Source organism: Mobula birostris, chromosome 23 (assembly GCF_030028105.1).
Source record: "Mobula birostris isolate sMobBir1 chromosome 23, sMobBir1.hap1, whole genome shotgun sequence".
In the NCBI taxonomy this organism is placed as follows: Eukaryota; Metazoa; Chordata; class Chondrichthyes; order Myliobatiformes; family Myliobatidae; genus Mobula; species Mobula birostris.
Window position 1 is genome coordinate 49,051,389 of NC_092392.1, and position 144,179 is coordinate 49,195,567.

Below are 144,179 nucleotides of genomic sequence, written 5' to 3' on the forward strand. Positions count from 1 at the left end.
CTTTTGTGATCTACATCCAGATACTCTGTTCTCTTTGCTTCATCCTACGACTGATTAATATTGTGCTTTCTTAACAGTAGTTTACCGGACAGTCAACTGGGCTACCACTTTTCAGGTCTGTTCTGTAATTAAGCTGATGGTCAAGGGCATGGGTTGATAAACTGGTGGTGCGATTGGACAGACTGGCCAGGGCTGCTGTGATAACAGCAACCTCGCGGGGTGCTTCTTGTAGTCTGGCTGGGGCAAAAACAAATAAACTGCTGGAAGAACAGTGGAGTGAAGCAGAATCTGTGGCGGTGTCTGGTCGAGATCTCTTCATCCCAAATCCATTTGGGGCTGCTGTGATTGGTTGTGCTGGGGGAGCGTGTGCGTTACGAGCTGAGCAGGGGATGAATGGGCCGGGCCACATGGTGTTCTGGGGGTTGGAGCACTTTGCTCTGATTGGGTGTTCCAGAGGAGCCTATGGACGATTAGTGAAGCACCTGATCTAATGTGATTGGGCTTGTTGAGGGAAGTCTGCTCTGATTGGCTGTACGTGAAGCAGCTAAGGAGTGCTGTGATTGGGTGTGTTGGAGGCAGCTTTGCTGTGGCTGGCTGTACGCGAGGCAGTTAGGGATGCCGTGATTGGCGAGCCACCACCTCTCTCGGTCGGTGGTAACGATTGGAGTTCATTGCACATTTCTCACTGGGGTCCGGCGTCATGGCAGCGGGGAACTGCGGTACTCGGTTGGGTGAGGAACACGGAGGGCGAGGGTGGGCGTCTTGCGGGGCGCGGAGTGGGGAGTGGGGACGGGCGGGGCGCTGCGGGAAGACGCGGGGCTCAGGCCAGGTAACAGTTTGCTGAGTTCGAGCCGCACTGACTTTGACAGGAGGCGGTGAGTGCGGTGGCTCTTCTCCTGCCGCACAAGGATTGGGTGGAGGGGCATGGGAATGGGTTTAATGTTAACACATGGTGGAAGCACAGAAGAAGTTTGTTCACACAGATCAATTTATTTAAACAGTGATTCGAGGTAGTAACAGGTAAATCAATAACAAAATGGAGAGTAAAGTGCATCAGATACGGAAAAGTGCAGTGCAGGTAAACAGGTGCAGGATCGAAACGAGTGCGACGTTAATATGTTTTCTTTAGTTTACACTAATCATTTTGATCACTAACGTGAACGTTTCTGCACTGTTTCTTCCTTTGTGTATATTAGTTTTCATTATGAATAAAATCTATTTCTGGAATTAAAAAACATCTGAGTACAATGGTGCTAGTGGCTGGGGCGAGTAACTGCATTTGGTTCGCGGTTCACACTGGCCAGTGAATGGTGTGCGGATGGAGTTGGGGAATGGATGGGGAACCAAGCAAGTAAGCTTACGTAATAGCTGTTAAAGTTGTTTTCATCCAGGAAAGTAGGAAATATTCTGTCACAGGGTCACAAATTACCTGCCGTAGCCACACGTTTACATGCCAGGTTCAATTGAGTTAGGAATCAAGTGATCCAGGTTATGCATTGGTGAGGAAGTTCTGCTTGTGAGTGAAAGAAGAGTGTCTGGGCAGTTATTAGCCTGTTTGGATTTGCCCTGCTTTTCGTGAACATGACCCTCTTAAACATTTTTCCACAATATCAAGTGGATGCCAGTGTTGTAAGTGAGCTGGAACAGCTTGGCTGAAGAACAGGTCTTGGCGGAGCTGGGGTTTATCTGGTCCTCTTACTTTGCAGTATCTAGTTCTCAAAGGTGAATCAGATTAGCTGGAGACTGGTGTGTCTGATGCTGGGAATCTCAGGAGGAAGCCTTGTTAGATCTGTTACTTAACATTTTTCAATGAACGTGGTTCTGAGGGCTTCACTTCACTACACTTTCTGAGGAGACTGGTGTGCAAGGCTTCTCTTCTCCACTCTTAACAACTTTCTGGAGGAGCACCATTGAGAGTGTTTTGTCTGGCTTCTCCGTTGTGTGGTACAGAAGCTGCAAGACCCTACAGAGGATAGTAAAAACTGCCCAGAGGATCACTGGGGTCTCCCTCCCCCTTGTTTGTGACATTTACTGGGAGTGTTATATAGAAGGACCCAAAGCATTGTTGATGATCCCTACCACCCATCCTACAATCTCTTTGACTTAATATTGTCAGGGAGGAGCATCAGGATTAGGACTGGCAGACTGGGTAACTTCTCTTCTCCCAGGCTTTGAGAATAATGAATTCCCTGCCACCACGGAGGTCTCGTTACTCAGACAGAGAGCTGTTTATTGTTTTGCTGCACACTGCACATGCATTTATTTTTGGTACTATTTTATGTGTTGTGTGTGAGATATGTATTGTAGATGTACTGTGGTCCAGTGGAATGTTATATTATGTACAGTTAGATGACAGACAATAAACTTAAACTTCAGCACAATCTAGGTTCTGTCATTGAGGAGGATGGGTATGCTCTTGGCATCAGCAGAACTTCAACCGAATCTGTTGGCTGTGAGAACATAAGAAATAGGAGCAGGAGAGGCCATCTGCTTGGTTGTACCTGCTCTGCCATTCAACAAAATAATGGCTAGTCTGGCCATGGGCTCAGCTCTACCTACCTGCCTTTTCCCCATAACATTAATTACTCTGCCATTTTTTCTGTGTTTTAAAAATATTTAGTGAATTAGCTTCTACTGCTTTCCTGAGTAGAGAATTTCACAGGTTCACTGCTCTCCGGGAAAAGCAATTTCTCCTCATCTCCATCCTAAATATGTTCCCTGGAATTCTGAGGCTATGTCCCCTTGTTCTAGTCTCACTTCTGGATCAACTTACAACGTAAAAGGGGATTTAATATCACGCACAAACTTCATCTACCAGCTGTCAGGCAGAAAAAAGCTCCATTAACAGTGCAAGTGTAATATCAGAAAGAAAATCTACTTGTCACATTCAGAATGTTCCAAACTACTTCATAACTGCTGAGGAATTTTAAAAATATAGTCACTGTTTGGGAATATTTGCTAATCAAACTACAAAATACTGTGCAGGGTACTGCAAAGTCCAGTTTATGTTTGCGACACTTGCTAGGTGATAAATATTGAGCTGGTTACTGAGGACTACCCTCTGCTTTAAGCAGTTACAAAATTTTTTATATCTACTTTGACATTGAAACATGCCCTTTGTTTTAATGTGGAATTTATCTGAAATAATGCCAATAATGCACACTCAGCGATGATTACAATATCTGTCAACTCTAGAATTTTGTTCTAAGTCTCTGGAGGAACAATTGACATGATCATCAAAATGGAGCACTTTCAGGAATGCTAATCAAAATCTGGACTCAGAAAGCAACCTAACAAGGGGATGATTTGGAGCAATCACTTCAAACCAACACTACCTCTTTGGGCCCTTAATGTAATTTGAGAACACACCTGATTAGCAAGAATGTAAAACAAGAAGTGCCACGTTACTTACACCATATTTGCTCAGTAAAAGAAAGAAGACTTGCATTTGTGATGTACTTTCTCAAACCCAAGGCATCCCAAAGCACTGTCACTACAGTAAAGAAGGAAACAGAATAACTTGTAAATTCATTTGCATTAATGTTGATCAGCTAACAAGTTCAGGTTTTATTACCAATCAGAAGAATATCAGTGTGAATCAGTAGATACTTTCTGGCAAACTTTTATACATGTTTAATTTCCTTGCATCATCTAAACCAGCTCAGAGAACTATCCTGTATCATACCTCATCAAAAATAAAGTGTATTTTGGGAAGCAGAAAAAATAGTTAGGAATCTTCTCATTTGCTGCACTGCATCACAAATGAATTTTTCTCCTCTCAAACTTATTCTGGTCTGCTTACAGATTTTAATGAAACTTCACTTTGTGCAATATTTCCATGCTATTGAGAAACAAATGGATCTTTCAGCATCATAATAAAATATACCATAATTTAGGGCACATGATGAGTTGACATCAAACTTCAGTCTGTGTCTGATGCCAACTTATGTAAGTAAGTAGGATTTTGAACTTCACATAAGTATGGAAGGAAAAGAGAAAAAAATTTCTAGTTTCTTCTGTAAGCCTGTTATATACATTTTCTAAGGACATTATTTTTAACAAGGAGCTGATACAGAACTACCACAGTTCTACTTTTCAACAACTTTGCAATCTCCCTCTTGTGTACAACGGTGGTACTGCAACATTTGTGCTTCAGTCAAAGAAAAGTAAAGGGAGATTTAAAGAAATTAGCTTTATTTGTGTCAGGTATATCGAAAAATACACTCAGTGGCCACTTATTATCAATCATGAAAAACTGGCAATCTAAGTTTAGGTTCTTCGTTATGGCTGAACACAAAATTGTACACAAGAAAGTTGTTCTAAATACAGAGAAGATGTAAATAAAATTACAAAATTTGAAAAATAAATTAATGAACTAAAATTAATTCTAGTTACTTCTTTGAATGTAAACTCAGTTTCCTCCTCATCAAGTCCTGCACAACCAGTGGGGTGGTTCATCATTCTTAAATTTATTTAAAATTTCTGGTATCTCCATTATTTTGATATTGTATCAGTATATTTTTCTCTTGGTAGGCATGGCTAAGGCAAGTGCAGTGAGGTCAAGATCAGTTTCTGTCTAACTGAATGGTGGAGCAGGTTTTTATGGTTGAGGATCCTAATCCTGTTGCATTTGTCCTTTTATCAATTACTGGTTGTACACTGAGTGGCCACTTTATTAGGTACCCACAGTACTTACTGAAGTGGCCATTGAGTGTACGTTCATGGTTCTTCTGATGCAGTACCTGATCCACTTCAAAGTTTGATGTGTTGTGCGTTCAGAGGTGCTCTTCTGCACACCAGAGTTATTTGAGTTACTGTCACCTTCCTGTCAGCTTGAACCAGTCTGGCCGTTCTCCTCTTACCTCTCTCATTAACAACGCATTTTTGCTCACACTACTGCTACTGTCTAGATGTTTTTTGTTTTTCTCACCATTCTCTGTAAACTCTAGAGACTGTTGTATGTGAAAATCCCAGGAGATCAGCAGTTTCTGAGACACTCTATCTACCCTGTCTGGCACGAACAATCATTCTATAGTCAAAGTCACTTAGATTCCATTTCTTCCCCATTCTGATGTTTGGTGTGAACAACAACTGAACCTCTAGATTAGGTCTGCGTGCTTTTATGCATTGAGCTTCTCCCACATGATTGGCTGATTAGATATTTGTGTTAACAAGCAGGTGTACCAAAGAAAGTGGCCATTGTGTATACAGTGAAATGTGTCATTTCCTTTTAAAAATGCAGGGTAGCCTGCAAATGTCACCAAGTTTCTGAAGCCACAACTTACTACTCTTCGGCTTTGGAATGTGAGAGGAAACTGGAGCGCTAGGAGGAAGCTCTCGTGGTCACAGAGAGAACATGTGAACGCCTTACGGACAGCGGCACAGATTGAACCCTGATCTTACAGCTGGCACTGTTATAGTGTTATGCTAATGGCTTTGTTTAAAACAATATAGCAGGTCGTATAACGTGTTTAAAAAAAACATTGCCCAATTCTGTTTTGGTGTTGCTTTATGTTGGAAATGCAACATGCTACAAAATGATTTTAATGTTGGTCTGAGAGATCTGCAACCATTTCTCTACTTTCTATCAGCATATTGAATTTTTTTTAACACTTAAGTTTTAACTTGACATGGATTGTTGTGATATTGTGATGAATATAATAGGAAAGTTAGGTGCTTAAAAATCCTGTGTTGGAATGACTTTGCCGCCTTCGTTAGGTGGAGAGGTGTGAAATGAAAATCACATCATTCATGCATGGCCTACTACTTGTAGAAATTGTAGCAAACTCTTTCCAAACTGACTGAGTGAGGGTCTGTGAATGACAAAGAGCTTGTGTAAGGAATATCCAGCTGTACAAAGCCACACTGCCATTTGTAAATCAAGGGTTGAGGAATGAACCTGCAACTTTAGTATTTATATCATTGGATTGCAGGCAGTCAGGTAGTAGATTGTACGTCTGGCTAATGCATTTGAAGTGAAGTAATGTGGGAAACAAGTCCCGAGGACAAGTCAGCACAGAGCGAATCTTGTGAATTTTCTTATACATTTGGTTGTTTCATGAGTTACAAGCATTCAGCCTTTAAGGCTATTGATAGAATTTCAGTGCATTGCTTTGCCAAGCTTCCGGAATCGTAAATACAGACTCCTAAAACAAACACATTTTCATGTGACAGGGGTGTTAGGTGGGCTAGAGTAAGGATAATCACCTATAAACGTGTCACTGTTCGGTGAGGTTTTCAATGGTTACAGTTGTCTCTGTACTTTTCTGGAAACAACTTGGTTTCAGTGGGGAGTGTTGGAATTTCGATTGAAGTTAACTGTATAAGAAGACCACGCCACCTTTGTTCATCAACCCTTGACAAATTGTATTGTTAAAAGCTCTTTTTTTGCATTGTTAGCCGGGGGGGGGGGGGGGGGAGGGGGGTGATGTTGGGAATGACATGGCTTTCATGACCTGACTGTCTGACTGTCTTTTCAGACTTGGGCTGGATCTCCAGTGTTCGTGTGAATCAACCTGCTGTACTGAGACGTGCTGAACAAATTCAGACACGGAGGTGTTTGTCCAAGGAGTGGCAAGTATGTACATAAGGACAATTTTCCTTGAAGGTTTTATTCCATAATTCCATCCAGGCTCAACAGGAAGCTCAGAGACCTCGGCCTTGGCCCTTCCTTGTACAGCTGGATCCTGAACTTCCTGTCAGATCGCCGACAGGTGGTAAGAGTGGGCTCCCTCACCTCTGCCCCTCTGACTCTCAACACAGGAGCCCCTCAGGACTGTGTACTAAGTCTCTTCCTTTACTCCCCATATACTCATGACCGTGTCGCCAGCCGCAACTCTAATCTGCTAATTAAATTTGCCAATGACAGTGCATTGATTGGCCTACTCTCAAACAATAACGAGGTGGCCTACAGGGAAGAAGTCATCTCTCTGACACAGTGCTGTCAAGAAAACAACCTTTCCCTCAATGTCGCAAAAACAAATGAGCTGGTTGTGGATCACAGGAGGAATGGAGATGGGCTAACCCCTATTGACATCAATGGATCTGGGGTTCAGAGGGTAAACAACTTCAAGTTCCTCGGCATCCACATCACCGAGGACCTCACGTGGTCTGTACACTCCAGCTCTGTGGTGAAAAAGGCCCAACAGCGCCTCTTTCACCTCAGATGGTTGAGGAATTTTGCTCTGGGCTCCCAAATCCTAACAACTTTCTACAGGGGCACAACTGAGAGCATCCTGACTGGCTGCATCACTGCCTGGTATGGGAACTGTACCTCCCTTAATCGCAGGATTCTGCAGAGAGTGGTGCGGACAGCCCAGCGTGTCTGTTGTTGTGAACTTCCCATGATTCAGGACATTTACAAAGACAGGTGTGTAAAAAGGGCCCAGAGGATCATTGGGAACCCAGTTGACCCCATCCACAATTTATTCCAGCTGCTACCATCTGGGAAGCGGTACTGCAGCATAAAAGCCAGGACCAACAGGCTCCAGGACAGCTTCTTCCACCAGGCCATCAGTCTGATGAACTCACGCTGACTTGTGTATTTCTATGTTACATTGACTGTTCTATTTATTATAAATTACTATGATTGCACATTGCACATTTAGACGGTGACATAACGTAAAGATTTTTACTCCTCATGTATGCGAAGGACATAAGAAATAAGGTCAACTCAGTTCATGAAATTGAAGCCTGTAGGTGGTAAAGAGACATTGGTTCTGTGGATGTGAAGTTAACTAAGAAATAGGAGATTAATTTATTGGGAAATAATTGTTTTTACTATTGGAAACAACTGATATAATCCAGCAACCCTATTATTTAACACTAGCCTAATCACAGGAGCACCTACAGTGGCCAATTAATCTACTGACTGGTACCTCTTTGGATTGTGGGTGGAAACTGGAGTTCTCAGAGGAAACTCACAGCAATTCATTGCAGCATTTCTTTCAGAACTTTTTGTTCTGACAACCTGTATGACCTAGAAACCAACGAGATCAGGTGCATTGCAAGTTCATCTTTTGAGTCAGAGATCAACTTGGAAATGTATCTTTCTCCCTTCGTTATTATTACGACGGAAACCTGGAACTATTCTTGCTCTGCTGCAACACCTCCTTAACTAATAGCAGTAGCGGAGTAACATATCTCAGAGACAGAACTTCTACCTCATACCTCCAGTGACCTGAATTTGATCCCGACTTCCAGAACTGCCTGTATGGACTTTGCATGTTCTCCCACCAGCTGCATTTGCTTTTTCATGCACCTCAACAATATATGGGCTCATAGGTTCCTTCAAAGGCTTGCCCCAGACAATTGAACCAAATGGCTTCTTGTGCTCCTGTGATTGTGCTTCTAAAATAACATCTTGCTCCTCAAAAATAGTGACGAGTCCTGTGATTTTCATTACACCATCTTTTCTGTGTGGCAGGAGTGTGAACTGAACTTATTACAGGTGGAGCAACACACATAAAAATTGCTGGTGAACGCAGCAGGCCAGGCAGCATCTATAGGAAGAGGTACAGTCGAAGTTTCGGGCCGAGACCCTTCGTCAGGACTAACTGAAAGAAGAGCTAGTAAGATTTGAAAGTGGGAGGGGGAGGGGGAGATCCGAAATGATAGGAGAAGACAAGAGGGGGAGGGATGGAGCCAAGAGCTGGAAAGTTGATTGGCAAAAGTTTGAGCTTAGTTTCTTGAAGTAAAAGTGGTTTTACCATATAATTAAGTAAACTTTCATTTGCATACATGCACACACTTCTGTAAATAGGCCATTATATTAACTTGCACAAACTGACCTGTGCAAATAGGCTTCTTCAGTGGTGCAAGCAAAAAGATCAATTGGATTGAATGGCTTCTAAGAACTAGGGTATTTAAGGATACTGAATTCACTTGTGAGGATTCTTGGACAATATTACAAAAATGTTCCTCTCGCCCAGAATATAATAAATAGCCTGCCTTTCTCTGGGCAACAACAAAGGGAGAGAGAGTATTTTTGAGGGGAGATTAAATTCTCAAAATAACTCTGCAGCTTCTGGCTGGTCTTTCCAGTGTAGTGTGCATCCATTCTTAATTTTAAAGAAAAGAACCCTCAAATATATTTTGATCTCAAAATGTGAATCTTCAAAATTTGAAAACATGACAGATGAACAATCCATGTACTAATTATGGAAGGGGTTTAAAGAATCAAAGCACAGACCTTTGTACACATTTAAGTCGTTAGGTTACTATTAGACAACCAGGCATCAGGTTTCATTGTGAGTGTACACTGAAGAACTTATGCAGATGACTACTGGCAGCACACATCAAAGTTGCTGGTGAACGCAGCAGGCCAGGCAGCATCTCTAGGAAGAGGTACAGTCGACGTTTCAGGCCGCGACCCACGCAGCAGGCCAGGCAGCATCTCTAGGAAGAGGTGCAGTCGACGGCCCTTTGTCAGGACGAAGGGTCGCGGCCTGAAACATCGACTGTACCTCTTCCTAGAGATGCTGCGTTCACCAGCAACTTTGATGTGTTTTGCTTGAATTTCCAGCATCTGCAGAATTCCTGTTGTTTGCAGATGACTACTGTTTGTTTTGTGATGTTACCATAAATTACAGGAATCACTTTAGTGCAGCCTTTCTGAGTCTATGTGGAACATTTTCACTAAGTCATCGTATTGAGTTTGTTCCCATCTTTAGGAAAGAGAAGCAGAAAGGAAGTTGTGTAATGGCAGAAACGAGATTGTAAAGTTAAGATAAAATGAGATTTGCTATATTTATCACATGTACATTGAAGCATGCAATGAAATGTGTCATTTGTGCCGTACACATCAGCTAGGTCTATGCTGTGAGCAGCCCTGCAAGGGTCACCATGCTTCTGGCACCAGCCTAGCTTACCCTAACCTAACCTAACCTAGCCTAATCAGCCTAGCCTAACCCTAACTGTACGTCTTGGAAAGTAAAGCAGATGTAGAATGATAACCAGCTTAGTGAATGCTGCTGAAAAATAATGACACTTTTCATCACAAAGTAAATGCACACAAGTACTGCTACGATTTACTGTGATATGTTTGTATCAAATCAGATTGAGAGTTGACCATGAGGATGGTCTGTGAGTTCTTACTGAACATCTGCAGTCAACAGCATGACGGTGAAGATGTTTTACACAAGCAGTTCCGCACATGGTGGAAATGTGGATCAACGTGCACAGAATAGCATAGAAACTCAGCAGGTCAGGCAGCATGTATGGAGAGTAATGAACAGTGGATGTTTCAGGCTGAGACCAGAAAAGACCTCTCATCTGGACTCATCTATCACCTGGCAGCTTGTGCTGCTCCCCACGCCTACCTTTTTATTCTGGCTTCTGCTTCTTCCTTTCTAGTGAGGATGTTTATAAAATTTATACAGAAATTTTAATTAAAATGCCTTCTTTTTTCTTGCAGTTTGACCAAATCGGTCAACCAACTTTTTAAAACTTAAACGGGGGAGGGGGAATATTTGTGCACCCTTGCTTAAACGTACTCTTGTAATAGTTTCTGTAAACAGTTGTGTGTTTGAAATTTATTTATTTCTAATTTACAGTATGGAGCCTTTGCTACTGTTTTATACATTGGGTAGCTTCAGTCATTTTCTTCAGTGTGTTCAACAGATGGATCAGATTGGATTGGATGCCTTCTGAAAGCCAGACTAGTCAAAAGACCAGGGTTCAAAGCTTTGGATGCTTTTGGGAATACTTAATTACCACATACATTGTAGTGAGAAAATTGAAATTCTCAGTGTGTTACAAGGCGGTGGGGCTGCCTGCAGCCTATATAATAGGATGTTTTTGTTTTCTTTCAACATCTCATGGTTTGTGAATTGGGGAATTGGATTGAAACCATCAAAATGTTCTCTTATCGATATTCAAACCAAATGGCTACTTCTACGATCTGATGATCTTTGTCAGAGAGGAGAGGGAACAACACCCATCCACATCTCATGCTGGATCGGGAGCAGAATGAGCAGGGCTGTGTGATGAGGGTTGACCTTGAGGATGGTCTGTGGATTCTTACTGAATATCTATAGCAGTGTTTCCCAACCCTTTTTATGCCATGGACCCCTACCATGAACTGAGGGGTCCACGTACCCCAGTTAGGAACCCCTGATCTACAGTCAACAACATGAGAGTGAAGAGATTACACAAGAGATTGTGCAGATGCTGGCAATCTGGAACAAAGCACACAAAATGGTAACTTTAACTAGCAGGAGCTGGAGTGCAGTGAGCAGGGACTGTGTGGTGCTTCTGTCAGTCCAAGTGTTCGGTGCTGGTTATAGATGTGCCATCTCTATCTGGTGGCAGAAAATGGTATTGCAGTACTTTTCTCTCACACACGTCTTGTAATTATCAACTCACTTCCTCTCTGCTATTTTGCAGGCTGCATGGCTCTTGAAGGCTGTAACCTGTATTGACCTTACCACCCTGTCTGGTGATGACACGCCTTCAAATGTCCAGAGGCTGTGCCATAAAGCTAAGCGTCCCATCAAGGAGGACCTGCTGAAGTGTTTGAACATGCATGATAAAGGTATGTAGAGGCATCCATCATTAAGGACCCCCATCACCGAGGACATGCCCTCTTCTCATTGCTACCATCCAGGAGGAAGTACAGGAGCCTGAAGACACACGCTTAATGTTATAGGAACAGCTTCTTCCCCTCCACCAAATGATTTCTGAATGAACAATGGACTTTATTTTTTGCACTACTTATTTAATTTATTTTAATATACATTTCTTATTATAATTTATATTTTTTTATTATTAGGTATTGCAATATACTGCCGCTGCAAAACAACAAGTTTCACAACCATGATTCTGATTCTGGACTGTAACAATGCGAAATGCTTTTGCTGATGCTAATAATTTTAAAGTAATTTTAGAAGCCTTTGACCTTTTTGATTAAGACATTGAGTGGCGATTACTAATCTGGTATGGTATTGTCCTAGGCTTCTTTAAAAGGGACAAGTTTGTGTCTAGTGATATATCATAAGTGACATTTCTATGGAGGTCACAAGAGGGGGTGGTGAACCTTTCTGAGAGTGTGTCCCTCGTCCCTCGTCCCTCTTCCCTCCGGGAGAAGGCTCGGGAGCTTGAAGACTCGTACGGCCAAATTTGGGAACAGCTTCTTTCCAACTGTGATACAACTGCTGAACGGATCCTGACCTGGATCTGGGCTGCACCCTCCAAATATCCAGACCTGCCTCTTGGTTTTTTTGCACTACCTTACTTCCCATTTTTCTATTTTCTATTTTATAGTTATGATTTATAATTTAAATTTTTAATATTTACTAATGTTAACTATTTTTAATATTTTTAATTTTTAATATTTGTAATCCAGGGAGTGTGAAGCGCAGAATCAGATATCGCTGTGATGATTGTACGTTCTAGTACCAATTGTTTGGCGACAATAAGTATAAAGTATAAATTCTCCCAGGTGCCATGATAATACTGCTTTTCTCATCACTTGGACATTTTTGTTTCTTTGTTGGTGTTTCTGACATTCTGAACAATCTATGTACTAATTATGGAAGGGGTTTAAAGAATCGAGGGATGGCACTTCATGCTATGTGCTAACAAATTACTTGTACATGCACTCCTGGGCACACATACCCTAGGTTGGCCACCCCTGTGACCTAGATTTCCTGAAACTGCAAATTTTTTAGCCTTTTGCAGAAGTTGTGTTTAATAAATTACTAGACGTGATAGGGAATGCAATTTGTTTCTCCCATCCAACTTTCCCTGCAGCCCTTAGATAAATTGATAGACACGCATCATTTGTAGAGTTAACAGTCAAATTTATGGTACTTCAAAGTAAAATTTATTATCAGAGTACATACACGTCACCACATACGACCCTGGGATTCTTTTTCTATGGGCATATGTAGCAAATCTATAGAACAGTAACTGTAAACTGTAAACAAACTCTGCAAATGCAGATATAAATAAATAGCGACAAATAACAAGCATGAAATGACAATATAACAAACGCCTTAAATGAGTATGGTTATCCCTTTTGGTTCAGAAGCCTGATGGTTGAGGGTAGTACCTGTTCTTGAACTTGGTGGTTGTGAGTCATGAGGCACCTCTACCTTCTACCTGATGGCAGCAGTGAGAAAAGAGCGTGGCCTGGGTGGTGAGGATCTTTGTTTTTGAATGCTGCTTTTCTGCAGCAACATTTCATGTAGCTGTGCTCAATAGTTGGGATGGTTCTACCCATGATGTACTGGGCTGAATCCGTTGCTTTTGTAGGATTTTCCGCTCAAAGTCATTGGTGTTCCCATGCAATGCAGCCAGTCAGCGCACTTTCCACACATCTATAGAAGTTTGCCACGGTTTTCGATGACATGCCGAACCTTCACAGACTCCTGAGAAAGTAGAGGAGCTGTTGTGCTTTCTTTGCAGTAATATTTATATGGTGGGTCTAGGACAGGTCCTCTGAGATGATGATACCCAGGAATATAAAATTACTCTCTCCATCTCTGATCCTCCAACAATTACTGGCTCATGGACCTCTGGTTTCCTTCTCCTGAAGTCCACAATCATTTCCTTGGTCTTATTGACATTGAGTGAGAGATTGTTGTTATTACACCACTCAGCCAAGTTTTCAGTCTCCCTCATGTGTGATGATTCATCACCCCCTTTGATACAACGCACAACAGTGGTGTCATTAGCAAACCTGTATATGGTATTAGAGCTCTACTTAGCCACACAGTCAAGCCAGTAGAACAGGGGACAAAGTACACATCCCTGCAATGCTCCTGTGCTGATGACATTGTGGAAGAGATGTTTTTGCCATTCTGAACTGACTGGGGTCTACAAGTGAAGAAATCCAAAATCCAATTGCACAAGGGGCTATTGAGGCCCAGGTCCTGGAGTTTACTGATTAGTTTTGAAGGATGATGGTGTTAAATGCCATGCTGTAATCAATAAAGAGCATCCTGATTTATGCATCTTTGCTGCTAGATGTTCCATAGTTATGTGAAGAGCCAACGAGATAGGATCTGCTGTAGACCTATTGCTTTGGAAGCCGAATGGGAGCGGATCCAAGTCGCCATTCAGACAGGAGCTGATGTGCTTCAACACCGGCATCTCAAAACACTACATCACTGTGCCACTGGACTATGGTCATTTAGACAAGTCACCAGGCTTTTCTTGGGCACCAGTACAATTGAAGCAGGCTGCTACCAAACACTGCCAAAGCGAGAGGTTGAAGATATCCGTGAATACATCAGCCAATTAGTCCAGACCAGATGCTTTCCTTGGATTCATTCTTTTGAAGGCAGCCCACACGTCGAAAGGGTTCATCTTTGCATTGACCCGTTCCTTTTTAAACCTGCTATCCATTCGCAACTTTATGTCAAATAGTCACATGACCATTTAATTTAAAAGTTTGAAGAGTATAAAAGGCAAAGTTGCTGTATCATTATAGTCTCATAATCAATTGCAAAATTCTTTTAATATGTTTATATCATGCACAACTTGGACTAATGAAGCTCCCATAAATCTCCCCAGCCCCCTTTTTTAACAGTTCTGCCAATTCCAACTTAAACTCTACACCTTGAAGGAAGACTTGTGTTTGCAGTTCCTGAGCCTATAGGTAGCCAAATCAAAAGACAGGCTGAGATATTCTTGTTTGTTCTATATTCCACTACTGTCCTTAATCAGTTGCACCTACTAAAAGTGGAGCAGTTCTGAAGTAGAACTGTGTGAACCTGGTGCTCAAAGCTCTTTGTCTTCAAGGACTGTGTACAGTATTGGAAATAGATAATCTTGCTAACCCTGCAGATTTGGATAGTTGCAGTCCGCGGAATTTAAACAGGATGAAAAGTTGAGGGAGAAATACTTGTGAATCGTTTGGATGAGGTGGGCTGGTATTTTGGGGTTTATGACCCACAGGGCAAGGTATTTGAGGTAAAGTGATAAATTCACAGAGGTCTTTTCATTTAACAGTAGTGGTCACTGTAGTATAGGTACAGTGAAGCACAGGTACACTGAGGGTAGAGTTTATTTTCAAGGAATAATTATTTGCACATCTTTAACCAAGCAATTTTTTGTTTGTAGGTATTACTACTGGTGCGGTTTGTGTTTATCCATCTAGGGTGGCTGATGCAGTACAAACTCTGAAGACCATACAGTGCAATATTCCTGTTGCCTCAGGTATGACATCAACAATCTGGTTTGGATATCATACCTTTATGTTCTGAAGTTAGCATCAAATCTCTTTATCCGGTTCCGCATCCTGCTTCCAAAACTTGTCTCATCTTCCAGTCAGAAGCTTCACACTTTTCTCTGTCTTATTCCTAAACCAATAATGTAGCCATCATTAACCCAGGACTTGATTTATTTAGGATTGTGCTGTCAGGTTCTCCCTACAATAATATTCCTCAAGTAGCACTATACCGTTCATCCATTCATCATGTGCTGTGTCATATGACATGGTCTTTCCATGACCATGATTGTTCATGATATATGTTTCAACAAAAATGGTTTGCCATTGCCTTCTGGGCAGTGTTTTTATAAGACAGGTGATCCCAGTCATTATCAGTACTCTTCAGAGATTGCCTGGTGTCAGTGGTGACATAACCAGGACTTGTGATGTGCACCTGCTCCCATGGCTTTACACGAACCTGATAGGAGGGCTAAGCAGGTGCTACACCTTGTCCAAGAGTGACCTGCAGGCTAGTGGAGGGAAGGAGTGCCTTACACCTTGCTTGCTAGAGCCACATCTCCACCCTACCACCCAATACTGTAAGCTGTTTATAATACTGTTACACTATACTGTAAGCTATTTATATTATATCTTCCCCTCCAGTAAGTTCCCTCTTCCTCCTTTATCGCACAAAGCTACCTCAGCTTCATCTATCCTGCAGAGTTAACTTCCAAACTTGCAGTATATTTCAAATCAGATCAAGGAAAGGCTCGGTTCCACCCCTGCCATAGCAATGTTCTGTTACCAGACATTTCCTGCATGTATCCTTGCTGCTCCTCTGCCACTGGACCACTGCCTCCTCTACCATTAGGATTCTCTCAGCTGTGCTCCCACTCTCCGATGTTCTCTGCTCAATTTCTAATTAACCCTGGATCTCTTAATATGTTATAATTGTCTTGTGAACTGAAGTATGCTCTTCACCAAGGAGATGATGATGTAAACTTGTTCGTTTGTAATAACTGAAGCCAGGTTTTTCTGTACAACAGTGGCAACTGGGTTCCCTGCTGGCCAGACACCACTGTCTATACGCTTGCAGGAGATAACGATGGCTATTCAAGACGGTGCTACAGAAATTGACATCGTAATCAACAGAACTTTAGTGCTGAAGGGCCAATGGGAAGGTAAGGGCTGATCATTGGCAAACAAGTAACGTGATTTGAAAATGTTTTGTTTAAGAGGTTAGAATTTGTATTCCTGTGATTGTAGTCCAGATACTCTTCTGAGCTTGTTAAAAGGAAAATAGTTTATTTGGTCTATTGTATCAAACATTGTCACTTTTGGGAAGTAGTTAATGACCCTGTGGCATTTGTTTTGTTTCAAAATATCTTACTAAAAAAATGCCTTCTGAAATTCCACTCAAAACAATCTAAATTGGGCTGTTGATCAGAACAGAGGAAGGCTATTTTCCCAGAAGCAAGAAAGAGAAGATATAAGTGTGAATCATCCTAGGTTAATTTGAAAATTGTTTTCTGCCAGCCTCTTTAAAGAAATGTAACCAGAATGATTTGGTGAGTCTGGAGTGTTTATTTCCTCAACTTTGATGACCTTGAATTTGTAACCATGGTGCATGTGGGCTGATTGGGAAAAATTACCACAATTAGCAAAGTAAGACATAGAAAGCTAGTAACTATTTTACATTCTCATCATATTTTGTAAACCATAGTTTGGGTCAATAAAGTTTTGTTAGCAATAGCAACTTAAAACAAAATCAGTTTAGTAATTTTAAATCAACAAAATGATACTCCATGTTTTAAAATTTGTTTGATTTGGAGAAGTTGTTTGGTATTTGACTGATTATGTCAAATAAGAAAAAAAGTTACACACTTAGTTTACCGAGCCTTAGCGTTCTCAGATATTTTTGTAACAGAAAGTATAGTGTTAAGAAGTTGGAATTTGATTAACACTCCACTGCCTTCTAAAGTGTCTTCTTTGTTTGAAACCAATGCAACAGTTGGAGTTGTGATAAGCAGCATCACTGCATGCTCATGAACAACTCTATTTCAGAGAGGGACAGTCAGCACCTTAATTGGAGAATACAGGAATTATGCCAAAGTCTGAAGATAGGGGAAGTAATGATGCATTTATCATAACATATCACAGAATACAGACAGCATATTGGTGATAGAAAATGTGTAGGAGTATTATTGAATACTGTTTGTTAATACTTGTACATTGCAATTTGCTATTTAATGTTTCTATAATGTTTTAGAATTGTACAAGGAAATTCAAGAATGCCGCAATGCTTGTGAAAATGCACACATGAAAACCATACTAGGAACAGGAGAACTGGGATCATTGGCAAATGTATACAAAGCGAGTCTTGTGGCCATGATGGCAGGTAACATGGAATTCATTCTGTGAATTTATGTGCACAATATGTTTATGTAGAAAATTACTTCACAGAAAATAAAAGAAACTATTCCTGCTGGGAGGAAAATCAGTAATGGGAGAATCATCTGGTAGAACTCTTGCCTATGAGTATGTAGATTGTGACTTCAGATACACTGTCTGTGCAAGGGCATTTGATGTTGTCAGTACAAAAGAGACCCATTTAGAGGGAGTACTTATGTTCTCAAAAATTTGGATGGGTGTTCAAATTAGGACCAGTCTGGTTAATTCTGCCATTATAGATCCTGTGAATTTTATTGGAAATAAAAAAAAGTATTTTCTCACTTTCTTGATCTACATTTTTTATCCAGCTGAAAGCAGCAAAAACAGTTTGTGTTTTCTTGCTGTCTCCAAATCGCCTCCTAGAGATCATTGTTCATGTAGCTTTCAAAAAAATGTCAAACTAAAATAATACATTTAATTTGTTTTTTAATGCAGTTTTGCTACTTGGCAAAAGTTCTTTAAGCAGTCAGCATTTTTTTTAAAAGACTACTTTTAATATGCTGATGTGCTGTCACATCTTAACAAAACAGGATGGCAACCATAGTTGTTATTTGCATCAAGTTCCATGTCTGAACCTTTCAGTGAAAGAAAGTGCTTTTCTCTAGCAAGTGAGAGGAAATCGTTTGGCTTGTCCCGCAACTTCGAGCAGCTTGCTTATTCTGCATTGCCAGAGGCGCGGGAGGATTTCTCAAGTCCTTGACATTTTGCACAGAAAGGTGTGATTTAAATTAAAAAGGAGTGATAGGAAAGTACAGAAATTTACATGAGCTTCTGGGTATAATGTTGTCATTAGAATGCTGGCTGAACCAGACAGTGAAGACGAGCTCTAATATGTCTCGCCATACTGGCATAGAATCTGAGCAGAGAAGTTAACTACTCAGACCATTGTGCCTCTTTGAAGTGGTATTCAATTCAACCCACTCCACTGCTGTTTCCTTTTAACCCTGCAATTTTTTCCCCTTTCCAACAATATATGTAATTACCTTGTGAAGGTTATCGTTAAATTTCCTTCCTTTACTGTTATAGGGAGTGCTTTATAAATAGATTCTCCTCATCTGTCATCTTCTTTCACCATTTATCTTTATGTGGTGCCCTCTGATTACCGATTCTCTTCCCAGTGGGAACAGTTTCTTTTATTTTCTCTAAAGTAATTTTGAACACCTATTAAATCTTAGTGATATGCAGTGAGTTATCTGGATCTCCGGTTTCTAAGAGAATGTTCAAAACACCGTATAAGGGAATGTCCAAAAGAGTGTGCCAGAGATGGTAGAAAAGGGGAGATAAGCCTGAGGGAGATTCAGCCAGTGCTCTATCGATGTATCCTGGCATAATTTAGAAAGGTGTAGCAACTCGCAGAGCACATAGAATAGAAAAGCAAGGCTTCATCAAAGGAGAGAAAATAAGAAGTGATTTGATGTAGAAATGGAATTTTTGAACACAGTAGCAGCACACTTGGCCCATGCAACTGTGCCAGTTCGCTGAAGGAACTGGCAACTTTATATCTAGTTTCCCCTCTTCTTCCATATCAGTTTCTTTAGCTCTGTCCCTTTTGAATAACTATTGAACGATATGCTTCCACTGTTGTTCCCACCAATAGTGGAGAAATAGTGACCCCTGTTGAGCAATACAAAGAGTTGTTCCAAACTGCCTATAATATTGACATCCTCTTTGTGCCTTTGGTGAATTGAATATTTTGTGTCCTTTCCATCAAAGTGCCATGTGAATATTACCCACCTTACTCTATTTATCTGTTTACCTGCTGCTGAAGCCATATGAACACGTCTCCAGCAACAACTGATGTAATAAACTCTTACACCAGTCCAGATCTCTGAGCTACTCCCAGACTGATTAGGCTCTCCAGTGCTGATTATGCTAATTTCCCAGCATATTACTATGAAAGCATATTACTGCAAAAAATTTGTAAATCCGTCACCATCATGGCTAGAGGAAGAACTAGTGCCTTGGAGGTGTTTAAGCAGGGGCAGAGTCTGGAAAGGAGTTGCCTGGGTATGTCAGGGATCTGCAATCTGAGATCCACAGTGGAATTGGGAACAAAATTAATTTTTAAATCTGCTTGCTTGCTTAAACGTTTTTTCTCCACAAACTATCTTTGATGATAGATCCTTCAGCTGTCTCTCTCTTGGTGTCTCTGATCATGTAACAGTGAAGCATGCTGGTTCATCAGGGTGGCATGTTAAGACATACAGTGGCATGCAAAAGTTTGGGCACCCCTGGTCAAAATTTCTGTTACTGTGAATAGCTAAGCGAGTAAAAGATGACCTGATTTCCAAAAGGCATAAAGTTAAAGATGACACATTTCTTTAATATTTTAAGCAAGATTACTTTTTTTATTTCCATCTTTTACAGTTTCAAAATAACAAAAAAGGAAAAGGGTCTGAAGCAAAAGTTTGGGCACCTTGCATGTTCAGTACCTAGTAACACCTCCTTTGGCAAGTATCACAGCTTGTAAACACTTTCTGTAGCCAGCTAAGAGTCCTTCAATTCTTGTTTGGGGGATTTTCGCCCATTCTTCCTTGCAAAAGGCTTCTAGTTCTGTGAGATTCTTGGGTCGTCTTGCATGCACTGCTCTTTTGAGGTCTATCCACAGATTTTCAATGATGTTTAGGTCAGGGGACTGTGAGGGCCATGGCAAAACCTTCAGCTTGCACCTCTTGAGGTAGTCCATTCTGGAATTTGAGGTGTGTTTAGGATCATTATCCTGTTGTGGAAGCCATCCTCTTTTCACCTTCAGCTTTTTTAACAGACAGTTGATGTTTGCTTCCAGAATTTGCTGATATTTAATTGAATTCATTCTTCCCTCTCCCATTAAAATGTTCCCTGTGCTACTGGCTGCAACACAAGCCCAAAGCATGATCGATCCACCCCCGTGCTTAACAGTTGGAGAGGTGTTCTTTTCATGAAATTCTGCACCCTTTTTTCTCCAAACATACCTTTGCTCATTGCGGCCAAAAAGTTCTATTTTAACTTCAGTCCACAGGACTTGTTTCCAAAATGCACCAGGCTTGTTTAGATGTTCCTTTGCAAACTTCTAACGCTGAATTTTGTGGTGAGGACGCAGGAAAGGTTTTCTTCTGATGGCTCTTCCATGAAGGTCGTATTTGTACAGGTGTCGCTGCACAGTAGAACAGTGTACCAGCACTCCAGAGTCTGCTAAATCTTCCTGAAGGTCTTTTGCAGTCAAACAGGGGTTTTGATTTGCCTTTCTAGCAATCCTACGAGCAGTTCTCTCGGAAAGCTTTCCTGGACTTCCAGAGTTCAGTTTGACTTCCACCATTCCTGTTAACTGCCATTTCTTAATTACATTATGAACTGAGGAAACGGCTACCTGAAAATGCTTTGCTATCTTCTTATAGTCTTCTGCTTTGTGGGCATCATTTATTTTAATTTTCAGAGTGCTAGGCAGCTGCTTAGAGGAGCCCATGGCTGCTGATTGTTGGGACAAGGTTTGAGGAGTCAGGGTATTTATAAAGCTTTGAAATTTGCATCACCTGGCCTTTCCTAACAATGACTGTGAACAAACCATAGCCCTAACAAGCTAATTAAGGTCTGAGGCCTTGGTAAAGGTTATCTAAGAGCTCAAATCTCTTGAGGTGCCCAAACTTTTGCATGGTGCTCCCATGCAAACATTTTTTTCACTCTGAAATTGTACAAAACAAAAATAATACACTAATCTTGCTTAAAATGTTGAAAAGAATGTTTCATCTTTAACTTTATGACTTTTGGAGATCAGTTCATCTTCTACTCACTTAACTATTCACAGGAACAGAAATTTTGACCAGGGGTGCCCAAACTTTTGCCACTGTATAGTACTATATATAGTGTATGTGTGTGTGTGTGTGTGTGTGTGTGTGTGTGTGTGTGTGTGTATATATATAAAAAAATATATATAGTGCCTAAGACTTGCACAATACTGTAGTGATTTTATGTATTGCACTGTACTGCTGATGCAAGAAAAATAAATTTTGACTTATGCGAGTGATGAATCTGAGATGGGTATTTGAAATAGTTTGGAATCAAAGACCTTGCCTGGTGTCTCAGGGCTGGGAGTGTCTGCACCCGCTGCCACCCCCTACCCCTGGCAGTCCTCTGCCACCGGTCCCACACCTCTCCTGCAGCATTCCACCCTCACCATTCCCGACATCCTTTGCTCCCACCAGATTTAGAAATGTGCTGTCTGCTCCACATTGAAAAATACAGTACTGTGCTCCCTTGCATTTTGTGCTTGGAAGTGGACAGTAAAATAAGGGTTTGTATTTTGCATTTGGACAGAGCAAGTATTTTACTATGGGGCTGCCCAAGAATTAGAACATGCAATTCGAGGTAATGTACTTTACCAGATTGAGAATTGTTTAATGGACATAAACTTACCGGAATAAGCTGATCACTTGTGGATTGTGAGGCTATGGCTGGTGGGGTGCCACAGAGATTAGTACTGGGGTCCCAGTTGTTCACAATCTATAGCAATGAGACCAGATGTAATGTGTCCAAGTTTGCTAATAGTTCACATTGCCACCCTGAGGAGGATACCAAGGGTCTTCATAGGGATATAGACAAACTAAGTGAATGGGCAAGAACGTGGTGGGAAAATGTGTAGTCAACTGTTTTATGGAAGGGAAAAAAACAGTACATTTTTAAATGGCAATATGCTGGAAAGTGTTGGCATTCACAGAGACCTGGGTGTACTTGTACATGAATGATTGAAGTTACCATGAACGTACATTAAGCAGTTAGGAAGAGGAATGGTATTTTAGCCTACATTGCAGGAAGATTTGATTACAAGATTTGAAGAAGTCTTCCTTTGATTGTGTAGGGCCTTTGTGATCTGACATTTGGAATGTTGTGCGCTATGTATTATAGATAATAGACAATAGGTGCAGGAGTAGGCCATTCAGCCCTTCGAGCTAGCACTGCTATTCACTGTAATCATGGCTGATCATCCACAATCAGTACCCTTTTCCTGCCTTCTTCCCATATCCCTTCACTCCGCTATTTTTAAGAGCTCTATCTAACTCTTTCTTGAAAGAATCCAGAGAATTGGCCTCCACTGCCTTCTGAGGCAGAGCATTCCACAGAATCACAACCCTCTGTGTGAAAAAGTTTTTCCTCAACCCCGTTCTAAATTGCCTACCCCTTATTCTTAAACTGTGGTCTTTGGTTCTGGACTCTCCCAACATCGGGAACGTGTTTCCTGCCTCTAGTGTGTCCAATCCCTTAATAACGTTATATGTTTCAATCAGATCCCCTCTCACCCTTCTGAATTCCAGTATATACAACCCCACTCGCTCCAATCTTTAAACATATGACAGTCCCTCCATCCCGGGAATTAACCTCGTGAACCTACGCTGCACTCCCTCAATAGCAAGAATGTCCTTCCTCAAATTTGGAGACCAGAACTGTACACAATACTCCAGGTGTGGTCTCACTAGGGGCCCTGTACAACTGCAGAAGGACCTCTTTGCTCCTATATTCTCCCTACCCAAGGGAGGCTGTAGGTGATGGAGAAGTGTAAAGCAAGTTCACCTGATTGAAATCTGGGAAAGGGTAATTATCATAATAAAATGTGAAACAGGCTGGACCAATGCATTTTATGATGGGTAATCAAGGGATGAGATTATCCTGGACAACAAAAGCAACCTTGAATGTCTTGAACTAGATGTCAGCTATCAAAAGAATGATTCATCTATTCAGGATTAAGATGGAAGGATAATGAATATTTGGAATTGTCAACTCAAGATGGCTGAGGAGCCTCAGCTGGTGAGTATATTCAAGAGAAATTGTGAAATTTTAGGAACAATACGCACTGGAAGAACTCAGCAAGTTGAGCAGCATTTGTGGAGGCAAAGGGTGTAAATCACACTCAGTTCTGACAGCATCCAGACCATGAATGGTACTCTCTCTGGCTCTAATGACCCCGGGTGGCTCCAGACCACAGATCCCACCGCCACCAACCCTGGTTCCAATAACCCTGAAAGCCCTCAGACTGTGAAATACATGGCCTCTAACTCCAGCACAGACCTCAGCCTTCACCACCTTCAGACCTCGGCCTCACTCACTGCTGCTGGTCCCCTGAGATCCCCTTCCTCCTCCACCAGTCTCCATCCCTGGCTCTCTCAGAATCCCCCCCATCATCTCTTGGGTCCTCAGAGTCTTCATTGTCCTCTCACCCTGAACACCCTGACTCTCCTCTTCTCTTTGGCGCCACCAACTCTCCTCACCCCTCTGACCCCAGCACTAATTTCTGTTGTGTTTTCATCATTCCATCTGACCTTCCCCTCTCTTAGGTGGAACGTTCTGTCCTCAGTAAGGGCCTTACCTTTGTTTCCCTTCGCCCACCCCTCGGTAAATTCCATGACCGCCACAACGCCGAGTTCTTCTTCTATCGCCTCCGTCTCCGAGCCCACTTCTTTGGCAAGAAGTCTCCACCCTGCACTGATGACCCCTTCACCAGTATCCAACCCTCCTCATCTTCTTGGACACCCACTCTGATTCTCTGCCTGCTCTGGATCTTTACATCTCTAAGTGCTGTCAAGACATCAACCAGCTTGACTTCAGCACTCCTGTTTCCTCCTCAAATGTTATTCCCTTTGAATGTACTACCCTCCACTTTCAACACACCAATCCCAACCGTCGCATCAAACCTCCAGACAAAGGGAGCGCTGTTGTGCTGTGGCGGACTGACCTTTACCTTGCTGAGGTCAGGCAGCAACTCTAAGACACTTCTCTTATTTGCCTCTTGAAAAGAACCCCACTCTGGACCATCGGAAGATTGTCTCTATCACCATCACTAACCTAATCATCTCTACAGAACTTTCATCCACTGACACCAAACTCAAAGGATACACCAAAGTTTCCTTATTTTGCACTGCTCGTTTCTTCCTCCTACCCAAGATCCACAGGCCTGACCGTCTAGGTAGGCCCATTGTCTCTGCCTGCTCCTGCCCTATTGAACTTGTGTCTGTATGCCTCAACCCCATTCTATCCCACTTGGTTCAACTCCTTCCCACCTACATCCGCGATTCTTAACATGCTGTCAGTCTCCTCACCAGCTTTCATTCCCCTGTCCTTGACTGCCTCATTTTCATCATGGATGTTCTGTCCCTGTACACGTCTATCCCCCATCAAAAAGGCCTTAAAGCTGTCTGCTTCTTTCTCAACAAAAGACGAACCAGCTCCCCTACAACACTACCCTCCTCAGTCTGGCAGATCTGGTCTTCACACTCAACAGTTTCTCCTTCTGATCCTGCCACTTTCTCCAAACTCCTGGGGTGGCCATGGGCACCTACGTGGGCCCCAGCTATGCTTGGTTTTTTGTCGGCTCCATAAAACAGTCCATGTTTCAAGACTTCCCTGGTAATGTTCCTCAACTCTTCTAATGCTATATTGACGACTTATTGGTGCTGCTTCATTCACCCATGTTAAGCTCGTCAATTTCATCAGCTTTGCCTCCAACTTCCACCATGCCTTTAAATTGACTTGGTCTTTTTCTGACACCTCCCTCTCCTTTCTTGATCTCTGCGTCTCCATCTCTGGAGACAAACTGTCTACCGACACTCTCCATTACTTCCGCTATTTTCAATGGGATCGTACCACCAAATACACTTTCCCCTCACTCACCACTTTCCACAGAGTTCGCCCCCTCCATGATTCAGTTGCCCATTCATCCCTTCCCACTAATCTCCTGGCACATATCCCTGGAAGGAACAGAAACGCTACACGTGCCCATTCACCTTCTCCCTTACCTCCATTTAGGGTGAGTCAGCACCTCATCTGTGAGTCTGTTGGGGTCGTCTACTGTGTTCTGTGTTCCTGCTGCGACCTCCTCTACATTGGTGAGACCCGACGTAAATTGGGGGACCACTGTCGAGCACCTCCGCACCGTTCGCTAAAAGCAGAATTTCCCGGTGGCCAGCCATTTTAATTCCGATTCCCATTCCTGTTCCAACATGTCGGTCCATGGCCTACTCTTTTGCCATGATGAGGCCAATCTCAGGGTCAAGGAGCAAGATCTCATATTCTGTCTAGGCAGCCTCCAACCTGATGGCATGAACATCAATTTCTCCTTCCAATAATCACCATAGCAATCGAGAAGGCCAAAGACAAAACAGGTTGGTATGGAATCCCTGAACAAATATTAGGGGACCTCTGCTTTTGGAAAGAAATTCTGTCTTTTTCCCCTTCCTTTTGTTCTGATGAAGGGTCTCGGCCCGAAATGTCACCTCTTTATTCCTTTCCATAGGTGTTGAGTTCCTCCAGCATTTTGTATGTCAAATAATTTTTGTTATTTTAATGACTGATTTTCACTGGGAGGTTATTTTTGTGGCTTCTCTATGTAATTTTTTAAACTTGTGTTTCATTGATTATTTGTGGAAGTTGTACGCTCGCAAGCAGTTAATGGCCCCGATCACATTGATGGTTTGGTGCTGTCAGGGACAGTGCCACACTGGTCATCACTGTGACAGGCAGTGCCTTGCTGGCTGTCCACAATGGGATGGTTGCAAACTGACATAGGTAACCTGGTCCAGGGCTTTCCTTTTCTTAAGGCACTCCTTTAGAAGACAAAGCTCTTGGTTGTCTACTATGTATCAATTCTGTTCAGTGTGTTCTTGTGAAACACCTGTACTGTTTTGTGATTCTATCGAATATCGTTGTGTTAATGTCTTGCTATTAGAAAATATTAATAGCAAAAAGTACCTTTTTTCTTTAAGGTACTTAAAATCTACCAGGTACCTTTTTATGTGAATTGTTTGTTACCTTGGCAGTTATTCCATATTACAGTAGGTGGCAGTGTTTCTTATAATGGCAGTAACTTGATCATATGAAAGTGCTGCATAATGAGCTGAAACCTTCAAAAAGAATACCGACTGAGGGATTTCATAGATTCTGCACAACACCTATTTATTATTTAACCAATTGACAGTGTTACCACTGCTGCCTTTGTACCTTTATCCATACAGAGGCATGTTTTTGCTCCCAGCTCCCTTTAAGCTCTTGCATTGTACAAGACCTTTGTCACTGCAACTGTTTCCAAAAGCACTGATGTTTTGAGATGGTCTAAGTTAAAGCTGCATCTAGCTGCCAGCAGTAACATTTTTTGTGGATCTGCTTGGTATTGGAATTGGTTTATTAGTGTCATCTGTTCCAACATACAGTGATAAGCTTGTCTTGCACACTGTTCATGCAGATCAACTCATTACACAGTGAGGTAGGACAAGGTAAAACAGTAACAGAAAGCAGAATAAAGTAACAGCTAGAGAGAGTGCAATGCAGGTAAGCAAAGTGCAAGATCAATACGAGGCAGATTGTTAGGTCAAGAGTCCATCTTATTGTGCAGGAGATCCTTTCCAGAGTCTGATAGAAGCTATCTTTAAGCCTGGTGATGCTTGCTTTCATGATTTTGTACCTTATGCCCGAGGGTAGAGAGGAGAAGAGAGGATGTCGGACTGAGCAGGGTCTTTGATTATGCTGGCTGCTTTACTGAGGCAGCAAGTAGGTAGACAGAGTCCATAGAAGGGTGGTGAGTCTCCGGATATGCTGAGCTGTGCCCACAACTCTTGGCAGTTTCTTGTGTCACACACAGAGTATTTGCCATTCCAAACCATGCTATATCTGGATAGCGCAAACACGAGGAAATCTGCAGATGCTGGAATTTCAAGCAACACACTTAAAAGTTGCTGGTGAACGCAGCAGGCCAGGCAGCATCTCTAGGAAGAGGTACAGTCGACGTTTCAGGCCGAGACCCTTCGTCAGGACAGGATAGGATCTGGATAGGATGCTTTCTAAACTGCATTGCGAAGAAATGGTAGGGTTGACAGGGACATGCCAGATTTCTTTAACATCCTGGGAAAGTAGTGGCGTTAATTAGCTTTCTTGCCCCTGAAGTTAACGTGGTTGGATCAGGACAGACTACTGATGATGTTCATTCCTGGGAACTTGAAGCTCTCAACCCTCTCAACCTCAACATCATTGATATAGACAGGAGCATGTGCACCACCCCTCTTCCTGAAGTCAATGAGCAGCTCTTTTGTTGATATTGAGGGAAACATTATTGTCATGACACTGTCACTAAGCTTTCTATCTCCTTCCCATACTCTGAGTCATTGTTATTTGAGATATGGCCCACTGCATGGTACCTCTGCAGACATAGATGGAGTTAGAGCACAATCTAGCCAACCCTCATGAGTGTACAGAGAGTAGAGCTAATGTTGTCAAGTTGTACAAAGCACATAGTTCAGAAACGCAGTGGAATTGGTATTAGTTCTGTATGTGTGAATTGACATGGACTCAGGTTGATCTTTCAGAAAGAAAATTCCTTGCATTTGAGTGCAGAAATCAAGATTGCGCAGCACTCTTTAAGAAAATTTAGGGAGATCTGGTTTTCTCAGTTCAGTATTTATCCTTTAATGTATATTTTTTGGGATGTTGCTGTGTTCACGTATCTGACTTTATAGCCAGTGACTGTACATCAGCAGCAGTTTATGATCTGTGAAATGCTTGGGGATATCCTGAGGGCATGTAAATGCAAGATCCTCATTTTCAACAAAAGAAGTCACCTAATGACTTCTAAGCAAGGAAAATCAAGCACCATTTTCTTCCACTCTTGCTCTTGAAGGGCTCACTGTCATCCATAAATTGTCTGGCATCTATTTAGTCCTGTAGTATAGGCAGAATCTGAGTTTCCTCTTGTCTGGTAATTTAACTTTACTTCATCTCTTTCACTTAAGTTTGTCTGGAGCCCACTTACACTGTTTTCATGCCATCTGAGGCATTTTAGTTTGTGTGTGAATTAAATTAATTCAAATAGAAATGATAAATTTGTTAAGAAGAAAAATAAAATTGCATTCTAATCAGCCTAGAAATAAAATCGTTCCTAAATGGAGCACTTATCTCAGAGTGATAAGTATAGATGAAGGAAGAATGGAGGGCTATGTTGAAGGGAGCAGCTAGATTGATCTTTGAGTAGGTTGGAGGGTTGGCATGACATCATGGGCTGAAGGGCCTGTAGCGTGCTGTATTTTTCTGTAGGTCTATTGTATATGTGCGATTCGAATCAAGCTAAAAGTTGATCTAAATGTTGTGTTGTTCTCCAAGTTAGTTTTGGGCCTTCCTTGTATATTAAACAAATGACAATGGTGCCAGGCAAAATGCACATCTTCATATTATGCAGCAGATTCATTAATGGAATTTCTGATCTGTTATAAACAACAAGAGGTCTCTTTCTGCACTACCTGGACTTCCTTAGTTAGTCCATTAATTCCAGGACCTTGTTGTATTAAGTTCAAGTGTGTGGTCATCTGACTGTACGTATATACTACCAAACAAAACAACATTCTTCTGGACCACGGAGCATGCGTATAACATGTATCACACACAGCATATCAAACAAAATATTAGCACAATTAAGTTAAAATACTATTCAAAGCATATGTAATGTACAGCACAGGCAAACAGTAAACAGCTCACTGTCTTAGTGACAAGACCTCAGTGATGGCTCACAGCCTGAGGGAAAAAGCTGTTAACCAGTTTGGTAGACCTCGTCCTAAATTCCCAAATTCTTAAGATATTAGTTTGTCTCTCACAATTCCACCTCTACCAATTGTGGGTGACATTTTGATCTCTTCTACTAGGTCCCAAAGTGATTCTGTTTCTAATACCTCTCCTTCACTCCCCCCATGTTCTCAATCACCCCCTCCCTTTCTAGCTGCACTCCCATTGCAGCATCACCCATAACCTATTTGTGTATTACCCTCCTTTGATTTGCAGTGACTGAGATAGTGTGGAAAAGAACTCAGTATTTATATTCATTAGCACAAAGCCTTTCTGTAACACTTGAGTGATTTGGAGCATTGATACTGACAGATGGAGATTGTGTGGTGGGCAGGTACAGGAATCAGAGTCAGAATCAGTTTTAATATCACTGGCATATGTTGTGAAATTAATTGTTTTGCTGCAGCAGTACTTGGAATGCATCATAAAAACTATAAATTATATATATATATATATATATATATATATATACACACACACACACACACACACACACATACATATATTAATTAAATAAGTAATGCAAAAAGAGAGGTAGAAAATACTGAGGTATTGCTCATGAGTTCATTGTCCATTCAGAAATCTGATGGCAGAGGGAAAGAAGCTGTTCCTGAAATGTTGAGTGTGTGTCTTCAGGCTCCTATGCCATCTCGTTGATGAGAAGAGGGCATGTCCTGGATGATGGATGCTGCGTTTTTGAGGTATCGGCTTTTGAAGGTGTCCTCGATGTTGGGGATACTAGTGCCCATGATGGAACTGGCTGAGTTTACAACTTTCTGCAGCCTTTTCTGATCCTGTGCAGTGGCCCCTCCATACCAGACAGTGATGCAGTCAGTTAGAATGCTCTCCATGGTACATCTTTAGAAATTTGCCCTTGTCTTTGGTGACATGCCAAGTCTTTTCAAACACCTAATGAAATATAGCTTCAGTCATGCCTCCTTTGTGATTGTATTAATATGTTGGGCCCAGGGTAGATCTTCAAAGATGTTGATACCCCGAACTTGAAACTGCTCACCCTTTCCACCGCTGATCCCTCGATGGGGAGTGGTGTGCGTGTTCCCTCGACTTCCCCTTCCTGAAGGCCACAATCAATTTTTTGGACTTACTGAGTCATAGTTGTTGTTCAGACGCACTCGACCAGCTGATCTATCTCAGTCCTGTATGCCTTCTCGTTACCATCTGAAGTTCTGCCGACAATACTTGTGTCATCAGCAAAGCATTTGAGCTGCCTAGTCATGAGTGTAGAGAGAGTAGAGCAGTTTCTGAGCGTGCATCCTTGATGTGCGCCACTGTTGATTGTCAGCAAGGAGATGTTATTTTCAATCTGTGTGGAACTGTCATCTCTCAGTGAAGAAATGAAGGATTCAGTTGCAGAGGGAGGTACAGCGGCCCAGGTTTTGGAGTCTGTTGATTAGAACTGAGAGTCTGATTGTGTTGAACGCTAAGCTGTAAGTAATCAACAGCAGCCCAATTTAGCAATTTCTATCGTCCAGGAGATCCAAGGCTGAGTGGAGAGACAGTGAGTTTGCATCTACTGTAGACCAATTGTAGCGATAGGCAAACTGCAGCAGGTCCAGGTCCTTGCTTAGGCAAGAGTTGATTCTTGCCATGACCAGCTTCTCAAAGCACTTCATCAGGCAGACAAAATGCTGGAGGAACTCAGCAGGCCAGGCAGCATCTATGGAAAAAAGCATCGTCGACGTTTTGGGCCAGAGCCCTTCGGCAGGACTGGAGGAAAAAAGCTGAGTAGATTTGAAAGGTGGGGAAGGGGGAGAGAGAAACACTAGGCGATAGGTGAAACTTGGAGGGGGAGGGATGAAGCAAAGAGCTAGGAAGTTGATGGATGAAAGAGACAGAAGGCCATGGAAGAAAGAAAAAGGTGGGGGAGGGAGCACCAGAAGGAGGCGATGGGCGGGCAAGGAGATAACATGAGAAAGGGAAAAGGGGATGGCAAATGGTGAACAGGGTGCAAGAGGCATTACTGGAAGTTTGAGAAATCGATGTTCATGCCATCAGGTTGGAGGTGAATCGAAGGTTAGTTCCTCCAGCCTAAGTGCGGCTTTATCATGACAGTGGAGGAGGCCATGGATGGACTATTGGAATGGGGAATTAAAATAGGTGGCCACTGGGAGATACCGATTGTTTTGGTGGACAGAGTGTAGATGCTCGGCGAAGTGGTCCCCCAATCTATGTTGGGTCTCACCAATATACAGGAGGCCACAGCAGGAACAACGAACACAGTATATGACCCCAACAGACTTACAGGTGAAGTGTCATCTCACCTAGAAGGACTGTTTGGGGCCCTGAATGGTAGTGACGGAGGAGGTGTAGGGGCAAATTTTGTTCTGCAATCCTGCCAAAGGGTTTCGGCCTGAAGCGTTGACTGTGCTTTATTCTATAGATGCGGCCTGGCCTGCTGAGTTCCTTCAGCATTTTGTGTGTGTATTACTCGGATTTCCAGCATTTGCAGATTTTCTCTTGTTTGTCGTCACAGCAGATGTGAGTGCCACTGGGCGATAGCGTTTGAGGCTGCTCATCCTGCTGTTCTTGGGCAATGGTATGATTGTCACCATTTTGAAGCATATGCCAGCAGAATTTACCTAACCTGACTTTTGAGGTACAGGAGAACTTCTAGAACAGATCTTTAATCTAAATTTTTAAGTTATAAGTCCATAAGACATTGGAGCATAACTAGGGCATTCTGCCCATTGAGTCTGCTCTGCCATTCCATCATAGCTGATTTAATTTCCCTCTCAACCCCATTCTCCTGCCTTCTCCCCATAACCTTTGACGTCCTGTCAAGTCAAGATCCTATCAACCTGCACTTTAAATATACCCAATGACGTGGCCTCCACAGCCATTTGTGGTAATGAATTCCATAGATTCCTCACCCTCTAGCAAAAGAAATTCCTTTTCATCTTCGTTCTAAATGGGCGTACTCTATTCTGAGGCTGTGTTCTCTGGTCCTAGACTCCCTAACTTTATGAAGCATCCTTTCCGCATCAACTCTTTCTAGGCCTTTCAATATTGAATAGGCTTAAATGAATTCTCCCCTCATTCTTCTAAACTCCGTTGAGTACAGGCCCAGAGCTATCAAACAATCCTCATCCATTACCCCTTTGATTCCCAGGATCATTCACATGAACCTCCTGTGGACCCTTTCCAATGCCAGCATGTCCTTTTTTCAATAAGAAGCCCAAAACTGCCCACAGTACTCCATGTGCGGTCTGACCAATGCCTTACCAAGTCTCAACATTGCATCTTTGCTTTTATACTCTAGTCCACTCAAAATGAATCTAAAAATTCCCAGATTTATGTTCTATCTCTGACAAAAAAAATGCCTCAAACTTGAAACTTGTATTTTGCAAGCAATAAGTAGCTTGTGTTAATAGGATGATAACAGATTAGATTGTAAGCAAACCTAGTTTAATGTACTGCGGGTGATGTGTGATTCTCTTACCCTTTAATCTTATTTACCCCTACCTCCTACCAAATAGTTAATATTTCCATCTGAATGGGAAGGGATTTCACAGGCTTTTGCCCATTGCAGGTGGTTTTCCTTACACCAGCCCCATGATATCCCAGTGGGTTTTCCCATAATACATATTTTGCAGTACATCCCTTTGTGATGGCAGTTTCCATAGATATTGCATTAGCCTTTATTCATTGGTTAGGACATTTAAGACATTTGGATCTAAATTTTGGGTTCAAACTGATATTTAGATCTTCGCGGTCAAAAGTTAGTGAACTTTGTTTGAATGGCAGCTTATATCTCTCACCTGCCTCAGTGTCCAGATTGTACAGCTTTAACAGTAAACAGGTTATTCAATATATATATTGAAAAAGCAAGATGCTATCTTGGTAAGGCCCTTCTCCTGGATTAAAGTCTGAAAGGAATTAAGAAAAAGAGAAACTGATGCAGGAGTAACACATCAAAAGTTGACCTGTTTTCTCATTGATCCACTGATTACTTAAAAGCTTTCTGAAAAATATCAGCTACCACTATTTGCAGTCTTTCCACTTCTTAGAGGCCAAAACTCTGTCATGTTTTTCCCAGACCATTTTTTTTTCTGCAAATTCCCATTGTAGTGCTTCTGAGGAATTAATCAAACTTGCCTTTGTAGAACTGTAAAAACTCTTGTGTCATGGATTCTCCAGACAACCATTTATGTTCACAATTGAAAGTTCACCAACCATGCATGCGTAGCTTTTAGGGAGCTCAGTCCTGAGTTTCAGTATAGATGAGGCCAGTGTAGCTGTACAAGGGATGGCTCAGATTACGTTCCTTGCTTCCTCACATACATCTAATGGAGACATGAGCATAATTTCCACTTGTTTAATAAACTAAAGCTTACCTCTTTTGTACCAGGGTGCAATAATCTCTCATTTTGGCTCTGTAATACTGTTAAATCACTAAGCCAGTTGACTTTAATTGTCTGCTGACTTATCTTGTAATCAATTTTTACCTTTGGGGATTAATACCTATGATATTGAACTTGGTTCTGGCATCTTTGAATAATCTCCCCCTCCTAGTACCTCTTTCCCACCCACGCCTCGGGATTTTTGAATAGGATATTTCTCTACTCTCCAGCTGCATGAGAACAGAATCACATTTTTTAAAAATCAGTTATGTAAAGGAAAGCTAGTCCTCAAAGGACTACGATATAATTTCTGTCATTTTATCATAATTGCAGATAAAGCTGATTATAACTAATTGCATACTGATCTACTTTGGAAATTAATTTAACACTTTCTTCCAAATAATGATTTTTTTTTCATCTGTTCTTTTCTCTTTAAATATTCGTGACTTAGAATTTTAAAATTAGAGTAATAATTTGATACATTAATCTTCGGAGTCAGTAATTTTATATCACTTCACAGTCTTTGGGTTGCAAATGAATTGTATTTTAATTCTCAAAAATGTATTTAAAAAGCATTAGCCATTACGTGATAATTAAGAAAGATGAGTACAAAGGAAATAACACATAGAACATTTCTTTAATGAACTGAAAAATGTTAATCTTGTCCTGTTTAGTGATGAGGTGCAGAATTGCAGCTAAAACCCTTGGAGAATTGAAGCAAATGAATTTGGTAGTGGATGTAATTAAGACACATTGTGAAGCATTGAGAATAAGAATGTTATCTATCTATTTCATCAAAAGCTGATTATTAAATGTCAAAAGAAAAATTCTGGTTATGGGCTGTATTAAACAATCTTAAAATGAATTTGCCTGTGCTGAAATGAAGTAAAATGCCTAACTCGGGCCACACGAGACGTCATCTCATAATTTTCAGTTGCAGACCTCTACAAAAATATCAATACTAATAAGAACTTGCACTTACAAATTGAAAAGTTGTTTGGATTACATATAGGAAGGTGCAATATACACGCTTGTAATATTATAAACATAAGAGATTCTGCAGATGCTAGAAATAGATTCAGAAAAGTACAGCACAGAAACAGGCCCTTTGGCCCATTTAAACTGTGCTGAACCATTTCAACCGCCTGGTCCCATCGACCTGCACCTGGACCATGTACCTATCCAAGCTTCTCTTAAATGTTGAAATTGAGCTCGCATGCACCACTTGCTCTACCAGTTTATTCCACACTCTCACAACCCTCTGAATGAAGAAGTTTCCCCTCATGTTCCCCTTACACTTTTCACCTTTTACCCTTAACCCATGAAGTCTAGTTGTAGTCCCACCCACCCTCAGTGGAAAAAGCCTGTTTGCATTTACCCAGTCTTTCCCCCTCATAATTTTGTATACCTCTATCAAATCTCCCCTCTATCTTCTATGTTCCAAGGAATAAAATCCTAAAATCTTGAGCAATACACATGGAATGCTGGACAAACTCAGCAGGCCAGGCAGCATCTATGGAGAGGGAAAAGTTTCAGGTCGAGATGCTTCATCAGGACCATAAAGAAAAGGGGAAGAGGCCAGAATAAGAAGATGGGGGAGTAGATGGAGAACAAGCTGGCTGGTGATAGATGAAAATAAGTTAGGGTGAAGGTGAGTGGGTGAGAAGGTGAGAAACTGGGAGGTGATAGGTGGAAGAGAAAAAGGGCTGAAGAAGAAGGAATCTGATAAGAGAGGACAATCAACCGTAGAAGAAAGGGAAGGAAGAAGGGCACCAAAGGAATATGATGGGCAGGTGAAGGAAAAGGAAGGGATGAGAGGAGAACTAGAATGAGGAATGGGAAAAGAAAGAAGGTGGAGGGGGAATAAATTACTGGAAGCTGGAAAAGTCAATTTTCGTGCTAAAAGGTTAGAAGCTATCTTGTCAAAATATGAGGTGTTGCTCCTCCAACCTGCAAGTGGACTCATTGTGACAGTAGAGGAGGCCGTGGAACAACATATGGGAATGGGAAGTTGAATTAAAATGGGTGCCTTCCAGGAAATTCCATCTTATGTGGTGGATGGAGTGAAGGTGCTTAACGAAGCAGTCGCCCAATCTACATTGGGTCTCACCAAGGCCGCTCAGGGAACACTAGATGACTGCTGTAATATCATGAGATTAGTTTGAGTACGGTACTCACTAATTCTTAAAAGGAGTTTTGCTCTATTTTGCTGAACACAAGATAATCAAATGGTGGCAGGAAGATGCACCTGTAGTGCGATTCAGTATGATCTATAATCTCAGCGCCACTGCTCTGCTGTTATCCTATATCTTTGACTTCCCCAATATATAAATATCTATCAATTTCTGTCTTGAATATGGCTAGCAATTGAACCTCCACAACTGCCTTGAATAGAGACTTGCAAAGGCTTGCTAATCCATTGGTGAAGAGATTTCATCCATCTCAGGTAGCCTGCCATTAATTTTGAGTGGTGAAATGTGGTTCTGGACACCCAAACCACCAAAAGTATTAAGTCCGCATCTACCTTGTAAAGCCCTTTAGAATTTTTGTACATTTCAGTAACACTCCTGATACATGCACATACACACAGATGCACTCCACTCCTGACCCCATGAATGGGATAAGCTGAAAATGATCCCAAAGTATTTTCACATCAATCATCCTTGGAATGGAGGAAGTGGTATGAAGGCAAACCATGTGATACTCTTCTCAAGCGAGGATTGGTTACATGCGTGGAATACATCGAAGGGACAACCTACTGTAGGCCTAGTAGGCTTGTTGAGGTTTTCAGAATATCAAATGTCGTGGCATTAAGTGTAAAAGGTGGATAATCAAATCCAGAGTGATCACTCGAACTTGATTACCTCTTCACTTTCTCCTGTTATCCATTTGTGCATTTCTTCTTTCAAATACTAAACTCTTTGAGTTATGTTCAAAGGCTTATTCTTTCAAATTCTTCTGAAGTCTGTCTATGGTCAAATCAAAGTCATTACTCTCACAATTTTATGCTCTGGAGATCACACCCAAAACTTAACAGCCTTACTTGGCAGCCATTGTGACCTAGCAGACTCCTATGGAGGGACAGTCTGTTGGATGGCATCCAGTTGTATGAGACTTATGAAGGCTATTTGGGAAATGCAAAGCCCCAGCACCAACAAATCTTACCTTTCAGGGGGCAGACATATGCTTTCCTTTGAACAGATGGCTTCTTGTGACCTTGGTCTTGCACACTAAAAACTGTCACTTTGCACTCCTTGCTGCCTGCTGAGTAAATGAGTTTCACTCTCTAGCAGGGGTCCAATAACATATTGCATTTTGAACTTGGAAATGGCTGTTTTAGGATCTCATCCAAAATACTTTACAGAAATACTGTATGATGTCTGTAAAGATGGTGCATGGATTTTCCTTGCCCTATATTTTGATCCAGTTGAAAAAAACTTCATGTTGCTAATGCTTTTGTTGTATTCTCTGGATCGACACATAGCGCCAAATCCGAGGCACATGCTTACTTTGAAAATACAATTTTTCTCATTTATTTGCTCTACATATGAAGTTCAGTACAGGCAGTAGGATACCTGCATTGCTGCTTTATTCCAAAGTGGATCCTGTTAGTTCACTGTAAGTTATCTACAGTCTATAGTGTATTTTTACTCTGAATTATCAAGTATATGATTTATTAGAGGGTGGGCAAATTACACATTGCCATGCAATTCATTGTACTTCCGTAAATCCTCAGGTCATCCCAGAGTGCTTCACATTCCATTAGTTAATCTAATGGTGTTGGGGAGGGGGGAGAATGCAAAGTCACAGGTGAACTGTATGTGGCAGCAGATTTAAACACAGCAAATCCATAAACTGGACATTTGACCTGTCTGTACCAGTGTTCAAAGCTTCCAGCTCCTAGCAGTGAATGCCACTAATAGACTATCCTGCTCCAACCACATAGATGCCATTGCTAAGAAAGTGCACTAGGTTTCTACTTCCTCAGGAGGTGAATGAAATTCAGTGTGTCCTTTGACAATCACCAATTTTTATTGATGCACCATAGAAAGCATCCTATCCAGATGCATCTCGGCTTGGTACGACAACTGTTCTACCAAGGACTCTGTTTATACTTCTTGTTCACTTTGTAAAGCAGCCAACACAATCAACGACCCCACCCACCTTGGACATCAACATTTCTTTCCCCTCCTATCAGGTACCTAAAAACATGTACCACCAGACTTATGGACAATCTTTGTCCTGATAGTGTAAGACTATTCAATGTTTCCCACGTAAAATCAAATGGAATCTTGCTCACAATCTACCTTATGTCCTTGCACCATATCGTTTACCTCCACTGTACTTTCTCTGTACTGTTAATATTTTATTCTGCATTCTGTTGTTTTCCATTGTACTACCTGAATGCACTGATGTAACTGAAATGATTTATACAAGTTGCATGCAAAGTAAAGCTTTTCTTAGTTCTCCATACAAAGGACCATAAAACATGGGAGCAAAATTAGGTCGTTTGACCTTTTGAGTCTGCTCTGCCATTTGATCATGGCTGATTTATTTTTACCCCCAGCCCTATTCTCCTGCCTTCTCCCTGTAACCTCTGACACCCTTACTAATCAAGAGCCTATCAACCTCTGCTTTAGTGACTTGGTCTCTGCAGTCATCTGTGGCAACGAATTCCACAGATTCATCACCCCTTGGCTAAAGGAGTTCCTTCTCACCTCTGTTCTAAATGGACATCGTTTTATTCTGATGTTGTGCTCTCTAGTCCCAGAATCTCTCACTACTGGAAACATTGTTTCCATGGCCTTTCAATATTTGGTAGGTTTCAATTAGATTCCCCCTTCATCCTTCTAAACTCCAGTGAATACAGATTGAGAGCCATCAAACTCTCCTCATGTATTAACCATACAGTCCCCATGACATTCTCGTAAACCTCCTCTGGACCTTCTCCAGGGCCAGAACATCATTCCTTAGTTATGGGACCCAAACTGCTTACAATTATGACAATAATAAACAAATTTTAATATTTCTAAATGAAAGATCTTTAAAAGGGCAGATTTTCTACACATAAGTAACAGGAAAGATAATTTGCTGAAGTCAGAGAGATAAACCTTCCTCTCAAGAGTTGCTGCTAACTGAATCACATGAATTTTCCTTGATTAGTGGAGTGAGTTGGAGATAATTCTTTGTTGGCTTTATGCGCCAGGTTTAAAAAGCGACTGGGAACTTTCGGGTCTTGTCTGCCAAGCGGGAGATTGCTGGGGTTATTACTAAATCGGCAAGGGACAGTAAAAGAAGCGAGTTGTGAGTGAAGGGCTATTGTTGGAGTGGTCCAGTGTTCGTGGTTAAGCTTGGTCTCAAAAGGCCTGGATGAGAACAGGTGGAGGCTAGGGGGGGCTGAGTCATTTAGTTGATTGTAGAACTTAAGCGTTAGAAGTTCAAGTCCAAGGTATAGCAATTATAGGCAGGAATGAGGTGGAATGCTCCTCCTGGAAAATGTGGGATTGCAGAGTACTTAAAGGTCTCCCTGATGACTACATGTGTAGGAGGTCAAGAAGCTGGAGCTGGATGTGCTCAGGATCGTCCAGGAGGCTGAAAACCTCATCGATGAGACTTTGACTGAGGTAGTCGTACCCAGAGTCCAGGCTTCAGACAGTTGGTGAATGGCCAACAGGAGAAATAAGAATAAGCAGTTAGAGCAGGGTTTTCCCCGTGGCCATTCCCCACAGCAGCATGTTTACCCCTTTGGATAGTATTGGAGGGGTGGGGGATGCCCTATCCGGGCACAGCAGCTGCAGCAAGGCCAGTGACACTGTGGCCAGCGCAAGGATCAGCAGGGAAGGGTAAAGTCAGGTAGAGCAATAGTGATAGGAGACTCAAAGACTTAGTGGGATAGACAAGAGATTCTGTGGCCATGAATGAGACAGTAGGATGGTGTGTTGCCTCCCAGTTGCTTGGTCCCAGGATGTCTCAGAGTGGCTGAAGAATTCTCAAGAGGAAGAGTGAGCAGCCAGAGGTCATGGTGAACAATTGGCATCAATGACATTGGTAGAAAGGGGGAGGAGGTCCTGTGCAGTGAGTATAGGGAACTAGAGAAGAGGCTGAAGAGCAGGACCTCCAAGGTAATAATCTCTGGATTACTCCCAGTGCCACATGCTAGTCAGGGCAAGAATAGGATGATAGTACAGATGAATGAATGGCTGAGGAACTGATGCAGGGGACCAGGGTTTCAGATTTCTGAATCATTGGGATCTTTTCTGGGGAAGTTATGACTTGTACGAAGAGTAAAGTTTACACTTGAACCTGAGGTGAAACAATCTCCCTACAGGCAGGTTTGTTACAGCTGTTGGGAAGGGTTTAAAATCATTTGGCAGGGGTATGGGAACTGTAGCAATAGGGCTCAGGATACTTGGCATACAAGTAGATACAGTGTGTGGTGAGACTGAGAAAGGACCAGCAGATGATAGGGCACAATTGCAGTCAATGGGATAAGCTGAAATGTAACACGGGAGCAACATTGAAAAGGGGATGAATACGGGACTGAAGGTGTTATATTTCAATGCATGTAGTATACGGAATATGGTAGATGATCTTGTAGCGCAGTTAGAGTTTGGCAGGTACGACGTTATAGGTATTAGTGAGTTGTGCCTGAACGAAGATCATAGTTGAGACCTTAACATTCAAGGATACATATTGATTGAAAGGACAGGTAGAGGGTGTAGGATACTCTATTGGTTAAAAAAAACAAATCAAATCTGTAGAAAAAGGTGACATAGGATCAGAAGTTGTAGAATCCTTGTGGGTAGAGTTAAGGAACTGCAAGGTTAAAAGGAACCTGATGAGAGTTATATACAAGCCTCTGAACAGTCGCTAGGATGTGAGCTACAAATTACAATGGGAGATAGAAAAGGCATGTAAAAAGGGCAATTTTACAATAGTCATGGGGGAATTTCAATATGCAAGTAGATTGGGAAAATCAGATTGGTGCTGGATCCCAGAGAGGGAATTTGTAGAATGCCTACAAGATGACTTTTTAGAGCAGCTTGTGGTTCAGCCCACCAAGAGGAAAGGCAATTCTGGATTGAGTGTTGTGCAATGAACCAGATTTGATTAGGGAGCTTAAGGTAAAGGAACCCTGAGGAGGTAGTGATAATAATATAATAGAATTCACCCTGCAGTTTGAGACGGAGAAGATAATGTTAGATGTATCAGTATTACAGTGGAGTAAGCAGAATTACAGGGGCATGAGAGAGGAGCTGGCGAAATTTAATTGAAAGGGAACACTAGCAGGGTATCAGGAATAACAGCAGAACAGAATAGCTGCCGTTTCTGGGGACAGTTTGGAAGGCACAGGATAGCTACATCCAAGAGATGAAGAAATCTTTTGAAAGGACGATGAGGCAACTGTGGATGACAAGGGAAGTCAAAGACAGCATTAAAGGAAAAGAAAGGGCATATAATATAGCAAGAATTAGTGGGAAGTTAGAGAATCTGGAAGCTTTTAAAAACCAACAGAAGACAATTTAAAAAGCCATCAGGAGAGAAAAGATTAAATACCAAGGTGTAAGCTAGCCAACGATATAAAAGAGGGTACCAAAAGTTTTTTCAGAAAAAAATGGGTAAAAGTGAGGCAAGAGTCAATATCGGACCACTGGAAAACGATGCTGGAGAGGTAGTAATGGGGGACAAAGAAATGGCAGGTGAACTTCATCACCGTCAAAGACACTAGCAGTATGGAAGTTCAAGAGTATTGGGGGAAGAAGTGAGTCTAGTTGCTATTACTAAGGAGAAGGTGTTTGGGAAGCTGAAAGGTCTGAAGATGGACCAGTTGGACTGCACCCCAGGGTTTGAAAGAAGTAGCTGAAAAGATTATAGAGGAATTAGTAATAATCTTTCAAGAATCACTAGATTCTGGAATGGTTCTGGAAGACTGGAAAGTTGTAATGTCACTCTTTAAGAAGTGAGGGAGGCAGAAGAATGGAAATTATCAACCACTTAGTCTGGCTTCGGTGGTTGGAAGATGTTGGAGCCCATTATTAACAATGAGATTTTGGGGTACTTGGAAGCACATGATAAAATAGGCCAAAGTCAGCATAGTTTCTTTAAGAAGAAATCTTGACTGACAAAACTGTTGGAATTCATTGAGGAAATAACAGGCTGGATAGACAAAGGAGAGTCAGTGGATGTTGTTTACTTGGATTTTCAGAAGACCTTTGACAAGGTGCTGCACATGAGGCTGCTTAACAAGGTAAGAGCCCATGGTGTTACAGAAAGATACTAGCATGGATAGAAGATTGGATGACTGGCAGGAGGCAAAGAGTTGGAGTAAATGGTCCTTTTCTGATTGGCTGCCAGTGACTAGTCACGTTCCGCAGGTGTTGGTGTCAGGACCGCTTGTTTTCATGTTTTATGACAATGATTTGGATGATGAAATTTATGGCTTTGTGGCTAAGTTGGCAGATGATATTAAGGTAGATGGAGGGGCAAGTAGTGTTGAGAAAGCAGGCAGTCTGCAGAAAGACTTGGACAGTTTGGGAGAATGGGCAAAGAAGTGGCAGATGGAATATAGTGTAGGAAAATATGGTCATTCTCCTTGGTAGAAGGAATAAAGATGTAGACTATTTTCTGAACCAGGAGAATGTTGAAAATAAACCCGAAATACAAAAGGATTTAAGAATCCTTGTGCAGTATTCCCTAAAGGTTAACTTGAAGGATGAGTCAGTGATAAGGAAGGCAAAATACAATGTTAACATTCATTTTGAGAGGACTAGAATATAAGAGCAAAGGTGTAATGCTGAAGCTTTATAAGGTATTGGTCACACCACACGTGGAGTATTGTGAGCAATATTGGGTCACTTATCTAAGAAAAGATGTGCTGGCATTAGAGAGGGTCCAGAGGAGGTTCGTGAGAATTATTCCGGGAATGAAAGGGTTGAGGTACGAGGATTGCTTGATGGCTCTAGGTCTGTACGCACTAGAGTTTAGAAGAATGAGGTGGGATCTTATTGAAACCTATCGAATATTGAAGTCCTAGATAGAGTGGATGTGGACAGGTTATTTCCTATAGTAGGAGAGTCTAGGACCAGAGGACACAGCATTAGAATAAAGGGGCGTCCATTTAGAACAGAGATGAGGAGGAACTACTTCTGCCATAGGGTAGTGAATCTGTGGAATTCATTGTCACAGACAGCTGTGTAGGCCAAGTCATTGAGTATATTTAAAGCAGAGGCTGATAAGTTCTCAATTAGTCAGGGGGTCAAAGGTTACAGGGAGAAGGCCGGAGAATGGGGTTGAGAGGGATAGAAAATCAAGCACGATGGAATGGCAGAGCAGACTCGATGAGCCGAATGACCTAATTTTGTTCTTTTGTCTTGTGGTCTTATTTCTTCCTCCCCATCTTCTAACTTCTTTTGATCTTTTCCTTATTGAATCTATAACTGTACTTACAGTTCACATTAATTACATTTCTGTTCAGTATTATTCTATTATTGTCACTGTAATGGAATTCTTGTAGAAAGTCAGCATTTTACCAATGCCATCTATTATTATTCAGAAGTAACACTGTGTTGGGAAACATATTCTACAGCTATGCACAATTGGACCCACAATACTTTTATTCAAAAATATACAGTATAATGAAAACTTGTTTCTTTAGTAACTTCAAAGGCCATTTTAGTTGATCATATTTCTCTTTTTATTTTAAGGTTCTGATTTTATAAAGACTTCTACAGGAAAAGAAGGGGTAAATGCCACATTCCCTGTTGCCCTGGTGATGGTGAGGGCCATCAAAGACTATTACAGGAAGACGGGCTATAAGGTACAGCAGCAAAAGGGGAAATACTTGCAACCGCAAATTCATGTATAACTTGTTCGGCATAATTCTATGTATATTTTTGGGGAAAATTACTTATTCACTTAAAATGAAAGCTGATTTTAATGAACAGTAGCCAAGAAGTTCCTAAATTCCATGAGAAAGAAATGAGTAAGATATCATTCTGCAACCTAATTGGTTGAAGACTGGGGATCTTTGTGGGCTATATGAGTTGGGGATTGACTGCCAGAAATTTTCCTACTTGTGGATTAGAGTGGTGGAGTTGAGGGCCCCAGTTGAGGTAATAGTGTGATGGTTGTGATAGAGATTGAGGTTTGGCAAACTTCCGAAGAAGAAACCGATATTCATGCAATCAGATTGGAGGGTACCCAGACAATGTAAGATGTTGCTCCTTCACCCAAAGGGTGGCTTTATCTTGGCACGAAAGGAATCCAAGGACCAACACATTATAATCTGTCTGGGTACCCTCCAACCTGATGACATGAATATCAATTTCTCCTTCCGGTAAACAAATTTTCTCTCTCTCCCCCTTCCCATTCCCCACTCTGACCTTTTACTTCTTCACACTGCCTATTACTTCCCCCTGGGTCTCCTCCTCCTCCCCTTTCTCCTATGGTCCACTTTCCTCTCCTATCAAATTCCTGCTTCATGATCTCTCCCACCCACCTGACTTCACCTATCACCTTCCAGCTAGCTCCTTTCCCCTCGCCCACCTTTCTATTCTGGCATCTTCCCCCTTCCTTCTCAGTCCTGAAGAACAGGCTCAGCCCAAAATGTCAACTATCTATTTATTTCCATAGATGCTGCCTGACCTGCTGAGTTCCTCCAGCAATTTGTGTGCATTGCATTGGATTTCCAGCATCTGCAGACTACCTCAATTTTAAAATTAATGTTTTTCTTATGAATACTACTTGTGTCTCATGTGCCAGTGACACTGCTGCAAGTAAGTTTTCCACTGCACCTGTGCTTACATGTACTTGTGCATATGACAATAAACTTGACTTTGACAAAGCCTCCCTTTTCTATAAATACAACCGTTTTATAATAAAAGCCAGCACGTTGTTTGCCTTTGTAACCACTTGTTGGACCTGCCCGTTAATTTTTGTGATCCATGCACTGGAACACTGAGATACCTCAGAAACTCACTCATTTACAAACTTTTTTTTTGTGTTTGCAATTCCAGATGTTGTAGCCTTTGAACAATTTAAGTTTTCCTTTTGTGTTTAGCTCATCAGTAACCTGAGCCTGATTACAGTTTCTCGTGTTGGATTGTAACTACTGGAAGTGATTCAACATGACAATTTTATAAATACAACTTGGATTCATTTGTAAAACTTAAGGCTTTTCATGCTGACAGCTACTCCACAACTTGTAAGCAGAGAGTTAGATGACGAACCAGGGGTTATGTTGTGAAATATGCTACGAGCTTCCAGTTAAAATGGTGCCACCAAACGCATGTGGCAGCTCACTGCCAGTTAAGAAGTTAAGAAATCTCACTAAAAAACACCTTTTCTGAGGTAAATTGTGTTAAAATTATCGCCGCAAACAGTGAGGGGGCGAGCAATGGTGAAGCGAGTTCAGGGGATGAGTTGGGATGGTGTGTTGTAGAATCATTGCAGATGGAGTTCTGATGCCCGCACAACTGGCCCTGGTGTGAGGTTGGATATCTGGGCGCCGAGCTGATTTGAAGAGCTTGAGAGCTGCTTTGGGCTGGCTGGTGAAATATGGGCCTGGAGTGATTCGCTGGGTGGCGTGGTCCAAGCCCCAAGCCTTTCACAGTGGCTGGGTCCTCGTATGAGGTACAATCCGCTGTTTAGACAGTTTAAACGCCAGCCCAGCTTGAAGGCAAGAGACAATTTTGCTTGCTCACTGCGATGTTCACTCCTCTGTCCAGGATTCCGGAGCCTTTTGTTGTTCCGTTGTTTGGTCAATTTAAATGCTGGCCCAGACAGACTGAAAATACAGGATGTTGGATCAGAGGCGAGAGCCGATTTCGCTCATTCTCCGCGGTAGTCACTCTTCTCTCCATGGTGCCGAGGGTATGAGGACTGCTCTGCCTGCTGTGCTCCGTGCCCGCTAACATGAAGAACTGACAAGCAAGGCTTTGGGCCTACTCCGGTCTACTCATGGTTCGGATCTGAGGGCTCAGTTTGGTTCATAATGTTGTTATTTGTTTCAGTTGTTTGCATGAGTTCTGTATCTTTTTCTTTCTCCTGCGCATCGGGTGTTGGTCTTTTTTTTCTTGGTTTCTTGCTTTATGGCTACCTGCAAGCAAACAAATCTCAAGGTTATATAATTTATACATTCTTTGATAATAAATTCTTTGAATCTTAAAAATAGGGAAGGTAGAGGGTTAAATGGTTCAGGATTATATTGGAGCAAAAATTTTTCCAGTGTGATCTCACTGAATGGCAGGACAGGCTCAATGGACAACACCATTTTGAAATCAGTGTTTTAAAGGGAATCCTTATGTAGAAGCTGACTCTTTGGATGTAGTTTCCTAAGAATTGTATTTTGCTTTGCAGGTTGGATTTAAGCCAGCAGGGGGTATTCGCACAGCGAAGGATGCACTGTCTTGGCTGATACTGATCAAAGAAGAGCTGGGAGACTGCTGGCTAAATCCGAATCTCTTCCGATTGGGTGCCAGTTCTTTACTGACTGACATTGAAAGACAGGTTAGGATTTCAGCAGCAACTTATCTTTCGGTTTCATAATGCTGGTTATGTTTGGCAATTTCTTGTACCTGCTGAGAATGTGTATTAAATGCTTAATCATTTACATCTTTTGCTCGTAGATATGCTGAAATGTGTTTAATTTTTTTTTCTTCAGATCTATCATCATGTAACAGGAAGGTATGCAGCAGCTCATGAATTGCCAATGGCTTAAAAGAACGTGTATTACTGCCTGTCAGAAAATAGCCCAGGATTCTCATTCCTAAATCACTCTTCATTTCTGATTTTTTTTTCTTTTTCCAGAGTTTTGAAAACACTTTTGTTGCAATTTTAAAAAGCATAAATTTTGCTGTTTTTCATGCCAATTTTTCACATGACGTGTTCTGAACAAATCTGCCTGCTGTGCTAACTTGTATATATTTTAACGTACTTTGGTCAAGTGGGATTTAAGAACGCAAACACGAGGAAATCTGCAGATGCTGGAAATTCATTTTGATAATTTATACCGAGAGTTTTCTGAACAATTTAATTTCTTATTGAGATAGTGAAGGGTTTGTCCTTTAAGGGCTGTATGTGGCAAATCATTCTGTGAAATAATTTTATTTTATCGCCACTACATAATTCACACTATAGTGATGCTTGCATTTGAGGTCCTTCCTCTCAGAAGACTGGGTTAGTGAAGTGCACTGTGAATTCTGATCCCATTTCTGTCAATGGAGGTCCACTGCTGGAATTACAGGATCACAGAACCTGCCTGTGTGTCAGTCCTTTACTCAATTTGGAGGTAAACTTACCAAATAAGTACAGCTTCATTTAAGCATCTCTGTTAGGAGACATCCTGAGCCTTCCAACAGTCTTCTACACTGTAGATCATGTTAACCTAAGTAACTAATATCAGCAAATGTTAATAATTTTTTCATGTTTAATAAAAATGAGTATGTTTAAATATATATGTATTCTTTGTTTTCTTTGTTAATTTCTCATTTTAATCACAGATATTAAACCTGTTAATTTCAGTGGTATCAAAATGAATTTTACTTGAGCCAAATTTGTCAAGACATCAGGGAGGCAGTTACTAAGGATTCTTGGCAAAATTGAAACTGGCATGAATTGGAGAAAAAACTCTTCACTTGCTGGAGTCATGCCATAATGAAGGGAAGAAATGGCGAGGCTCTTACGGCTGAACTCAGTTCAGCCCAGAACATCATTGCAGGGCTTCCTCAATGCATTTTCTGAGATCCAACAATCTTCCAGGGACTCAGTGACATTCATCGTAGTCCAATGTGAGAATGTCAGCTGATGAAGGATCATCCTCTGTAACTATTAGTGGGATTCCACCATCAATCACATGCCCCCCCACCACCACCCAGAAGGGATTTTCTTTGTGACTCCCTGGTTCCCTTCTCAGGGCAGCTTCCCACGTAACCACAGAAACAGCACCTATCCTTTTACCTCATCCCTTCCTGTCGCCCCGGGATGAAGAGTCCTACCGGGTGAGCAGTATAGTGCACTGCATGTGGTGCTCACTTATTTGGTCTCCTCTACATTGGGGAAACCAAAAGCAGTTGAGGTGACTGTTTTTCATTGTGCTTCCATTTTCTCTGTAAAGCTCTAACCCTGACCTCTCAATTATTCATCACTTTCATTCTACGCCCCGTCCCTCAGTGTAACCTCAAGGAATTGCACCTCATCTCATGCCTGAATGTGAAGAAGGAGAGTCCCACCCAACCCAATGTTACATGACATCTTTATCTGCTAAAGATCAAAGGCAATAGGAGGACAATTCTATAGTTGCAATATATCCACAATGCTTCCTTTGAATCATATATAATTTTTAAACACCTCCAACACTCCAGACATGCAAAATGAATGTTAATCCCCATCGTTTCTCTAGCTGCAGTCATGTGCATATGCAGACATCTCAGGTGATCCACCCCACCTGTAATGGAAGACCATTGTTCAGAGCTGCATTTTAAATTCAATCTGCAATCCACATTCCAAACTGAAGACTGATTGCTATTGAAATTAATATTTAATATATACGCCCTAACAGTCTGCAACTTTCTAATGCCATGAGAGCAAAAGAAACGGGAACAGGAGTAGGCCATCTGATCCGTCGAGCCTGCTCTGCCAATCAATAAGATCATGACTGATCTGACCATGGACTCATCTCCACCTACCTGCCTTTTCCCCATAACCCTTAATTGCCCTACTATGCAAACATCTATCCAACTTTGTCTTTTTTTTGGCGAGTGCGTGCCTGTGCGTTTGCATGCGTGCATCCGTGCGTGTGTGATGTTGGCGGGATGATGTCTTTTTCATGCCTTTACAAGGTGTGGAGCGAGAGAGAGAGAGACTGTGTGGTGCACCAATCCTCACACAAACATTTCATAGTATTTTTCCCTTTATTTTATAAGGTCGAGTTGCGATCTCGACAGTCAACCCAGCATGGATGGAGAGCCTACTCAGGAGCGGACCCGACTGGGTTTGAACCCAGCAACCTCCGTTCCAGAGTCCAGCGCTGATGTCATTGCACCACCAGCTGGCCAAATCCAACTTTGTCTTAAGTATATTTACTGAGGTAGCCTCCACTGCTTCATTGGGGAGAGAATACCACAGATTCATCACCCCCTAGGAAAAGCAGTTCCTCCTCAACTCCGACCCAGATCTACTCCCCTGAATCTTGAGGCTATGCCCCCTAGCTCTAGTCTCACCTATCAGTGGAAACAACCTTCCTGCCTTGATCTTATCTATCCCTTTCAAAATTTTATATGTTTCTATTAGATCTCCTCTCGTTCTTCTGAATTACAGTGAGTACAATCCCAGGTGACTCAATCTCTCTTCATAGTCTAACCCCCCTCGTCTCTGGAGTCAACCTGGTGAACCTCCTCTGCCCTGCCTCCAAAGCCAGTGTATCCTTACTCAAGTACGGAGACCAGAACTGCATGCAGTAATCCCAGATGTGGCCTCACCAGTACCCTGTACAATTACAGCATAACATCCCTGCTCTTAAATTCAATACCTCTAGCAATGAAGGCCAACATCCAATTTGCCTTTTTGATAGCCTGCTGCACCTGCAAACCAACCTTTTGTGATTCAGACACAAGCACTCCCAAGCCCCTCTGCAATTTTTTTTACCATTTAAATAATAATCTACTCTTCCATTTTTCCTTTAAAGTGGATGACCTCATACCTACCAACATTGTATTCCATCTGCCAGACCCTTGCCCACTCACTTAACCTATTTATATCTCTCTGCAGACTCTCTGTATCTTCTGCACAATTTGCTTTTCCACTCAATTTAGCATCATCAGCAAACTTAGATATACTACACTCGGTCCCCTCTTCCAGATCGTTAATGTATATCATTGCGGGCCCAGCACCGACCCCGTGGCACACCACTCACTACTGATTGCCAACCAGAGTAACACCAATGTATCCCAACTCTCAGCTCTATTAGTTAACCAATTCTCTATCCATGCTAATACATCACCCCCAGCTCTATGCATCCCTAGCTTATTGACAAGTCTTTTATGCAGCACCTTATCAAACGCCTTCTGGAAATCCAAGTAAATAACGACAATCTGTTCCCCTTTATCTACTGTGCTCCTTATATCCTCAAAGAACACCAGTAAGTTTGTCAAACAGGACCTGCCTTTGCTGAGTCTATGCTGCGTCTGCCTGATGGATCCATTTCTTTCCAGATGCCTCGCCATTTCATCTTTAATAATAGCTTCAAGTATTTTCCTAACCACAGATGTTAAACTAACTGACCTATAGTTACCTCCCTTTTGCCATTCCATCAGGACCAGGGGACATCTTTCTTCAGGCCCAAAAGTTTGTTCAGCACTACTTCTTTAGTCTTAGCTAATGTGTCAAGGTAATCACCTCCCATCGCATCCATAACATCTCTCTTTGGCATATTAGACATGTTCTCCACCATGAAGACTGATACAAAATAATCATTCAAAGCCTCTGTCATTTCTTCGTTACCCAACATCAATTCTCACTTCTCATCCTCCAAGGGATCTATGTTCACTTTAGCCACCCTTTTCCACTTTATATAATTTAAAAAGCTTTATTATCCGTTTTTATATGTTGTGCTAGTTTATTTTCCTAGTCTGTTTTCACTTTATGTTTGCTTTGTTGCTTTTTAAGGTTTTCCCAATCTTCCAGTTTCCCACAACTCTTGACACCATGGTTTTTCAAGAAATCATCTAGATGCTTTAATGTTGTGAGAGCACTTACCATCACTACCCACTCAGGCAGAGACTTCTGGATTCCAGCCATTTTCTAAGAAAGATTAAGATCTTTCTCAGATCTTCTCTGAACCCCTTAGCCCTTACCCTAAACCCTCTCTGGTTTTAGATATCAATGCTACAGGAAGAATTCTACTTACCATATTCATACCTCTAAAGACAAACCTGACTAATCCAATCTCTCCTTGTAACTGAAACACTTCATCCCAGGAAATATCCTGGTGAATCTCCTCTGCTCCTTCGTTAGCATCCTTTTTTCACATTTATAGGTATATAAACACTGCTAAGACAGGTTAAGAAAAGATTAAGAGACCTGTAAGCAAGGGGAATCTGACAGAACAAATGGTCACCATAGGTATGTTCTGAACATCTCTGACTGGAAGTTGAACCATTGTTGTTGGCTTTTTACCCCATGAGGGGAAAAAATCATTTTATTTGCACTGGAGCAATCTGCAGTAACAACAATATCTGGATCATCTCTCCACATTCTGGACACAAAGTACAAATACAGAGTATATTTGTTATCAAAGTATACAACTTCGAGATTTGTCTTCTTGCAGACAGCCACAAAACAGAGAAACGCTACAGAATCTGTTTAAAGAAAGTCCCCTCACAACAAGACCATCAGACGTGCAGGAAAAAAAAACAAATCGAGCAACCGGCAAAAAGCAAACAAACAACAACACACAAAACACCCAACTGTAGAGTTCTCAAAAGTGAGTCCACAGCCACAAGGCATGGGTGAAATCCATGTGATTTCATTCCCCATGCAGTGTTCTTCTTGGAATGTTACAGGAAAAGCAAGCCTGTGGGGCTCCAGAAATCATCATCAATTACACAGTGAAGATAATCCTACACCAACAGGGGAGAATGTCCAGAATCTAGACAGACAGCACCTTAGGTCAGGAGTGAACCTGCATCCCTGGGACTGTGTGTCAGTGGCTGTCCTAGCTGCTAATTCCAAGTAACTATACTTACACCTGTTCAGCGTCAGGGACATTGCCAATTAGAGCTACTTTCTTTTGGCTGTGGGTTATAGTTGTTACAAATGAAATGAAAATTGATTAATTGGGAATCCATAACCACTTTGCCAAAGATCCTTTTTGGTCATAAGCATGACTCATTCAGTAAATAAGCTGCCTGATGCTTGTTGAATGGTAGCTGTTTGGGCACACAAAATATGAAATGATGGTTTCAGTTCTGCTCTGATGTTCTCGGGATTTTTCATTGTTTTGCAACATAGCTTTTGTTGCAGTGAAAGTTTGGCAAGATGTAAGTCAGCTGCTGTCTGTTTCAGCCAAGTTGTGGTATCGGCCAACCCAGCTCCCAGACTCAGAGAATAAATACTCCTGCAGATGTGGCAACCAAGTTCATTGAAGCATGTCAAGCCTATTGTAGTCAGAAATCCCATGTACTTCTGCAAAAGTTATCCAAATGACTCAGGGAGATTGAGGAAAGATAAATTCACATTGCATTGTGCAATGCTTTCTAGCTTATCCCAAATTTCACCAATTAAATAAGGAAGTACTTAAGGAGCAGGTCTATGTCAGGCTTACAGTCTGAGCTTCCTATAGACTGTTCCTCATGTAAAAAGTTACAAAATTAAGCTGTACCCATGGTATTGAGAAAGCATCAATGGTTTGGCAAGAAATAAATTCAAATGGTGGAAAATTATTGAAAGTTTGAGGAATTGGGGTCTGTAGGAATCCTATAGAGGAATAGCTGAGGCCATGATTGTATTTTAGGACCCGGTGGCCTAATTCATTTTTCTGTATTCTTATAGGATTATGCACCAGTTGCCCATTAAATGCCAGCAAGAACACTGAACATGGATTATGTGGCAACTCAGTTACATTCATTTGAGCACAATAAGGCACCTTCTACAATTGTGATTTTGTTCTTAAAATGTTAACTCCAAAAGAGGGCACGGAAAATAGTACTGTAGCTGTAATATAAATATTACAAATTGTATGCCTCTTACTGGAACTACTCCTCTCCTCACTGGTGTTTCCACCCCAGAACTAATTGCTTATGGAAACCTCTCCAGCTTCATTTTTTGGGGCTTAAACTCCAGTGCTTTGAAACTAAAACAACTCGCTTGGAGTAAGGCAACCAGAAGCGCCTACAGGCTGGACATCTCAATCAATAGTGGTATTCTTTCATTTCCTCAGCCAAACTGCCTGCTAGTTTTAACTTCTGCTCATCGGGAAACACATGGGAAGAATAGATTTCATTACTTAACTTCAAGTCATGTGAAGTGTCATGTACCGTTCAGCTAGGTCTTTGAATATACAATAACAAACTACAACAAATTTAGAGTGGGTCAAATTATATGCGCTTTTATTACTTGCAAGGGAAGGTCTACCTCCATACGTTAAATTGGTAGGCAGCTTCAATTTTACAGCTCAAAACAAAATATTTCTATTCTGTTACAGATATCAGTATTTCATTAATTTCTTGTCTTTGAGATTGTTCCATCCATAATGGCTTCCTTCCTTATCTGCATCTGTGTCATCTGTCTCTAATCAGTCGATTTATCTTTTGAAGCTTATACCCCTCATTTCAGCTGTACCTTGTTTACTTCTGTTAGCAAAACACTACCTGCCATAAACACCTCCCTGCTATAAAACACACACAGACTTCTTGAAAACCTCCCATCCAAACAAACCAGCAAAGCACTCTGGGATCCATTTTGTCAAATTACCATTTACACAAGTTGTAAGTTCATAAAGACTTCAAGGTTGCAGATATATTTCCACATTAATATCTCTGAGAACATATTAATTTCTAATATGCCTGTGGTCTATTTTAGAGCCATTAACCCTGGCTTGTAGAATGACATACGATTTATAAATGGAACAGGGACTCTTATAACGGATGAAACAGGCTCACAGGTGACTATGGATGAAACCAGTTGATATCAGCGGGTCCTGTAGTCAGTACTGAAGACTGAAGCCCAAAGGTTGATTGGAGGTCCAGACTTTGAGGCCTGATGGCTGAAGCCCTGCATCTGCATTTCTGCAAGTCCGCAAGTCCACTGGGGAAGTGTGAGGCCTGAGGTATGCAAGTCTGTGAGTTTGCTGGAGGCTGAAGGCCCAGAGGTAGTCTGTTCAGGGTTAGAGGATTGTCTGTGTGTGTGAGGGAGAAAAGGGCCTTGCTTTGCCATTGTTATGTTCTGTTGTTGCTTGCGTTGTTGTGCTGAACATTGTGGAAATAAATGCTATGTAGGCACTGGAATGTGTTGTGCCACTTGCCGACTTCCTCCAGCACATCCTTGAGGTTGTGTTGATTGTTAATGCAAACAATGCATTAAATCTGAATCTGAATATGATCTGAATTAACGTAGATGCCTTTACGTAAACTGGCTTCTGATGATTGATAATCTATTGTGATCTGCATAAGAAATTATGTAGTGGGGAGGAGCAGATTAATTCCTCATGATTTAACTGAAAACTTTCCAATACAAAAAGCTAGAGTTTTATCTTTCATAAATCAATTGCGTGACAGACTCATTAGAAATAATTTTTTGGGTCAGGTAGTGTCTGTGTGAAAAGAAATAGTTAACATTTCACATTGGAGGCATCAGAATTGGGAGACAGAAAGATTTTTTTAAATGAGTTTCACTTATTAGAATGACGTGTGTGGCTTTATTGGAAGTTTTTGATGAATCTCTTTTGTTGCCTACTCAAAGTCGAGTTAATCCAAATCACCAGCCTTGGAAAGTGAAAGTGAATTCCATTTAAGGTGGCACACTCGAATGTGTCTGACAGCTTTCCGGTAGTCAAAAAGCAAATAAATCTGACTGAAAGCATCACTAAAAATACAGTTTCTGAGGTAAATTGTGTTAAATTATTGCTGTAAACAGTGAGGGGGCGAGCGATGGTGAGGTGATTTTGAGGGATGAGCCAAGATGGTATGTTGCATAATCATTGTAGATGGAGTTCCGATGCCCATACAGCTGGTCCAGGTGTGAGATTGCATCGCTCTGGACTGTGAGATGAGAAGTTGGGACTTGGACAGAGAAGATTTGGTGCCCATGCGACTGGCCCGAGAGCGAGATTGGATCGTACTAGGCATTGATCTGATTTGAAGAGCTTGAGAGTGGCTTTGGGACGGGCGACGAAATCTGGGTCCAGAGCAAGTTGCTGGGCAGCATGGTCTAGGCCCAGAGCATTTTGTAGCAGTGGAGCCCGGGTCCCAGTGTGAGGTATGATATGCTGTTTAGACAATTTAAACGCTGGCCCAGATCAGCGGCGAGAGTCCATTTTACTCACTCTCTGCGATCTTTACTCTTCTCTCCAGGGTGCTGTTCCATTGTTTGGTCAACTTAAACGCCAGCCCAGATAGACTGAAAAGGCAGGGTGTTGGCCGGGACGAGAGCTAATGTCGATTGTTTTCCGCGTTGGTCAACTCCATTACACTGAGGCTATGAAGGCTGCCCTGGCTGCTGTGCTCCATGCCCGCTAATATGATGAACTGATAAGTGAGGCTTTGGGCCTACTCTGGGCTGCTTGGGGGTTCGGATCTACGGACTCAGTTTTGGTTCAGAATGCTGTTGTTGGATTCAATATTCTGCACGGTTTGTATTTTGTTCTTTTGCTTGGGCATCGAGTGCTGGTCTTTTATTTTTATTCGTTTTTCCCTTTAATTGTGTTCTTTTAGGTTTCTGGCTCTCTGGCTACCTGTGATCAAGCAAATCTCAAGGTTGTATAGTTCATACATTCTTCAATAAGAAATGTACTTGGATCTTGAAACTTGAATTTACAACAGTCAGGATCTTCCACAACTAAAATCTGTTACAGATGCTGTTTGACTCTGAGGAAAGTGTACATATGTACCTTGGATAGAAGTGGCAAATTTGTGGGATTATTCATAACAGCAGATGGTGCTGAACTGGTGAACTATCCCATTCTCCATTCTCACATAAAAGTGTGCATGGGCCGGGTTACCCGACCTTGTGTCGGCAGTAAACAGAACAATGTTCAGCCCTTGGCTGCAGTGTGACTTGGATTCCTGGAGAAGCCAAGTATTGCGCGTTCATTTTATTTTTCCTGGATGTGCTTCCGACCCTGTCAAGTAAGCATCTGGAGTCATGGCAAGGGACAGCGGTGGTGATGCATCATCAAGGTCCGTCATTGAGATGTTTTCTGGCTCTTCCCCATCCTGGGTTAGCAGAACAGGGGCCGGGGGGGGCGGGGACGCAGAGTAATGTAGGCACTTCATTGAACTATTCAGCTGAAATGACCTGACAGGAGGTGCAGCAGACCAGATCGTGTAGACAGCCGCCCAGTTGAGAACCCTGAAGCGAGCTCCTGCCAAGCTGTACTGCGGGTGTGAATGAAGCCATCTGCTTTTGAATTTGCATAACCCATGCTGGTGACAGGTCGACCCATCCTCCATACTAGTTCAGAGCCTAACTCTTGTGAGCACAGTAACCTTGGAGGGTTCTATTTAAAATGTGAGAAAATAGGAGTGAAATTGAGCTGGATGCTTCTTAGAAGTCATTAGATGATTTCCTGAAAGGATAGAAGAACTGATTTGTATGATGGTCTGTTTACTTCAATCTGCTGATAAAATTACAAACAGCATAGAGCAAAAGTAGTAAATAGCTTAAATAAATCCTCTAGTGGAGCACTAACATAAAACAACTACACTTTCAGCCTCAGTTAAAATTCAGGAGTTATCATGGGAGTTCCTTCTCTTACTAGCCCAGCGGTGTCACTTCTGCCACTGGCTTCTCAGTGTCAGGTTGTTTATTGTGGGATTTAAACTTCTATTGCCATGTTCATTTAAAGTGCCAGAATAATCTTCAGCGAAGTATTCGTAATGAGTTTAATTTTGTGGGGTCAAAGATGCAGGCTACGTGTGTTGTCCATTTCACTTGTCAAAGGAATTGAACACTGAAGGAGACTATTCTGCCCTCTGAGTGCATGTTAGACTTATTTTTTCAAATTAGAACTGTGTACTGATTAATCCTGAATTAATATCCTCTTAATATCAACCACTGGAAACAATCACAAGTCTTTCTTAGTTTTGAAATGCTTACATGGATTAGCCCTCTAATCTTTATCCCAGTGAAAGTTGCTCCATTTTTCAAGGTTTTCTCCATAATTGCAACATTTAATTTCTGATATTGTTCCCATGAATCTTTATTCTTCCAAGAGCTTATAGTTGGGACCCAGAACTGTGGACTATAATCCAAGAGAGCTCTAGTTTATTGTATAAATTATTAACACTTCTTTCCTACATATTCAATGTTATTACATTGTCTCAACTTCCATATAATAAAAAGCCTCTTTTCCTCTGGCTGTTTCAATTATAATAACAAATGTTGTCTTAATCTCAGTCTTCCTTGCTCCAGTCTGTTAATTCTATATCTATTAACTTCTAATATATTGACTAAGAGTTTTAAAAATATAGAGTGATCTCATATTGTTAGATATTTATAGCTTTCATAGCTAGCTATCTCAGAAGAAAGGGTAACTATAGAGCACCAGAGTCACAGGAAAAGGCTCTTTAGTCCATCTAGTCCATGCAGAACCATTTAAACTGCCTAGACCCATTGACCTGCCCCTGGATCATAGCCCTCCAGACCCCTTGTGCTTGTCCAAATTTCTCTTAAATGTTGGAATTGAACCTGCATCCACCACTTCTGCTGGCAACTCATTCCACACTCTCACCACCCTCGGAATGAAGAAAGTCCCCGTCATGTTCCCCCATAAATATTTCACCCTTCACCCTTGACCCATGACCTCTAGTTAGACCATAAGCTGTAGGAGCAGAATTAGGTCATTTGCCCCATTGGGTCTGCTCTGTCATTTCATTACGACTGATCCATTATTCCTCTCAGCCCCAGTCTCCTGCCTTCTCTCCATATCCCTTCATACCCTGACCAATCAGGAATCTTATCAACCTCTGCCTTAAATATACATAAAGACTTAGCCTCCACATCTGCCTGTGGCAATGAATTCTACAGATTCACGACTCTCTGGCTAAAGAAGTTCCTCATCTCCATTCTAAAAGGATGCCCCTCTATTCTGAGGCTGTGTCTTCTGGTCTTAGACTCTCCCACCACAGGAAACATCCTCTCCACTCTATCAAGGCCTTTCACCATTCGATAGTTTTCAATTAGGTCACCTATATTTCTTCTGGAATCCAGCAAATACATTCCCTTAGCCATCAAGCAGTCTTCATACAGACATCCCACCCTGAAAAAACTCATTTCAGGGAGGTAGCACCCCCACCCCAACCACCCCACCCACCCCCGTCAACCTCCAAGGGTGTATGTAATACTTTGTTTAGTGATTTTCTCTAATCTGTAAACCAAGTTGGGTATATGCAGAAAATGTGACATTAAAATACGTACTTATATTATATTATATTATTTTATCATGTTTATTCTATTACAACTTTAAGCAAGTCTACAGGGAGTTTGGCCTCATCATGTAGGACATCACTAGAGTAGCTCCTTAGCAGCCAGCCAGCTAGTTTAAATAACGTTAGCTATGCTAATGAATGAATGACACCTGTTAAACTCACCTCAACATGTCTTTTACATTTTAACCCACCATGGGCAATAGAAAAGTCACTGTTGCAAACAGTGCAGCGAGCAACACTGTCATTATTTTTGAGGTCGACTGTAAAGCCTGCCCACAGAGAAAACTGATAAGTCTACTTAGCATGAAGAGAGACCAATCAGGATGCTTGCTCTCGCTCTCAAAAAAAATCGATTTCCGGGATATTGCATATAATTTCCGGGCGTCAGGGAGCCACTATTGATATGCGGGAGACTCCTGGAACATCCGGGAGAGGTGGGATGCCTGTTCATATGACAAGCCATTTAATATTGAAATCATTTTTGTGAACCTCCTTTGAACCCTCTCCAGTTTCAGCACACCCTTCTAAGGTATGGGGTCCAAAACTGCTCACAATATTCCAAATGAGACCTCACCAGTGCTTTATAAAGTCTCAACATTACATCCTTGCTTTTATATACTAGTCCTCTTGAAATAAATACTAACATTACATTTGCCTTCCTCACCACAGACTCAACCTGCAAATTAACCTTTAGGAAATCCTGCACAAGGGGTCCCAAATCCCTTTGCGCCTCAGATTTTTGTATTTTCTCTCCATTTATAAAATAGTCAACTCTTTCATTTATTTGACCAAAGTGCATGACCATACACTTCCTGACACTGTATTCCATCTGCCACTTCTTTTCCCATTCTCCTACTCTGTCTAAGTCCTTCTGTAGCCTATTTCCTCAAAACTACCTGCCCCTCCACCTACCTCTGGATCATCTGCAACTTTGCAACAAGGAAATCAATTCTATCATCCAAATCTTTGACATATAACGTAAAAAGATCAGTCCCAACACAGACCCTCATGGAATGCCAGTAGTCACTGGCAGCCAACCAGAAAGAGCTCCCTTTATTCCCACTCTTTGCCGTCTGCCAGACAGCCACACTCTCCCACAACGTTGTGACTGGTGAAGTACCTGGGCAACAGTTGTTGTACGTGCAGTCTCTCCCATCTCAGCCACTGAAGCTTGTAGCTCCTCTAGAAATATCAGGTCTCTTGGTGGCCTCTCTCACTAGTCTGAGCATGGTCACTCAGTTTTTGAGGACAGCCTGCTCTAGGCAGATTAACCACTGTGCCATATTCTTTCCACTTCTTGATGATTGATTTAACTATACTCCGAGGGATATTCAGTGACTTGGAAATTTTCTTGTATCCCTCCCCTGACTTGTGCTTTTCAACATTCTTTTTGTGGAGTTGCTTGGATTCTTCATGGTGCAGTTTTTGCCAGGATACTGACTCATCAGCAGTTGGACCTTCTAGATACTGGTGTATTTTTACTACAATCAATTGAAACATCTTGACTGCATATAGGTCTCCAAAAACAGATCTCCATTAAATAATTATGTGACTTCTAAAACCAAATGGCTGCACCAGTGAGCATAAGACATAGAAGCAGAATTAGGCCATTTGGCCCATCAAGTTTGCTGTGCCATTGCATCATGGCTGATCCTTTTCTCTCCTCCTCAGCCCCACTCACCGGCCTTTTCCCCCTAACCTTTGATGCCTTGCCTAATCAAGAACCTATCAAGCTCTGCCTTAGATACACCCAGCGACTTGGCCTCCACAGCTGCCTGTGGTAATAAATTCCACAAATTCACCAGCCTCTCGTAAAAGAAATTTCTCGCGTATCTGTTTTAAATAGATGCCCCATTTGCATGCCCGTGATGATTTGGTGTGTCGTATTAAGGTGGGGGGGGGGAGAGTGAATACTTATGCAATCAAATATTTTGTGGTTTATATTTGTAATTAATTTGCATCACTTTGTAGAGATCTGTCTTCACTTTGACACGAAAGAGTCTTTTTCTGTTGATCAGTGTCAAAAAAAGCCAAATTAAATCCACTGTGATTCAATGTTGTAAAACAATAAAGCATGAAAACTTATGGGGGAGGTGGATACTTTTTATAGGCACTGTATGTTGTCTTTGACTTCCCTTGTTAGCCATTGTTCTATCATCTTGGCTTTAGAATCTTCTTCCTCTTTGGAACGTGTATATCCTGTGCCTTCCGAATTGTTTCCAGAAATTCCAGCCATTGCTGCTCTGCCATCATCCATGCCAGTGTTCCTTTCCAATCAATTCTGGCCAGGTCCTCTCTCATGCCTCTGTAATTCTAACATCTGACTTTAGCTTCTCCTCAGATTTCAGGGTGAAGTTGAGCGTATTAGGATCACTTTCTCCTAAGGTTTCTTTTACTTTGTGTTCTCTGATCAATTACACAACAGTCAATCCAGAATAGCTAATCCCCTAGTGGCCTCAAACAAGATCCATCCAGTAGGCATTCTAGAAACTCCCCATCTTGGAATCCCACACCAAGCTGATTTTCCCAATCTACTTGCATATTGAAAATCCTCATGACTATTGTGACATTGCCCTTTTGGCAAGCATTTTCTATCCCCCATTGTAATTTGTAGACCACATCCTTTCTACAGCTTGGGGGTCTGTATATAACTCCCATCAGTGTCTTTTGACCTTTGCAGTTCCTTGGCTCTATTCATAATGATTCAACAACTTCTGACCCTATGTCACTCCTTTCTAATGATTTAATTTAATTTTTTACCTTCAGAGCCATGCCACCTCCTCTGCCTTTCCTGCCTGTGCTTTTGATTCAATGTGTCCTTGGACATTAAGCTCCAAGCAATAATCTTCTTTCAGCCATGATTCAGTAATGCCTACGGTATCGTACATGCCAACCTGCAACTGTGCTACAAGTTCATCCATCTTATTCCGTATACTGTGCCCATTCAAAAATAACACCTTTATTCCTGCATTCACCCTTTTTGATTTTGTCTGACTTTTACGTTGCAACTCATCCTGCTGACTGCAATTATGCCTCTCCTTGCTAGGAGTCTCACTACACATTGCCTCTGTTTGAAACCCAACTACCTCATCGTCAGGACAATCACTCCGGTTCCCAGCCCACAATCAGGTTAGTTTAAACCTACCCAAACAACTCTCGCCAACCTACCCGCAAGGGTATTGAGCCCACTCAGGTTCAGGTGTAGCTCATCCTTTTTGTATAGGTTCTACCTTCCCCAGAAGAGATCCCGTTGATACATAAATCTAAACCCCTGCCCCCTGCACCGGTTTGACCTGCCAGATCATCCTATCCTTATCCTCACTGGCATGTGGTACTGGCAGCAATCCAGAGATTACTACCCTGGAGGTCCTGTTTCTCAACTTTCTACCGAACTCCCTAAAACCTCTCTTCAGGACCTCCTCACCTTGTCTACCTATATCATTGATGCCAATATGGCATAGTCATCGCCTCACTCTGCTTAATGGAAAAAGCCTACCCTATCTATGACCCTCATGGTTTGTGAAATGTGAGGTAACCCAGACCATTTGACCTCTTTGAATGAACAAAAAGCAAAATAAGAAAAGCTTTTACCCTTTTTCTCATTACTTCCCCCATATAATTAGCTACGGAACTCTTCTAAATGAGACTCTGTAACTTAACATTAAGATTGTGCAAGATGCACCAGCAATAATCTTTTCTGTAGATTATTCGAAATGACCTTTAGTGTTCAACAAAACAACTTAAAGTTAGCTTAATTAATTCAAGGAAACTTCCAAATCATACTTGACAGTAAGTATATATTTTCTGCTTGCATAATTGCCTACGTCAACTGAAAAGCTACACTTCCAAATACTAAATAAACTGAATAAAATTATTCAGTTGCTGAGTAAAATTAATCTATCATAGAAAACTGACACTCTAAATTCAGGTTCTTGGCTATGGCTGAACACAAAACTGCACACGATAAAGCTGTTCTAAATACAGAGAAGATGCAAAACAAAACTATGTAATTTGGAATATAAAATAATGAGATAAAATTAATTAATTCTAATTACTTCATGAAATGTTAACCCCAGTTTCCCTCTCATTTAATACTGCACGATCTGTGGAGTGGTTCCAATATTCATAAATTTTATTTTAAATTTCTGGTATCTGCATTATTTATACTTATACTTTATTGTCACCAAACAATTGATACCAGAATGTACAATCATCACAGCGATATTTGATTCTGCGCTTCCTGCTCCCTGGATTACAAATATTAAATATTAAAATTTTTAAAAATAATAAAAATTAGTAAACATTAAAAAATTAAATTATGAATTTAGGTGTTGTATTAGTATATTTTTTTCTCTAGGTAATGGCAAGTAAATTCAGTGAGCTAGAGCTAACTGAATGGTGGAGCAGGTTTTTATGGCTGAGGATATTACTCTTGTTCAATTTGTTCTTTCATCAATAATTCGTCATAGACACGAAACCATGATTTTTTAATAGGTTGTAATTTTAAAACTATTAACCAGTAATGAATTTTACAGAATATTCTTGCACTGAACAAATAAAATAGTGGAAGCTATATATATACTCAATGGCCACTTTATTAGATACACCTGTACACCTGTTCATTAATGCAAATATCTAATCAGCCAATCATGTGGCAGCAATTCAATGTATTAAAGCATGCAGACATGGTTAAGAGGTTCACTTGTTCAGTCCAAACAACAGAATAGGGAAGAAATGTGGTCTAAGTGACTTTGACCGTGGAATGATTGTTGGTGCTAGATGGAGTGGTTTGAGTATCTCAGAAACTGCTGACCTCCTGGGATTTGCATGCACAACATCCTCTATAGTTTACAGAGAATGTTGTGGAAATCAAACAAACAAAAAATATCCAGTGAGCCGATGTTCTGTGGGCAAAAAAACCTTGTTGAGAGGTCAGAGAATGGCCAGACTGTTTCAAGCTGACAGTAACTCAAATACCTACACATTACAACAGCGGTGTGCAGAAGTGCATCTCTGAATGCATGACATGCCAGACCTTGAAGCGGATGGGCTGCTGCAGCAGAAGACCACGAACATACACTCAGTGACCACTCACTAGGTACTTCCTGCACATAGTAAAATGGCTACTGAGTGCATATAAAAAAGAAACTACTGAAAATATGCTGGAGTAACAGCTCTTTCTTCCACAGATGCTGATAAACCTGCTGACCATTTCAGCATTTTCTTTTTTCCTTCCTGGTTAAGTTACTAATTGTTAGGATTAGGCATTGTGAATATTGGCAACACATGTAAAGTCTCATTTTTTTTAGGAAATCAGCATAAAATGTCAAATAACTTGTGGTGGCACGGTAGCGTAATGGCTAACATAATGTTTTACAAAGTTCAAAGTATATTTATTACCAAAGTACATATATGTCACCATATAGAATCCTGAGATTCACTTTCTTGTGGGCATGCGCAGTAAATCCAAGAAACAATAGAAACAATGGAAGCTGCTCCCAACAGGACAGACAAGCAACCATCGCGTGAAAAACAATAAACTGTACAAATGCAAAGGAACAAACAGAAATAATAAATAAATAAGCAATAAATATAAAGAACATGAGGTGAAGAGTCCTTGATAATGACTCCATAGGTTGTGGGAACAGTTCAGTGATGGGGCAAGAGCTTGATGGTTGAGGGGTAATAACTGTTCCTGAACCTGGCGGTGTGGGTCCCGAGGCTCCTGTACCTTCTTCCTGATGGCAGCAGTGAGAAGAGAACCTGGTGGTGGGGTCCTTGATGACAGATGCTACTTTCCTGCAGCAGCGCTCTGTGTCGATGTGCTCAAAGGCGGGAAAGGCTTCATCCGATGACGGGCTGGGCTGCATCCACCACTTTTTGTAGGATTTTCCGTTCCAGGACTTTGGTGTTTCCAATGATGCAACCAGTGCCAGTGACCCAGGTTGAATTCCCTGCATTGCCTATAAGGAGTTTGTAGATTCTCCCCGTCACCATGTAGGTTTCTTCCGGGTGCTCTGGCTTTCTCCCAGATTCCAAAGACATACGGGTTAGTAGGTCAATTGGTCATACAGGTGTAATCAGTGCCAGGGGCCCACTGGGCTGGCTAGGCCTGTTGCCGTGCTGAATCTCTAAATAAACAAATAATTTCATTACCACTCAGTGTTAAACGCTACTCTTAGCTAATTTCATATTTTGTATAACTTGGTATCTTTCCTTTGAGACAAATTAAATTTCAATTCAAAAATTAGATTTGAAACAGCCTGAACAAAAATTTGATTCGGGGATCTTCCAATATCATTTTTTGTTATTAATCGACACAATACTTGAGGTTCATAATATGTTGAAATGAAAATATTGCCAGTAAGCGGGATATAATGCAATAACAGCATTCACTGACTTGGCATTACCACAATAAGAAACAAGTAATGTCAAGGGGAGCCAGCACAACTTTGGTACGTACAATGCAGGGATCTTAGCTTGATGTTGATAACCTGCCCGAAATTCCTTAGAGACAGGGGAAATGCACACAAGGTGGCAATCTCCCTTATAAATTAAGTCAAGTCAAGTTTATTGTCATTTAATTACATTCATACATATAAAGTATATAATGTACTGTATATAGAAACATGACGTTTCTTTGAAGTAGCGTGTAATGCACAATAGTACACGTGACACACAGTAACTTATGAAGGTAAGGATAAAATCTACAGATGAATCACACATTAAAAAAACAAACTATAGTGCATTAATATTAAATATTGTAAGGTACAGAACAGATTAAGCAGTGACACTTAGAATGTGATGCAGCCCAATGGACTGGGGTAAGAAACTGTTTCTTATCTGACCTTTCTTGGTTTTGTGCATCTTAGTCTCCTGCCTGATAGTAGAAAGTCAAAAGGGATGCTGGATGGATAGGTGGGATCCTTAATAGTACTGAAGGACCTGTGTACGTAGCGCTCCTGATAAATGTCTCCAATGGATGGCAGGGAGACCCCTATGATCCTCTCAGCTGTTCTCACAGTCCTTTGTAGGGACTTCAGGTCTGATGCTCAACTGCGCCCATACCAGATGGAGATGCAACTTTTCAGGACACTGTCAATGGCGCTCCTGTAAAATGCAGTTAAGATGGGGGAGTGGGAGCCTTGCCTGCCTCAAACTTCTTAGGAAGTGGAGGCCAGCTTAAATAAGAAATGGGGAGCTTTTGAACAAGAATGAGTTCTGAGGACATTTTACATTATTACAAGGTCGTGAAAGTGTTTGACTCTACATTGGCATTTTTAAAGTGGATTAATAGTTTCACTCCAGCATTCACCCCAACCTACACAATTACAACATTTCAAAGAATTCTTTCAAGAAATTCAAACAGTTCAAACAGCATTATACGTATGTATATTCTTGAATGTTTGAAATCATGCAGTGTAACCTGAGATGAGATTGTATGTTCTTATAAAAAATTCAATGGCAAATCCATATTCATTGGTAGCATACTTTTATGGGCATTGTTTTATAGAGGTTGTTCCATCCCCAGTTTGGAACAACTAACTAATGGACAGCCCTACATACTAACAAGCACACTTAATTTCAAAAGTCTGACAGACATATATACATTTGTTCTACAGACAGCAAAATTAAACCAAGTGGCCATTTTATTAGATACACCTGTAAACCTACACATAAATGTAAATATCTAATCTGCCTATCATGTGATAGTAATTCATTGTATAAAAGCACGCAGAAATGTTCAGACCAAACATCAGAATGGGGAAGAAATGTGATCCAAGTGACCTTGACCATGGAATGATTGTTAGTGCCAGATGGGGTGGTTTGAGTATTTCATAAACTGCTGATTAAGATTTTCACGCACAACAGTCTCTAGAGTTCACAGAGAATAGTGTGAAAAACAAAAAAGTAATCGAGTAAATGACAGTTCTGTGGGCAAAAACGTCTTGTTAATGAGAGAAGTCAGGGGAGAATGGCCAGACTGCTTCAAGCTGACAGGAAGACGACAGTAACTGAAGTAACTATGCATCACAACAGTGGTGTGTGGAAGAGCATTTCTGAATGCACAACACGTTGAACACTGAAGTAGATGGGCTACAGCAGCAGAAGATCACACTGGGTTCCACTCTTGTGTAGTTTTCTGTCGTACGCTGAGTGTAGTTTTCTTCGGGCAATGGAGGAATGAAAATGCTTGATGATGGCACAACTCAAGCCTTGTGATTCTTTATTGAACTCTGTAATGCATAATTTTTTAACAGCATTTTGCTGTTACCTGCTTCCTAAAAGTAAAAGAAAGATATGTGATGGCAACGCATCTAAGTGAAAGAAAACCATCTAAAATTAAGTTAAAATGGACCTAAGGGTGGCATGGTAACTTAGTGTTTAGCACAACGCTTTACAGTACCAGCGACCCAAGTTCAATTCCCACCGCTGCCTATAAGGAGTTTGTATGTTCTCTCCATAACCCCATGGGTTTACTCTGGGTGCTCCAGTTTCCTCCCACAATCCAAAGACGTACAGGTTGGTAGGTTAATTGGTCATTGCAAATTGTCCCGTGATTAGCCTAGGATTAAATTGGGGCTCAAAGGGCCAGAATGGCCTTCACTGCACTGTATGTCAATGAATAATAAATGCATAAATATAGTTCAGTGACCTGAAAACAGGGGAATACCATCGAAAATTGTCAAAGCATTGGGTTTCACTTGGTATCATTATAAAAGGACAAAGAGCACATTTTTCTGCAGTTAAATGATTGGCTCTGATGTTGGCTGCTGTTATTACAAAGCAGCGAAGTGGTTTGATAATTGAGATGGAAGAACTATTGATGATTTAGCCTGAACATCAAAATCAATGCTGAATACTCATTAGCTTGATGATTATTCAAGAAAAAGCAAAGAGCCTGTTCAGCGTTTGAAGACAAAAACATGTTAATGAAAATGAAGACATTCTTGCAAATAGAGACTGGTATAATAGATTTCAAACAAGGGCTAATTGGATAACACTGAATTATAAAGAGAACCAGAAAATGCTGCCCATGCTGCAATAATAGTGTCTCCTGATGCTTTAGCTCCGATAATTGAAGGGAGGGATTGTCGGATCAGGCTGTATAATTATTTTCCTTGTAGATTAACTTTCTTATGCTTGTTTGTATTTTTATATAATTACTTACTGTATCATCATGGAATTGTTCAGTGTGGTTTATAGTGGTTGCAGTTGTGGGTATCACATTGTTTGAATACGGGCTGCCTGATCTTTATTAACTCTTATTTACAAATTTGGAAAGTATTTTATTGCTGTAAACAAATTGGGATAGGAAGGTTAACCCACGTGGCGTCAGTCTGTTCTCTTTCCCACCTTTGCCTTCTGGTGCTACTAGACTCTGCTTTCACTACTTTCCTTCCCCAAACCCCTTGATCTCTTGCCACTTAATAAGTAATGGTAAGCAACAAGTTTTATGCCTCATTTTTGATCTTTTACTTGGTTACCAGTCTGAAAATCCTAAGGCCCTTAAAGGAAATAGGAAAGCATCTCTTCTGGGCATCTGGAAAAAAGCTTGGTTAACACCGGATTTTTTTTTTAAATACGGGCTTACGAACCATTTTGTTGTTGAGGTGGAGATGTACTGTGCTTCCAAGAATTTGCCATTTGAGATTTTATTGGTTCTCAATAATATCTCCAGGCATTCTGCAATTTTAGATGATTTTCATCCAAAGGTCAAGGTAATGTATTTGCTACTGAGCACAACTGTTGTTCTCCAGCCAATGGATCAATGTATATTTGCACCTTTTGAAGCATATTAGCTCTGTAAGACAACCTCTCAAGCTATTAAAGTATCCAATCCAGCAGAAAGCAAGACCTTAAAGGAATTTTGCAATTTATACAATATTTACGATGCAGTAAAGAATAATGCAGATACTTGACTGGAGGTTAAGTAAAGAAGAATGATGATGCATGGAAGAAAATTTGCCCTAACTTTGTTCATAATTTCCAGGGTTTATCTGAGATGATAGAAGCTGTGAAGGAGAAGGTGGTGCTTGAGATTAATGAGGACAATATCACTGACTTGATTGGATTTTATGCTGAAGACTAGAGCATTGAAGACCTTATGGAATTGGAATAAAAGCTATTAGATGAGAAAAAGGAATGAGAAGTTGAGACCCTAGAATATTCGCTACAAAAGGATTGGCAGCAACTTTGAAGAAATCTGAAGGTGGTTTTGGCACTATTAGAAGAGTGAGATCTTAACTGGGCAAGATATTCATGGCTTGTAGGGGTATTCAATGCTAGAAAGACATTTTAGAAGAAAAAAAGCAGCTATTCATTTTTTTCAATATGGTTTTTTAAAGTTTGAAAGGATATCGGAACCAGTCACCTCCATCTCATCAGCATTTCTAAATTCAGTTGCATCTCGCTCAGTACTGTGGAGATATGATTATCATAACAAATGATTTTGCAACTGTATAGATATATTATGAACAATATCTATTGACATCTGTAAAACTGGAATCTTATTCATAAGCCAGGGATAGGTTTAAAATTTAATAAAATACAGGTGACCAGGATTGCTGTGCAAAATATTACCTGCATATCAGTCATTGAGCTTTGTTGATTAGAATCTACCTTGTGTTTTTTGCAACATCCTTCACATGAATATTTCTTTTTGTATCTTCCAGATGCATGAGGTACATGTTCTATGCTTTATGGAGTTTGAAAAGAATATTTGAAGTGTGGATACAAAAAAATCTGGAGTTGTCAAAAAAATATGAGACATAGAAACATTAATCTCTCTGATCTGTTAAAAGGATAAAACTCAAAATCACAAGCAAATGTCATGAAATTTGTTGTTTTATGGCAGCAGTACATAATAATAAAAACTATAAATTACAAAAAGAAGTGTATATAAAAAATTAAATACATAGTGCAAATAGAGAGGTAAAAAATACTGAGGTAGTATTTGTGGGTTCATTGGTCATTCAGAAATCTGATGGCAAAAGGGAAATCTGTTCCTGAAACATTAGGTGTTTCTCTTCAGGCTCCTGTATCTCCTCAATAGGAGCAATGAGAAACTACCCAGCACATGGAATGAGGGTGAAAATACAAACGTCCGATTAGACTTTTCTTTGCTGGCATTATTTGTACTTGAAAGGCTAATGAGGAGGGAGGAGAAGATGGCGGCGCGAGCAGCCGTTCCAAATTGATATCGTATCTGTGAAGTAGGAGGCCGTGCACAATCCTGATTTGATAGAGACAGACATGAAGAAGCACGGAGGAACATCTGGAGAAACTTCTGAAATGCTCGCTTCGCTGCCGCTGCTACTGTGCGATCGAGAATCTCTGGAGGGGAAGGCTCCAAATCCTCAGCCTTGCCTATTGCCTGTTGCCAGGGCCGGGGTCAAAGCGCTCGGCGGAGGTGGTGCTCGGTGCGTTGGTGTTGGGGAGCTGGTTGGAGGCTCACACCTGACACCTCCTCTGCACCTACTTCCAGTTTTACTGCCCTTGTGTTAGCCATTTCAGCCCTGGGAAAAAGCCTCTGACTATCCACATGGTCAATACCTCTCATCATCTTACACACCTCTATCAGGTCACCTCTCATCCTCCGATGTTCCAAGGAGAAAAGGCCGAGTTCACTCAACCTATTCTCATAAGGCATGCTCCCCTATCCAGGCAACGTCCTTGTCAATCTCCTCTGCACCCTTTCTATAGTTTCCACATCCTTCCTATAGTAAGGTGACCAGAACTGAGCACAGTACTCCAGGTGGGGTCTGACCAGGGTCCTGTATAGCTGTAGCATTACCTCTTGGCTCTTAAACTCAATCCCACAGCTGATGAAGGCCAATGCACCGTATGCCTTCTTAGCCACACAGTCAACCTGCGCAGCAGCTTTGAGTGTCCCCAAGATCTCTCTGATCCTCCACACTGTTAAGAGCCTTACCATTAATACTATATTCTGCCATCATATTTGACCTTCCAAAATGAACCACCTCACACTTATCAGAGTTGAACTCCATCTGCCAATTCTCAGCCCAATTTTGCATCCTATCAATGTCCTGCTGTAACCTCTGACAGCCCTCCAGACTATCCAGAACACCTCCAACCTTTGTGTCATCAGCAAATCTACTAACCCATCCCTCAACTTCCTAATTCAGGTCATTTATAAAAATCACAAAGAGAAAGGGGCCCAGAACAGATCCCTGAGGCACACCACTGGTCACCGACTTCCACGCAGAATATGAACCGTTTACAACCACTGAGTGGCAGCTCTGAGGGTGAAAACACTTTGTTGATGAGAGAAGTCAGAGGAGAATGGCCAGACTGGTTCAAGCTGACAGGAAGGTGACAGTTAATCAAATTACAACAGTGGTGTGCAGAAGAACATCTCTGAATGCACAAAACGTTGAATCTTGAAGTGGATGGACTACACCAGCAGAAGATCAGAGCATACACTCAATGGTCACTTTATTCGATACAGGAGATACCTAATAAAGTGGCCACTGAGTTTACTTGCTGTGGGATAGCTAAGAAAATAACTACACCAAGGAAACACCAAGTCATAACCTATAAATAAAAGCTTATAAATATCTATTTCAGCTTCCTCAAGACTTTTACTTCAACAAATTGTGACTCTACAACAGCAAAATGATTCTATCCTCAAGAACCGATTAGCATTTGAAGCTCTTCAACTCTACCGTGTTGCTGCATTTCACAGCTCATAGTTACCAGTCAAAGTATCCATTCACAAATACAACCAATATCTCACTTAGAACCGTAACTTACTAACAGGCATAAAAGGCAAATACAATGTTGGCATTCATTTCATCAGCAGATTCAGATTCAGCTTTATTTATCACATGTACATCAAAACATCTGCTGAAATGCGTTGTTTAACAATCAACACACGCAAGGGTGTGCTGGCTGCAGCTCGCAAGTCTGTATAAAGCACTAAAATATAAAGGAAGGATGTAATGCTGAGGCTCTCTAAGGCATTGGTCAGACTGTAATTGGAATACTGCAAGCAATTTTGGGCCCTGTATCTTAGGAAGGATGTGCTGGCCCTGGAAAGGATCCACAGGAGCATAAAAAAAATCCCAGGAACAAGAGGCTTAACATATAAGAACATTTGATATCTCTGGGTCTATACCAGAAGGAGTTCAAAAGGATGAGAGGAGCTCTCATTGAAACCTAACAGGTACTGAAAGGCTTGGCGAGAGTAGATGTGGAGAGGATTTTTACATTAGTAAGAGAGTCTACGATCCAAGGGAACTGCTTCAGACTAGAATCAGAAGCAAAATCAGGTTTATTATCACTGGCATGTGTTGTGAAATTTGTTAACTTAGCAGCAGCAGTTCAATGCGATACATAATATAGAAGAGATTAAAAATAATAATAAGCAAATAAATTACAGTATATGTATATTGAATAGATTAAAAATCATGCAAAAACAGAAATAATTTATATTTAAAAAGTGAGGTAGTGTCCAAGGGTTCAATGTCAATTTAGGAATTGGATGGCAGAGGGGAAGAAGCTGTTCCTGAATCGCTGAGTGTGTGCCTTCAGGCTTCTGTATCTTCTACCTGATGGTAACAGTGAGAAAAGGGCATGCCCTCAGTGCTGGGGGTCCTTAATAATGGACGCTGCCTTTCTGAGTCACCACTCCTTGAAGACGTCCTGGGTACTTTGTAGGCTAGTACCCAAGATGGAGCCGACAAAATTTACGCCCCTCCGCAGCTTCTTTCGGTCCTGTGCATTGGCCACCAACCTCCATACCAGACAGTGATGCAGCCTGTCAGAATGCTCTCCATGGTACATCTATAGAAGTCTTTGAGTGTTTTTGTTGACATACCAAATCTCTTCAAACTTCTAATGAAGTATAGTCATTGTCTTGCCTTCTTTAAAGCTGCATTGATATGTTGGGACCAGGTTTGGACCTCAGTGATCTTGACACCCAGGAACTTGAAACTGCTCACTCTCTCCTCTTCTGATCCCTCTATGAGGATTGGTATGTGTTCCTTCGTCTTACCCTTCCTGAAGTTCACAATCAGCTCTTTCATCTTATTGCTGTTGTGTGCAAGGTTGTTGCTGCAACACCACCCCACTAGTTGGTATATCTCGCTCCTGTGCGCCCTCTTGTCTCCATCTGAGATTCTGCCAACAAAGGTTGTATCATTAGCAAATTTATAGATGGTATTTGAGCTATGCCTAGCCACGTGGGTATAGAGAGATTAGAGCAGTGGGCTAAGCACACACCCCTGAGGTGCACCAGTATTGATCATCAGCTAGAAGGAGATGTTATCACCAATCCACACAGATTGTGGTCTTCCAGTTAGGAAGTTGAGGATCCAATTGCAGAGGGAGGTACAGAGGCCCAGGGTCAGAATAAAGGGTATTTTTCCTCAAAGGGGAAATTCCTTCAGCCAGATGTGAAATTCATTGCCAGAGAGCTGTGGAGGCCAAGTTAAAGGCAGATATTGATAAGTCTTGAGTGGTAAAGGGTAAAATAGATAGGAGAAGGCAAAAGAATGGAGTTAAAATAAAATTAACCAGGATTGAATGGCAGAGCAGAAGATGGGCTGAATGGCCTAATTCTGTTCTCATATATCTTTAGCCTTGTAAAGGTATAATACATCTTTTGCATTCACAGTTTTCCATTTAGTTCCAGTCATGGCATAAGAACAAGAAATAATAACAAAATGATAATAATAATAATAATAATAATAATAACTGCTATCATTCTAAAGTCACAACACAACAGCATTAAACAATTATGCCTACACGGGAATATTGATGTAGATCTCAAAAAAACCACAAAACTAAACACCACTAGAATTGTCTGAAAGTAAGCAGAAAGAATTGAGAAAGTAAGCAGCAATTGATATCTGGGATGTCAACAAGCAAGGTCATAGTGCGATAAAGGGAAAACTTGATAAAATTTACTTCAAGGCTTATGAAAATCAGACAAACTGAGCTCAATAGTAAAAATACAACAAAGGTAATAAGCACTTTTGCTACCCATATTAACATATTCTTTTGGTGTAATACCTTGGTCTGAAACCAATCTGGAAAATACATGAATGAAAATAAGAAGTGTAATGACAAATTTTAGAAAACACTATGTACCCTCGAACACACTTAGTTTAACACCACCGAGGACAGAGGGAGAAAAAGGAACAACAGACATAAAAAAATTTACACAATAGTCAGATAAAACTTCTGAGGATATATTTTCATCAACAAAAACAGGATTCAGCACTCCACGTGAGCATATGTAATTCTGATAAGAAATGCACAACACATGAAGGCACAGACTGGAAAAATGAAGACATTATCACTATTGAAGAAGAAGTCAACCAATGGACCCTCCATGGAAGACATCCCCACGATCTGAGTCGACAAGGAAGCATCAAAGGCCTGGCTCAGAGTTGGAGACCTCTTCCCAGAAACTGATAATCATTGTGGAGTAATACAGGACCAGGCCGTTAACACAAAAAGTTATCAAAAATACACAATAAAAGACCAATAAGTTCAAGACAATAAATGTGGAAAACAATCCAACACATTACAGGATCCTGCAGCACTTTAACTCAATCTGATTACTTACACAGGCACAATCAAGTGGCAAACATCTTCTACCAAACTCATGCTCTAAAATACATACTCATAAAAGACATCATACCTTACTGTAAATACAAGCTTGATCCAGTTTTAGAGTCAGAGTCTACAAATTATATTACAACTGATCCTTTATTACAGATAGGGCAATCCATAACAACTGTCCCGATATAATATTTCAGGATAAACACGCAAGAACAACTTACTAAATAGATATAGCCATTCCAAACACACACATAACATACAGAAATCAACAAATGGAAAAGAGCAGAAATATGCTAAATTAAAAGAAGAAATTGAAAGACTATGGAACATGAATAGGGTATACATTGTCAGGTATACAGGGTGGCACCACTCACTTTGAACTTGTTCTCTAAGTTCAAAGTAAATTTATTATCAAAGTACATATAAGTCACAATTTATTAACCCTGAGATTCATTTTCTTAATAAATCCAAAATAGAATAACCATAGTAGAATCAATGAAAAACCACACCAACTAGGCGTTCAACCAGTGTGCAAAAGACAACAGACATTGCAAGTACAAAAAAAGAAATAATAATAATAAATAAACAATAAATATCGCGAACATGAGATGAAGAGTCTTTGAAAGCAAGTGCATAGGTTTTGGGAACATTTCAATGATGGAGCAAATGAAGCTGAGTGAAGTTATCCCATTTTGTTCAAGAGCCTAATGGTTGAGGGGTAATAACTGTTCCTGAACCTAATGGTGAGAGTCCTGAAACTCCTATACCTTCTTCCTTATGGCAGCCAGAAGAAGAGAGCATGACCCAGTTCACAGAACCATCTCCACAGGATAGAAGATGGAGGAACTTTCCAGAACACTGTTGTAGAATTTCAGGGACTTTTCATGTTCTATTAGTTTATCAACAAGACTTCCTTTAACACACCAGTCCTCTTCTTGGTGAAGGTCTCTGTACCTGCGCAATATGGCAAAGATATTATACAAATGCAACAAAATAAAATGGACCAACAGTCTTTTCCCAGCACAAATACCTGTGTGAGATTCGCCAAAAGCCGAGAAGGTTTAGAAGCATGAATGCAGCTACAGTGAAAAAGTATTTGTCCAAATTCCCAGTGCTCAGATCATTTGGGAACCAAATGCCTAAAGAGAAAGCACAACCAGTGTATAAATAAAACCAGCACAATAGGAATCAATCCCTTAGACACATCCCATCATCATTAACACTATGCTCAATATAACCTGCCTGATTTTCCTTATGCTTCTGCAAGATTTTGATTCACAAGACAAGACCAGCCAACACTTGGAACAATTAAAGATGAAGAAAATGTATGATTTAGTGGAAACCTTTTAATAATGAAAGCACTTTAGGTAAAACATTCTCTTTAAACAGTCATTCATATTAAGCAAATGCAGTGAAGATTGTGGAGAATGAATCAAGGCCTGAATAAATGTTCTCTCTAAATGAATGTTACCATTAACAAGATGCTTATTAACCCAATGCATGGTACTTAAACAGACACTTCATCTGAAAAATGAAAAGGCCATTTAAAAATTAGATTCTTCAAAAATGTATAATTTTGTTTTAAAATATCTGCATATTCATCTTCTCATAGTATTTCTGATTTTTTTTAACATAGGGCTTCTTTGATAAAACTGATGCATTAATAATCAGCTATCTTCCAGATATGCTTTAAATTCAGTGTGCAGCTATTGACGTGAATGACGATTATATAAATGGGATAACAATCTACTCAATACAGGGTTGTGATCAATATTCTGGTTCTAATTGGATAATTTTGACCAATTAATTCTTCAGGGATTATTCCCGAGGCCTCTAAAACTCACACAATATTTATAAATGATCCTAAGTATAGAAATAAGAATAAAAGAGCTAAAAATGCAGATTATGCAAATTTGTGTGGAAAAGATCTAAGAGAAGGAATGAAGAAATTCACTAATGGCAAATCCCATCAGAAAAGGGATTTCAAACTGAATAAAATATCATAATTTCTACTAAATGATTACAGAAGGGAGTTAATTAAATAAAGTAATGCCCTATGTGATCTCAACATCAATAAATATCATGACCTAAATGTAATGTTTGACTAAGCTGCAAAATTATTCTCACTGTGCATAGCAGCAGTTTCAAAGGTTGAAACAATGTCAGAGGATTGAAGTAGGCATGAAGAATATTAATCCAAAAAATAGTATGTTGACACTTCATATCAGTCATTAGTGAGACCACCTAGAGAATATTGCTGCTGCTTTGAAAAGATCTTGAAGCACTCGAAAGAAAGATAACAGATCTCATCCCAGCTTGTCGATCTACAGTATCTGTTATGAAACGGGGCCATACTCCCTAAGTATAAGACTCAAAGGTATTATTGACTTTTTTTAAATAAGAAAAAATAGAGTGTTATGTGAGGTGATGTTTGTCTGAATATATTTTCTAAACAGATAGAGTCATTGAGAGAGACGTCACAGAAACAGGCCCTTCAGCTCACCTGAGTCTGCACCAACCACCAGCCACCCATTTCAACGTTAATCCCAATTTTTATTCCACCCACATTCTCATCAGCTGCTCCCAAAAGCCCACCACTTGCCTACACAGCCAGGGACAATTAATCTGCCCACCTTTGGGAGGTGGGAAGTAACTGGGGTGCCAGAAGGAGACCGATGCTCTGACAGGGCGAACGTGCAAACACCACCCAGGCAGCACTGGAGATCAGGACTGATCCCCGGTCACTGGTGCTCTGATGTAGTCCAGCAACTACACAGCTGTGCCGTTGTACTAGAGGTGATGATTATTATTATTATTGTTCCTCTCCACGCCTTGTGGCATGTCGGGCAGCAACCTAGCCATTTCTTTACCACTTGTCCGTTTTTTTTTTATGAGGCTGAGTTGCTCGCTCGACGCTCAACCCGGATGGAAAGCGGGCAAGGAGCCAGCCGGATTCGGATGCAGGACCACTCGCCTCGAAGTCAGGTGCAAATGCCACTACATCACCGGCCAGGTCCACTAATGATAGTTTTCACCTTCATCACCATGTGTTTAAGTTGAACCAGAAGACCAGGTCATATGATTTAGGGTGAGAGTTCACTTCTGCGCTAAGGCAGTTTTGTCAGACTTCTCCCTGCTGTATAAGACGAATAGTGAATCCTCCTAATCCCTTCAACAAAATCCAGGAACAGGAGCCATCAACAATAACACCACTTCCTCTATCGAAATATCCTGATGATGTAAAAGAGGCTTCAGTTCTGTGTCGCTAATAACTTCATGCATCTAAAAATTCATGGTTCTTGCCTATTAGTTTTGGAACTTGAAATAATAAACAATAAAACGCAGTGGTAATGAACAAAAAAGTGACATGGACTCCTACCGAGGTTGCTTAATCTCCTGACAGAACCTGGAACTAATGGCTGGAAAGTTCATTTAACGCAGAAGTATAGCACACCATTTTATTAATAGGGGTTGCTCAAATATATATCCGTGGGGCATCTGGTTGGTGATGCAATGCCTGGCAAGCAAGAATTGATATCGAAAATGTACTTGATTGTATGTGGTGTCGGCATTTACAGGCCGTTATCATCTGATGCAGAGCGAGGGTGTGTGACTCTGGTATCTCGTCAGGCCCAGTAAGTTCCCCACTTTGGATGACAATGGGGAGGGAAGGTTGTTGAAGTGGGAAGAAATTTGTTGAGCTAAAATTACCCAAAATCTTCTGGGTGTCACAACAATTCAGCAGTTTTGCACTCAAGCCCAGTGATTGCTCTGACATTTCATCAGACTGTGATGTTCCTTTATTCCTTTACAGCAGGGGTTCCCAAACTTTTTTTATATGCCACAGACCAACACCATAAATCAAGGTTTCTGGCAATCTCAGGCTGGGAACCCCTGCCTTACAGTCTTGAGCAAGGTAAACCCGCTAACAGTTTCCAGTCTTAAAAAAGACTCAATAATTTTTGAGGTACTAATGAGAAAGGACAAACAACAAAACCCTGAACCTCATCAATGTCAGCTATATACCTCAGCCCTGCTAGTTCAATGGATCAATGTAAGACAGACTCTCCCGCTTCTGTTTAAGGTCAGGTATGATTTTATCAGAGGATTATATCTTGTGCTAAGTTACGCTTTTCACCAGTATTCAGAATGAAATCATGGATTTTAAAGTGCGTCCTGTAAACAAATTGCTCTTACCGCCAGATATTTGGTAGATGCCTTGAATTATAATTGCTCCGACAAAGCAGCCCATACAATTGAAGAGAGTCATGAAATGTATTGCAATTCCCTGAATGCTCCTTGGGGAGTGTCTAAATGTAATCAGTGTATCTATAAACAAACACAAGCATAACATTCAACAATTTAACCAATAAATTAACTTCCAGAGTGTCTAACGTTACAATGCAAATGGAAGGTTGAATATCATCTTTCTACTGAAACAGTCTACTGAGATTAAAATCTGTGATTTAATTTAATTAATTGAATCAGATTAGAATAGGCCAACATTTTATAATAAAAATGTTAAATCACTGTGAATGGAAGTTGCCATATTAAATATTTATTGAGGAAAGAACGACACTCAGTGGCCACTTTATTAGGTTCCACCTGTATGTAATAAAGTGGCCACTAAGTATATGTTCATGGTCTTCTGCTGCTGTAGCCCATCCACTTCAAGGTTCAAAGTGTTGTGCATTAGGCAATGCTTTTCTTCACACTAATGTTGTAACGTGTGCTTATTTGAGTTACTGTTACCTTCCTGTCAGCTTGAACTTGTCTGTCTATACTCCCCTGACCTCTCTCATGAACGAGGTGCTTTTGCCCAGTAAACACTGGACACTTTCTGCTTCTCGCACCATTCTCTGTAAACTCTAGAGACAGCTGTGCCTGAAAAACCCAGCAGATCAGCAGGTTTCTGAGATACTCAAACCACCCTGTCTGGCACCAACATTCATTCCACAAAGTCACTTAGAACACATTTCTTCCCCATTCTGATATTTGGTCTGAACAACAAGTGAACCTCTCAACCATATCTGCATACTTTTATACAATGATTGGCTGACTAGATATTTGCATTAATGAGCGGGTGTACAGGTGTACCTAATGAAATGGTCTCTGAGTGTATTCATATGACGACGGTGTAGTATGAGTACCAGCCAGGATATTGGGCCAAAAGATACAATGCATGGAGTGTCCTGCCATGGGTGGTGGGAGAGGCATATACATTAAGAAACTCGTAGATAGGCGCATGGATAATAGAAAAAGGGAGGGTTATGTAGGAAGGGGGGCTTATGTAGGAAGGAAGGGTTAGGTTGACTTTATTATAGGGTGGATTAAAAGGTAGGCACAACATTATGGGCTGAAGGGCCTGTACTGGGTTGTACTGTTCTATGTTCCAAGGACCAACAATGAATATCTAAGCCAGGTCTTGGAGGTGGTGGTCCTCCCATGTTGTTCTCGTCCGATTCAGTGTCAGTGATAGCAAGTTTCTGGTGGTTGAGGGAGCTATTCTCAAAGTGTTTGTTAAATTCTCCAACAAGAGAACTGCTGCAGTGCTCCACTGGACTGAGCATCCCTGTCCTCCATCTGAAACATTGCCACTTCAGGAAGATTGTTACCGGCGAAAGCTTTACAATTGCTCTTTGATTTCAGTGCAACCTCTATCTACAGAGTAAAATTTAATGATTTCTGTGTTTTGTTTGTCAAACCATAGAAGTTCAAGTGTGACTTAAAATATTTGATAAATATTGAGATACAAAAAACAAATACATTTACAATTTTTAGAGATAATTTCAAAGAAACATTGAAAAATTTCGAGTCTGCCACACCATTCAGCATGATAATGGCCGATCGTCCACATTCAGAGCTCTGTTCCAGCTTTCTCCCCATATCCCCTAATCTAACCATGAAACTACAGTTAGCTACTGCTTATCTTGTTTATATAAAACGGTTTGACCTCAATTGCCTTCTAAGTTCGAGAATTCCACAAGACATTGGGGAAAGAAATTTCTCTTTATTTCCATCCTAACTGGCTTACCCCATATCCCTGAATTGGCATTCTGGACTTCTGCACCATTGGAAATAACTTCCCTACAGGTGAGATGATTGCTTTAAATTGTAGGTAGCGTAACAGATAAGGCAGACAAACTGAAGGTGTGGATTGTCTCTAGGGGGTGAGATGGATGTGGCAGGCAGGTTTAAAGAAATCCCAAGAGATTCTTCCGTTATTTTAACAGCAAAAATGCGACTAAACTGAAACCAGATCCTATTAAAGACCATTGGGGCTGTCTGTGTACAGAGCTGCAGGAGATGGCCAAGAATTTTAAGGTTTATTTCTCTTCAGTTTTACTAAGGAGAATATCATTGATGTGAAAGAAGTGAAGGTAGTAAGTAGCAACAAAGAACAAGAAACAGTACAGCACAAGAACAGGCCCTTCAGCCCACAATGATATGCTGAACCAAATGGCCAATTAAATTAATCCCCTCTGCCTACACAATGTCCATATCCTTCCATTTTCCTCACATTCATGTACCTATCTAAAAATCTCTTCAAAGTCTCTAATGCATGTGCCTCTATCATCCACCCCCCCCACCCCCCACTCTCCCACCCAGGCAGTACATTCCAGGCACCCACCACTCTCTGTGTAAAAAAAACTTGCCCCTCACATCTCCTTCGAAATTACCCCCTCTCACATTGAATTATGCCCTCTGGTATTAGACATTCCAAACTTGGGAAAATGATACTCAATATTCAATAGGTTCATAAATAGGGAAATAGATAGTCTACTCCATCTATGCCTCTCATAATCTTATAAACCTTCCTCTCAGATCTCTCCTCAGCCTCTGCCGCTCCAGAGAAACCAACCCAAGTTTGTCCAACCTTTCACTTTAGCGCATGCCCCCTTAATCCAGGTAGCATCCTGGTAAACCTCTTCTGCACTCTCTCCAAAGTCTTGGCATCTTCCTATAATGGGGCAACCAGAACTCTAGGTGCACCCTAACTACAGCTTTATAAAGCTGCAACATAACTTACTGACTTTTGAACTCAGTGTTTCAACTAATAAAGGCAAACATGCCATATACTTTCTTAACCACTATATCAACCAGTACAGCCACTTTCAGGGGGCTATGAACTTGGACCCCAAGATTCCTATACCTTATCAATGCTGTTAAAGATCTGTCCCTTAACAGTGTACTTTATTTTTACCTTCGACCTCCAAGGTGCAACACTTCACAGCTGGCCGGGTTAAATTCTATCCGGCATTTCTCTGCCATATCTGCAACTGATCTATATCCTGCTGTATTCTTTGCCAGTCTTCTACACTATCCACAACACCACCAAACTTCAAGTCAAGTCAAGTCAAGTTTATTGTTATTTTGACCATAAGCTGCTGGTACAGTACACAGTAAAAATGAAACAGTGTTCCTTCAGGACCCTGGTGCTACATGAAACAACACAAAACTACACTAGACTACGTGAGACAGCACAAGGTTACACTAGACTACGTAAAAACAACATAAAAACTTTGTATCGTCTACCAATTTACTAATCCACCCATCTACATTTTCATCCATATCATTTATGCACACCATAAACAGCAGATCTCCCAGTACAGATCCTTGTAGAACACCATTAAACACAGACCTCCAGCTAGAATAAGTCCATTTGACCACTTTGCTCCGTTTTCTATGGACAAGCCAATTCTGAATCCAATGTTCCAATTTACCATGGATCCCAACCCTCTTAATTTTCTGGATGAGCCTCCCATGAGGGACCTTGTCAAACACCTTACTAAAGTCTATGTAAACAAAATCCACAACTTTACCTTCATCAGTTACCCTCGCACCTCATCAAAAAACTTAAGTTAGTAAGACACGACTTGCCTCGTACAAAGTCATTCTAATTAGGCTATGGTTTTCCAAATGCTCATAACCCCTATCACTAAGAATTCTCTCCAGTAATTTCCTTACCATTGATGTGAGACTCACCAGACTGTAGTTTCCAGGATTATTCCTAGTTCCCTTCTTGAATAATGGAACAACATTAACTACTCACCAGTCCTCTATGTCTGTGGCTAGAGAGAGCATGAAGATATTGGTCAAGGCCCCAAGAATCTCTCAATGACCTGGAGTACATCTCATCAGGTATTCTGGAGTTACGTGAATATAGCTGATATTAATTCAAACAAGAACCAGTCTTCAGTTTTTTTTTGTAAATTGCGAGAAACAAATTGAAGTTAAACTGGCCCACAGATTTAAGAGGTATGGTTTACAAAATGGTGACAATGAGACATTAGCAGACGCATCAGCCAAACGTCAAAACAATGGGGCTTTTTAATTGTCCTGCAGCGATCCAGGTAACTATGGGTTTAAGTAATTTGCACCATTGTAAATAAATCCAAGGAAGCTTGCAATTAGCAAAGGTGTTTGAAACTTTAGAGGTGTCTTATCAATTACATTATGCTCTCACTGTAAATACGTACCTCAAAGGAACTATTTGTCAACCCAAAGAATTGAAGTAAACAATGTCATTGTAACTACTGAAATTGTAATGAATCACCTGCTGTCACCTTTAAGCTTAAGGGTATAAGAATGTGATGTACGAGGGTAATTGATAAGTTCGTGGCCTAAGGTAGAAGGAGTCAATTTTAGAAAACCTAACACATTTATTTTTCCTACACTTACACACTTAGTCCAGCGGTCATGGAGCATACGGATCCCTTCTTTGTAGAAGTCGGCGTCTTGGACCTCCAGAAGTTGTCACCAGCAGGGGTGATGGATAAGTTTGTGGCCTAAGGTAGATGGCGATGAGTTATTAACTCCAAACTTTCTGCATTTTCACTCCGAGTTGAACTGTACGTGCATGTAACGAGAGCTGTATAACTCATCTTCTACCATAGGCCACGAACTTATCAATCACCCCTGCTGTGGACCACTTCTACAAAGAAGGGATCCGTATGCTCCACGACTGCTGGACTGTGTGTACGTGTAGGAGGGGACTATGTTGAAAAATAAATGTGCTAGGTTTTCTAAAATTGACTCCTTCTACCTTAGGCCACGAACTTATCAATCACCCCTCGTACTTTTGGGTTTGTGAGCCTCTACCAAGAGTGTCTCTGTGACAACACCTGTTTGACATGATGAATAAGGACTTTCATACTCATAACCCAGTGCCTCTCCAGTGACTTCAAACACAGTCATACAAAGCCTTGGGGACTTATCCACCTTAATATTCTTTAAAAGACCAAATAGTACCTCCTCTTTTACTTCAAAATGCCCTAACATATCAATATGCTGATCTCTATCCTCCACGTCATTCTCCTTGGTAAATACTGATGTTAAAGTACTCATTAAGGACCTCACTCTCATCCTTCACATCCAAGCAAATGCTCGCTCCTTTATCCTGGAGTGGACTTTCTCTAGTTAGCCTCTTGCTCTTGAGATACAGTATGTTTAGAATGCCTTTGGATTCTCTTTAATCTTACTTGCCAAGGACTTTTCATGGCCCCTTGCAGCTTTCCTAATTCCCTTCTTGAGTTCTTTTCTGGCTTCTTTATTCTCAAGGGCTGTTTGATTCTACCTTCCTAAACTTGATGTACTTCTCCTTTTCCTTCTTGAGTAACTTCATCATCTCTCTCAACATCCAAGGTTCTCTTACCTTGCCATCCTTGTCCTTCCTTCCGACTGGAGCCCAGCAGTCCTGTACTCTCTGCAGATGGTCTTTAAACCACATGCTGGATGTAGATTTGCCCAAAAACAGCTGTTTCCAATGAACTTTCCCTAGTTCCTGCCTAATGCTCTTGTAATTTACTCTGCTCTAATTTAATATCCTCACACAAGGTTCACACTTATCCTTATCTATAGCTGTCTTAAAACTTAAGGAGTTGTGGCCACTGTTCCCTAAATGCGCACCCACTGAAATGTCAGTCAGCCGACCAGGCTGATTACCCAACACCAGGTCCAGTACAGCCTCTGCACTTGTTGGGCTATGTACAAAGATATTGATTTAAGAACCCCTCCTGGATGCACCTAACAAATTCTGCCCCATGTAAACCACTGGCACTAAGAATTCCCCAGTTTATATTTGGGGAGTTGAAGTCCCCATGACAACAACATTATTGTTTTCACAACTTTCCTTAATATGTCTGCTTCTCTTTTCCTCAGTGCCCCGGTGGTTATTAGAGATTCTGTAGTACAATTCCATCAGAGTGATTGCACCCTTTCAATTTTTGAGTTCTACGCATATAGACCCAGTGCATGAGCTCTCCATTATGTCTCCTCTGAGTGCAGCTGTGATATTGTTCCTGATTAGTGGTGCAACTTCGCCCCCCCCCAGCCCTTTTACCTCCCTATCTTTTCTAAAACATCAAAACCCTTGGACATTAAGCACCAATACTGTTCCTCTTTCTCTGTAATGGCCGCAACATCATAGTTCCATCTACTGATCCATGCTCTAAGTTCATCACCTTTATCCATAACACTCCTGGCAATAAAATACACACACTTCTAACTATCCATCCCATCGTATTTGATTTTGCTCCTGCTTGTTGTTACTGGCCCTGAGATCTGCCTTTCTCTCCACCCCTCCACCTTCTGACCTGGTGCTCTGGTTCCCATCCCCCTGCCAAACTAGTTTAAACCATCCTGAGAAGCACTAGTGAACCTCCAGGCCGGGATATTGGTTCCCCTCCAGTTCAGATGAAACCCATCCTTCTTGTACAAGTTACCACTGCCCCAGAAGAGGTTTCAATGATCCAAGAACCTGAAACCCTGCCCCCTGCACCAGTTCCTCAGCCACTCATTCATCTGTATTATTATCCTATTCCTGCCCTGGCTAGCACGTGGCACCAGGAATAATCCGGAGATACTGCCCTTCTGCCTCTTTCCTAACCCTCTATACTCACTGCACAGGAACTCTTCCCCTTTTCTACCTATGCCCTTGGTGCTAATGTGCACCATGACCTCAGGCTGCTCACCCATCCCCCTGACAGTATTCTTCAGCTGCTCTGAGACAACCTAGACCCTAGCACTTGCAAGACAAACGCATTATCCTGGTGTCTTTTTTGTGGTCACAAAATCTCCTGTCTGTTCCCCTAACTACCAAGTCTCCTATCTCTATCACTCTGCCTGTCTTTACCCTTCCCTGCTGAGCCTCAGAGTTGGCCCCAGTGCCACTGGCCCGGCTGCTGCTGCTGTGCCCTGATAATTCATCCCCTCTAGCAGTATCCAGTGGGGTATACTTTGGCCATAGGAGAACCCTGCACTGACTGCTTACTCCCCTTACTTCTCCCAGTGGTCACCCATCTACTGTCTGAAGCCTGTACTCTGGGTGTGATCCCCTCGGTAAAAGTTTCACCTATAAGGCTTTCAGCCTTCCGGGTGACCCTGAGAACGTCCGGTCCCAGCTAGAGTTCTTTGAGCTTGTCAGAAAGAAGGTGAAGTCAGGTGCACTTTCCACAGAAGCAGTCATCAGGACATCGCACATCTTACAGGAGAAGCATTCGAACGCTCGAACTACCATCCTATCCATACTGAATTAAGGACGAAGGATTAACAGACAAAAAAAAGCTAACCTACACTCATCTCGGTCACATATTCAGCCTATTCTTGCCGAGTTTGTTATACCTTTGGCTCTAACTTCTCAAGCCTAAATTGTTAAATCAAAATAAATTACAAACAAATTAATTTACTCACCCTTAGCCTCACACTGTTCTCACTGAAGCCTGTTGAGCCAATGCCGCCCTCTTCAACCATGGCCGCTCTGCTTACAACTTGCTTCTTTTTGTTGACTCAAATAAAACTCACTCCCAACAAGACTTGTTTCAAACTGGCTCCCACTCTGCTCAGATCCTTCACTCTCATTCATTGCTTCAAAGTACGACAACTTTCTCCCAATGGGACTTACTGTTTTTAAATAGTAAGGCCTTGGATTGTATGCTTATTAAAAGGAGGGCAAATCCCGAGGACCTGACCAACTTCACCTCTGGATCTCATGAGAAGAAATCGCTGAGTTCCATGTAAAGATATTTGCTTTCCTATTAGCCACAGGTGAAGTACCAGGAGACTGGAGAGTGGCTAATACATTCCATTGTTCAAGAAGGTTAGCAAGGACAGGCAAGTGAGCCTGACTTTAGTTGTAGGAAAGTTACTGGAGGGAATTCAGAGAGACAAGATCTAATATCACTTAAGATAGTCAAGAGCTGATTAGGAATAATCAGTATGGTCTTGTGCATGGGAGTTCAGGTCAGACAGAACTTTTGGAGCTTTTTGAAGAGGTAACCAAGGGGATAGATGACGATAGGGCAGTGGATGTTGTCTACATGGACTTTAGTAAGACCTATGAAAAGGTAGTGCATGGCAGGGTGATTTGGATGGGTGGATTGCATGGGATTCAAGGGGAGCTAGCAAGGTGGATTCAGAATTGGCTCAATGGCATTAAACAGAGGGTGATGGCTGAAGGTTGATTCTCTGACTGGAGGCTTGTGACCAGTGGGGTGCCCCAGGGGTCAATGTTGGGAACTGTCATGCATTATCTACAGTATGTAAATAATTTGGATATGAATGTGCATGGTATGATTAGCAAATTTGCTGATGATATTAAATTAGGGGCTCTTGTTGATAGCGAGGCAGTTACAATAAATGGCAAGGAGATCTCAATCAGTTAGGCAGATGGGCTGATGGATGTCAAATAACTTACAACTTAGATGATTGTGATGGATTTTGGATATTCAAATCAGGGCAGATCCTACACGGTGAATGGCAGAGCACTGATGATTGTTGATGAACAAAGGGACCTGGGAGTACAAGTGCACAGTTCAGTGAAGGCGGCCGCTCAAATAGACAAGGTATTGTAGAAGGCGTCTGGCATGCTGCCTCCATCAATCGTGTTTAGGAGTAGGGGGACATTACATTGCACTTACACAAGTTCCTGGTGAGACAGTACGAGGCATATAGTGTACACTTTTGGTCACCCTGTTTGAGAAAGACATTTTCAACCTAGAGAGGGTACAGAAGAGATTATTGAGGATGCTGCCTGGATTAGAGGGCCTTTACTATGGGAGAGTTTGGCCATGCTGGATCTTTACGCCTTGGAGTGCAGGAGAATGAGGGGATGACCACAGAGAGGTTTAATAAATTGTGAGGGGTTTGGATAAGGTCACAGTCTTTTCCCCAGGGTTGGGGAGTCCTGAATTAGAGGACACAGATACATTAGGGGAGTGACTTAACAGAGACGTGGAAGGTAAATTCTTTACACAGAAGGTACTGAATAGCTGAAATGAGCTGCCAGAGGAAGTAGTTGAGGCAGGTACAACTGCATCATTTAAGAAGCATTTGGTGAAGTACATAGAGTGAAAGGGCTTGGAGAATCATGTACACTCATGGGCAATGGAGGATGCTGGGCTCGGCATGGACCAGTTGGGTTGTCTCTATCCTGTATTACTCTTTAACTCTATGAGAGTAGTCTGTCCAGTCCTGTCAACATTTTATCAGTTATGAGGTTCCCTCATTCGTCTAACCCCCGGTGAACATAATTCGATCGTTTTCCACTTAGTTCAAAGATGAGCTAATTACATAAGTGATGTGTACTCACAGGCAGGCATGACCAGTGCCTCAGCGACTCCCAGCAAAAGGTACTGAGGGGTGAGCTGAAGACAAGGCATCGAAGATACAAGCAGCACCTTTCCAGACAACATTTGTTCCACTAGGAGAAAGTTCTTCCTGCGCAGCTCAGATATCCCTGCTACCACCATGGACAAAGTTGCACACAAGTGACCAATACCTGAAATAAATGAGAAGCGATGAATAAAGGACAAAATCTTCCTCAGCTTCAGGCTTGGTGTAAGCATTAGACTCAGAGGTCACTTTACTAGGTACACCTGTACACCTGCTCATTAATGCAAATATCTGATCACCCAATCGTGTGGCAGCATCTCAATGCATAAAAACATGCAGAAATAGTCAAGAGGTTCAGTTGTTCAGATCTAAAATCAGAATAGGAAAGAAAGATGATCTAAGTGACTTTGTCCATGGAATGACTGCTGGTGCCAGATGGGGTGGTTTGAGTATCTGAGAAACTGTTGATCTCCTGGGATTTGCATGCACAACAGTCTCTCGAGTTTAGACTGCAATCATACACTCAGTGGCCACTTTATTAGGTACAGGAGATAGCTAATAAACTGGCCACTGAGTGTATGTTCAGGCTTGCCTTCACTGTTCTGTTAGAAACATAGAAAACCTACAGCACAATACAGGCCCTTCTGCCCACAAAGCTGTGCCAAACATGTCCCTACCTTAGAAATTACCATAGCCCTCCATTTTTCTAAGCTCCATGTACCTGTCCAGGAGCCTCTTAAAAGACCTTATCGTATCCACCTCCACCATTGTCGCCGGCAGCCCATTCCACACACTCACCACTCTCTGCGTAAAAAACTTACCTCTGACATCTCCTCTGTATCGGCTTCCAAGCACCTTAAAACTGTGCCCTCTCATACTAGCCATTTCAGCCCTGGGAAGAAGGCTCTGACTATCCACATGATCAATGCCTCTCATCATCTTATACACCTTTATCAGGTCACCTCTCAACCTCCCTCGCTCCAAGGAGAAAAGGCTGAGTTCACTCAACCTATTCTCATGAGGCATGCTCCCCAATCCAGGCAACATCCTTGTAAATCTCCTCTGCATCCTTTCTATGGTTTCCACATCCTTCCTGTAGTGAGGCGACCAGAACTGAGCACAGTACTCCAAGTGGGGTCTGACCAGGGTCCTATATAGCTGCAACATTACCTCTTGGCTCCTAAACTCAATCCCACGACTGATGAAGGCCAATGTACCGTATGCCACAGAGTCAACCTGCGCAGCTGCTTTGTGCTATGGACTCACACCCCAAGATCCCTCTGATCCTCCACACTGCTAAGAGTCTTACCATTAATACTATATTCTGTCATCATGTTTGACCTACCAAAATGAACCATTTCACACTTATATGGGTTGAACTCCATTTGCCACTTCCCAGCCCAGTTTTACATCCTATCAATGTCCCACTGTAACCTTTGACAACCCTCCACACTATCCACAACACCTCCAACCTTTGTGTCATCAGCAAACATCAGCCATTCCTCCACTTCTTCATCCAGGTCATTTATAAAAATCATGAAGGGAAGGGGTCCCAGAACAGATCCCTGAGGCACACCACTGGTCACTGACCTCCATGCAGAATATGACCCGTCTACAAACACTCCTTGCCTTCTGTGGGCAAGTCAGTTCTGGATCCACAAAGCAATGTCCCCTTGGATCCCATGCCTCCTTACTTTCTCAATAAGCCTTGCATGGGGAACCTCGTCAAATGCCTTGCTGAAATCCATATACACTACATCTATTGCTCTACCTTCATCAATATGATTAATCACATCCTCAAAAAATTCAATCAGGCTCTTGGGGCACGACCTGCCTTTGAAAAAGCCATGCAGACTATTCTTAATCATATTATTCCTCTCCAAATGTTCATAAATCCTGCCTGTCAGGATCTTCTCTATCAACTTACCAACCACCGAAGTAAGGCTCACTGGTCTATAATTTCCCTGGCTACCTCTACTCCCTTTCTTATAATCTTCTAGATCTCTATCATTACCTAGTTTTTTGAACCTTTCATAAGATCTTTTCTTCTTGACTAGATTTACAACAGCCTTTGTACACTACGGTTGCTTTCTCTGAGTGAACATCCCAGCAATAGGTAATGTTAACTGTATTTTTAACTGTCTGTTAATTTGTCTTTATATTGTCCAATACTGGCTGTCACGGAAAGCACAGTAGCGTAGTGTTTAGCGTAATGCTTTACGGCACCAGCAATCGGAATACTGCCTGTCAGGAGTTTGTACGTTCTCCCCATGACAGCATGGGTTTCCTCTGGGTTCTCCAGATTCCTTTTACATTCCAAAAAGATGCGGGGGTTCAGGTTAGTAAATTGTGGGCATACTATGTTGGAGCCAGAAGCATGGCAACACTTGTGGGCTGCCCTCAGCACATCCTTGCACTGTGTTGGTCACAGATGAAAACAACACATTTCACCGTACGTTCTGATGTTTTGATGCACATGTGACAAATAAAGCTAACCTTTAACCTTCTTTATCTTTCATCCTGGCACCATTTCCTGTTTGTTAATCCAGTGACTGAATCCAGCGCCTGAATTCCTGTTGGGCCTGGTGATCTTTTGAAAATAATTTATTGCCAGTCTTCTGGGAGAACTATGGAGAACTTTCATGTTTCTCACATGGTACTCTCTTCCTCAAACAATCCCTCAAAAATGGATGAACTACTTTTCTTGTTTGATTGTTATTCTAGTCATCGTTTTGAAATACATCTCCGAGGGATAATGTTGCTGGCAGGGGGGACTGTTAGAACATACAAGATGAATAAATCAATCCTATAGTCAGTCTTTTGAATAAATACGTTATACGAGGGTAGATACGGCAACTTAATATTGGCAAACATCACCCAAGAGATGTACAGAAATTAATCTACATAGTTCAAAATGATGAGTGCACCATCTGTTGAATAACTATTATTTTCAATAAAACTGCACTAATCAGAAAGAAATGCAAGAGATTTGCAAAATGTATCAGAGAGGAAAAATAATTGATGTTTGTACAATGTAATATGGAGGAAAGGTTATCTACCTGAAATTTTAACTCTGACTCTCCCTCCATGGATGCTACCAGACCTGCAGGATATTTCCATCATTTTCTACTTTAGTTCAGTTGTCTAGTACCCGTGTATTCTTTGCTATTCGGTCAAGTTAAATGCTTTATAAATGTAATCAGTTAGAGAAACCTCAGCTCATGCTGGTCTGAAATGAATAATATCAGCAACACTCAATGGAACTGAATAGAAACCAAATGGAAACCAAAAATGGCTATTTAATGATAATGTTGACAACATAACACCCACCGATCTGTGACAATGGTGACATTGGGTCTCTATGAAGAGACACCAGGCAAGACACAACGTACTCCAGGAGGGGTGCAAGCACCAGTACAGGAATGAGACCCACGATGTTCAAAGCTGCTACTGGAAGAAGAAATCCTCTCTGGTTTAGGTTGGAATGCATTGTCTGTATGAAGTAGGCCGATGGAATCTGCATTTATAAGGTATAACATTGGCAGTGATTTTTATGTTTGCAAGCATTTCATCTCGAAATATATAACCAGCATGGGCAAAGGACATTACAGTATATTCATATGGTTCACCTGAATTGTTTGCTCCATCAAAGTACCTTCGGAAATATCAAATTTGCAGATGTATTAGATTTAAGTACATCCATTATGGATACTTACAGTAAGAACCATGGAATCATGCCGCACGGAAAAAGGGCCTTTCATAAGCACAAGAAATTCTGCAGATGCTGGAAATCCAAAGCAACACTCAAAATATAACATGAATAAAGTCACCATTTTGACTGTTTATTCATTTCCATAGATGCTAACTCTGCTGAGTTTCTCCAGCATTTTGTGTGTGTGACCAGGCCATTTCAGCCTACCTCAACCATGCCCACCTACACTAACTCCACTTGCCCGCATTAAGCCCATATCCATCTGTACTTTTCTCATCCAAGTATCTGTCCCAATGCCTATACTTTATACTTTATTGTCACCAAACAATTGGTACTAGAACATACAATCATCACAGTGATATTTGATTCTGCGCTTCCCACTCCCTGGATTACAAATATTAAATATTAAAAATATTAAAAATAGTTAAAATTAGTAAATATTAAAAAATTAAATTATAAATCATAAATAGAAAATAGAAAAATGGAAAGTAAGGTAATGCAAAAAAACCGAGAGGCAAGTCCGGATATTTGGAGGGTACGGCCCAGATCCGGGTCAGGATCCGTTCAGCAGTCTTATCACAGTTGGAAAGAAGCTGTTCCCAAATCTGGCCGTACGAGTCTTCAATGTCTTTGAAATGTTGTACTTTTATTTGCCTCTACCACCACCTCTGGCAGCTTATTCTAGATATTCATCACTCTTTGTGTGAAGAACCTGTACATTTCTCCCCTTTCACCTTAAACCTGTGTCCTTTCATTGCAGACCCAACTGCCCTGGGAAAATTATTCTATCCACCCTATCTGTGCCCCTCATAGTTGTACAAGCCTGTAAAAGATCACCAATCAGCTAGTGTTCTAGTGAGTATAAACCTAGCCTATCCAGTCTCTCATCACCATAGCTGATTGTCCAATGCCAATTCACTGAAGTAGTTATCCATTTAGTATCATTGCTTTGACATTTCCTAAGCCCTTTCAGATAAATATCTGCTTTTCTGAATTACACAATCCTCTGAGTAAATAGTTTCCTAATTCCTTTTTCTCCCTTTTTGATGATGATCCTCTATTTACAGATTCACTGAAGAGTAGAAATAATTTTTCTCTATTTATTGAAACATCACTTAATTATGAAAGTTTTTAATCTAATTAACTTTCCCTCCTCTGTAAATTGTAATCCTCTGTATAATTCAATTCAGAGTCTTTTTCACTGATTCTGATATCTCTGCTTAAGTGTGAGACCCAGGACTGGAAAACATATTCTAGTATGACCCCAGGAACAATTTGTACAGAGCTAGCACCAGTCCAGCACTTCAAAAACTATTTATAATATTTAGGTTTCCATTGGCTATATTTTATAAGCCTTGCCAACTTGTCCTTCAATTTTAAATGATTGGTGTCTCTGAATACATAAATCTCTCTGCTCATCTACTTCTAACGTTTCATAATTTAGTGCCTATTTTCATTTCTCATTCTTCCTTCTAAATGCAACATATATCTCCCCATTTGAAGCCAAGTCATTGGATATATTTAAGACAGAGGTTGATAGACTCTTGATTAGTCTGGGCATGAAGGGATACGGGAGAAGGCAGGAGAGTGGGGATGAGAGGGGAAAATGGATCAGCCATGATGAAATGGTGGAGCAGACTCGATGGGCCAAATGGCCTAATTCTGCTCCTATATTTTATGGCCTTACCTAATTACCCTGCATACAAATCCTAATTCTTTACACTGGCTATTTATGTTCCCCAGCTCTCTATTCTCTTTCCTTCAAATCTCTTTCAATCTTCTAATATGTCTCCTTTCCCACTGTATTTCTGTACTTTCTATAAACTGCTGAACTGTAGTTGATGCTTTTAGCTGTGGTTTAGTCATGTGCCTTGTTGTTCATTCATTTTGTATTGATTTTATCTAGATAAGAGAGAAGAATATAGGTTCACCAAAGACAGGATGACAAAAGCAGATAACGGAAAATAAAATGGTTAATGTGGTGAGGATTTCATAGCCATTTGCAAGGAGGACAATGAAGCAGTGGTAGCTCACTATCTCATCATATAATCCTCCAGTAAAGAATTTGTTCCGTTTTTTTTGGATGCTTCAACTCTTACGGTCTGCTTTAAGAAGATTACCTGTAGTATGCAGAATCTATACAGGATCTGAAAGGCAAAGAGTGGGATTAATCTGATGAGGCATTTGACGTTGTTCACATGAGCCTCACTGTACCAGCCACCATAATTTTCCTTGGCTCTGTCCAGCCAGCTGTTCACATCTCCACTGATATGACGGTACTTCATACAGCACATCTTCAGGGCATTCACTAAAACACCAACAGTTGCCATCAGGGAGCCACCTGCAAATAGAAACCTTACAGTAAAGATATGTCAGGCATACCCATGATGTACGAGGGTGATTTGGCATTTAATATAGTCTTTGAGTGACAAAAGATTCACTCAAAAGCCCATATAACCATATAACAATTACAGCACAGAAAAAGGCCATCTCGTCCCTTCTAGTCCGTGCCAAACTCTTACTCTCACCTGGTCCCACCGACTTGCACTCAGCCCATAACCCTCCATTCCTTTCCTGTCCATATAGCTGTCCAATTTAACTTTAAATGACAACATCGAACCTGCCTCAACCACTTTTGCTGGAGGCTCGTTCCACACAGCTACCACTCTCTGAGTAAACAAGTTCCCCCTCAAGTTACCCCTAAACTTTTGCCCTTTAACTCTCAACTCATGTCCTCTTGTTTGAATTTCCCCCACTCTCAATGGAAAAAGCCTATCCACGTCAAAAACCTTTTGTCACACAAAGACTGTATTAAATGCCAAATCACAGGGCTCTGTACTGATATATAGGTGTTTTTTAAAGGTATTTCACAACTTTGGAGAATCCAGTGTCACCACATTCTAAAATTAATGGACCTTGCATAAAGACCTGCAAAACAGCAGCCTTGTGCTGCGTGTAGTATATCGCAATTTAAATTTGACCACCTTCAGAGGTTACACGTTATATACACACACGTGCGTGGGATCTTCGTTATTCCTGGATGGGATGGAAAATTCCGCAGCAGCCAGGTCGATGTCAAGTAACCCATCAGGCTCTGGGAGGACACTCGGAGGAGTAGGAAACGAGGAAGGGTCACTGTGGACCACAGAATGCAGCAAAGGAAGATCACATACTCAACCCATAGTCAGTTTTAGTCAAAGTTAATGCCGAGTTTATTGTCAAATGCACGTGTACATGTATGCACAGATGCAATTAGCACCACAAGCACATAGCATCACAAAAAACACACATTTTGCACAATTTTTGCAAGTAAGCAATTTGAACAAAAAAAAATCACTCCACTTAAGTGCAAAGTGCCCAAAGTAGGTATAGTGTTGCTAAACTGTGGTATTTGGGTTTTATTGTTTGGTTCGAGGACCAAATGACTGAATAAAGATACCTGTTCTTTAATCTGGTGGTGTGGCTTCTGTACCTTCTGCCTGATGGTAGTTGCAAGAAGATGGCATGGCCCATTTGGTGAGGATACCTGGGACAGATGTTGCCCTCCTATAGATACTCCCAAGGGTGGGTCATGATGTATTGGAAATGATTACTATCTGCAGCTTCTACCATTCCTGGGCAGTCAAATTACTGTACCAAACCACGATGCAACCAGTCATGGATATTTCAACAGTATTTCTTTAGCATAGAGGTTCCCAACCTTTTTTAAGCCATGGACCAATACCATTAAATAAAGTGTCTGAGACCCCCAGGTTCGGAAATTGCTTTAGAAGTTTGTTTGGGTTCGATTTCAAGCCGAACTCCTTACCCCCCTAAGATAGTAAAGAATCTGGCATGTTCTCCTTCTGATGGCATCTGTGTTTTGGACACAATAGAGGTGACCACCCAAGAATTTAAAACTGCTGACTCTCCTTTGGCGAACCAGATGGTGCCGGAGGTAGTTAACAGAAATGTAGCCTCACCGTATAGATAAGAATTGGGATTACAACTGTGTAAATGGCAATACAGAACTAGGCAATGTTTGGAAGATATGCAAACATACACATAAAAATGTTCTTTATGGGATGACCTACTGAAATGACTCCAAAGAGCAGCCAATGAAGAAGAAGACCCTGAGATGGGACTCAGAGAAGAACTCATCAAGGTCGAACCCCAGCCAAGTTTATTTTAAGTGTGTAATATCTGAATATAAGTAGAGAGATTTGAAAGTTGTGTAAGTAAACTAGAGTTGTGTAACTGATGGAGGTGTGAAACTTAAGAGTTTATGACTCATGTTTGAAACTACCGAGTGAATCTTTCAATCAATTACAATTACTGAAAAAGGCTAATGACTTTACTAATGACTTTAAGCAAAGTTATTATCTGAAGAGTTTTATTGTGTGCTGCTTTCAATTGACAACAGTTCTCTGCTGGACTCATCCTGCAAATACCACACCTGGAATAACTGGTTTCAGACCACATGTCTTAAGGCTGATTTGTACTTGTGCGTTCTAGCTTGCGCTGTAGCCAATGCAAGTGGGCTACGCCGTTGTGACCATTTATACTTGTACGTTGGTGTGTCTGCATCTCTCTGTAATTCACCGCCAAAACGCTAGTTGGCAGTGGGGTTTCTATGCCACTGTGTTGAGTTTCAACACGAAGGAACTCAAACTTCAAACAATGGCGACTGAAACTGAAGGAGGCTGTATCTTCTGTGCTTGTCCGGCCACTGACAGACATGGATGAGGAAATGCATTTCAAATATTTTCGGATGTCAGCAGCTAGATTTGATGATTTGGTTCATCGTCTCCAACCATTTATTTGGCATCAGTATACGCACAGTATACTCAGAGACTGGCAATCACCATTCGAGCTTTAGCTTCAGGTGGAAGTCAACAGGCTGTAGCAGCTAGATACAAACTGGTGTCAAGCACAGGGTCCTCCATAATTTCGGAGGTCTGTACAGCTTTATGGAAAGCATTGCAGCCAGAGTTCCTTCCCTGCCCTTCAGTCGCCCAGTGGGAAGCTATTGCAGCGTAGGAGGAAATGCGATGCTACCAAGCGACCAATCACAGTTGTTGCGGTCTGCGTCGCCGCGACGTGTAGTTACATTTTGGGAGAGGTATGCGTTAGGTTACGGTGTAGATACAGTGTAGGGTTCGCAGCTACGCCATACCTACGGCGTGCATTTGACGCACAAGTATAAATCAGGCTTTAGTGACTCCACATGAACTATGTAGGTGTCATATTTTTAAAGCGTCCACAATAGAGGACTGCTATGAAAGCTCAAAACTGCTGAAAATTTCTGTGACTCAAAACAAGGTAGCTACTTCTGATTAGCAAATCTAATTAATCTACATCCCGTGACGTGGATGATGAGGGCTGAAAACATTGAGTTTGCCGAACATATTACAGATCAACAGGGGGTTGTACATAATCCTGTTTCACTCACTTTGTAATACAACTTGCTAACACCATTACACAGCAGCCTTCTCCTGTTGCTCACTCTTCTTAATTGCCTTATACATTAGAAAACCATAGAAACCATAGAAAAACTACAGCACAGAAACAGGCCTTTTGGCCCTTCTTGGCTGTGCCGAACCATTTTCTGCCTAGTCCCACTGACCTATAGAAACCATAGAAAAACTACAGCACAGAAACAGGCCTTTTGGCTCTTTCTACTCTTCCCACTGGCTCTGGGGAATCCCTGGCCCATGACCACTCTCATTCACCTAGAACGATACAGAAGGAGGCAGCTTGGTCTATCAATTCTATACCGGCTCCTATAGTGTATTCCCATTGGTCTGTTTCTCCTATTCTTATTTTCCTGTAGCCCTATAATTTGTTTTCTCTCAAACATATCCCATGCTTTTTCTCATTCCTTTGCCACTCACCTGCATTAAGGGGTAATTTACTAACTAACCAACCGACTTGTTTTGGGAATGAGGGAGGAAAAACGCAGCACCCAGGGGAAACGGACATAGTAGTGGGGAGAACAAACAAACTCCATCTTGACAGCAGCTAATGTTGGGAGCAAAACCAGGCCTCAGAGATGAGGAGGAATTTTTTTTAGTCAGAGGGCGGTGAATCTGTGGAATTCATTGCCACAGACAGCTCTAGAGGCCAAGTCATCGGGCATAGTTAAAGCAGAGGTTCTTGATTAGTAGATGCATCAAAGGTAACAGGAAGAAGGCAGGAGAACGGGATTGAGAGGGAATCAGCCATAATGGAATGGCAAAGCAGGCTCGATTGGCCAAATGACCTGATTTTGCTCCTATGTTTTATGGCTTTATGGTCTCTGGAACAGTGAGGAAATAGCAGTAGCTTCTATAGCATAGTACTGCTTAAAGGGAGAAGGGGCATTTAAGATGGCATTAAGAATCTTAGGCCACTGGTCAGGACCACATAGAAGCTCTATGTGAAGAAGGCAGAAGGAGCACACTATCTCACAAACTATCCATTCACTCTGCCTGGCCTGACAGACACTTCTTGACTCATCTGTGGAAGAACCTGTGGCCACGACAGTCATCAGAGAGGAAGCAAGTTCAATCTGAATGACTGCATGAATCAGAAGCCGGTTTAATAACCATATAACTATATAACAATTACAGCACGGAAACAGGCCATCTCGGCCCTTCTAGTCCGTGCCGAACTCTTACTCTCACTGGCATTGGCATATGTTGTGAAATTTGTTGTTATACGGCAGCAGTACATTGCAACACATAATAACAAAATCTGTAAATTACATTAAGTATATATATTTAAAACATTAAATAAATAGTGCGAAAAGAGAAAAAAAAGTAGTGAGGTATGCTCGTGGGCTCAATGTCCATCCAGAAATCTGAGTAAGTGGATTCTTTTCCTATTTCCTTTTAGCACCTGGAGAGATACTCTTGTGAAATGCAGAACTTGAGTAGGTTTGAACGCGAGGGAAACTTCTTCGCTTAGAGGTGGTGAGAGTGTGGAACGAGCTGCCAGTGCAAATGGTGGACGCAGGTTCGATTTCAACCTTACGAGAAATTTGGATGAGTACATGAATAGATGGGGTACGTTGGGCTGTGCTCCAGGTGCAGGTCAATTGGATTAGTCTGAGTAATAATTTGTCATACACTTGATGGGCTGAAGGGCCTGTTTCTGTGCTGTTCTCTATAACTCTATACTACCAATACAAGTCTAACAGAACATCTGTACATCAACTTCATTGGTTACTATTCTTCACTAAAACTGACTTGTTATAGTGCAGATTAATAACTGATGAAATTATTAGGAGCTCCAGTCTCCTTTTTCTTGAAACTGTATTTCCCATGACACTTACTTCCTACTGTCTTAATGTCAAGGAGTCTCAATTTTTTTATTTAAACTGGAATGCAAACTTCCACCTGAATTGAAATAGCTTATTTGCTTGGCCCCAGCTGGTGCCAGCCAGAATCAATCTGAGCAGCACAGTGGGAAATGGAAGCAGTGGGAAATACCCAGCAATGGTCAGCTTTGGATTACATGCAGAGCCTGACGAGTTACCTCCGATTAACTCAGGACCATACTGACAGTGGTAAACAGCCAGGCCTTCTTAGTCCTGCTGATTAGCAGCAACCAAGTTGTGAATATTGAGTCATAAAGAGAATGGAGATATTTCTATGGGTCTTGATATGGTGTATGTTAATGATTAACCAACTCTATTTGAGAATTGGTACGTATGGAACTGTGTCAAACTTTATAATTATAAACCCAAGAGATTCTGCAGATATTGAAACTCCAGAGGACTCTTGGCCTGACATTTCGACTGTTTATTCTTCTCCATAGATACTACCTCTGCCTGCTGAGTTCCTCCTGTATTACTCTAAACTTTCTAATTAGCTTGGGTTCTAATCACTTTCCAGAATCATGAAGACAAAAATAAAGCTGACAGTCCAGTGAAGTACTGAGGAAATGGAACACCGTCAAGGGTAACATCTCTTATGTTAGGCATTGAACAAATTTCCCACATGCTCTCTCAGCAGATATCTTGATTTCCTTGCCACTGGGTCAAGAACCCATTCTGTCAAGAACAATTTAAGATAACTGATAAATGGATTCATAGGAAAGTGAGGACAATTTTCTTTGCAGAAGGAATTGTGATCTAAAATGTCCTGCAAGAAGCAGTGATTGAAAATACATTCAACAGTTACTTTTAAAAGAAAACTAGATAATTGCTTTAAAGGGAATTTTTTAGGATAATCAGAAAAGATTAAAGGGAACATCACTACATGCATAGCTCTTTCTGTTGGAGAGCCGATACTGGTTTGATGGGTCAGGTAAGTTCCTTCACTCTTGTACAATTCTCTTTTTAAGGGGTCAGCACAAACACACCCAGAACACAATTATGTCACAAGAGATAATTTTCTTTCTGCAAACATCAAGTTTTCACAGCTAACATTGCACAAAGTCTAGCCTTAGAAAGAGAGTCTGGCTCTTGGTAGGGAATATGGCAAAGGGTGACTTCTTCCCACTAATGACGGAGTTCCACCATAGCACGAAGCTGCTGCAGAAATGCTGCCCTTGATCTCCATCACCCACGCATAACAGCAGAACTCATCTGCAAAGGTGGAATTTCGAAACTTCTACATGGCCGATAGCACTAGTTGTGAAACTCACCACAGAACAGACCATAAGACCATAAGACAAAGGAGTAGAGCTATGGAGTCCAAACACAGGGAAAATCTCCCCACTGAATCTGTGACCTGACAAAGACTGCTGCATCCTTTCGACTCAATGAAGAAAACAACCATGAGGAAGACAGGTAAATAGTTTCTAACAGTCAATTTACCAATTAAATGGTTTTCCTCCTAAATATTCTCGTGTTTTCAAGTATTGCAATTCATTTTTATTTTGATTTCTTTTAATAATCATGTATTAGTGTATTTATTTTTCAATTGTTTTGAACATTTGTGAAGTATTCAATCCCCTTGACTGCTTATAACATGGTTATGGCAATTCTGGGGGCTGGGTTTGCCAAATGATCGGACAAGATCGTGCAAGGTATTGTGCATCACAGATGAACTGGGAGCCAGTGTAAAGCCTTGAGCGTTTTATAGACAGGAGGTTGACAAACTTGCATGGTTTCCACCCAATAATGAAGTCAGGGTCTTTAAGCTGTTCAGGGAGGCTGCAGTAGCCCCTGCGGTGTCGTGTAGTGTTTTAGTGGGTACTCTGTCACCTTGTGGATGAGGGAAGAACAGCAAACATCTGCAACTGTGCATACAACCCCTTGTTATCTGTTAGGGTTAAAGGGCATGTGGACTTCCCAAGGATAAAAATGAACCCTTAACACTTTTTCTTTGAAGACAATACTTACACCCTTTTGACAGCATTAACATACACTAATAAATAACTCAAAACGTTAAAATACCTGAAAGAAAACTACGTGAGATAAAACTGTTTGAATTGAGCACATTGAAAGAAGCAGCGATCAGTTTTGAAAGCAGATGGTGTATAAATAAAGTGTGCTCTCCATTAGTACAATGCAAATCAGAGAGCCACTTGATAAAAACTGGCTGGGAAATAGACAATGACTGGGTCCTCAAACTGCACATGCAATGTGACATTCTAGTTCAAAAATACCCAAAGCGGGTCCTGGAGATGACCTCACAAGCCTGCAGACAGCTGATCAGTGGGGAATGGGAGCTGAGTGAAAGACCGATACACCTCCTCGAAATACAATGTTTGAAGCATTAGAAAGAAATCACCATTACATTATTTGCTTTTTGGAAGGTTTCATTAAATGCAGCCAAAGGACAAACCTCAACCTACATCATAAAAACAGGATACCTAAGGATCACTTTTTGTTGCTCTCACCTGATTTGGGCCGGAATATGAGTCTGCTCCGCACCATATGAATGGTGATCAGGGTCATCAGTATGGAAGCGAATGGGATGAGATAGCCCAGGTTTTTGGCAATAGACTGCTGAAGGTAGGCAATACTCGCAAACACAACGACCGAGTTCAAGCTCACAAACCAGTGAAACCTGCGGGAAGATGGATCACAAACTGGCATTGAAAACAGGAGCACAGACTTTTAAGGAATCTATTTGCACAATGATATAGCAGTCCCAACATTAGGTAGCGGTGAAGCTTTGAAGCAAATATTGGAGAAGGAGGCCTTTTAATCCTTGGAGTGACTTTGTTGGAGGGCTGTCAGATTCAGATTTTTATTTACTTATCACACGTACATACAGCGGCATGTGCTGCTTGCGTTAACAACCAGCAGACCAACAGATGTACTGAGAGCAGCCAGCAAGGGTCGCCACAGATACGGCCACCAACAGAGCATGCCCACAGTGTTCAGCAGACCAACACAAGCAACAGCAGCAAGAGCATCAACAGAACAACTGCAGTTGTGAGGGTCAGCAGTTTCACGTTCCTCAGTATACACATCACCGAAGATCTCACCTGGACTGTACACACCGGCTGTGTGGCAAAAAAAACACAACAGCGTCTCTTCCACCTCAATTACCCCAACCATAAACTGTTACAGCTGCTTCCGTCTGGCAAACGGTACCACAGCACCAAATCCAGGAGCAACAGGCTACAGGACAGCTTCTTTCTACAAGCCATTAGACTTATAAATTCACATGTCTGTACATTGCAACGGAGTCACAATGCAAAGTTTTTTACTCCGTCACGTTGTGGGATGGATGTAAGATTTAAATAAATTTAAGTCAAAAACTAGCCCCTTTCCCACCCACTCACACAGACAGTCAGGCCCCCATCCCCAAGACAGGCCACCTCCAGGCCTCCAGTCCTTGGTCCCTTCAATCTAAAACTGATCCCATTGTACTGCTTCTCCACCTCCTCACTCCTTCAAAGTTGTCGCGCAAGTTGATAGGGTGGTTAAGAAGCAATATGGTGGGTTGGCTTTTATTGGTTGGGGGATTTGGTTGAGGAGTCACATGGTAATGTTGCAGCTCTATAAAACTCTGGTTAGACCACACTTGGAGTGCAGTGTTCAGTTCTGGAAGGATGCAGAAGGTGCATAAGAGATTTACCAGGATGCTGTCTATATTAAACAGCATGTCTTATGAGGATAGGCTGAGCACGCTAGGGATTTTCTCTTTGGAGTAAAGGAGGATGAAAAGAACTTGATCGAGGTGTAAAAAATGATGGAGGCGTAGATAGAGTGTACAGCCAGAGCCTTTTTCCCAGTGCGGCAATGTGAGGACATACTTTAAAGATGATTGGACGAAAGTATGGTGGGGGGGGGGGGATGTCAGAGGTAGCTTTATTTTTACAGAAGATGGTAAGTATGTGGATTGCACTGTCAGGGCTGGGGGTAGAGACAGATATATTAGGGACATTTAAGAAACTCTTAGATAAGCACGTTGATGAATACAAAATGGAGACTATGTGAGAGGGAAGAGTTAGATTGAACTCAGAGTAGGTTAAGAGGCTGGCACAACATGGTGGGCTGTAGCCCCTGTCCTGGGCTGTAATGTTCTACGTTCTAATGACAGAGTTAGTGGTGGTGTCAGCTGGAAAGGGAGGTGAAGGCTTGTAGAACTGTCTGGAGAAATGAGAACACAGGAGTGAGCTGTGGAATCTCTAAAATGAGAGAAAGCTGAAAATACTCAGCAGGTTAGACAGCATCTGTGGAGAATATTACATAGTAATGGCTTCGGATTCAGATTCTCTTATTTATCGCATGAACGTTGAAATATATAGTAAAATCCATCATTTGCTTAAACAACCAACATATTCTAAAGATTGCTAGGGGCAACCCACAAATTTAATCAGAAATGTCACTTCTGATACAAACTGGAAAGGTTGTGAACTGGAATTGTTGACTTCAAGTTCAAGTTTAATTGTCATTCAATCGGATATGACTACCCATGAATACAGCCAACAGAAATCTTGTCTGCCACTTCTCCGACTTTACAACAGCAACTACACTTTAGCTACGAAACACTTTGAAGCAACATCAGATCATGAATGGTGGTATAATTTCAAGTTCTTTTTCCTTGTCTTCACTGAAGTGATCCACTAGATTATGAACGTGAAAATAGAGTACTGTTTTACAAGGTATAATTTAAGGAGGGCTTAACATTAGCAAAATGAAGTCATTTTCATACCCTTATCAAAATATATACACAATGATTGGAAAAGGTGGACACTGACCAGTTGAAGAAGGTTAGAAGCTGGTGCTGGCTGCAGTCCTGGAGGTGATAAGCCCTGAATGGGCAGACAATGGCACGAATTCCTCCCGAGCCCAAAGACGCTGCTGTGAGGGCGACGTAAAAGAGCACAACCTGCTGGCTGTCAGTGTGGATGTTATGGTGTGTACCAACGTAGAAATCCTCAAAGGGGAATGCGACCAAGGGCAGCATAACTGTACCTTCGGAAACAGGCAGAGAAAATCTTTTTAGCAAAGAGGAAGATCTCTTATATAATCTACAGACCCTCCATGCTTCCCAAAACTACCTTTGAAATACTGTCAGCTGATCTGAACACTATGAGACCCCATGAAGAGAAAATAAAATTAATGACAATAATATAAAGAGCATATTTATATATTTATTGAGCAACGGTGTGGAATTGGCCCGTCTGGTCCTCCGAACTGCGCCACCCAGCAACCCCCGAAATAACCCTAGCCTAATGATGGGACAATTCACAATGACCAATTAATCTACCAACTGGTACGTCTTTGGACTGTGGGAGGAAACAGGAACATGCAGAAGAATCCCACTCAGTCACGGGGAGAATGTAAAAACTCCTTACTGACTGTGGTGGGAGTCAATCCCCAGTCAGTAGTACTGTAATGTATTGCACTATGCACTGTGCTGCCCAGTATAGAACACAACTGCACAGAACAGGCTTTTCGGCCCACAAAGTTGTGCCGACCTTTTAACTTACTCCAAGGTCAATCTAATCCTTCCCTCCCACATAATCTTCCATTTTCCCTATCATCCACAAGCCTTTCTAAAAGTTTTTTAAAAATGCTCCTGAATGTAACTGCTTCTGCATCCACAACTGTCAGGGTGTTCCACACACTCACAATTCTCCATGTAGAAAACTTACCTTTGACATCCCCCTATGCTTTCCTCCAGTCACCTTGAAATGACGCCCCTTGTTTTAGCAATTTCTTTCCTGGAAAAAATCTCTGGCTGTCCACCCCATCTATGCCTCTTATCATCCTATACACCTCTATCGTCACCTCTCATCCTCCTTCATTCCAAGGAGAATAGCCCTAGCTCATGCAACCTTTCTTCATAAGATATGCTGTTTAATCCAGTGGTCTCCAACCTCCGATACCAGGCCGCGAAGAAAGCAGTGGTGCAGCAGTAGCCGGAACGCACCCAGCATATCTTTAAGAAAAAAACCGAAATAAACAAGCCAATTAATTATGTGCCGCCTAATCTGGGCCGACATTTACGTGCTGGGCAACACCTAATTAATTGGCTTGTTTATTTCGGCTTTTTTCTTAAAGATGTGCTGGGTGCGTTCCGGCTACCACTGCACCCCTGCATGCTTCGCGGCCCGGAGGTTGGGGACCACTGGTCTAATCCACTCAATGGTGTCTGAAATAGGACTGCTGGTCAAAAGGAGAATTTCCTCATGTTTCTCAGTGTTATAAATGCAGTCCTTGACATCAATTTTGAAGGTGCATGTTACCATCAACAGAGCCACCTTTTGGAATGAGATGCCAAATTCTTGGATCCTACCATCCTCCCAGGTGGGTGCAGTTCAAAGACGAGCAGTTCTTTCCTTCGTGTCCAGACGAACAATTACTTCTCAATCAATGTCATAAATAAAGAAGAAATTACATTTATTGTGTCATTTAATGAACCAGAAACAAAGCCAGCTGCACAATGGCCCATTCCTGTTCGGGGCACTCATTCAGATCTCAGCTAAAATATTTGTTAGGCACTGTTGACTAACTACACTAAGCTACCAGCTCCTGCTACGTTAGTGACGTGTCTAATAGCTGCTTAGGGGTTCTTTGGAGAAATTCATGAGTGGGACACGTGGTGGGTTTTCAGAATTTGCTGAAATGCGAATAAACTTGTATATTTTAAATGAATTTATTGCACAGCAGGCCACTGTGCTCCTATCCAGTTCTTTAAAGGACCTACTAGAGGGAAATGATCAGCCTAAGGGGTGTGTGTGCACACACGAGCGCGCACACACATCTTTTGCTACTAGTGTACAAATGATTTTAAACTGGGCACAGAAGTTTGTCACCCTCTACCTCGTAGGCATGTCAAGTGGATCCAGATCTGGGCCGCACCCTCCAAGTATCCGGACCTGCCTCGGTTTTTTTTGCACTACCTTACTTTCCATTTTTCTATTTTCTATTTATGATTTATAATTTGAATTTTTAATATTTACTATCGATTTGTAATCCAGGGAGCGGGAAGCGCAGAATCAAATATCGCTGTGATGATTGTACGTTCTAGTATCAATTGTTTGGCAACAATAAAGTATAAAGTATATTTCACAATTGTACACAATCACATTTCCTTATTTTCTCCAGTCCTGATGAAGGGTCTCAGCCTGAAACATCAACTGTACTCTTTTCCATAGACGCTGCCTGAGCTGCTGAGTTGTCCAGCATCTTGTGCGTGTTAATCACATTTCCTTTTCTGGTTTCTAATGCAGACGGTGTTGACAACATGGAGTTTGCGATGATATGTCTGCAGATTTTAGAACTGGCTTACTTATACTGTACTGTTTTTATTGAAGAAATTATTAAATCAATATTTCAGTGGGCTCATGTTGCTGTCACTGAGCAAAAAATTGCACAGCACAAGAGTTTTGCACACATTGCTCATTACAAACTAGACCATAAGATACAGGAGCAGAATTAGGCCATTTGGCCCATCAAGTCTGCTTCGCCATTTCATCATGGTTGATCTAATTTTCCTTTCAGCCCCAATCTCATGTCTTCTCTCCGTATCCCTTCATGCCCTGATCAATCAAGAATCTATCTACCTCTGCCTTAAATATACATGAAGACCTGGCCTCTACAGCTGCCCGTGGCAAAGAATTCCACAGACTTACCATTCTCTGGCTAAAGAAATTCCTCATCTCCATAAATTAGAGGGAACATTGGATGTAACCATGTGTTCATAGCATGTTATGCAGGCGTGACAATTGTCTGCAGCTAACCTCACTTCTGACAATGAGCTGTAACACCCAGTATCTATTAATCCTTGGGAATTCTGGATTGCAAACAAGGTGGAATTATCTGATCATCTGGCTGCTTCCTGTCGACTGTGTTTCTCTACTTCACTGTACCTCATTGACAGTGAATTATTTGTGATCCACTGAGTTTCAGAAGGTTTGCTGCTTCTTGCATAAATTTTTCCACTTCCAGCATTGTATAATATTAAATATTTTGTGCATGTATATAAATTAATGTAACTGAATATAACTGATAATTAAACAGTCATGAAAAGAGAGTATTTGTTGAAAGATTTTCCAATCAAGGCATCTCATATTATAACTCAACAATGTGAAGCATTATTGAAAATATTATCCTAATGATTTACAATACTTTCTGGAACTTACTTTTATTGACAATGTAATAAAATTGTCTGTCTCATAAATCTCATAAATAATTGCAAAATGTGGTCTTGATTTCAGAGTGCAACCAGATATGGGTCAGAAGACCATAAGCCCAGCTAATTTCACTTGAAATTCACGGCTCCCCTATCTAAAGGCTCTGCAGAATTAAAATATTTCTAGCAAAAATAATCCATCTCAGGTATACTACCTATTTTAGCTGATTAGCTGTTACTACATGGATCATACATTTTTTTTATCTTATGCACTTTTTTTTCTCTTAACTCTCAGAAGAAATGGAGCTCATCGTCCAACTTAAGTTGTGGAAACAGACCACATCTGACTCTCCCCAGTGGTTTCTGGTATGGCTTTCTGTATCCACACAATGCCAAGCTCACAGGGCTGCAGGTCAGTTGCAATCATACTCCTCAACCACCTTCTAAGTTACCTTCTGGTCATTTGGACTCTATCGTTGTGTCCCGTTGTGCTCCTTGGTTTCCAATCAAGGCTGACAGTCATGGCCAGATCAGCTCAGCCTGCAATCTGGGTATGATTACTTCCTCAGTGAGCTTGCTACATTACTGTAAAGCACCACTGTGCTCTTAAACGGGGCTCAATTTTAGCGATACCGTTAATCTATTTTTGCGGATTCTGAATCTATTCGACCTCATGCAGGGTTGTTTAACAGACGTTATTAAAGATAAAGGGATAAAGTTTAGCTTTATTTGTCACATGTACATCGAAACACACAGCGAAATGCATCATCTGCATCAAATCAAATCAGTGAGGACTGTGCTGGGCAGCCTGCCAGTGCCGTTGTGCTTCCTAAGCCAACAGAGCACGCCCACACCTCAGTAACCCTAACCGTCTTTGGAACATAGGAAGAAACTGAAGCACCCAGTGAAAGCCACATGGGTATGGGGATGGCAGACAAACTCTTTACAGGCAGTGGCGGTAATGGAACCTCAATCTTACAGCTGTAAGATGTTGTGCTAACCGCCACACTACTGTGCTGCTTTTAAGAAAAGCTCCACTGAATGCAAAGATTCACTTTTAAGAATCACCTAAGTGGATTTTTGAAGCTATTTATTTGAGTTTTTTAAGGAAATGAGTACAGTATAAAAAATAAACAAATACAGTGGATTCTGGTTAATTGGGACGCGTCGGGATCAGTACATTTTGGCCCAATTAAGTGGCTGCCCCAATCAGCTAAAGTTTCATGGAAATAGTTAAAAGATATAAAAAAGCCAATTTGCTGTAACAATTAGTGTATTTAAATGAATTACAGAACAAATGAGAACCTCTACCATAGTATAAAATTGTGTATTAGTTCCTGATAATCAGCAACAGAGGAATTCATCTGCCATGTTTTTGATTGACTGTATATGAACAAAATCAGCACAGATACCTCGTGCCGATAACGGACTGTCTTCATACAATGCTTTTGCCAAATGCATTCACCAAATCTTTAAGATGATCGCCGATACCGTCAAATTCCTTGTAATTCATAACTTGTAGTGAAGTCATTTCATTTTCACCCACCTCTGGCTGTTTCTGGCATCTCTAAGCCTGAATGCTTGAAAACCCCAGTGAGCAAAACAATTCCAAATTGTCGTACCACTATTTCTCGCCAACTATCACTGCTTTTTAAACACGAGCACATGCAACGGATGCTATTTAAAACCTGTTCTTCCTGAGCACGGTGTAGCGTCTAACAGCCACGCAAGTCCACACAACTGACACGAGTTAGAAACTGTTCAGCAACAGTCTCCTGTCCCAATTAACTGGCACAGTGTCCTAAATAAATGAAGGGAATTCTGGCTATTTTCTTGATTTAGTTTATGTTCTTTTAAGTGCTGTCCCAAATAAACGGCTGCCCCGGTTAACTGGGCCCAATTAACCGTAATGGACTGAATTAAAATACAGCTACCGTAATTCTAACCATTGTACCCTTAATTAATGATAATATTCAGCTAACGCTCAATGACAAATTTATATATAGTTTGTTTGGAAACTAGAGAGTACTTTTTCCGATCCCACATTCAGACCAGGAAGCTGTACTTAAAGGGACGGACAGCAATCTGCAGAGCTAGTTATACCACCCACTATCTATCAGGTCCAGCTTTATGGGGAGCTTTGAATCCACCATCAGAGGAAACTAAAATCAGGTACAGTAATTCTCCTCTGAAGCATCAAGAGTGTAACTTTTCCACAACTTGTACAAGTATGCACGAAACAATGCTCATCCTGGAGCTTCAAGTTATATTATCACTGTCCTGTTGTACAAAAGGCCCCTATGGAATCACACTGCAGCAAAAAAAAATTAATATCTAAAGAGGGGGAGTATTTATTCCACTTCAATTAGAACTGCCCATGTTTCTGTGCTTGAAGAGCCATTTCAAGATGAAGCCAAAAATCTAGCATTGATGTGTGTTCAATGTTGTAGTGAGCACAAGTCGTTGAGCATACACACAATACGCAGTTGATGTTACTGTGCGCAGTCCTACTGTGCTTGTGAGGTTCCAGAGGAGCTTATATTAATTCTCAGTACAATTAATTTGTTATACAATAACAAGCAGAATTCCAACTGAGATGTTGAGATTTACACAATGAGACGAGTCAAAGGCCTCTTCCTCCAAATAAGTGTCATCTTGAATTTTTCGTCATTAATGGTTATCCTCATCTTTTTTCTTATCACTGCCAATGTGTTCAGCTCCTGAGTACTTGCCCTGATTGTCTGTCCAATCCCCTCGCCCCTCGACTTCCCCTAATTCACCCTTTCTCTCCACAATGGCAGGAGAGAAGATTTGAGCTACTGCAGCAGAGTATTTCAGCAGGCCAGGACAAAAGGGGTTGTAGGCCATATTTGGCAAACTGCAGGTCAAGGCCCTAATTTAGTCATCCACGATCTTAACAAAGCAAAGTGGCTGCTTAAAACCTTCAAGAGATTAATGAGATTATTTTAATTCAATCTATCACTTGTGGCCACCGGTAATTTCCCTCAGTTACAATTGGGGTCATAACAGAAGTTAATCATTTTACTATGGGCTCTGTGTCAAATATGGAGTACACCAAAAGAGTATCCATGACCCTGATGGGTCGTTGTGGCTGGTTGTTTCATGACCGCTATTAAAATTGCTAACTTTTCAAACAAAATCCATCTTTCCATGGATTTGAATTAGTTCCTTTGCACTACTAGGCCTATAAGACAATAGCTATACCAACATCTGTTATTTAAGGTAAGATTTTTACTGTGTTGAAGTTAATCAATCACCAAAAGATATGTTATCACTCAAAGAACACTTAACTTTTAAATAATGAGTGGTGACATTGTGGTTGTATTGGAGGATGGCTGAGCTCAGATCCCACTGTCAAACCCCTCTCTAGCATCCTTATGGACGAGGACGGCAGAGTCATGGGAACACTACCACCTCTATTTCCAATTTGAGTCACAGATCAGCCGAACTTTGTCAACTGTCAAGATCGCTTTATTGCCCTGAAACTTTCTACCTAACAGCAGGTTCCACTCTGGCCTGAGGATGACTTGCTTCTACTCCACTCCCGTGGGCTCTGAGGTGGCTCATGAGGCCAATGCAAGGCCCTCAAATGGGGCATGCAGTGAGCGAGAGATACGTCACTGCCACTTTCTGTATGGGCTGCTTCTAAAGAATACACTCAGACTCCTTGATACTCCCCCTTCATTTTCAACACTCTCCTTCATTACGATCATCAGGGAGAAGATACAGGGCCTGAAGACCCACAATGGACGTTTAGGAACAGCTTCTTCTCCTCCGTCATTGCATTTCTAAATAGTTCATGAACACTACCTCATTATTCTTCTTTTGCACTATCTACCTATCTATTTATCTATCTAACTATCCATATCTACTACCAAAGGAAATTTATTATGTCTTGAACTGTACTGCTGCCACAAAACAACAGAATTCGCCACATACGTCAGTGATAATGAGCCTGATTCTGCCCAAGAGTTGACATTGATAGCTTATTCTTTTGAGCTTAAATATTTTGAAATTGCCAACATTACATGGTGAACAAAAAAACCTAAGGCACAAACATTCCAGTGAATTGATGAGTACAAGATTTGTTTTCATATATACAAAATGGCAACAGCTGGGAGAGAAGACTAGCGAAGACATATCCTACTGAGACCTTTTGTGCCCAGAAACAGCAGCTACGCTATCACAGGTAACAGGGATATCATAACATGGCAAACTACAGTGGAAAACACTGACAGCAAAGTATGACCAATAACCATGGCAACAAGAAATTAAGTTTATAGTTAGGAGCATATGCTCAACAATACACAGTGGATTCTGGTTAATTGGAACACATCCGAGCCAGTATATTTTGGCCCAATTAGCCAAAGTTTCATGGAAATAGTTAAGGAGATACAAAAAAAAAGACAAACTATCATTTAACTGAGTTACACACACAACGCTGGAATTCAGCAGGCCAGGCAGCACCTATGGAAAAGAGTTGACATTTCTGGCGGAGACCCTTCATCAGGGCTGGAGAAAAAAGACGAGAAGTCAGAGCAAGAAGGTGGGGGGAGGGGAGGGAGAGGAACGAGGTGGCAGATGATAGATGAAACCAGAGACGGGGAGAAGGATGTAGGAAAGAGCTGAGAAGTTGACTGGTGAAAGAGATACAGGGCTGGAGAAGGAGGGATCGATACGAGAAGTTAGAATAGAAGACCATGGAAGAAAGGGAAGGGGGTGAAGCACTAGAGGGAGGTGTGGGCGGGTAAGGAGATAAGGTGAGGGAGGGAAACGGGAATTAGGGGAATGGTGGGTGGGGGGGGCGCAGTTACCGGAAGTTCAAGAAATCGATGTTCATGCCATCAAGTTGGAGGCCACCCAGACAGAATATATGGTATTGCTCCTCCAACCTGAGTGTGGCCTCATCACGACAGTAAAGGAAGCCATGGACTGACACATCGGAATGGGAATATTTAGTAGAATTGAAATGGGTGGCCATGGGGAGATCCCTCTTTCTCTGGAAGATGAAGTGTAGATGCTCATTGAAGAGGTCTCCCAACCTACGTCGGGTCTCACAGATACACTAGAGGCCACAGGTGAAGTGTTGCCTCACCTGGAAGGAGTGTTTGAGACCCTGAGTGGTAGTGAGGGAGAAGGTGTAGGGGCAGGTATGGCACTTGTTCTGCCTGCAAGGTTAAGTACCAGGAAGGAGCTCAGTGGGGAGGGACGAATGGACGAGGGAGCCACAGTGAGCAATCCCTGCGGAAAGCAGAAGGTGGGGGGGGGGGAGGGAAAGATGTGCTTGGTGGTGGGATTCGGTGCTCTCAGTGTGGCCTTCTGTATATCAGTAAGACCTGACATAGATGGGGAGACCACTTCGTTGAGCATCTATGCTCCACTCGCCAGAAAAAGTGCCATCTCCCAGTGGCCACTCATTTCAATTCCACTTCCCATCCCCATTCCAACATATCAGTCAATGGCCTCCTCCAGCTGTGATGAGGCCACACTCTCAGGTTGGAGAAGCAACACCTTATATTCTGTCTGGGTAGCCTCCAATCTGATGGCATTAACGTCGATTTATTGAACTTCGGTAATTGCACCCCCCCCTCACCATTCCCCAATTCCCATTTCCCTCTCTCACCTTCTCTCCTTACCTGCCCATCACCTCCCTCTGGTGCTCCTCCCCCTTCCCTTTCTTCCATGGTCTTCTACCCTCTCCTATCCCCTTCTCCAGCCCTGTATCTCTTTCATCAATCAACTTCCCAGCTCTTTACTTCACCCCTCCCCAGTTTCACCTATCACCTACCACCTTGTACTTCTTCCTCCCCACCCCCCCACCTTCGTACTCTGACCTCAGCTTTTTTTTCAAGCCCCGATGAAGGGTCTCGGCCTGAAACATTGACTGTATTCTTTCCCAGGCTGCCTGGCCTACTGAGTTCCTCCAGCATTTTGTGTGTGTTGCTGGAATTTCCAGCATCTGCAAATCTTCTTGTGATTTAACTGAGTAATAAGTTATGTATTTAAATTAGAATATTCCCATGCTGCTGTAGTGCATAATATAGAAAGTTGTATTTGTTTCTAATAGTGATTGTCAAAGGAATTCATCCAGTGTACACTGCCATGTATTGGGTATCCGGGGGGGGGGGGTAGCACCTCTGGTGAAAGGGTTTGCCATGTCCATTCTGGGGCTGCTCACTCACTTTTGATCCCCACTGGACAGTCAGCTCTTGCCGGGGGCTCCAAGTAGCTGTTCACGCGCAGCAGTGGCCACACTACGTCGACAAGCGGGCTAAACCAGGCGAGGGTAGCTGGCGAGCCTCATACTCCGGAAAAATAGGGTTACGCCTATCCCCAGCGTGTGAAATCAGCTCCTGCGGACTGGGCAGATGAGATTAACAGTGAGATCCAACTGCCAAGCTGGTGGTCTGCAATGTTTTGCGGAGAGCGAAGGGCATGGAAGAAGTCAGGGCTATCCACTGCTACCAAGGAAGATCCCAGTTTGTGCCGACTCTTTGTACCATTGGAAACAGACTCCCAGGGTTGAGAGAATGGCACTGTCCCAACGCAATGGCTTTTCCACTTTAAAATCTCTCCTGCACGCACTCGACGATCATCGTCGGATACAACAGACCAGCGGTCCCCAACCACCGGGCCGCAAAGCATGCACTACCGTGCCGTGAGGAAACGATATGATTTGGCGATATGAGTCAGCTGCACCTTTCCTCATTCCCTGTCACGCCCACTGTTGAGCTTCAACGCACGCGAGGTCATTACCCACGCGTCATCCATGTCAGCGCAGGAAGGAGATCAACTCCTCAAGCTTGCAAATGACGGCGGGCTGAAAAGTATGTTTGACATAATATCTCTGCCTGCATTCTGGATCAAAGTCAAGGCTAAATATCCTGAGATAGCCATAAAAGCACTGAAAACATTGCTTCCATTTCCAACATATCTCTGCAATGAACGCAACGAAAACTAATTTGCAAAATAGACTGGACATAAGGAACCCCCTTCGAGCATCGCTGTCTCCCACCACCCCTCGATGGCACCGTCTTGTTGCAGGGAAACAAGCCCAGGGCTCCCACTGATTCAGCGATATTGGTGTGTTGCAATGATCTTATATGTTCATACAGGGAAAATATGTGCCGCGTGTTTAATATCCAAACGTTACTTAAAATGTTATGATGCTATTGACTTATAAGTGACTTATATAACCATATAACAATTACAGCACCGAAACTCTCACTTAGTCCCACCGTACTGCACTCAGCCCATAACCCTCCATTCCTTTCCTGTCCATATACCTATCCAATTTTTCTTTAAATGATAATATCGAACCTGCCTCTACCACTTCTACTGGAAGTTCATTCAACACTTACTTCAAGCTCCCCTGTCCTCCCCTGAAAATTGTCTTATCACAATATTCATGCGAGGAAAATATGCACAGTGTGTTTAATATTAAATTCGTTAGATAAACCCTTTTAGAAACAAAATTGAGTGTATTAGCCACTTATGACCTATATTCCGGTTGTGATTAACACCCCCCCCGAACAGAATCGCCAAAAATGATTTCTAGACAAAAAATCGGCACCTATATGCAATCACGCATGCGCACACAGGTGCCCACGCAAGGCTTCATGGTCATGGTAGTCTTTCTCGGGGTAAACACAATGTATTTGACTGTTACTCTTGTCCGTTGGCAACCCTACCACTCACCCCCCCCCCCGCCCCCCGGGTCGGCCAGTCCGCAAGAATATTGTCAATGTTAAACTGGTCCGCGGTGCTAAAAAGGTTGGGGACCCCTGCAACAGACAACCAACACGCTGCCATCTTCTCTTGATTGACTGTAAATGAACTAAATCAGCGCAGACACCTAGTGCAGATAATGGACTGCCTTCATACAAATGCTTTTGATGACCGCGTTCTCCAGATCTTAGTTTTCATTACAACATTCAAGCTGATTGTACCTTCAAATTCTTCGTAACTCCTAACTCTTTGAAGGAGTGAAATCGTTTCATTTTCACTCCAAGCCTGAATGCTTGTAACTGCAGTGAGCAAAACAGTTCTGAATTGTCTTACTGTTTATTTCTGGGCAACTCTCGGTGACAAAAATCTCTGCTTTTTGAACACAAACATGTGCAACTGATGCTATTTAAAAAACTGACTGCTCTAAGCACAGTGTAGTGTCCAATGGCCACAGAAGTTCTTTTGACTGATGCTTGTTAAGAAACTGTTTAGGAATGTTCTCCTGTCCCAATTAAGTGGCACAGAAACCCAAATAAACTAAGGGAATCCGGCTATTTTCTTGATTATTTTTTGTTCTTTAAGAGTTGTCCCAAATAAGTGGCTGCCTTAATGGAGCAATTAACCAGAACGCACTGTGTATAGCAATAGAACACAGAACAGACCCCTTGGCCCAGGATTTTGTGCTGCCCTTTTAACCTACTCTAAAATCAATCTGACCCTTCCCTCCCACATAACCCTCTATTTCTCTACCATTTTCTCAGTAAAACAATGGTAAATTCTAACAGGTCCCATACCTATGAAGTGAAGGAGTGCACAGATATAAACCACCGTAGTCCTTCCCATGCAAGACTCTACCAACCATCCCATCAAGACTGGAGTCAGGGTGTTGGCACCAATAAAGCACAGGTTGACCATCGCAGCCTCGTAGTTCTCGTAGCCCAGCTTCATTGTGCAAAACAGAATCATGTTGCAGACGATGCCTAGGTGAGTGAAGCGCTCACACAGCTCAACAGAAAGCAGGCAGACCACAATCTGCACTTTTTTTCTGGAATGCCGTATGCCTCCGCTCTCGTTCCCTCCTCTCCACTGTCCGGCTCCTTGTCGGTATTCCAAACCCATTACAGTACAACCATTCCCGCTGCCCCGTCCCCGGCCGTGTGAGGTCTGCGCGTCGGACCTGCCGGCGCTTATTAGTCAGTTGTCAGACTGGTAGAATGTATGGTTTGAATTTCGCGGGCAAGTGTGACTATAACATCGTGCCTTGATGCTGTACCAACGAGCGAGCCCTAGTCTCGCTAAATGAAAGCGGACTTTCATTACACATATTGATAATACTTGGCATAAAGATCCAGAAACCTTTGCCTTCTTTGCAGGGGTTGCGTGATCCGGACTTCATATGAGAGATTTCCAGCATTAGCAACTTTCTTTGAATCATTCTGCTGTTTGCAATGCTCTGGCACTTTACTCCTGTGTTACTTTGTCGCTTGCATGCAAGTTTATCTATAAGACGCCGAGGACATTAATCCATCCTTCAGCAACAGTTGCTGCTCTAATCTCATTCAATGCATTTGTTTAAGAAGGGGGGAATTTGCTGAGTGCGAGGTAATGACATATCTTGGAAAACTAATTTGGCAGAACACAAGTTGGCCCCCAGAAAGTAGTAATACCATTGCATGTTTTTAGCTTGTGTATGGCAACAATTTCTTTGCAGTTTAGCGTTAACGATTGGTGGATTGCGCAACAAGTGTTGCTACCCGGGACCCCGCGCTAACCACGTACAAACACTGCGCTGCCAAATTCCAGGCAAAAAAGAAATCGGAGGAGATTGTCAAAGTGGATCTCACCGCGCCTTGTTTCGGAGACCAACCCTGAAGAAAAATGTTTGGCGATTACCTGCTTTAAAAATAAACATACTCCTCCGAAAATCTTGCAATGATACTGGGCGCAATATTACAATGCGAAGCGACGCATTTTCTATACTTGAATTTATTCATAAATAGACTTGCAAGTGCACTTGCACTGAGAAGCCGAAATCGTGGCAGTGAGCAGCCAATGCTATTCCTGGTGAGTTCTGATAATTACAGCGGGCGCTTGGACCCTGTCTTTGGCAATGGAATGCTGGTTAGATTAGGATAAATTGCAGCCTACATTTCTGTGGGCGAGAGTGTTGGCATTTCGTGTCGGTGCCAACTCCATTTACGTGTCTGTTGCACGAGAGGAGGTTTTGACAAGATCCCTGCCACGCACACCCAGCACTCTGTCTGTCTCTTCTGCACCACTTTATCACGGTTCAGATTCTGTGAAACTACCATATCGCTTTCCCTGGCTCACTTCCTTCTATAGGTGTCACGGTGCGAGTCACTCGCGCCACGAGGGAACAGCATGTCGACACACGCCTCGCTGACTGCAGTTTTCAGTATTAAAAATAAAGTGCAGATGTCTGAAACCTGAAACGTCAAGTCCTGATAACACTCAGCAGGTCAGGCAGTTTCACTGGAGGGATGGGGGGGTGTGGGGGGAAGAAATAGGGTCAATAGAGACACACAGCGCTGAAACAGACCACTTGCCCCACTGGGAGCACACCAATTATCAATCATCCATTTGAAAGGCCTTCAGAGAGTGGCCAGGTGGTGGGGTGGAGATACTTCTCCACCAAGGGAGGTGTAAGGCACTCCTTCCCTCTGCTAGCCTGCAGGTCACCCCGGGCAAGGAGTAGCACCTGCTTAGCACCCCCACCCCCAACAATTCAGGATTACGTGAAGCAGGTGGTGGATGGCCGTATGAGCAGCTGGTGCATATCACAAGTCCTGGTTATGTGACCACTGATGCTGGGCAGACAATCTCTGAAGAATATTGACAATGGCTGGAGTCACCCATCTTGCAAAGACACTGCCCAGAAGAAGGCAATGGCAAACCACTTCTGTAGAAAAACTTGCCAAGAGCATTCATGGTCATGGAAAGACAATGATTACCCATGTCATATGTATGAGGGGATCCAGGAGTGCCCCTACTAACCGTTTGAAGAGAGACAGAGAGAGACATTCATCATTGATGGTTTGTTGGGAAAGGAGAGAGAGCGACGAAGATTAACAGTTGGATTGTCACTTTAGGGCATTGGAAGTAACTTTGGATTTTTACTGAGGTTGGAGTTGGAAACAGCACCGAACAGCTCGTAAGTTGCTATGGTGACCGAAGGCGGTGTTGTTTAATGGACACTCGATGTTATGATTTTCAGCAGGTTGTTGATATTTCTTCAAGGACAGGTTGCCTGTTTGCATTTCTTTGCAGTCAAAGGAAGGAGGGACTCTTTGAATGACTGGTGATGCTCAGCCTGGTGAAATAAATGGGAGGTCAGATGATACAGACCTCAGACACATGATCTGGACACTGAATGAGATTTGTTGTGCCCGCAGCGAAAGTGGGTTTTGGAGGATCGATCAGGCAGATCGATCCAACTTGCTATTCCACCTGTGGAAAGGGGTTGACTGGTGGGGAGTTGTCTATGTGTCCACCCTCGCCTGGGTGATAGCTCCACCACGGAAGACTGGTCCCCCGGTTAAAGTCACAGTCGGTGACTTGTAAAGGATTTTGGAGGACGACGAGAAGATCGACGGCATCAGCTCACCTGAAGACTCAACTCACTCTCTCTCTCTCTCTCTCTCTCTCTCCATCACTACTCAACTAAATACCACAAACTGAACTGAACTTTACTCAACATCGTAAGACTGTATCTTTTCACCCCTAGACTTAAAGAAGCTTGGTTTTCATAAATATATATTCCACACTTACTTTTATATATAATCATTGCTACCCTGTTTGATTTATCTACATTTATAATATTACAGTATTGCGTAGTTACTAATAAATATTAGTAGTTTATAGCAATACTGGACTCCAAAGTGCTTTCTATTTCTGCTGGTTCTTTATTCCCGTCACGGGGTACGTGACATATAACACGACACATTAACGAATGAACAAACAAAATGGATGTTGAGAGAATGATTCCTGCAGTGTGAGAATCCAGGACCAGAGGGCAACCCTTTAGAACAGATGAGGGAGAATTTCTTTAGCCAGAGCGTGGTGAATATATGGAATTTATTGCCACAGATGGCCATGGAGGCCAAGTCATTGGGTATATTTAAAGCAGAGGTTGATAGGTTCTTAATGAGAAAGGGTGTCAAAGGTTATGGGAAGAAGGTGTTCCTGAGGGGTCAGTATTGGGACCGCTGCTTTTCACATTGTTGGTCAATGACTGAGATAATGGAATTGATGGTTTTGTGGCAAAATTTGCGGATGATACGAAGATAGGTGGGGTGGTAGTTAGTGCTGAGAAAGCAATGTGATTGCAGCAGGACTTAGACAAATCGGAAGAATGGGCAAAAAGTGGCAGATGAAATACATTGTTGGGAAATGTATGATCATACAGTTTGGTAAAAGTAACAATAGTGTGGACTATTATCTAAATCGGGAGAAGGTTCAAACATCAGAGGTGCGGAGGGACTTCGAAGTCCTCATGCTAGACTCCCGGAAGCTTAATTTACAAGTTGAGTCTGTGGTAAAGAAGGCAAATGCAATGTTGGTATTTATTTCAAGGGGAATAGAATAATCAAGGAAATAATGCTGAGGCTTTATAAGACACTAGTCAGCCCGCACTTGGAGTATTGTACACAGTTTAGGGCCCATATCTCAGAAAGGATGTGTTCTCATTGGAGAGAGTCCAGAGGAAGTTCACGAGGTTGATTCCAGGAATGAAGGGGTTAAAATATGAGGAGTGTTTGGCAGCTTTGGGCCTGTACTCACTGGAATTTTGAAGAATGCATAGGGTCTCATTGAAACCTATCGAATGTTGAAAGGACTAGACAGGGTGAATGTATCCTATGGTGTGGGTATCCAGAACTAGAGGGCACAGCCTCAAAATTGAGTGGTGACACTTTAGAACAGAGGTAAGGAGGAATTTTTTTTAGCCAGAGAGTAGTAAATCTGTGGAATACTCTGCCACAGACTGTGGTGGACACCAAGTCCGTGTATATATTTAAGGTGGAAGTTGATCGTTCCCTGATTGGTCAGGGCATCAAGGGATATGGTGAGAAGGCAGGCGTATGGGGTTGAGTGGGATCCGGGATCAGCCATCATGGAATAGTGGCAGACTCGATGGGCTGAATGGCCTAATTCTGCTCCTGTCTTATGGTCTAAGGCAGGACAGCTGAGTTGAGAGGGATAATAAATCAGCCATAATTAAATGGCGGTGCAGACTCGATGGGCCGAATAGAAAAGAGTTGAGCAGGAAGGAATGTGCTGATTGGAAGGGGAGGGAGTGATAGTAAGAGGAATGGGTGGGCGATAGGGCAGTGTGACTCTGCTTGTGGAGGGGATGAATGGGAAGGGCAGGGAGTGTGAGGAAGGGACTGAACTAGAGAAGGGGTCGCAATAATAAGTGGTTTTTGGGGATGAGAATGAGATGGAAATGCAAGTGAGATTACCAAGTGAGAAGGGAGTGAGGCAGAAGGAAATGGAAGCAGTTCCCACCCCCCCCAAAAAAAAACCTTGGCTTCTTTCATTCTTTTACCAAATGATAGCATGGCAGCCCCATTTTTACAAAAGATTTCATCTGTTTGCACCTGTCGTCAGCCTGTAGATATAACATTTTACCTCATTTCTGGGTGTGGGAAACACAGAGCAGAATACTAAATTCTGATGAATAGCCCTGAAAAATAATCATTTAAAAGCACATTTTTTAAGAAGAATAAAAGAATGCCGGTAGTCAAGCAATAATTTGATCTCGCTGGAATAAAATTCACACACAGTAATTACAGCTGCCATACACCAACCCACTTGGGGGAGTCCCACATTCAGATGTTGTGTGAGATATAACTGATAAAATGCTGTGAAAATAAAAGAAGGGATTTTGTCAGCTCCTCTTCTCCAAATTTGTCAATTATCTACCACTTTGTGCAACAATTCTGCAACTTTGTTAAAAAAGGTTTGCACTGAAATCATTGTATGAATATTTCAAAACATCTCAAACCAGACCAAATATTTTGTTGTACTTCTGGGTGACGGATCCTATTTTTTTTTCAGCCTTCACCTCAGCTGAAGGTATAGATTCTCACATGAGTTAGTACCATAACCACCAGCAGCTCTCTACTGAATAACCAAACTCATCTTTTTGTCAGTTATACAACCATACAGATGTGAATCCTCAAGGGCGGTGTGGATTTAACTCCACACGTGACGCCGCTTTATAACGCCACCAATCACCAATCGATTCCCACTACTATCCGTAAGGAGTTTGTACATTACCTCTGAGTGCTCTGGTTCCCGCCCAAAATCCAAAGATATCAGAATCAGAATCGGGTTTATTATCACTTGCATGTGACGTGAAATTTGTTAACTTAGCAGCAGCAGCTCAAAGCAATATATAACATTGAAAGAAAAAAAACAAAATAATAATAGAAACATAGAAACGTAGAAAACCTACAGCACAATACAGGCCCTTCGGCCCACAAAGCTGTGTCGATCATGTTCTTACTATAGAAATTACCATAGCTCTCTATTTTTCTAAGCTTCATGTACCTATCCGGGAATCTCTTAAAAGACCCTATCGTATCCGCCTCCACCACCGCTGCCAGCAGCCCATTCCACACACTCACCACTCTCTGTGTAAAAAACTTACCTCTGACATCTCTTCTGTACCTACTTCCAAGCACCTTAAAACTGTACCCTCTTGTGTTAGCCATTTCAGCCCTGGGAAAAAGCTTCTGACTATTGACACGATCAATGCCTTTCATCATCTTATACACCTCTATCAGGTCACCTCCCATGCTCCATCGCTCCAAGGAGAAAAGGCCGAGTTCACTCAACATATTCTCATAAGGCATGCTCCCCAATCCAGGCAACATCCTTGTGAATCTCCTCTGCACCCTTTCTATGGTTTCCACATCCTTCCTGTAGTGAGACAACCTGAATTGAGCACAGTACTCCAAGTGGGGTCTGACCAGGGTCCTATATAGCTGCAACATTACCTCTCGGCTCCTAAACTCAATCCCCTGATTGATGAAGGCCAATGCACTGTATGCCTTCTTAACAACAGAGTCAACCTGCGTAGCAGCTTTGAGTGTCCTATGGAGTCAGACCCCAAGATCCTTCTGATCCTCCACACTGCTAAGAGTCTTATCGTTAATACTATATTCTGCCATCATATTTGACCTACCAAAATGAACCACTTCACACTTATCTGGGTTGAACTCCATCTACCAATTCTCAGTCCAGTTTTGCATCCTATCAATGTCCCGCTGTAACCTCTGACAGCCCTCCACACTATCCATAACACCTCCAACCTTTGTGTCATCAGCAAATTTACTAACCCGTCCCTCCACTTCCACATCCAGGTCATTTATAAAAATCAATAGTAACAGTCCCAGAACAGATCCCTGAGGCACACCACTGGTCACCAACCTCCATGCAGAATATGACCCGTCTACAACCACTCTTTGCTTTCTGTGGGCAAGCCAGTTCTGGATCCACAAAGCAATGTCCACTCGGATCTCATGCCTCCTTACTTCTTCAATAAGCCTTGAATGGGGTACCTTATCAAATGCCTTGCTAAAATCCATATTCATTACATCTACTGCTCTACCTTCATCAACTTGTTTAGTCACATCCTCAAAAAATTCAATCAGGCTCGTAAGGCACGACCTGCCTTTGACAAAGCCATGTTGACTACTCCTAATCATATTATACCTCTCCAAATGTTCACAATTCCTGCCCCTCAGGATCTTTTTCATCAACTTACCAACCACTGAAAGTAAGACTCACTGGTCTATAATTTCCTGGGCCATCTCCTTTTGTTGAATAATAATAATAATAAATAAATAAGCAAATCAATTACAGTACTGTATAGGTATATTGAATCGATTACAGATCGTGCATAAAACAGAAATAATATATATTAAAAAGTGAGGTAGTGTCCAAGGGTTCAATATCTATGCAGTTTGGGTTAGTAATTTGTGGGCATGCTATGTTGGCGCTAGAACTGCGATGGCACTTGCTCAGCACAATCCTCACTAATTTGATTTGACTCAAATAAGAAATCAAATGTATGTTTTGATATATGTGTGACAAACAAAGCTAATCTTTATCTTTTAACAGTGACTGTTAAGGGCTTGTCTGAACAGAAAGCGAGTGGTTTGGATCGTTGGAGCATGGAATTCAGCCAGTCAGGGATTTGTGCATTCACATTGACTTGACTTCAACCAAGGAGGCTTTTATGCATCTTTAGCAACACAACAAAATGCTGGAGGAAGTCAGCAGGTCATTCAAGTGCTTTAGTGTGCCCCAAAACCAAAACTTTCCTTGGGTCATTTGTCTGATGAGGACAATCAGAGTTATACTACAAACTACATTTATTATCGAAGTATGTATGAGTATATAACCCTGAAATTTGTCTTCCCTACAGACAGTCACAAAACACAAAGGACCATGGAACCAACCCGCTCAAAGAAAAACATCAACTCCCCACGCAATAAAATGGTGTAAACAGCAGAAATAAAAACCGAGTCAAAACACAGAATATAAAAACACAAAATTAAAAGGCATATTTCAGTACAGTTCACTCAAGAGTGACACTGTGGTACAACTAACAAAGCTTTTGCCTCATAGCTCTGCCAACCTGGGTTCAATCCTGAACTTGGGTCCTGTTAGTGTGCAGCTCGCTCGTTCTCCCCAGTGCATGGTCCCAACTCGAAATATCAACCACCCCTTTTATGTCCATAGATGCTGCTTGACCTGCTGAGTGCTTCTAGCTGTTTCACGTTCCAGCACCTGCAGTCACTTGTCTCCTTGAATACTTTGTTTGATATTTTCCTGATGACCTTCCTAATTTAATAAGCAACTTTAGTGATTGGTGGTGTTCTCTTTTCCAGCTACCCCTTGTGGGGGATAGCTTCTGCAAACTTGCACTAATTACATGAGACATTATGAATAAATCACATAAATTACATTTTATAGATTACAGGTGCTAATGTTACTTTACAAATGCAGGCGAGTTCCTGGGTGTCAACATCTCCAAAGATCTATCCAGGGCCCAACATATTGATACAGATACAAAGGAGGCTAGGCAGTGGCTATATTTCATTAGGAGTTTGAGGAGGTTTGATATGTCATGAAAGACACTCGCAAATTTCTACAGATGTGCCACGGAGAGCATTCTAACTGGCTACATCACTGTCTGGTATGGAGGTGGGGTGGAGTGGGAGAGGTTACTGCACAGGATCGAAATAAGCTGCAGGGATTTGTGAACTTAGTCAGCTCCATCATGGGCACTAGTCTCTGTGCTATTCAGGACATCTTCAAGGAACAATGCAACTTTAAAGGCAGCATCCATCGTTAAGGACTCCCATCACCCAGAACATGCCCTGTTCTCATTGCTCCCATCAGGAAGAAGGTACAGGAGCCTGAAAGCACACGTTCAACAATTCAGGAAAAGCTTCTTCCCCTCTGCTGTCTAATTTCTGAATGGACAATGAACCCATGAACACTACCTCACTACTTTTCTTAATTTTTATTTTTGCACTGCTTATTTAATTTAACAGTTTTCTTTCCATATATCTATATCTATATATATATATACTTACTGTATTTCACAGTTCTTCTTTCTCTGCTGTTATGTATTACATTGTTCTGCTACTGCAAAGACAACAAATTTCACAACATATGCCAGTGATATTAAACCTGATTCTGAAATTCATTTTTGTTATGAATTTGCATGCATTTGTAATGTAACATTGCTATCTGCCATTTATACAAACGGTGGTGGATATTAAAATTTATACTTAGTACAGACACAAATGTACCATTGACCCCGTATGTTGAACTGACATTTAATATTAAAATATTTAATGATAATTGGTACAGCTGTCAGTGAAATGATGCCGACTAGTTCTGCAGTGCTTCAACCAGGAGACTTGGCGGATTACTTTTACCTCAACCTCTTTATGCTATCCTTCTAATGCAAGTGAAAGCTGAATTCAGCTTGAGTGTCTTTGGAATGGGGGGGCCAGGGTTTGAAGCAGAATAAGGCTCCCTTCTGATGGAACTTGCACAACGCAACCTTCTGCTCCACTCCTTCGCCAAGCAACTTTGCCCTGTCCGCTCTGCCAGCCGGGATCTCCAGTGGCCAGCCATTTCAATTCCACTTCCTATTCCCACACCGACATGGCAGCCCACAGCCGCCTCCACTGCCAGGTTGAGGCAAAACATAAATTAGAGAAACAACACCTCATACTTTGCCTGGGCCGTCTCCAATTTGGCAGCATGAACTCTGAATTCTGTAACTTTCAGTAACTGCTGTCCCCACTGCCCTTCCTTTCTTTTCTTTCTCCTCCTGATCCATCTGGCTACAATCACCCTCTCTTATCTTCTCCATTTGTCCATTGTCTTCCACCGGCTCCCCTCCCTCCTTTCTCAGCTCCACTTTCCCCTCCTATCAGATTCCATCATCTTCAGCACGTTGTCACTTCACAGCTTCTGATGTCATTCCCGTCTCTAATTTCCTTCCCTCATCTGCTATCCCCCTCCCTCACCCGGATCCACCCATCACCTCAGAATCCGAATCACAATCCGCATTTTTTATCTCCCACATGAGTCAGGAGATTTGTTGTTTTGCAGCAGCAATACAGTGGAATTCATAAAATATAGATTATAATTATATGTATACACACTAATATACTATCACCCCATCAGCCTCCAGCCTACATATCCAGCACATAATTCTCTGAAACTTCCACCACTTCCAATGGGATCCCGCCAACAAACGCATCTTTTTTTCCCCTTCTCCCCTCTTTCTGCTTTCTGCAGGGATCACTCCTTACATGACTTCCTTGTCCATTAGTCTCTCCCCACTGATTCCCCCCTCTCCTGGCACTTATCCTTGCAAGCAGAACAAGTGCTACACCTGCCCCTACACTTCCTCCCTCACTACCATTCAGGGCCCCAAACAGTCCTTCCAGGTGAGGCGACACTTCACCCAGGAGTCTGTTGGGGCCATATGCGGTGTTTGGTGCTCCCGATGTGGTCTCCTGTATACTGTTGAGACCCAACATAGATTGGGAGATTGCTTCGCTGAGCATTGGCTTTGCCTGCTGCTGGTGACCGGGGCTGGAGTCAAACTGCTCGGCAGAGATGGTGCTCGGTGCTTGGTGACGGAGGGCTGGTTGGAGGCTCGAAGTTTTTGGACGACTCAGAGTCAGACTGTGGTCGGGCATGGCAGGGAGAGTTTTCTTCCTTCTCCCGTCTGCGTGAAATATGGGACTTTCGAGAGACTTTGAACTTTTTTTTACCATGCCCGTGGCCTGTTCTCCATCAAGTTACGGTGTTGCTTGCACTGTTGTAACTATATGTTACAATTATGTAGTTTTTGTCAGTTTTTCAGACTTGGTCTGTCTTGTGTTTCTGTGATATCACACCGGAGGAATATTGTATCATTTCTTAATACATGCATTACTAAATGACAATAAAAGAGGACTGTGTCCTCATAATCTAATCATAATTTAATCTAATCTACGTTCTGACTGCCAGAACAAGTGGGATCTCTCAATGGCCACCCATCTTAATTCCACTTCCCATTCCCATTCTGATATGTCCATTCATGGCCTCCTCCACTGTCACTTAGGTTGGAGGAACAACACCTTATATTCTGTTTGGATAGCTTTCAACCTGATGGCATGAACATCGATTTTTCAGACTTCCAGTAATGCCTCCTGACCCCCCCTTCACCATTTTCCATCCCCTTTCCCTCTCTCATTTTATCTTCTTGCCCCCCCCATCACCTCCCTCTGGTGCTCCTCCCCCCTCCTTTTCTTTCTTCCATGGCCTTCTGTCTCTTTCACCAGACAACTTCCTAACTCTTTGCTTCAACCCTCCCCTCCAAGTTTCACCTATTGCCTGGTGTTTCTCTCCCCCCTTCCCCCACCTCTCAAATCTACACCTCAGCTTTCTTTCTCCAGTCCTATTAATGGGACCCGGCTGGTGGCGTAGTGGCATCAGCGTCGGACTTCGGGACAAAAGGTCCCGAGTTCGAATCCAGCCGGCTCCCCTGCCCGCTTTCCATCCATGCTGGGTTACGAGCTGGTCATCTCTTTGGAAACTCACCCGGCAGAAGGCAATGTTAAACCACTGCTGTAACTTGCCTCGTACACGGTTCCCCACTACATCAGAGAAGCGTGGAGGGAATCACCCACTATCCGGAGAAACTCTGGATGTGACATACCTTTCCTTTTCTGCTAAAGGGTCTTGGTCCGAAACGTCAACTGTACTTTTTTTCCATAGATGTTGCCTGGCCTGCTGAGTTCCTCCAGAATTTTGTGTGTGTTGCTCGGATTTCCAGCATCTACAGATTTTCTCTTGTTTGTGATAAAAAATGGTGAGGTGGTGTTCATGGATTCATTGTCTGTTCAGAAATCTGAGGGTGGAGGTGAAGAAGCTCTTACTAAAATGTTCAGTGTGTCTTCAGGACCCTGTACTTACTCTGTGATGGTTGTATTGAGAATAGGGCATGTCCTGAGTGGTGGGGGTTCTGAATGATAGATGTCACCTTCTTGACACAACCTGCCACCTCTTGCTTCACCCCTGCCCTCCACCTCTTTGTACTGGGTATCTCCCCAATTTCTTTAGTCAGTGCAGACTAAGGGTCTCAACCCAAAGTGTTGAGTGCCCATTTCTCTCCACAGTTGCTGCCTGACTCAGTGAGTTCCCCTCGCATCTTGTGAGTTGCTCCGGATCCTAGCATCTGCTGCCTTTTGAGTCTTCGCTTTCTTTTAATCTGAAAGCCGGTATATCTGCTTTCTCACTGTTCCAGCATCCTGGGAGGCAACAGGGGCACCTGCAGGAACCCCATGTGGTCACAGCGAGAACGTACAAACTCTCTTGAAACACAATTCTCTTAACAGCCACACAACCCTGATGCCTGTGCTGTAAATTGCCCCTGGTGTGTAGCTGAGTGGTAAAACCTGGGGGGAGTTCATAGTCAAATTCCATTAGGGAATGGAGAGAATTAAATGGGATGAGCGTAATTTCTTGATAGTCAATATGGACTTGATGGAGCAGGGGGCATTGTTTCCCTGCTGTATGATGTCACTGAGCATCTAACTAAACCACTGAAAATTTACAAGTAATATTGATGAAGGTATAAAAATTGTCCAGTTTCTCAGGCTTCTACAGACAAAGTTATTGTGATTACTCTTGATGTTCAGCTTGTTTCCCTAATTATCCTAAAGACATTATGATAAAGGAGTTGGGAGTTAATAAGATTTGCCTGGTGTGGTGCTTTAACAATGGAAGTCCTAGACATTAGAGAAAGCGACTCTTTCAGCTGGGAGCAGAGAGGAAGAGAAGAGACAGTCCTTCAGCTTGTTAACAAAATCTATTCCTTTTTGATATTTCTTTTCCAGCAACCAAATTTTGCTTATGTAATGTCTTGGTTCACATCTTTAGGTATCTCATTTAGTAGCTCTGTTCTGCTTTCAGCCTGCTTGGGTTATTGTTGAAGATGAGGGACGATGTGGAATGTGTGCTGTCCAATTAGAGGGAGGTTTTATTGGTGAGGGACAATAAGGTGTGTTTTTTTTGTTTGTTGGGAGATGAAGAGAGAAGAAGCTGGGGAGAGCCGGTCGTAGCATACCACCCGATGGGAGACCCGTTTGCTCGAGATGGACTGCGAGCGACGTTCGGAAGGTGGTGTGTGCTTCCACATTGACCGAGGACCCAGCGTGTGAGTGACAGAGAAGTTCACATTGAGCTCCAACTTGTGCACATTTGACTGTTTAATTAGAATGGGTCCTTTTTTTGTTATTCTTCACTAAGATTCATACATATAATTCCTTTAATTGTATGCAGTGTACTGTCTGTTAGTCCATGGCACTTATTTGTAACAGGGTAGCAAGTGAAACAGCATCCAGACAAACCCGGGGTTCGGGGTGGGATTGACTGCGCCCCAACCTCACGAGTTTGGCGGGGCCGGAAGTTATCTTCCCTAGACTTATGCAGGCAAGGATACTGGGGTGTTTCACTTAGATCATTTCAGACATGTAATGGCACTGTCCTTGTTTCCTGCATAATCATGAACACGAGTCGCTTTATCACCTTAAAAATAAAAAAGTGTAACAGTTTTGCCCCTAGCTGTGAAATGTTTGGCCACAATTTAAAATCCTGATGATCTAGTGATGTTTTGAATGTGTACCATGGTTTTAATAAACCCTTTACTAGTAATCTTAAACTAGGCTCCATTACAATATGCAGAGGAAACACTTAAAATAATTATCAAATGTCTGTAATGGATTTAACACAAAGCCTGTGGTGCGATATAGTCTCCTTTTAACTTCATGATTGCTGCTGCAGCTTCAGGCTTGTGAAGACCCCAGAAGGGATACATGTCCTTGACAGTATCTAGTTTCTAGGGAGAACACAAAATGATAGCAATCGTCCTTCAGTAGGCATAGTTGAACCAACGGATGCCTGATCCTGCCCAGCAATAAAGCAGTGAGGTGAAAACTGTTCTTTTTTTGTTACAATCTATAACTATTTCATGCCATTTGCAACAAATAATCTGGATTGCAACATGCCCATCAGTGTTCAAGACAACCCATTCATTTATTTTCACAATCTTGGGCATATTTGCAAATCAGTACTTGGTACAAGTTGTTCAGTGTATCAAAACTACGGAACAGACTGGTCCTTGAAACTTCTGCACACTCTGATTTCTAAGGCAGCATACACAAAATGCTGGAGGAACTCAGCAGCATCTATGGAAATGAATAAACAGTCGACATTTGGGGCCGAGATCCTTCACCTGTACTGGAAAGGAAGGAGGCAGGGGGCAGAGGAACAAGGTGGGGGGAAGGGGAGGAGTACAAGCCGGAAGATGATAGGTGAAGCCAGATTGGGTGAGGGAGGAAGCAAGAAGCAGGGATGTGATTGGAGAAAAGGGTAAAGGACGAAAGAGAAGGCATCTGATACGAGAGAAGGATGAACCATGGGAGAAAGGGAAGGAGGGGCACTTGGGGAGGTGATAAGCAGGAAAGGAGAAGAGAAGAGGTGAGAGGGGAGCCAAAGTTACCAGCTTAAAGAAACTGATGTTCGTACCATCAGGTTAGAAGCTACCCAGATGGAATATGAGGTGTTGCTACTCCAGCCAAAGAGTGGTCTCAGCATGGCAGTAGAGTAGGCCGTGGACTAACATGTCAGAATGGGAATGGTTGGCCACTGGGATATCCTGCTCTTTGTGGATGCAGTGAAGGTGCTCCACAATGCAGTCTCCCAATCTCTGTCGGGTCTCGCTGATGTGGAGGAGGCCGCACTGGGAGCACCGGATGCAGTAGATGACCCCAGCAGACTTGCATGTGAAGTGTTGCCTCATCTGGAAGGACCGCTTGAGGCCCTCAATGGAGGTGAGGGAGGAGGTGAATGGACAGGAGCAGCTCTTCTGCCGCTTGTAAGGATAAGTGCCAGGAAGGAGAGTAGGGGAGGGACAAATGGACAAGGGAATCAAAGAGGGAGCGATCTCTGCGTGAAATGTGGGGGGGCAGTTAAAGATGTGTTTGTTGGTGGTGGTGGGGGGTCCTGTTGAAAATGGGGAGTAATATTGAGGTTTATTTGGTTATAAATATCCAGCCCCATTGCCCACTCGACCTGGACTTGGAACTCGAAACATCAGAGCCTGGACTTGGAACTCGGAACGTCAGAGCCTGGACTTTTCTTAGACACAAGACATGGAACGTTAAGTCGGGGCTCCTCCTTGGATACAGGACATAGAGCCGGGACTCTTCTTTTAGACACAGGACACTGAACACTGAGAGACAGGATTCCCCAACTCTGAGTAGCAGCAAACGGCCGGACCTACTCAGTGGAGACGAGAACACGAAGAGACAGTTCCCCACTCAGGGTAGCAGCAAATGGCTGGACCTACTCAGCGGAGACGAGGACACGAAGAGATGGTACCGCACAGTGATAGACAGTTCATCCCTTGACACGAAATGCCTCCAAGTAGTGGCAAGCTCTTGACATGGCCCAGGAACTGCAGACAGCGGCTCTAGTCTCACTCCAGCGGGTTAACTTGAAGGACCCGTTCCGGTGAGGTAGCTTAGCAGCTCGATCAGGCAAGGTAACTTGACAGGCTGGATCCGGTGAGGAGAGGCGACTTACTGGCACTTGCTTTGGGGAGAAGACTCGAGTAGCTCCGGCGTTGTAACTTGGCTCATTCTGGCAGGGTGACTTGCTCGCACTTGCTTCGGTGATGTCTGACGACGGTCTAGCACTGAGCAGCATTAAGCCCGGCACTATATACTGCTCGTTCAGCTGAGTCTCAAGTGCCTTTAATTACAGAGCCCAAGAAGCATGGGGAAACAATGAATTAAGGAAAACAGGGAGCCAACAGTCCTGATCGTGACACAAAGTAAACTTAAAGGGACCCAGGGAATAACCAATCAGGACCGTGACAACTGGAGCACAGTTGATGGTGGTTTGGAGTTACCTGGATTTATAGTTTGGTTGTATGACTTGAACAAGTCACTGGAAGTTATGTTGAGCCCTTGTGGAGATTTAAAATAGTGTATAAGTGTTGAGGACTGCCCTAAGGGTACTATGAGCATTGATGCTCATGTAATGTTTGACTTGGAAGACCTATATAGAGAGCATTGACCTTTGTTATAAGATCATAAGGCATAGGAGCAGAATTAGGCTACTCAGCCCATCGAGTCTGCTCCACCATCATGGCTGATTTATTATCCGGCTCATCCCCATTCACTTTCCTTCTTTCTGGAACCTTTGATGTCCTGACTATTCAAAAACCTATCACCCTCCACTTTAAATGTATCCAATGATTTGGGCCCAACTGCCATCTGTGGCAACGAAATTCACAGATTTACCACAACCTGGCTGAAGAAATTACTTCCCATCTCTGTTCTAAATGGACAGCCCTCTATTCTGAAACTGAATCCTCTGGTCCTGGACATCCCCTCACCATAGGAAACATCTTCTCCACATCCCCTCCACCTCGTACTTTCAAAATTCAATAAGTTTCAATGAGCTATCCCCTCATTTTTCTAAACTCCAGTGAGTACAGGCTCAGAGTCATCAAAGACTCTTCATACATTAACCTTTTCATCATCCTCGTGAATCTCCTCTGCACTCTCTCCAACACCAGCACATGTTTCCCTAGGTAATGGGCCTAAAACTGCTCACAATACGTCTAAATCTGGTCTGAACGTGCCTTATAAAGTCCCAGCATTACATCCTTGCCTTTGTATTCTAGTCCTCTCAAAATGAGTGTTAACATCGCATTTGTCTTCCTTACCACCGACTCAACCTGCAAATTAACCTTTAGGGAATCCTGCACAAGGACCTCCAAATCTTATTGCACCTCTGATTTTTAAACTTTCTCCTTGTTGCCTTGCAGCTATACCCACTCATGGGGAAGGTTTTGGAAGTAAACCCTGAGGAAAAATCCAGAGCTGAAGTCCCTGAGGCAGTCGTATGTCGTTCAACGCTGGGTGGCAACTCTTACGACGTCGACGTCATGGTGCCAGACTGTGTCAGTCTCTGCCTTTCCTTTGGATTCATCAACTGCATGGAGAGGGAGAGCCTGCTAGCTGGGTGAAAACGTGCTCTCCATATCGTACTGCCCTGGCTTGCGTATCACGTAGACAGCTGGGATGCAATATCCATTGACTCTCTGAGACAACAGTCTTTATTCCTCCTACCAAAGTTCATGGCCATAAACTTCTCAACACTATATTTCATCTGCCACTCTGCCCATTCTCCTAATCTGTCCAAGTCCTCCTGCAAACTCATTGCTTCCTCAACACTACCTGCCCCTCCACCTATCTTTGTATCATCAATTCAACAAAGCCATCAATTCTGTTATCCAAATTATTAACATATAATGTAAAAAGTAACGGTCCCAAAACCAACCCCTGTAAAACACCGCTAGTCCGCGGCAGCCAACCAGAAAGGCCCCCTTTATTCCCACTCTTCTCCTTCTGCCAGTCAGCCAATCTTCTATCCATGCTCGTATATTTCCTGTAATACCTTATTAAACATCCTCTCGTGTGACACTTTGTCAAAGGCCTTCTGAAAATCCAAGTAAACAACATCCACCAATTCTCCTTTGTCTACCCTGCCTATTATTTCCTCAGAGAAGCCAAATGGGCACGTGTTTATTCACTCGTTTACAATTATGAAATAAGAAGTAAATACAGTAAGTTTATAAGACCATAAAACATAGGAGCAGAATTAGACCATTCAAGTCTGCTCTGCCATTCCATCATGGCTGATTTATTATCTCTCTCAACTCCATTCCTCTGCCTCTCCATGTAACCTTTTCCACCCTAACTAATCAAGAACCAATCACCCTCTGCTTTAAATATACCCAATGACTTGGTCTCCACAACCATCTGTGGTAATTAATTCCACAAATTCACCACCATCTGGCTAAAGAAATTCCTCCTTATCTCTGTTCTAAATGGACGTCCCTCTGATGCTGTGCCCTCTGGTCCTAGATACCCCCAATATAGGAAACATCCTCTCCACATTCAATCCGTCTAAGCCTTTCAATATTTAGTAGGTTTCAATGAGATCTCCCCTCATTCTTCTAAACGCCAGTGAGTACAGGCTCAGAGCCATCAAATGTTCTTCATACATTAACCCTTTCATTCCTAGGGTTATTCTTGTGAACTTCCTCTGGACCGTCTCTAATGGAACCTACTTGTTTTGGATATTTTATGGGTTTATTTCCCCTAAAGCACTGAAAAAGGACACCAGCAACACATGTCCCCAAATTCCCAAAATATCCCCTGCTGCTTCGTGGAAATATAATGGGATAGAAAGTTAACTTTGTGCCAAGAAATGTACATATTAGCATTGGGTGATGAAATGATTGGATAAAGGGGCAAACATTAAGGAACTGAAAAGCGTAAGCCTACAGATTCTAGAAATCCAGAATTTAAAAAAAAGGATATTGTGAGAATTTTCAGCAGGTCAAGCAGTCTAGAGACAGGAATAGTGTTTTAAGTTAATTCCCTATACAGTATAGTAGGATAGAGTAGTGACAAGTGGAATCACAGTTAGATAGGATGGTGAACAAGGCTTTTGGGAAGATTAAGGTGCAGTTGAACAAGATGCTGGTGAGATCACACTTGGAGTATTGTATTCTGTTTTAGTCACCCAGCTATAGAAAAGATGTTATTAAACTAGAAAACATGCAGAAAAAAAATACAAGCATGTTGATAGAACATGAGGGACTGAGGTTGTCAGGCTAAGGCATTTTCCTTGGGGTGTAATACTGGATGTGATTGAAATGAAGAGGGGCATAGAGAGGATGAATACACTCAGTCTTTTTCTCAGGGCTGGACAATTCAAGAACTAGAGGGCACAAGCTTAAGGTGAGAAGGAGAAGGTTTAATAGGAACTTGAGTGGAAACTTTTTTTTTAAATCAGAGAGACTTATGTGAATGGAATGAGCTGTCAGTGGAAGTGATTAAGGCAAGTACAATAACAATTTTTAAAAGATAGGCAAATAGATGGAAGGGAAAGGTTTAGAAGGATAGGTTCAAATGGCATTAGCTTGGATGGGAATCTTGGTTAGCATGGACCGGTCGTGTCAAAAGGCCTGTTTCCATGCTGTGTGTAGAGGGAAGACTGGGTTTTTCGAGCTTATGGACTAGATTGGACCAGAATACTTTCTTTAACACTCCATTTCACAAAAAACAGAGGACTGTTGTCCAGAGTTAATGGAAACCCTGACAAAAACAGTTTTCCCTAGAGATGACTCCATATCTCTGGATCACCAGCCACAGAAACACTGAGGTATACAGTCAATGGAAGAGAGCAGTTGCTTAATTGTGATCTGAATGCAACATGGACTCCAAGAAGAAAAAAATACAATCTAATTTGCCTTTATTTCTTCACTATATTTACCCCTTGTACATTCCAGAAACATTGATATCAGCAAGATTACCATCTGGAGTCTGCTTGTTGTCATGGGATGATGGGATTTCTGGTAAGTCACTTTCGAAGACGATGTTGGATTGTAGCGACACATGAGGCTTATTTTAGCAACAATAAGTTTTGATGCAGCATTATTCATGTAAGATGATTGCTATGTAATGTGTCTACTTCATTTTACTTTAGTGAGACACACAGCTATGACGTGGTGGCGTATTGATGATTCATGTGCTTCTTACATATAACCCATAATGAATTATTAAAGAATGCTTAATCAAACAATATATTTCAAATATTATTGAAATATTAAATACACTACAGTGATATCCAAGGTTGCTATAACAGAGCGGTCCCAACAAGGTTATATACTAGAATGTGACAAGTGCAAAATGATTGAAGAGGTCAGTTTTAAGCCATGTCTCAAAGAATTATTCCTTAAATATTTCCATTAGAAATAAATATTTAAGAATGAATTCCAAAACTTAGCTGATGGCACAGCAATGATGACGATGAGTCCTCACCAGAAGAGGATATCATTGGAGGAGCACAGTGATCTTGGGCTGCAGGACTTGAAGAGATTTCAGATTGGAATGAGAAAGACATGCAGGTTATGAATATTAATAGAATTAAAGTGAAAATAGTAACAACAAAGTTTTGTGGATCGAGAGCCAATGTAAGACAATGAGTAAAGGGATTTTGGATGAATGGAATACGTATTAGAAAATGGTAGCAGTGCTTTGGATGAGCCAAATATTACGCTGGGTATTTAATTAAGTAAAAGACATGAAAAATCATTAAGAAAACAGTCTGACAGCTTCAGCTCTTAAATGTGATTTAATGATCTCATTGAAACACATAAAATTCTTACAGGGCTTGATGGGATAAATGCAGGAAAGCTGTTACAATAAATGCTGGAGGTGTCAGAAATATTCACATCCTGTATATGAATACTTGGAAATTAGGCTTATGATTCCATACTTTTTAAAAAATAAATTTAGTTTCACAAACCCTCATGGTTACTTTGGACTCATTGCTTGGAATGCTTGGAACCAGCAATCAGAGTCTCGAAGCAGAGGCTTGACTTTTTTGAGAATGAGGTGAGATGCTCTTCACGCAGTGAATATTTGAAATTTGCTGCTCAAGAGGGCCATGAGGCTTGAGAATATTCAAGAGAGAGATCAATAGTTTTTGGATAATAGAGAAATCAAGGGAGAGAAAGTGTCATTGAAGTAAAGTCAAGTCCAAGTTCAGATAATTGTCCAGTGCGCAAATATGGTGAGATACGGGCACAATTATAAACTTGCTTGCAGCAGCATCATGTAGGCACAGATATAAACTATGCATAAATAATGTTGAAATTATACAAGACAGTGAAGACAGAGGGGGAAAAAAGGCACTGCAAAAAAGACTTCAGTGCAAAAACAAAGGACACAACTTGAGCCAAGTTTGTGGTAGTGGAAGTGTAGGCCTATTGTGTTCCAGTAATGAGATAGGTTTAGGGTTGGGCAAGTCAGTTCAAGTACTTGAAGGTTGTTAGGAATGTAGCTGTTCCTGCTGTTGGTGGTGTGGGTTTCAAGATTCTGTACCACCTGCCTGATGGTAACAGTGAGAAAAGGACATGAACCGAATGGAGGGGATTCTTGATAATGGATGCCTCCTTCTTAAGGCAACTCCTCCTATAGATGCTGTCAATAGTGTGGAGCATTGTGCCTACTATGGACAGGGCTATGCCCATATCTTGTTGCCGCCTCTTGCATTCCTGTGTATTAGAATTGATGTACCAGTTAGAATATTTTCAACAGCTCATTGTTAGAAATCTGTTAGTGTATTTGATGACATGCTGAATTTCCTCAAGCTTCTAAGAAAGTGGAGATGCTTCCGCGCCTTCTTTGTAATCACATCTATGTGTTGGACCCAGGACAGGTCATGTGGGATGTTAACACCCAGGAATTTGCAGCTGCTGAATCTCTCCACCAATGAGAACTGACATGAAGTCTCCTGATCATCTGTATTCATCTTGCTTTGGAGTGTATGGGGTGTCAGGGAGGGGTAGCACCTCTGGTGGGGGAACATGTCGTGTCATTTTCAGGGCAGTTTGTCCACCTTTGGTCCCCACCTGGAACTCAGCTCTCACCTGTGGCTCCCCGTAGCTGTTTGCACGCGACAGCGGCCACACCCCGGGCAACAGCTTCGAAAAGCCGGCTAAACCAGGTGAGGGTAGCTGACGGGTCTCAAACCCTCGGTGAGATAGGGAGTTCTCTATCCCAGCATGTGAAGACAGACTCCGGCAGATTGAGCGGACGAGACCAATGGAAGGTCCAACGGTCAAGAAGGCGGACACTGCAAGCGTCATGAAATGTGTAGAGCACGACAAGACACAGAAGATGTCCTGGTCATCCACTGCGCCTAGTCCCATCTCCAGCCGTCTCGACTCTTGTCTTGCTACTGGATCCAGATGGAAATTGGGAAGAGGGAGAGCAACTCTCCCCCAATTAAATCCAAATCAAGCGCTAGTCTCGGCACCATCATCAAGCCGGCTGGTGACGGTGGCATCAGCGCCGGACTCCGGAGCGAGGACAAGACGTGGCTACAGGATGAGGAGTGGGAATAGGACTGGACGTGAGACCCCTGCACAGGACGAGGGAACCCCAGCACTGGGCTGGGCAAGGCACATTGACAGGACGCGAACTTGAAGCCTTGACTTGGTTGAGGGAGAACAGGAACATGGAACACAGAGCCGGGACCCCTCCTTGGGAACAGGACTTGGGGCCGGGGCTCTGCACAGAGTCAGGACCCCTCCTAGGGAGCAGGACGTAGGGACCGGACTCATACATAGAACACTGAGAGACAATTCTCCATGCAAGGTAGTGGCAAATGGCCAGACCTACCTAGCGAAGGTGTGGACACAGACACAGTTCTCAACTCAAGGTAGTGGCAAACGGCCGGACCTACCTAGTGAAGGTGAGGACACAAAGAGACAGTTCCAAACAACGAAGGACAGTTCCTTATCTAGACACAGCAAGGCCCTGATCCTGCCCTGGCGGTTGAACCTGACGGCGTTACCGGCGAGGGCACAGGCGAAGGTAGCAGGCGAGGCTTCAGAAGGAAGGGAGGGGGAGGGAACAGTCCAACAACTGAAGCTGAACCCAGGAGTTGTTTATGTAGCCAGCCCAAAATGGGAATCATGTGCCTTAATTATGGCACACAACAGGACAAGGGAAAACTGGAAAACCTGGAATAAGGAGTGATGGACCGACCATGAACCGGAATGTGGACTTCATGGACCGGACCATGACCTCTTGCTTATATGACACATTTTCTGTAGCAGGGTGACGTAACTGAACACAATATTCCAAACATAGCCTCACCAACATCTTGTACAAGCATTGAAAATAGAACAGTACAGGCCCTTCAGCCACGATGTTGTGCTGACTTATATAAACTTACTTCACGATCAATCCAACCTTCCCCTCCTACACACCCTATAATCCTCTTACATCCATATGCCTTTCTAAGAGATTTTTTAAATGCCCCTATTTGTCAGGCTTTGCCACTACTCTGGACGGTGATTTCTAGGCTCCCACCATTCTCTATGTCAAAAAAACTTAACTCTAACATCCTCCCTAAACTGTCCTTCACTCGCCTTAAATAGATGACCTCTGATATTGTTCACTGCTGCCCTGGGGGAAAATAGTGCTGGACATCCACTCTATCTATGCCTCTCATAATCTTATACACCTCTATAGGTTGCCTCTTTTCCTCTGTCACTCCAAAGAGAGACGGCCTAGCTCGCGCAACCTTTCCTCATAAAACATGTTCTCTAATCCAGACATCATCCTCTGCATCCTCTCTAAAGCTTCTACATCCTTCCTATCATGAGGTGACAAGAACTGAACTCAATACTGTACTCCAAGTGTGGTCTAACCAGAGTTTTATGGAGCTGCAACATTACCTCGCGGCTCTTGAACTCAATCCCTTAACCAATGAAGGCTAATACACCATACACTTTATTAATCACTCTATAATCTTGCGTGGCAACTTTGAGGGATTTGTGGATCTGGATCTCAAGACCACTCTGTTCAGAGTTCTGCCGTTAACTTTGTACTCCATTTCAAGTTCGAGCTTCCACAGTGAATCATTTCACACTTTTTTGGATTGAACTCCATCTGCCACTTCTCTGCCCAACTCTGCATCCTGTCTATATCCCTTTGTAACCGCGAGTCACCGACTTCCAGGCAAAATACACTTCATATTCCACTACACTCTGCCTCTGTGGGCAAACCAATTCTGAACCCATGCAGCCGAGTTTTCATGTTTCACGACTTTCTGGATGATAACTGCAATGTACAGCAAATTCCCAACTTCTACACTCAGTGCCCTGATTAATGAATGTCAGCACGGCAAGTGCCTTCTCCTCTATTCTGTCTACTTGAACCACCACCATTTACTTCTTCCCCTAGGTCCCTCTGTTCCAAAACACCCTACAGTGCCCTGCCAGAATAGAATGCAGGAAATATACACTAGAATGGTCCGAGGATGAAAAATTTCAGCAGAGCTGAGACTGGAAAACATGGGACAATTCTCGCCGAAGCAAACAAAAAGTTGAGACAAAATTTGATAAGTACATGATCATAACTGGTTCTGGTCAGGAAACTCTTCCCTAGAGCCAAGATCCAGAGGTGCAGATTTAAGATGTTGGTTCAGTACCAAGAAAATACCAGGAGTAGCTTTTTCTTCTAAATACAAACACGCTCTGATCTGTAACTCACTATCAGTAGTGGTGCTGAAAGTAACCTGTGACCTTGTTGACTGGTACAGCAGGTGAAAGGGGGTGAATGTCCTACTCCTCCTCTTACTTTTTTTATGCTCTTCATGGTCACTGGTAGAGGAGTGCCAAAATGTAGTGGATGAGTAACTGCAATAGCGAACGGAGCTCCTGACCATTGATCAGGAGACAAGAGTCCAATTCCACCATGGCTTCTGGGGAATTTAAAGTAATTGAATAACGTTTTAAGTTCTAAGTAAATTTACTATGAAAGTACACAAATAGTATGTCACCACACAACACACATAAAAATTGCTGGTGAACGCAGCAGGCCAGGCAGCATCTCTAGGAAGAGGTACAGTTGACGCTTTGGGCCGAGACCCTTTGTCAGGACTAACTGAAAGAAGAGCTAATAAGAGATTTGAAAGTGGGAGGGGGAGAGGGAGATCCAAAATGATAGGAGAAGACAGGAGGGGGAGGGATGGAGCCAAGAGCTGGACAGGTGATTGGCAAAAGGGATATGAGAGGATCATGGGACAGGAGGCCCAGGGAGAAGGAAAAGGGGGAGGGGGGAAAACCCAGAGGATGGGCAAGGGGTATAGTGAGAGGGACAGAGGGAGAAAAAGGAGAGAGAGAGAGAAAGAATGTGTGTATATAAATAAATAGCAGATGGGGTACGAGGGGGAGGTGGGGCATAAGCGGAAGTTAGAGAAGTCAATGTTCATGCCATCAGGTTGGAGGCTACCCAGACGGAATATAAGGTGGTGTTCCTCCAACCTGAGTGTGGCTTCATCTTTACAGTAGAGGAGGCCGTGGATAGACATATCGGAATGGGAATGGGACGTGGAATTAAAATGCCTGGCTTGCTGCGTTCACCAGCAACTTTGATGTGTGTTGCTTGAAATTCCAGCATCTGCAGAATTCCTCGTGTTTAGTATGTCACCATATACTATCCTGAGATTCATCTTCGTGCAGGCATTCACAGTAAGTACAATGAAACACAATAGAATCAATGAAAGCACACACAACAAATATGGCAAAACAACCAAGATGCAAAGTATAATAAACTGTAGAAATACAAAAAAAAAAGAAAAAATGTAATAATAATAAATAAGCACAAATATCAAGAACATGAGCCGTCGAGTTCCTAAAAGTCAGTACAAAGGTAATGGAATAAATTCAGTGCTGGGCTGAGGGTAAGTATCCCCTCTGGTTCAAATGCCTGATGGTTGAAGGGTCATAACTGCTCCTCAACCAGGTGATGCTGCTCTTGAGGCTCCTGCACCTCCTTTCCGATGGCAGCAGTGAGAGGTGAGCATTGCCTGAATGGTGAATCCAGAATTGGAAATAAACCACTCGTCTCAGTCACAGTAACTATGAAACTACAGGTTTGCTGTATAACCTGCCTGGTACGTTAACGTCAGCATAGTAGGGAATCTGCTGCTTGTACCAGATCTGGGTTCTGCGTGAGTTGACTACCACCAATGATTTGCAACTACCTCTTTACTCCAGAGACATTTAGGGAGTGGCATTAATTGCTGAGGTCTGTGTCCTGTATTAAAATGCATGGAAATCAAGCTTCAAAATCCAAATTTAAAATTTGATTTCACCACAAATTATCATGGTTGGAGTTGGTTTTTTTCTTTGGTTGTCTAATCCAGGATTATCACCACAATGTCTGATGATTAGAGTTAGTTCTCAGCATTTATATCTTCATTTGGTAATTCATTGGCAGGATTACAAAAAAAACGAAGTGACAAAGACTCAGAGGCCACTTTATTAGATACACCGATACACATGCTCTTTAATGCAAATATCTAATCAGTCAATGGTGCAGCAGCAACTCAATGCACAAAAGCACGCAGACATGTTCAGACCAAACATCAGAATGGGGAAGAAATGTGATCTGAGAAATCATCCATGGAATGATTGTTGGGGTGATTTGAGATGTCAGAAATTGCTGATATCCTGGGATTTTCACGCACAACAGTCTCTTGAGTTTATAGAAAATGGAACAAAAGAAAACATCCAATGTGCAACAGTTGTCTGGGCGAAAACGCCTTGTTTATAAGAGATATCAGAGAAAACGAGCCAAACTGGCTCAAGCTGACAGGAAAGTGACAGTAGCTCAAATAACCATGCACAACAACAGTGGTGTGAAGAATTGCATCTCTGTATGCACAACATGTCGAACCTTCAAGTGGACAGCAGCAGCAGACGACCACTTCTGTAGACACTTTATTAGGTACATTCCTGTAACTAATAAAGCGGCTACTTAGTGTTAATTACACAAGACTCTAATATTGCAGTAGCATTTAAATTAAAAAAAAGTAACTTTATGTGTGAAAGGTCAAAGTTTGAGGATTACAAAGACAATGAGACACTGGGACAGAATTAGGCCATTCAACACAATGAGTCTACTTCACCATTCCATCATGGCTGATTTATTATGCCCCATTTTTCCTGTCTTCTCTTACCCCTACTATTCATGCAGTAATCAACCTCCGCTTTAAATATACCCAATGAGCCGAGAAAATATCTTCTTCACATTGACTCTATATAGGCCTTTCAATATTCAGTAGGTTTCAGTCTTCCCCTCAGTCTTCTAAACTCCAGTGAGTACTGGCCGAAAGCCATCAAATGCTCCTCATATGTTAACCTGTTTATTCTCGTGAACCCCCTCTGGACCCCCTCCATTGCTTGCGCACAAGGGGCATTTATAAGGGGCATTTTGATAATGATCCTCTCGAAACATCGCAGTGCAGGAAGCAACCATTTAAACATTTTTCCTGATACCTTCTGGTAAGCTGCAAAATAAACATTTGTCTGTCAGAGCTGCCAGTATCAATGACTTGTCAAAAAAAATTGTTTCAAATGCTTCCAAATGCAGGGATTTTCCCTCAATTCCCTGAAAGAGATTACAATAGAACAGCAGTAATTCAGTAGGTTGTTTTCAAAACGTTTTAGTTAATCAATTAGATTCATTTTTAAACAGAAACAAAGACACAACTTGCATTTTATAGTACATTTTGTTCAAGGGCATTCCAAAAGAGAGTATCATGCCACATTAGGAAAGGGGCCAGCATTGATAATTTTGTAGATTTTCGGCAGTGTCTTAAACTAGGAAAGAAAGTATACACGATGGAAAAGGCGATTTCCAGAGCTCAGGTCATCAGCAGCTAAGACACATTCACTCATGACGGACGAAGTTAAACTGGGGTGAACCAGAGACTTTACTCTGAGGATCTTGTTACAGGTCATTGACCTAAAATGTTAATTTCTTTCTCTACTTGACCTGTTGAGCATTTCCATCATCTCCTGTCCTTATTCCAAATTTAGTGGAGTTAATTTAGAGAGTATTCATCTCTCTCTAGAGCAGAGTCGCTGTTTTTTTTCATTAAGCAATCTCGCCCTCTTCTTCAGAGACACAAGATCCAAATTCCTTGATTTGAGAACTCCCTGCAGGCAAGGACTTTTTGCTGACAATAGGCACGGAAAGATCCACATCCCTCGATTTAAGAATTCCCCACACATAGGGACCCCATTTGGAAGAGATGCACAGAAAGATCCAAATTCCCCATTTGAAAATAACCCGTATATAGGTACCCTATACACAGAAAGATCCAGATTACTAATTTGTGAATTGAGCTATTTTACTAACAGGGGGTTGAGCAACATCCGCATTCATCCCCACCCCGACAACCACTTGTCCTAGGTTGGCCTCAGAAATATCGTCGGGAGCTGTCCGGGTCACGTACGAGGTGTTGTCGGAGCGGGCGGAGGTGGGAGGAGCGGTCCGGGGAGGGCGGACCTCCAGTATCCCGGCGAGCTGAGCGGCGCGGGTTGGATCCAGACTGCCTGTGAAGTTTGGGAGCTGCGGGTAATGTGGCGCGGATTTCCGGGACCAATGCAACCTCTGCATTGCTGATTTTGAAGTTGGATGCAAACTTTTCCATTTGGGTTTACGCTTTTGTTGCCTGAGTGAAGTTTTAAGGCGGGTTTGAAAGACCCAACTGCCAATTATTTGTGAATTAACTGTGTGCTTTTCCCATCTAGCATTTGTTGATCTCTGGTTTGGAAATGTCCGAGTTAATTAAAAGCGATGTTTTCCTCGCCTACTCCACGTACGCCTGTATCGTGCTAGTGAAGATGATGCTAATGTCACCCCTGACCGCTTATTTCAGGGTGACTCGTGGGGTAAGGTCAACGACATCAAGAATATTGCATTAACTGATTTAAAAATGAAAACATTTGTTATTTTAGTTCCTCATCATTGTGCAAGGACGAGTGTTTCGCAAAATCATTGCATTGGCAGTGATGCAAGCTGCAGATTGAAGTGGTTTTTGGTCTGTTTTGCACTTCCTATAGTTCGGTGCTAAGGATTTTATGGCTTGTTATTTATATCAACAGGGCATGGTACGAAAGTTTGTGGATGATACCTAAAATAGGTGATGTCATCAACATTGAGAAAGGTTATAAAATAAATTAATGAACTGGGTAAGCGGGCCGAGGAATCGCAAATTATCCTAGTTTGCTGCGCTTCATTTTCAATGCTTTCACCATTGGATAGGTTTCAATGAGGTCACCCCTTATCCTATATATACAGGCCCAGAGACATCAAACGTACTGCATATGACAAGCCATATAATCTTAAAATCATTTTCGTGAACCCCCTTTGAACCCAAATGGGGCCTTACCAATGTTTTATGTAGTTTCAACGTTACATTCTTGCTTTTATATTCTGGGCTTTTTGAATGCTATCCTGAATTGCTTCTTGGAGTACTCATGGGCAAGAGATTCAGTGGGTTTTTGTATTTTTTCCTTTCAAAAAAAGGGCTATGGATATGTAATCTGCCCATCTGCAGTGTCGTTCCCTAACTGAGCTCAGGATAGTGTGTGTGTCTTGGGAGTGATATGCTGGGCAGGTGAATGATATGTCTGGCCTTCTAGGATCAAATGAGTGTTACTGTGGGGCCTCAGTACTGGGATGTTGACCCAGGAGAGAATGCTGACATTGGTTCCCTTGTCTTTCCAGTAAGTTGAGGGAGTTTGCGGAGATGACAGTGAACACTTCCCAGTGTTTTGCCATCCCTGTTGTAAGTAGCCCAGGTTTCAGAAGCTTATAGAGGACCGTGGATCACTCTTGTCTGAAAGACCATGAAGTTTTTTTTTACCTTAGTCAGTCAAAGACTGCTAGTGCTGGATTTCATCATTGATGCTTGCTTTCACTGAAGGGTAGCTCCTGAATTAAGGGAAGTGGTCCATATTTTTCAGGGTACCACTATATAACCTTCATTGTTGGAGGGCGGTGTGGCAGCTTCTCCCGGGTCAGTATCCTCAGTTACTGCAGTCAGATATGTCTCCATTTTGAAGATGCCCATGATTGTGGCACCGCTAAGATGTCTGGTAAATATTTCTGTTCCTGAAAGTTGACGGTGAGATGGCGAATTTGTGACTGGTGGGCTTCACTGTGTTTTAGGACTTGAGCAGGGATATCAGCTGCTTCCAGGCCATTATTTCTGAGGAGGGATCTGGTTCTTTACAGCTTCTGGGTGGTTAGAATTGGAGGCTGGACT

At 42.0% G+C, this 144,179-nt stretch overlaps 3 protein-coding genes across 5 annotated transcripts in view; 2 read left to right on the plus strand and 1 right to left on the minus strand.

The window, feature by feature from the left end:
- The first annotated feature begins 635 nt into the window (after window positions 1–635).
- On the plus strand, window positions 636–46,969 carry dera (deoxyribose-phosphate aldolase (putative)). Of its 2 annotated transcripts, none has more exons than XM_072240948.1 (9): window positions 636–731; window positions 6,480–6,577; window positions 11,386–11,533; window positions 15,067–15,162; window positions 16,201–16,335; window positions 17,424–17,552; window positions 43,236–43,348; window positions 45,889–46,038; window positions 46,193–46,969. In XM_072240948.1, exons 1-9 carry the CDS (start codon window positions 701–703, stop codon window positions 46,247–46,249), a joined length of 957 nt encoding a protein of 318 aa, XP_072097049.1. In that variant the 5' UTR covers window positions 636–700; the 3' UTR covers window positions 46,250–46,969. The 2 variants fall into 2 exon arrangements, with proteins under 2 accessions (XP_072097049.1, XP_072097050.1); XM_072240949.1 differs by having other exon boundaries at window positions 659–719.
- Window positions 46,970–74,074: 27,105 nt separating this feature from the next.
- On the minus strand, window positions 74,075–114,965 carry slc15a5 (solute carrier family 15 member 5). The gene is made up of 9 exons (XM_072241404.1): window positions 114,641–114,965; window positions 102,715–102,931; window positions 100,399–100,568; window positions 92,709–92,929; window positions 90,207–90,393; window positions 86,854–87,042; window positions 77,463–77,594; window positions 74,296–74,404; window positions 74,075–74,219 (listed from the first exon to the last, which is right to left on the minus strand). Exons 1-9 carry the CDS (start codon window positions 114,963–114,965, stop codon window positions 74,075–74,077), a joined length of 1,695 nt encoding a protein of 564 aa, XP_072097505.1.
- Window positions 114,966–142,402: 27,437 nt separating this feature from the next.
- LOC140186749 (microsomal glutathione S-transferase 1-like) overlaps window positions 142,403–144,179 on the plus strand; it is a 13,612-nt gene continuing 11,835 nt past the window's right edge. Inside the window, exons 1-2 of one of the 2 annotated variants that reach the window (XM_072241269.1) lie at window positions 142,403–142,483; window positions 142,660–142,800. In XM_072241269.1, coding sequence (XP_072097370.1) covers window positions 142,684–142,800 — 117 coding nt within the window. In that variant the 5' untranslated portion in view covers window positions 142,403–142,483; window positions 142,660–142,683. Of the gene's footprint in view, window positions 142,539–142,659; window positions 142,801–144,179 lie in introns of both variants that reach the window. The other variant, XM_072241271.1, reaches the window with a different exon arrangement.

Excerpts from the sequence above, each read along its gene's own strand:
- dera (XM_072240948.1), top strand. The coding sequence starts at position 701 with ATGGCAGCGGGGAACTGCGGTACTCGGTTGG. Across the intron at positions 11,534-15,066 it reads TTTGAACATGCATGATAAAG|GTATTACTACTGGTGCGGTT; the intron begins GTATGTAGAGGC and ends TTTTGTTTGTAG. Across the intron at positions 46,039-46,192 it reads TGACTGACATTGAAAGACAG|ATCTATCATCATGTAACAGG; the intron begins GTTAGGATTTCA and ends TTTTTTCTTCAG.
- slc15a5 (XM_072241404.1), bottom strand. The coding sequence starts at position 114,965 with ATGGGTTTGGAATACCGACAAGGAGCCGGACAGTGGAGAGGAGGGAAC. Across the intron at positions 92,930-100,398 it reads CATATTCCGGCCCAAATCAG|GTGGCTCCCTGATGGCAACT; the intron begins GTGAGAGCAACA and ends TTCTATTTGCAG. Across the intron at positions 87,043-90,206 it reads GTCACCATTGTCACAGATCG|GTATTGGTCACTTGTGTGCA; the intron begins GTGGGTGTTATG and ends CATTTATTTCAG.